The sequence below is a fragment of the Pelobates fuscus genome, chromosome 1 (genome assembly GCF_036172605.1).
Source record: "Pelobates fuscus isolate aPelFus1 chromosome 1, aPelFus1.pri, whole genome shotgun sequence".
Lineage (NCBI taxonomy): Eukaryota > Metazoa > Chordata > Amphibia > Anura > Pelobatidae > Pelobates > Pelobates fuscus.
This window is the reverse complement of record NC_086317.1, coordinates 216,325,240-216,447,135: the sequence shown is the minus strand read 5'-3', so window position 1 is coordinate 216,447,135 and position 121,896 is coordinate 216,325,240. Positions and strand designations below refer to the sequence as shown.

Below are 121,896 nucleotides of genomic sequence, written 5' to 3'. Positions count from 1 at the left end.
TGTGTGTCTATGAATGTATGAGTGTGTGTCTGTGAGTGTATGTGTGTGTGTTTGAGTATGCGTGTCAGTGTGTGTATATATATATATATATATATATATATATATACACACACACACACACACACACATATACATACACACACTGGAGTGTATATTATTTTTTTGGGGGGGTGGGAATCTTGGTTCCCACACTTTATTCCCCAGGACTTTATTCTCCCCTGTCGGCTCACGCAGAACCGGCGCTGAGTGTCGGCTCTGCTCTAAGCCTCCATGGGCCGGCGGGGAGATCAATGATCTACCTCACCGGCCCACAGCAGCATGAAGGGAGGCAGGAGAGGACCCGGGGAGCTCTAGACAGCAGCTCCGCCAGGTTCCTCTGGCGAGATCTGAGCGTTGCCGCGGCAGCGCTCAGATCTCACGAGAGTTAACTCTAGCCCCGCAGGCTAGAGTTCACTCTCCACTGGACCACCAGGGATGGCACATGGCAGCAAGGATCCCCCCTCCCTACATAAGGTAAGAAGGGAGGGGGGATATTTACTAATCTGCCCCCACCTCCACAATCTGTCCAAACATACAGCACACACACACACATATGGCACCCACACACAAAAAGCACCTACAGACATACAGCACTCTCACACAAACAGCACACACAGCACCCTCACACACACAGCACCCAAACAGCACCCACACACATACAGTACACATACAGCACCCTCACACACACAGTACACTAACCGCACCCTCACAAACACACACAGCACCTTTACAAACACACAACACCCTCACACACAGCACACTAACAACACCCTCGCAAACACACACACACAAACAGCACCCTCAGAAATACAAGACACCCACACACATCACACAAACAGCACCCTCACACACACAGCACCATCACACACACATCACACAAACAGCACCCTCACACACACAGCACCCTCACACAGCACACTAACAGGACCCTAACACACACACACAAACACCCTCACACACAAACAGCACCCTCACACACACACACACACACAAACACCCTCACCCACATAGCACACTACCAGCACCCTCACACATACACACACACAGCAGCACCCTTACACACACCACCCTCACACAGCACACTAACAGCACACACACACACACACAGCAGTGTATGTATATATGTGTGTGTGTGTATATATATATATATATATATATATACATATACATGCGGCGTGTGTTTGTGCTTTAGGGTGCACACCCTAATGCAATAGGCTGCGCACGCCTATGGGTGCACTTACCTGGGTCCAGCACTGATGTCCCTCTGTGCTGGCTACGGTCAGCCTTAACTCCTACCCTGCCGATGTCAGTTGGTGGGGGAGACCCAATGTGCAAGCGTGGCAATGACTGCGCTTGCATATGCATTTCTCCATAGGGAAGCATTATTCAATGCTTTCCTATAAGGATTCCAGTGATGCTGGAAGTCCTTGTGCCTTGCGTGACGACGTCCAGCGTCATGTTAGTGACCAAAAGTCGCCTGTCCACCCAGAAGTCCCTTTAGTGGCCACTAGAGGAAGAGTTAACCCTAGCAGGTAATTATTGCAGTTTATTAAAAATGAGCTGAAGTGGCCCCAGGCCTATAAAATGCCTATAGTGTCCCTTTAAAGATCTTTATTTGAGATTGCCATATGCCAATGCCTTTTACCAGTACCTACCTATACTATCAATGATGTGTTGAAGATATAGCTCCCTTAATTGATATCAAATCAACAAGCCAGTTTGATTGATGTTAGATATGATAGCCATCTATTAAACAACTGCCTCACATGGGCATTGTTGGTACCTTAATCTGGCTTGGTTTAGGCTATGCCACATAAGGGACATATAAAACTAATATAGCAGCAGTGAAGAAGATGTATATTTGTTCACAGAATTTCATTCGTCTAAATTCCGTAGTATCTTCAAATTAAAATAAAATTAAATAAAAAGATTGTGTTTGAAACAAAAGACTAAACATTTTGCTTTGCGAAGTCAAATGTAAATGTAAACATATCTGGAGTCAAACTGTTTCTAAAAATCATCCTGAAATCAGATAACAGCACCCTCTTGCGTTAGATAGTGGTATTACCTATATTATTCTCAAGACTGAGTTGTGCTTTAATCAGCTGATTTGCACAGGAAAACCACATGTCCCATAATACCAGACTGCACATGACTAGTCTATTTTTGTGTTAATAGGAAGTTACTCTCACTGGACGACCATTGATGAAGTCTTGATACACTCCAGGAAAACAACTTTGAAGGTATTCTGTCCTATGTAAATATTACCATGCTGCCACTTACTTTAAGCATTAACTTGTTTAACCCCTTAAGGACCGGACTGTTTTTGCGATGTTGTACATTTGCGACCAGGCATCTTTTTACACTTTTGTGGTGTTTGTGTTTAGCTGTAATCTTCCGCTCTCTCATTTACTGTTCCCATACAAATTATATATTGTTTTTTTCAGGACAAAAGGGGCTTTCTTTACATACCATTATTTATATAATCTCATGTAATTTAATTTTAAAAAAATGAAAAAATATGATGACAAATTGAAAAAAATACATGTTTTTTGACTTTTATGTGAAAAATCTTTTACTCATCTACAAAAGTGAATGAAAAAAACTGCTAAATAGATTCAAAATTTTGTCCTGAGTTTAAAAATACCCAGTGTTTACATGCTTTTTGCTATTTTTTTGCATGTTATAGGGCTATAAGTACAAGTAGGATATTGCGGTTTCAAAACATACATTTTTAAAATGTATCAATAGTGACATTGTAACACTATTATCTGTCATAAATCGCTAAATAACACCCCACATGTACATATTTTTTTAAACGTAGACAACCCAGGGTATTCAATATTGGGTATGTCCAGACTTTTTTAGTAGCCACTTCGTCGCAAACACTGGCCAAAGTTAGCGTTCATATTTGTTTGTGTGTGAAAAAAGTAAAAATCTAAATTGAATGCTAATTTTGGCCAGTGTTTGTGACTAAGTGGTTACTAAAAAAGACTGGACATACCCCATTTGCAATACCTTGGGTTGTCTTCTTTTGCAAATGGTATGCCATCATGGGGGTAATTCTCATTCCTGGGCTACCATACGCTCTCAAAGGCAACGTAACCAACCTGGCCATTTTCAATGTAAAAATATTTGACCCTGTAACTTTCAAAAACGCTATAAAACCTGTACATGGGAGGTACTGTTATACTCAGGAGACTTTGCTGAACACATATATTAGTGTTTCAAAACTGGAAAATGTATCACAACAATTATATCATCAGTAAAAGTGCTGTTTGTGTGTGAAAAATGCAAGAAAAGTCACTTTCACTGACAATATCATCGCTGTGATATGTTTTACTGTATTGAATCACTAATATTTGTGTTCAGCGAAGTCTCCCGAGTAAAACAGTACCCCCCATGTACAGGTTTTAGGGTGTCGTAGAACGTTACAGGGTAAAATACAGTGATAGCAAATAAAATTCTCTGGACTTTCGGCCTGGGTTGGCAGTCAGGTCCCTTAAATTGCAATCAATAAAATATTATATATTGTATATTTATATAATTATTTATGTAATTTTGTATATGGACATATGAATAGTTCGTATTATTTTTATTTATTTATATATACATAGATATATATACAATTTCATTCTAAGTGTATTTTGATATAAATATATATATATATATTAATTTCAAAATACAGTTAGAATAACATTTCGTATAGATATATAATTTTTTGAAATTTTTTATTATTTTAAATTTTTTAAATTTATTTTAAATTACTTATTATTTGTATTTTATAATAATATATATACAATATATATATACAATATATATATATATATATATATATATATATATATATATATATATATAGTTATTATATATATATATATATATACACACGTGTGTAATTATACGTGTATTTTTATATTAATATATGTACATATTAATATAAAAATACACTTAGCATATATACACATATATAATAATAATTGTTTTTTATTAACTTAAACTTATTTTTTTTGGATGATTTTACACATGCAGGGAGACTGCCTGTCAGCACAGACAGTCCCCCTGCAGGCAGACACATGGACACCTATTGTGACCATGTGGTCGCCCTATTGAGCGATCACATGGCCACAGGGGTCCTAATTCGCCATGGGGAGACTGTCTGGGCTGCAGGCAGTCTCCCCACAATGGGAGCACCGCCGACTGCTGCCATAGTCTACGGCAAGGGTAAACAACCTTCTGCACTCCAGATGTTGTCCACAAGGTCGCCTACTCTTGGTTTTGGAGGACACCCTAAGCCCACAGCATGAAACCATCATAGCAACAGTTTCTATTTTACAATCGGCACTGCTGGGCCACAAAGGTAAGTAGTGCAGTTTAAGACAAGATTACAGTTTAATGCCTCGTTTCCACTGAGCGGATCGGTTCGGGTCGGTACAGTTTGGAAGGTTTAGAATGGACCAGCCCATTCTGGTGAGCGTTTCCACTGCAAGTCAGACCTTCAGGGCCATGCAGGGTTTAGAAAAAATGCTCTTCCTGTCCACCAATCAATGGATTGTATAGTAGCTCCGCCCTAACCGAACCGTTCCATTTTCTATGGCCCTACATCTGAAGCAGGACCCTGAATGGATCGGTACGGTACGCTTATATGGACCACTTTCATAATGGAAACACCCAAAATAGCGAACCGTACCGTACCGAACCGAACCGATCCGCTCAGTGGAAACGAGGCATTAGAGAGCCATTGTGGCTTCAAAGCTAGAAGAAGCACCACCAATATGGTGTTTGTTCTCGGCTCCAGGAAAAATGTCGGGAACAGAACAAGGCCTTGTACGTGATGTTCACTGACCTCACCAAAGTGTTCAACACTGTGAGCTGAAAGGGTTATCTGGCAAATCTTGGAACACCTAGGATGTCCCCCCTAAGTACCTCTATATGATCATTCAGCTACACGAAGATCAACACGGCCAAGTCAGACACAGCAACAATCTATCTGAACACTTCCTTATAGACTATGATGTAAAACATGCCTGTGTATTTGCATCAACTCTCTTCACAATTTTTTCAGCTTGATGCTTCAAAAGGCAACTGTCGGACTGAGCTGTTGGACTGACCACTCTCCTGTACAGCTCTGAGTCGTATGTTACCTACAATCATCATCACCTGCGATTCCTTGAGGGCTTTCGCCTATGCACAATCCTTAACATCCATTGGAATTACTTCATTACCAACACCAAAGTTCTCAACAGGCAGAGACCACCAGCATTGAGGCAATAATTTTGAAGTCGTAGCTGTACTGGGTATGTCCCCAGGGTGGAGATCATCACCTACCTAAGGTTGTGCTGTATGGTGAACAGGGAGTTTTAGAATATGGGTAAGAGAATGAATATGAATTTTGAGGTCGACAGGGATATGGAGTTTTAGCATAGAGAAGTAGATATGGACTTGTGGAAAAGGTTATGTAGGGATCTGGTAACAAATATTTTAAAATTATGGGAAGAGGTCATGGGGAATAAGGAGTGCCTGTAATTTATTTTCCTATTGAGGCAGGAGTTGGCTTCAGCTCTGGATTGCTATTATCTTTTTGGGGGGAGCTGGTGTCAGGATATATTTAAAGGGACACTCTAGGCACCCAGACCACTTTTGCCCATTGGAGTGGTCTGGGTGCCAACTCCCACTACTCCTAACCCTGCAACTGTAATTATTGCAGTTTTTTTATAAACTGCAATAATTACATTGCAGGGTTAACTCCTCCTCTAGTGTCTGTCTACTAGACAGCCACTAGAGGGAACTTCCTGATTTCTAGCAAATATTTTCTTTGCTAGAGCGTCGCTGGACGTCCTCACGCTGTGTGAGGACCTCCAGCATCGCTCATTTCCCCATAGGAAAGCATTGAAAATCTTTTTCAATGCTTTCCTATGGGGAGCGCTAATGCGCATGCGCGGCATTGCCGCGCATGTGCATTAGGTCTCCTCGGCTGGTGGGCGGGATCAGTCTCACCCACCGGCCGACGGAATCAGGAGGAGGAGCGGCGCGGAGGAGGAGACAGCGACGAGGGACATCGCTGCTGCCTCAGGTAAGTGACTGAAGGGGTTTTCACCCCTTCAGTAACCGGGGATTGGTGGGTGGGAGGGAGAGGGAACCTCTAGTGCCAGGAAAACTGATTGTTTTCCTGGCAGGGGAGTTTCCCTTTAAGGGACCCCAAATACAGGGATACAGCGAACAAGATAAATTATCATCAAGTCAGTCAGTAACAGGAAATCAGAAAATATCACAAAAGTCCTATTGGGCCAATCAAGAACCACAGCAGGGCAATTGGATCAAGAAAGGCCAGAATTTTAATACTAGTGGCTGTATTAGGATTGGGCTATGTCCTAGAGTAGCGCTGCCAGAAGACGCAAGAGAAGCACTTCTACTTCATTTGTGTGTGTGCCGAAAAGGTGCCCTGTGGCACGCTATTCAGACGTAAGCTCAAACACGTATAAAGAGATGCACAAAAGAAGCGTGTGGGATTCAAAGTATTGCTGGAGTGGCAAGGAGAAATCAGGCAATGGCAAGTATGACAGTAATCCCCACCTTGAGAACCATCTGCAGGGCGGAGACCAGAAAGCTTGCGTGGAAACAAAGCATTGAACTCATGAAGCAGGCTAGGAGCATGTGCATCTGAAGCAGGAACCCATGCATACTCCTCTGGACTATACACCTTCCAGTGAATGAGATACTGTAGAAGGCCATGAGATTTGGAATCAAGGACTATTTGTACTTCAAACTCCTCCTGTCCATCGACCGAGACAGGAAGAAGAATATGAATATGTCTAGTGAACCTGTTACATTATATTCTTAAGCCATTAATTTGTATTTGAAATACAGAGAGAACTAGAGTTGATGTGAATTTGGATGAATTAGTTTGCCGAATTCAAATAGTTTCACAATAACTGTTGTGTTAAAGTTCACTGTGTTTATGGCGTTCCAAGATGGCCACCAAACATGTGCTTTAAGGAGCACCAAGAAAATCAAGATGGTCACCGGCTATGTGTCCTAGTATAAAATACACAACCCAATTACACTACCAATAGACATTAGCAGAGTTGCTGTACGCCTACATACATTTGCAAGCACCCAGAAGCCAACCCTTTCATTTTGTACAGCTATAATTTAGATTATAAGGTGCATCAGGTATTTTGGCAGAGCTATATATCGAACAGCTAACCTCATTTCCAAAAGAGGAGAAGAAAAGGTAAGTTGGGTTGCAGCAATAATGTGTTCAGGAGGAACTATAGGACTGTTCTCTTTCTGTTTGCTCTCAAGGAATTTGTACTGCCTAGATAAGGCATCAGCTTTTGTGTTACGGTAACAAGGTATGTATGTGATTATATAGTTTAAATGTGACAGGCAAAGAAACCAGCAAGCCTGTCGAGTGGATAAAGGTTTAGCATCGGCTATATATGGTTCTTATGGTCATTTATTACTATGACAATATATTTAGTACCCTCTAAGAATTGTCTCCATTTTTTTAAACACAAAAACAATGGCTAGTAATGATCTATTACCTACATTATAATTAATTTCAGATTCCGACAATACCATTCCAATGCTGGAATTATATTTTGGGTTGTGGGTATTTAATTTTACGTGGCTGAATATCCGTTTTCAGCCAGAGACAGACCATAAAACAAATTATCTCACCTAATAAACATGAACCTGCACTGTAATTTCTATGGTTTTCTGTGCCCGTTTTTACATTTATAGAGAGAACTTTATAGTAGTAAATATTATTTTGGTGTAACTTCAACTAGGAGTAGGAGTAATTCAACCAGGGATTTCCTTACCTTAATTTCATTTATGCTTTTTATGCCTTGTCCATATCTTTACATGTTATCACAGTTTGATATTTATTATAGTGTAAAGCTGTAGAAGGCTATGCAAAAATGACAACATGGAACCTGTCTGTAATTGGATCTTGGAGTATTTTAACTAGTTTAATAACAAAGATACTAATTGCACAGAAATATGATTTTCACTCTGAGTAATTTATATAACTGCACAGATTAATGATTTTTTTTTTACGTTGCAAAGCATTTAGTCTATAACTACTATTTCTGTCTTTTGTCATCCAGCTGGAGTGTGAATTCATCTTTATGAGCCTCTGTGACACTTACTCTAGCTGCCGCATACATGGAGCATGCAAACATCTTGAGTGTGGCCGTGATTCTGCTAAACCTGGTAATATCTTACGGACAGGAATATCCTTTTATGGACCCTTCACTTCCGTGGGATAAACGTGTGGAGGACCTGATTGGACGTTTAACTCTAGAGGAGATGGTGCTGCAGGTAATAGCACAGTTATGTTATTTCATGGTTGCACTACAATTACAATGGCTGTAAAACAACTAAAGCTTAAAGCGGCACTGTCATGCCAAACTTACCTTTCTTTAATCTATTCCTTTTCTCTCCCTCTCTCAGGATCTGTTTTTCATTTCTTCCTGTCTGCTCTAGTTTCTTTTAAATATAAGACAAAGTAGGGACTATTTGTCTTAAGGAGTTTTCCTACGCCTGACCATCTCTGACCAACGGAGGAGCAAAGTGTGCTCCATTTCCGGTGGTCAGAGCAATTTTCCCACAATTCTCATCTTTCTTCAGTGTTCCTGCGAAGCCTCCTTTCACTTTTCCCGAACGTCCTGTCACTTAGACAGAACACTGGCGAAACTACCGAATTGCGTCCTAACAGAATGAGAACAGTTTCTCCATTCGTGTTAGGACGCAATTCGGGACTTTGTACGGATCGGAATTTTATTTGAATGAAACTCTGATCCTATTTGTGCCTATTCGTGCCACGGTATCAGGGAGCTATCTACCAAAAGGCTGAAAGACCTAAATTGGTCATTCAGCCAAATTTACTAATACTAAGAAAAGATTACTTTGTATTAGTAAATTCTGCCCCTACTCGCTATACTGCGATTAGGGACATGTCTACTAAACAGTGAGCAGCACCACACAACAAAATACCATAGTATCCCCCCCCTCCCGAGCCCCCAACCGTGTGGGGGCTATTAAACTGAGTGGCGCGTGGGGCCCTAAATAACAACGGGGGGGGAGGGAGACACCTAGTGTCCTTCCCCCCCCCCCCCACCCCTGAGCGGAGGCTGGGGCCCTAAATGAGAATGAGGGGTGGGGGGGGAACCTACTGTCCTTCCCCTTGGCCCCCACCCTTGAGCGGCAGGTCCTAAATAACAATAGGGGGGAGGGAACAGGGGACATTAGCACTGGACATTAGCACTGAGGAAGGGCTTGTTGCCCGAAACGTTTGTCTATATTGTGTCCTCTGAACTTTCCCACACTGTGTAAAATGACACAGAGCACTCTGGTTGGATTTCAAGCCATCCAATCAGAGTGCTGTGACCAGGGCCGGTGCAAGGATTTTTGCCGCCCTAGGCAAAAGAAAAATTTGCCGCCCCCCCATGTGACATCACAATGCTCCACCCATCTGATCTGCCATATGAATTAACGCTAGTGCTGCACACGGTGTGTGTTTACATTAAAGGGACACTATAGTCACCCAGACCACTTCAGCTCAATGAAGTGGTCTGGGTGCCAGGTCCCTCAGGTTTTAACCCTTCAAATGCAAACATAACAGTTTCAGGAAAAACTGCTATGTTTACATTTGGGGTTAAGCCAGCCTCTAGTGGCTGTCTTCCCGACAACCACTAGAGTAGCATATTATGCCTCCATCTCGCAGAGCGTCCATAGGAAAGCATTGAGGCTCCGCTGACGTAGGCAAAGGGAGCTTATGGCGGGGGAGGAGAGCTCACCAGCGCCGAGGGAGCCCGCTGCTGGAATAAGGTAAGCTGCTGAAGGGGTGTTAACCCCTTCACCGCCACAGGAGGGGAACCCTGAGGGTGGGGGCACCATCAGGGCCCTATAGTGTCAGGAAAACCGCTTTGTTTTTCTGACACTATAGTGATCCTTTCAAAAGCCTGCAGGGACAGGCTGTAGATACTGGAACCACTTCATTAAAACAAATCCTGCCTAAGCCCTACAGTAAAGGAAAAGATTGTACAGCAAATGCTGATGCCAATCATTGATTATGGGGATGTAGTATATGCATCTGCACCGCAATCCCACATAAATAAACTCAACACATTGTATAACTCGTTCTGCCGATTTGTGCTACAATGTAATTACAGGACCCACCATTGTGACATGCTAAAAGAACTAAACTGGCTGTCGCTGGAATCCAGACGCACCCTTCATCTTTCCAGCCTTGTGTTTAAGAGCTTTTCTGGGAAACTCCCACCCTACCTGAACACAATGCTTTCCCCGGCTGTTCCCACTTCCTACAACCTCCGATCCAGTACTAGCACTTTACTTAGTCTACCCCAATACAAAAATAAAGCAGCCCGATCCTCCTTCTCCTACAGAGCGCCGCAATTGTGGAACGACCTCCCACACAATTTAAAATCTTCCCTAAGCCTAAAGTCCTTTAAGAGATCCCTCTCTACATACCTCAAAACAGAATACACCTGTCATTGTTGATTATATATTTCCTACCTGTTCTTTGTTAAATTTTGTATATATTGTATATTAATATTGTTTTTGTATTTTATTGTGCACTAACTGTAACAATGCAATGACTTGTGGACCCAGGACATACTTGAAAACGAGAGAAATCTCAATGTATCCTTCCTGGTAAAATATTTTATAAATAAATAATAATAACTAAGCTGCAGACGGTGAGTATTCCCATAAGGCCCACCCATAAGTCCACCTATATGTTCGCTCACAGGGAGTGGAGTGTGTAGGGGATGTGTTATGTGTTATTGTAGAGGATCTAATGTGTGTGTTTATAGAATGCAATGTATAGGGATACCAGTTTGTGTAGGTGATGCCGTGTGTTTGTGTGTAGTGGAAGCAGTGTGTGTTTGTGTATAAGGGATGTATTTTGTTTCTGGTTGTGTGTAAGGGATGCATTGTGTGAATCTGTGTTTGTATGCATAAGGGATGCAAGGTGTGTGTATGTAAGAGAAGTAGTGTGTGTGTTTGCATGTGTGTGTAAGGAATGCATTCTGTGTTTGTGTATGTGTGCAAAGGATGCATTGTCTAATGTATAAGGGTTGCATTGTGTGTGTGTGTGTGTGTGTGTGTAATGGATGCATTGTGTGTTTCTCTGTGTGTAATGGAAGCATGTTGTGTTTCTGTGTGTGTAGGGATGCATTGTGTGTTTCTGTGTATGTATAGAGATACATTGTGTGTGTGCGCGTAGTGTGAAAGAGCTCCCTGTCCTGCCCCCTGTCCTGTAGAGCTCTCCCTTCTGTCCCTTAGAGCTACCCCCTGCCCCTTAGTGGTCTCTCCTCTACCCCCACCCTCGCCTAGCGGTCTCTTCTCACACCAACCCACCCTCCCTGTGTGCTCCTCACCTCCCCCTCCTTGTGTTCTCCTCATATCCTCCCTCCCTGTCTTCTCCTCATATCCCCCCTCCCTGTGTTCTTCGTACTCCCCCACCCTCTTCCCTGTGTTCTTCGTACTCCCCCACCCTCCTCCCTGTGTTCTTCGTACTCCTCCTCCCTGTGTTCTTCGTACTCCCCCACCCTCCTCCCTGTGTTCTTCGTACTCCCCCACCCTCCTCCCTGTGTTCTTCGTACTCCCCCACCCTCCTCCCTGTGTTCTTCGTACTCCCCCACCCTCCTCCCTGTGTTCTTCGTACTCCCCCACCCTCCTCCCTGTGTTCTTCGTACTCCCCCACCCTCCTCCCTGTGTTCTTCGTACTCCCCCACCCTCCTCCCTGTGTTCTTTGTACTCCCCCACCCTCCTCCCTGTGTTCTTTGTACTCCCCCACCCTCCTCCCTGTGTTCTTTGTACTCCTCCACCCTCCTCCCTGTGTTCTTCGTACTCCTCCACCCTCCTCCCTGTGTTCTTCGTACTCCCCCTCCCTCCTCCCTGTGTTCTTCGTACTCCCCCTCCCTCCTCCCTGTGTTCTTCGTACTCCCCCATCCTCCTCCCTGTGTTCTTCGTACTCCCCCACCCCTCCCCTCTTCTTCTTACTCCCTCCCTCCCCTCTTCTTCTTACTCCCTCCCTCCCCTCCCCTCTTCTTCTTACTCCCTCCCTCCCCGCTTCTTCTTACTCCCACCTTCCTGTGTTCTCCTCACCTCCCCTTCCCTGTAGCATGGCCGAGCTCCTCTCCGGCCCGCGATACAGGAGTTTCTGTTTCCTTTACCCGGCCGAACTGATTGGAAGTGCACACTGAGTGTGCACTTCCTATCAGTCCGGCCGGGTACCGTGGACCGGAAGGAAGCTCGGCCACGCTGCAGGGAAGGGGAGGTGAGGAGAGAGGCAGTGCGGCAGCCGCCTAAACGCGCTCTCTATAGATCGCTCAGGCAGCTGCAGCATTTGAAGGGCCGGTGATGGGGGCGCAGGGCGCCCCCTCTTATATTGTGCCCTAGGCGGCTGCCTAGTTCGCCTTATATGAAGCGCCAGCCCTGGCTGTGACAGGTAAATGTACTGGAGATTCCTCCAGTTGGGCTCCTGGCCCAGAATATGGACAGGTGTCCGCTGCTGGTTGGCAGGTAGGTCCCATCTCGGGAGGGGTAGGCAGGGGATCACGTTGGGCAATGCGGTCCCAGAAGGCTTGGCAGATAGCTTTAAACCGGGCTTCGAAGGCCTCCCTCTAGCTCTGGTCTGTCTGGCTTGCTGGGCTGCGCTGTGATTGCGATGCGGCGGCCATCTTGAGGTACCGCGTGGTTCACTAAGTTTTCCGGCAACGGCCTCTTGTCTTTAGCTTTGCGTGTTTCAGGGCGCCCTGCGTGGACCGGGATGTCCCCCAAACGGTCCAGAGGGGGGTAGGAGTTGGGAGGTTAGAGCGGTCTGTGAGCCTGTTCTCCAGCGAGGAGAGCGGCCGCCTCTCCCCGTTTCGGTCCCAGGTAGGCCTCAGCAGACTTTCAGGGTTCCCGGTTTGTGACATGCATGAGTCGGGTGTCAAATAGTTTCCCCGGGTGTCCCCTCCTTGCTTGTTTTCCTCCAGGCATTGGATGTGCTTGATTTTGGGGTGTTTTTCCCCCAGAAAGGCAATTTTGGTCAGGAGCTTGGTTTCTGCACGTCTGCACAGCCTGGAAGCTAGGCTTCGCCCCCGGAATATAACACAATTTAATGTATACAAAGGTGGGGGTTTGAGAGATCGACTCTATACTGACTGAACCATGTGTAACATTTTATCATTTTTGTGATGATCTGTGACCAATCTTCTACGAATAAAATATAGATTTAAAAAAAAAAAAAAAAGAAATCGGTAAGGGAGGATTAAGAGAAACATACGAGATAAGAGACACATTATGGTTAAAAACAATTATATCCCCAGTGGAGATGTAATCCTAATAATGCTAGTAAAGCTTTTGCTTTTACTAGTTGTTGTTTTTTTCTTGACTAATAGAAATGTCTGCAGTGGGTTTAAATGTGGATCATTTTCCTGAGAGTTAAATTGAGTTTGTGTTTAATTATTTTGAAGAAACAATATCAGGGTAGACTTTGTTTGATTAGTTTATTCTTTCCCTACAGCTGGCAAGAGGTGGTGCAGGAAAGAATGGCCCAGCCCCTGCAATTCCACGCCTAGGTATAACGCCTTATTCCTGGAACACTGAATGTCTAAGAGGAGATGTTCAAGCACCAGGCTGGGCTACTTCATATCCACAGGCTCTGGGATTGGCTGCATCCTTCAGGTACTCGGAATATTATCTAACATGACTAATTTCTGAGGATTTCTTCTCTCCCTCTGGTCAACGGAATATCACTTCTTACAGTTGGCAGGACAAACAGTTGGCTACTTAAAATCACTTTTCTCAGCAAACAAATATGAGGATTGAATTCCACCATATGGCCATATTGTTTTATGCCCACCAGTAGCCCAATATCGGTGGGTCCTACATTAATTCCAATGCGGGAAACAAATTAGTTCAGTGCTAAATGAGCTACATTGTATTTAATCTGTGAATGAATATGAATATATATATATATATATATATATATATACACGAAAAATGATAGCTTTCCTCTATCAAAAGTAATGTGACAAAAAACACAATATAACAAATTCAATGACCAAAAAATTCAAGCAATAATGCTTTGATGTATATACTTACAATGCATATCATATATCTGCCCTATGAAAATTATAATAACAGTGACATTACTATCCAAAACCTACTCAAATGTATACTTTTCTGTGGTCACCTCTGAAACTGGGGGCGTGGGACAGGTTGCTCAACCCAAAAGGAATCTGGTCTGGACTCCAAACTATACATAGTAAAGACAAAAAGTAAATTGGGGGCACAACCAGAACATGCATTTCTTTGCAGTGGTGCTGCCGCAGAGACCAAAATGTACACAATATACCAATAAGGAAACAGCACACACATAAAAACACCGTTTTAAGGGGGCAAAGCCGAGCTTCCGGTCGCATCTACTGCGAGCTCCGCAATACCGAGCATTAAATACCCACTTTATCAATGGGAACCACGTGATTTGTGACACAAGACAACCACCCCTGTGGCTGTGAAGCTAGCATGGGTCGCAAAACTAAACAACAAAAAGCAGAAAAGCCACAGATTCATTAAAACATCAGTGATATGCTGAAACAGGCACATGGTGCATCTGGGCCCAAGATGGCCGCTTATCCTGACACAGACTCCAAACTCTCGGATGACCTATCCCTTGAGGGAGAGATGGAGGAAATACTCACTATGCATCTATCTCCTCTGGCTCAAACAAATCCGAACACATCTCCGGTAACCACAGTTCTGAAGGAATTACTGGCCGACCTCCAGAGGAACATGCTTACAGATATCCAAGCGGATCTAAAAGGCCGGTTTGGGGATCTTGAGACTACTGCTAGTACCAGTACTTAACAGTCACGATGCCGCAGGCAGTGCAAAAACTGAAACAACATGACTGTTTTGACTGGCACTTCGCAATTCTTGAAGATATACGGCACAAAAACAGCCTGAAAATAAGGTATCCCAGGGGACATTCCTGCAGCAGAAATACCACTCTTATTGTGATGCCTTATGATATCCTAGAACTCCGGCTGCGGTACCTTGAGACCTTGTGGTCTGCTTTCAAAACAGCAGGGACAAGGTTGCAATGATGGCTGCTGTGAAGGGACTTACACCCTACAACTTTGAAACAATGTCTCTGATTTTCTACATTGATATCTCTGGTAGCACAATGGCATAACCCTCCACGGAGATGGAACCCGGAGACAGCGATTGAGTTCATCCCGAGGCAACCTACCCAGGCCTCAAATGCAGCAGTTACCACCTGACCATCTACATATATAATATTTAGTTTAAAAACCCATGTGTTCTTGATGTGTAGACCCCATGCTAGGGGCAAGTGCATAAAAGCCGTGTGTGGCAGAATAAAGTTCAGTTGTACACCCAGAACTGTGTGTCGTCAAGTTAATGGGGAAGAGGTTGGCTATTCCCTTGACAGGATTTTGTTCCTGAGTTCTACTATCCTCCAGCGGAGGAAAGTCTTTGTCAGGATTCCACTACAATGTGCAGACACACAGCACTGGATCTGTGACCCAATTAAAGCAGGAGCGTTATTCGAGGCTTATTTCCTTACATTACCCCCTCAAACGACCAAAGTATTATCAGGAGGGAGGCATGGACCTCATTGGCACAGGACAGTCTTTTTACTTGACTGATAAGATTTGTTAAAATAAATAAAGGGGTGGCTAAACCCTAGTGCCAATATCTCCACTCCTTCAGAAATTGAACAAAAGCTGATAGCTCTGTCCTTACAATGTCATAGTTCGTCTGTTAACTAGGAGGTTTCTTAGAATAGAAACAGCAGGGATGAAGTGGGGCTTCTGTGCAGGCTCTTTGTGACAGGACAGTCGCAACTCCAGTCTTTGATGCCACTACTTCCAAAATGAACGGCTTATTGGGTTCAGGATAAACCAGAATGATGCCTGACATGAAGGTTTTTTAGGAGTTATTAATTCCTGAAGAGCAGATGCATTCCAATTATTAGTGTCCGAACCTTTCTTGGTTAATGCATTAATGGGTTCTATGATAGAAGAGAAGTTTTGGCTGCCCCTGAATCCAAAAGAGTTTTGGCCAAAATAGGGAATCCATTGAAAACTGGCTTCTGAATTGTTTATGGTGCCAGGAGTCCTGTGACACAGCATCATTGTTAAGAGATGTACTTTCCTTAACTGCTTTTTACACTTACCTGGTTCTCCTGGGTGCCTGTGGTCCAGACCATCTTCACACATATATTTGTAAAGAAGACGTTACCCTTCTGCATTAGCAATAAATATTTTGACCAACTGTGGACACGTTACATTGACTGAAGAGTGTTCGATAACGTCTGCTGTGGCTATGGTTCTTAAAGTACCCCATTAATGTACCCAATTGGTGCATGTATGTACTGTGACACGCATTTATTGAGAGTGCAAATGTATTGTTGCACTTTGGGGAAAAAAACCCAGACGCTGAAAAAATAATCAATCTTCACCCATGGAGGTCACCACGCAGACTGAGCTCCGCAGGGCCCACCCTGCAATTAGACTCAGAGCACTCTGGTTGGTTTAAGCCATCCAATCAGAGTGCTCTGATAGGCAAATGAAGAGACTGACAGGTAAGTCTCTACATTTACTTGTCACAGCACTCTGGTTAGCTTGAAATCCAACCAATCAGAGTGCTCTGTGTCATTTTACACAGCGTGGGAAAGTTCTTTGGAATTTTCCCACGCTGTGTAATTTGACTCATAACAACACCCTGGTTGATTAAAAGCAATCCGAGAATGTCTGAAATTCGTCCGAATTGACATTCGGAATGAAACGAATTGCACATGTCTATGTATGTAGTATGAGAAACTCACAAATGTATTTCTGTAGTGCATTTGTGTAACATGAGACTGCAAGGATGGACATAGTGTGAGAATGCGCACGTTTAATATGTAGGTGTATGTTTTTATTGTGAAGATTCAAGAAGAGTGCAGAAAGCATGTGTGCAATGTGTCGGTGCATTTATATAGCATGAGAGCATAAGTGCAGCATGTCAGTGCTTTTGTATAGTGTGAGAAAGCATGAGTGCAATTGCTAATAATACCAATTATTTTATGTAGTCCATGGAATTGCAACAAAGTGATTAACTACACCTCTCATAAACACTTAGAGTGCTTTATGTGTTAAATAAGGTCAAGCTACACAGAATAGAATGAGAACCTCCTGATTGGCTAAAAAACTTCCTGGTCTGGGTAGAGTTCACCAAAATAAACATTTCCAGCAAGTGCAGAAAATTTAAAGGTATATATCTTTTAATTATTCCATATTTTAAATGGAGTTTATGTAACCTGGAGTATCATTGTAAAAATTACTCTAACACTGCGTTTTGTCTTTAGTCCTGAACTGGTTGCCAAAGTGGCTAATGCCACTGCCACTGAAGTCAGAGCCAAACATAATTACTTCATGTCTATTGGGAACTATGATGACCATACAGGGCTAAGTTGCTTCAGTCCAGTGATAAATATTCTGCGGCATCCTCTTTGGGGACGTAACCAGGTGAGTTTCCACTACCACATGTGTTAACTTTTCTGAAAGAGAACCATTTGTTAGCCTGTTAAATATTCCATAGCAATTCACTTGTATTTTCACATGTACTGACATAAAGCCAAACTTAAATAATATTTCTAAATGAAGATAAGAATAGATGGGGAGTTGAATGTTTCAAAGGCAATCCATCCTTTACTTCTTTTTGCACAATGATAAAAATGATAAAAAGAGGTAGGGGAAGGGGGAATTGTGTAAGAGTAATGACCTCTTATTACCCAGTGGCAACCTCTAAGGCCACTTATCCAAGATAGTGGGGCCTGCACCTTAAACACAAGGAAACCACCGCCGGGGCTACCATGACTGGAGGCTGCAAATCCCCTATGTAGCAAATGTTTCCACAATATGTTGGGGCAAATTATCTTGTGGTGTTCAGCAGACTCTCTAGTAGGAACACTATAGGGCTTTTTAAAACTTGACAAAGGCCAAAATATTGTCTGTATGATTCTTGATGTTACGTTTAACATCTATACACCAAAAGAATGAGTATGGGAAAAACTGGTGAGTGTAAGTGCTCAATATCTATAATTAGCAGCAAATCACCAACAATGGATTCTCTCCACCCTTGTGAAGTGGATAGTAAAGATAACAGAAAGGAGGTGATCAGCGCTTAGTGAATCCATTTTTGAAAAATCCTTTGGCGAAACGCGTTAAGTGAGGATTTTACCCACAGTTTGTTTGATATTTGTTTTTTTATTTATATAGCTGTTGTTTTCAGCTTTTTACTTAATAAATCTACTATTTTATACATCCTTCATACAGCCCTTAACACCCTTCTGGTTCCTGGATATATCCCTAGGTGGGGATTGTTCCACCTCAAGTTCTTCATACCAGAGCAGGACATTGCTCCATCAATACCAATTGTTTGTGTATATACTATACCATTGGATTTTCTATTTTGCTTTCTTCACATATACCTACCTCATCCTGAAAACAAGGTCTAAAGACCCTCCATGGATATCCATAGATGCAGATTATTCCATCCAGGCCTTCATAATAGAGCTGAGACGGCTCTAAGAAGTCTGTGTGCACTTTTGTCCATACTCCCTTCAATAACATCAACTGTACTGCACCATATTCTGTTTCTTGCTTTGTACGTACAGATTTATATACTAGGAACAACATCTGTATCGTATGTATATATAATCTTAAGCGCTGATCACCTCCTTTGTTATCTTTACCAAAAAAAAAGAGTGCCTGGACTTATTGGGGAAATGTTGTGGATATTCATTCACCAAGCATTGTAGTAAATAAATTGCATCATGTGAAATCTTTTCTATTCTATTAAATAAATATTATGTAATATTTGCTATTTCTTCTCCAGGAGACGTATGGTGAGGACCCCTATTTAAGTGGGGTGCTAGCTGCAGCTTTTGTAAAGGGACTGCAAGGAGACCATCCTCGATATGTGAAAGCCAATGCAGGATGCAAACATTTTGATGCCCATGGAGGCCCGGAAAATATCCCAGTTTCTAGATTCAGCTTTGATGCCCAGGTAAAGTTATTTTAGTTTATGCTTTCCTGATTCTCTGATCGTTGCTGTTTTAACTAATTAAATAATATCAATTGAGTTAGTTTATTGAGTTAGCTCTAACTAATACACGTGTTGGATATGTTGGCTCCTCCATTTTGTTCTCCTCTCTCCTGTGGGATGTATATATGTGTGTTATTTTTTTTTTAATCCTAATTGAATTCCAATTAAAAATATGTTGCTGTTTTTTGTTTTTTTTTAATCCTAATTGTCTTGCTGTAATAAGTTCACTGTTTAATGCGGCTGAATCAGAGGCATATCTACTGAAGATAGCATTGAAACTGCACCCCTTTACACGTACCCCCTCATAAACCTAGCATTAAAAAGTCCCTCTTTGTCCAGTTGAAACATTGGAAGGTATATGATGTATACATTCTCTCTCTGTTTAACTCATTTGATATCAGAGATCACATGACTGACAATTATATTTAACTCTGTGTGAGAAATGTATGTATGATAATTTGCTATGGTAGTATTACCACCTGCTTCTAGAATGCTCATTTTGACAACACAGTTAGAGGGAGGAAAGCCCAACAAAAGGAATTAATAAATTCATATGTGAATTCACCAACAAAAATCTTAAAGGGACCCTATAGTCACCAAAACAACTTTAGCTTAATGAAGCAGTTTTGGTGTATAGATCATGCCCCTGCAGTGTCAATGCTCAGTTCTCTGCCATGCATGAGTTAAATCACTTTATTTATGCAGGTATAGGCACACCTTCCTGCATGTGACTTACACAGCCTTCATAAACACTTCCTGTAAAGAGTCATCTCATCTTTATACTTTCTTTACTGCAAATTCTGTTTAATTTAGAGTTTCAAACATTTTTCTCTGTTAATCCCTTGCTAGACCTTGTAGGAGCCTCCTGTGTGTAATTAAAGTTAAATTTACAGGAGATTGAAACTTTTATGTTACATCTGATTGAAAATAAAGCTATTTTGTGTTAGTCACAGCCAGGGAAGGTGGGGCTAGGACTGCATAAACAGAAACAAAAGTGATTTAACTCCTAAATGACAGAGAATTGAGCAGTGACACTTCAGAGGCATGATCTATACACCAATACTGCTTCATTAAGCTAAAGTTGTTTTGGTAACAATAGTGTCCCTTTAATATGATTTATGACAATAATTGTAAGAGCAGCACTCTTTGTGGTGTACAGGTAGCCAAAAGGTTCTCACAAAGTGCCAAGTTATAACCCATTCGTTCTGAGAAGTTATTTTTCGCTTATTTTTCTTGCTTCATTGCTCGGAGGAGACAAGTGCAACTGGGCAGGGAGGTTACAGGAATTTACCTGAATGGTGAGCTTACAACTTACCACATTATAACAGATGTAATGATAATAAATTCCACAAGGGAATAAAAAGGAGTGCTAGGGAGACCTCTGGTGGGGGTAACCCATGAAAACTATAACAAATTTAGACAAATAGGCCCCTAGGGGGCATAAGTGACAGAGCAGTCCTTATCAAAGTAAATGTAAAATAAGAAACATTATTGCTGAAATGATCAAAGATAAACATAAATTGAGAGACTACAAGAAAAAACATTTAAAAAGTCCTAAGGCTATAGTGCATAATAGGGGCAGACAATACTAGCCTAGGAATCTGTTAGAAATATATAAAAAGGAAATGCATAGGGATTTGATTATGCCAACCAGAATTATTTAAACGAACAGCTAAAGAATAATTTTATAGCATGACAGGAGGCTTCATATTTGCTTAAGTCTCTCTTTACTAGAACTCCACAGCAGCACATTAACAGAGAGATAAACACCAAAGACAAAAACATAAGGTATCTATATAAGGCTCCTTCCAAGCCACCATTTCCTCTTTCTTTGCTGCTCCGCAGAACAGTACAGGTCAGAGTACCACTGCCTCCTGTTTTATATGGGTGGCTGTGTGTTTAATTACTATATTCTTAGTGTGTTCCTTCTGTACCTTTATTACGGTTTTCCTTATTTCTAACTCTGTCTTTGTGGGCTTTCTAACTTGACAGTTTGCCTGTCTGCCGTTTTTACCTATTTATTTTGTGTGTTTGGGACTTTTAGATTTCGGGTCCCTTTGCCTTTAATTGTTTTCCGGTTACCGGGAAGCGGTCACCCGACCGCCTCCCGTGCCGGCTGTCGGGCCCCGGAGAAAGACTCCGGCAGCCCCACTTGCTGGTTCCCGCCCGCCGCCTTTCGGCGCCGGACGGGAATCCTCTCTGTTCTATCCTGCCGCTCTACTGTCCCTCCCGCTTCCCCGCTCACACTTTCCTCTCGGGCGGCGTGACGAGGGATCAGGGAGCCTCTTCGTTACCTCGTGTTCGCTAGCCGCCCTCCCCCCGCGACAGCATGGTTGGTTCCGGGGGTGCGCGGCTCTCGGCTCTTCTGCCTTAAAGGCGCAGAGCCTCTTTTCAGTTTATATGTTTTTTTCAGTATATGTGTCCATATTTTTCTTTTGCAGGGGCCATTTAAAGTCAATAGGTTTTGTCCTGTGCCTGTCCCTCTCCCCTATGCATGTAGTAGCTGTTGCATGTTACTTTTTCCCTACTGACTGCAGTCTCTTTCAGTGCATGGATACTGTATCATTTTGTTTTCCATGCTTGCTACCTGGACTATGTGGGGATTGATTTGTGCATCCTTTCTGCATGCTCCTGCGTGGGACCCTGCTTGGTGACTTTACCCCACAGAGTTGGGCCTGTCCTGGGGATCAGTTACATCCCTGCCCTGCATGCACTCTCTCAAGATTTAATTGCATGTCGCATGTGATGATTTATGTTCCTGCCTACCCTTATCACTGTGCCGGCACTACCTGTGCCCTTATGCTGGCCAGCCTTGTCTGTGCCCTTATGCTGGCCAGCCTTGTCTGTGCCCTTATGCTGGCCAGCCTTGTCTGTGCCCTTATGCTGGCCAGCCTTGTCTGTGCCCTTATGCTGGCCAGCCTTGTCTGTGCCCTTATGCTGGCCAGCCTTGTCTGTGCCCTTATGCTGGCCAGCCTTGTCTGTGCCCTTATGCTGGCCAGCCTTGTCTGTGCCCTTATGCTGGCCAGCCTTGTCTGTGCCCTTATGCTGGCCAGCCTTGTCTGTGCCCTTATGATTGGCCTGCTTTTGTCTGTGCCCCTTGATTGGCCTGCTTTTGTCAGTGCCCCGTGATTGGCCTGCTTTGTCTGTGCCATATTTCGCATGCTATTGACCTGACGGCTCCTTCCCCTGGATCAAGGTTTGTTGAGCCTGCATGCGTTATTGCTTGCCTCTGCCATACTAGGGGTGCTGCCCCTACTGCCTGTTACTGATACCTGTTCTCTGCCCCCTTAGGTATCACGTACCGTGCCTCAAACATCATGGAGGCTACAACACAGGAGCAAAACTTACAGGCACTGATTAATGCGGCGGTGGCCGCCTCGGTGGAGAAGGCCCTGGCCAGGGCTCTACCTCAACCGCATACTGACAGGGGCGCGAGAGGATCCCCCCTTGTGGCAGACGACTCGGCTGAGTCAGACTCTCAGGATAGAGAGCAGGCAAGTGCGCAAATGCGCTACTGGAAGGGTGAAGGCCCTGAACCACGCTCCCGGAAGGGCAAGGCTCTGGCGAAGCGACAGGGTTCGAGGTTATCAACCTCGCCGGCCAGGCGCTGTCGTAGGTTGGGCGCAGGGGAGGAGGCCTCCTTACCCCCCCCCTAATATGGCCGTGTTGGATGAGTGGCGGGCAGACCAGTCCCCTTCGGAGGAAGACGGAGATTGGGACGAGGACCGTGAGGAGGACCACAGATGGCGCTGGGAGGACGAAGATGCGCCAAGGACGAAGACCCCCTCAGCAGCCCCAGACGGCGACTCCTTTCTGGATGCTACAGGGGAACCCCTGTTTGATCCTCGGTCCATACGACATCCCCGATCCTCAGAATGGTCGCTGCCCGACCACTTGGCACAGTTTGTGCACTACTGGGTCCGCAGACCCCTCGACGGGGACGCCCGCAAGAAATTGAGGGCGGAATGCCCGAGACCCGTCCTGCCGGACAAGGTGGCAACAACCCCGGAATTTGACCCCTTGGTGGCCACGTATTTGACCCGGACGGGTCGAGACCCCAAGAAAGGGATGGAGCAGAGCCTCCGGTCCGCACAGGATAAGCAGCTGGACGTGCTGGGACCTCTATGCAGGATGTTGGCCTTAGCGGACGAAGCCTACACGGAGGGTACGACCCTGGATCCCGCCACCATGCGGGACTGGGCGTTGCGCTCCATTTGCCTGCTGGGCAATGCCAACGTGGCCCTCTGCACTGAACGCAGGAAGACTGCTCTGTTCCGTATGGACAACAAACTGTCGGAACTGGGCTCCAAAGAATTGGGCCCCATGGCTAAAGGTCTGCTGTTCGGGGAGCCGTTCATTAAGGAACTGCAGAAGCACGTCAACCTGTTTACCTCCCTGGACAAGGCCCAGTCTTCCATAAAGAAGGTTTTTCGGCCGCAGACCTCCCGGGTTTTTGGGCGGGCTGGACGACAGCGGGGTCGTGTCTCCAGCCGCGGTTGGTCCTCGTGCCGCCACAGATCCCGTGGTCCGTCCTTCTTCCCATCCTACCAACCCAGAACCCCCTTCTCTCAGAGGTCGGATAGAGGTCGTGGATACCGCGCCAGAGGACGGGCGAGATTCCCTGCTGGTGAGTACACCCCCTTCCACTTTCGTTCACCATTTTTTGCATGCGGGCAGACTGTTTCACTGCAGGGACAGGTGGCGGGAGGTATCCTCAGACGCTTGGGTTCTTCAGACTGTGCGGGGATATGTCATAGATTTCCACTCCCCTCCAACACAGGTTGGACCCCCGAGGGTCCCCGTCATCGCCAGAGAACAACAGTCCCTGATAGATACAGAGGTTCGGGCGCTGTTCGGCAAAGGCGCGGTCCAACGAGCCTGGATTCGGGGGGCTTCTTCAGCTCAATCTTCCTCGTGAGGAAAAAGTCCGGGGAGTTCCGCCCAGTGATCAACCTACGGGAATTGAATGCCTTCGTGGTCTACAACCACTTCAAAATGGAGGGTATCCATCTTCTGCGGGACCTCCTCAGACCGGGAGACTGGTTCACGAGGCTGGATCTAAAGGACGCCTACCTCTCCGTCCCGGTGGACGAGGACTGTCGCAAGTTTCTTCGCTTCCGATGGAAGGGCGTTCCGTGCCAATTTACATGCCTCCCCTTCGGCCTCAGCTCGGCCCCTTGGTGTTTCACCAAACTCCTAAAGCCGGTGGTCGCCCGATTCAGATCGGAAGGTGTCCGATGCATAGTATACCTGGACGACTTGCTGATTTTTTGCAAGGACCCCTCCAGGCTCAGATATCAGACTCACTCTGCGATCTCCTTGTTGGAACATCTGGTATTCGTGGTCAATCTGAAGAAATCGGCATTGGAACCTTCCCAGACGGTGGAATTCTTGGGTTTCGAAGTCAATGCGAAGGAGTGCGTTCTTCGACTACCATTGGCGAAGTTAGCGACCATTCGAAAGGAGATACGGCGGATCTTACGTCGAGACCAGATTCCCCTACGGACCTTGGCACGCGTGGTGGGTCTCCTCTCGGCCTCGATACAGGCGATTTACCCGGGTCCGCTCCATTACAGGGCCATGCAACGGCTGAAGGCTCATTTTCTGCGCCGGAGACCCTCTTATGACCAGATGATATCCCTGTCTCCAGATGTCAGGACCGAACTGCGCTGGTGGCTCCTGCATATGTCCGCATGGAACGGCAAGGCGATATTCGGACCAGTCCCGGACTTTGTGCTGGAGTCAGATGCGAGTCTGTGGGGCTGGGGTGCCACATGCGCGACCGGGTCCACGGGAGGGCCGTGGTCGGAGAAGGAATCGGACTTCCACATAAATTGCTTGGAATTGATTGCGGGGTCGTTTGCGATTCGGAGCCTAGCAAACCACCTGTCGGATTGCTGCGTCCTCCTTCGGATGGACAATATCTCGGCGGTGCAATACATCAAACGCTTGGGGGGCGCTCGATCTCGAGCTTTGTCGGAGGTGACGAAGGAAATTTACAGCTTCTGTTTCCAGCGCAATATCACCCTACAGGCGGAGTATCTCCCAGGGGAGTCGAACCTGACGGCGGACTGGTTCTCCAGACATTGGCGGGATGCCAGCGACTGGAAACTCCTACGATCAGTTTTCCTCAAACTCGAGACCCAGAGGGGCCCGTTCACTTTGGATCTATTTGCCTCCAGGACGAACCACCAGACCCAGAGGTACTTCAGCTGGCTCCCGGATCTGGCGTGCACAGCGGTGGACGCTTTTCTCCAGGAATGGCCTTCGCAGGGAGCGAATGCGTTTCCTCCGTTCGCTATGATTCCCAGGGTGTTACTGCAAGTTCGACGTCAACGTGTGTCCTTGGTGTTGCTGACCCCGCTGTGGCAGAGCCAGGCCTGGTTTCCGGAGCTCCTGGATCTCTCCTGTCAGGACCCTCTCCTGTTACCGTCATCTCGACTGCTCCTCTCGGACCCCCGGGGCAACCCTCACCCGCTGGTGGGAGACGGCCACCTTTTCTTGGTGGCTTGGACTCTTTCAGGGGTGCCTGGAATGTTGAGGAGTTATCGCAATCGGCTAGAGACCTCCTCTGGGATTCCTGGGCTCCGGGGACGAGGAGGTGTTATCTTTCGGCATGGGGTTCCTGGTGTCGCTGGTGTTTGGAACGGGATACTGATCCCTTTACGGGTCCTGTCTCTAGTGTATTGAATTTTTTGTCTCATCTCTTTGACCTGGGTCGGTCATACCGCTCGGTTAATGTGGCTAGGTCGGCTATCTCGGCGGCGCATGTTCCGCTTCAAGGTTTTCCCATCGGCCAGGATCCGTTAGTCTGCAGACTCCTGCGTGGAATGAGACTGGCGCGCCCTCCGGCGCCCAAGTATTCTTACCTCTGGGACGTACGTTCGGTTTTGACGTTCCTTCAAGATTGGCCTGATAACCAGGACCTCTCTTTTCGCCAACTGTCGGCGAAATTTGCCCTTTTGTTGTGTCTGGTTTCAAGGTGGTTAGACGTACCAAGTCGGATTCGACGGTGGTATCATACCCTTACTTCAAGGACTCGCCTAAGCTTTGTGTAGCGACGGCACTGGCTCGTTATGTTGCGGTTACCGCTCCTTTGCGCTCTTCTCATTCTGGGCAGTTGTTGATCTCGTATGTCAGGCCCCATAAACCGGTCTCGCCCCCTACACTAGCTCGATGGATAAGATGGCTTTTGACTCTGGCGGGCTTGAATGCGACTTTCGGAGCGCATTCGGTTGGGGGCGCTGCAGCTTCCGGAGCTTTTTTGGCAGGTGCTGCACTTCAGGACATTTTGCGTTCGGCGGACTGGTCCCGGGAAGAGACCTTTCGCCAATTTTACTTTAGACCGTCGGACCATGCTTCTTTTGCTTTGCTGTCGGAGCGTTAAAACAGCAAATATGAAGCCTCCTGTCATGCTATAAAATTGTAGATTATACTAGCTTTAGTGTAACTATAATCTTAATTTTATTAATGACAGGAGGCGAATATTTCCCACCCAGTTTGGTTTCTTCCCCCCCTTGTTTTGGATGGATCGCTTTGATTGTATTTCTGTTGATTTGTCTGATTACTTGGGCTAGGTTTGGTAATCTGGGGTGATGTTTTGGGGAAGTGCATGTTTTATTGTATTGACGGTCATTAGTGATGGATTTCATGTCTTTATTCTATCAGTACTGGATCGTGGGATTTATGTTTTATCAGTACATTTCGTTCACTAATCCGTGTTTTCGATTCTGTTTATTTCGTTTCAGTTTAATGGTTCGTCTTCAGTTCATTGAATCGGCTGTTTGACTGGATGAAGATCAAGTTCATCCATTATCCGAAGTTTTTCCAGATGACATTCATTGTTATGTTGTAGATTTTTCTTTATTTAGTTTTGTCATTGTTGTGTACGTTACGTTGTCGCAGCGTGAAAGAGGAAATGGTGGCTTGGGAGGAGCCTTATATAGATACCTTATGTATTTGTCTTTGGTGTTTATCTCTCTGTTAATGTGCTGCTGTGGAGTTCTAGTAAAGAGAGACTTAAGCAAATATTCGCCTCCTGTCATTAATAAAATTAAGATTATAGTTACACTAAAGCTAGTATAATCTACAATTTCAAACATACTCATTTTATATGACTTCTACTCCATCTTTTACACCTGGGTCAATATTACCTACTAGCTTCTTTTCCTATGATATTTCTAAATTCTGGTGAATTCTTAGTATTTTTTTTTCTTTTTCACCCTTCTCTCACAGTAAGACTTGCTGACTTATGATGTACTTTCCTTGACCATGAGAATTCTAGTTCAATTCTGTGCTTATAGTACAAGTATAAGTATAGTTTCTTTTTAGTTATGTCGGTGAAACTAATAAATTCTATTTACAAAAAAAATTAGAGAGGGAAATTAAATATCTTAATATTTAATGAAATCTCTCTGATGGATTACAAATAAATGTTTCGCTCAACAGACATTTTCCATATTTGATCTAGCATTTGTATTTTAGAAAAGTAAAACCAAAAGAAGTTACAAAAACTATATTAAGAGTGCATATTTATAAAACCGCATCAGGTAAATGACTATCTTTTTTCATAGTGCAGGTGCTGGAAAGAGATTTGCGAATGACCTTTCTACCTCAGTTTCATGCATGTATTCAAGCTGGGTCATATAGCGTTATGTGCAGCTATAACAGGTAACTGATAAGGCAATCTCACTACATACTCTCACTCCAACTCTTGGAATCCAGCACCAGGCAAATCTCCCTGCGTTGCTCTCCGCTCTCTGTGTCATGTCACTCCTTTTTGTGGTCCTGCGGATTTCTTCATATAGACACGTATTTCATTGGAACGAACTTCAGGTTTAAAGAACATGCATGCACTGTAAGCCATTATTGGGGTTGGGGAGGTTAGGACATTCTTTTAATTAAGCTAAATGTAGGGAGGTGAGGTCTGGAAGGGAATACACCAAAGCAGAGTGTGAGTGGAGATACAAACATCTGCTTGTAGAAACTAATTCCCAGATTTAACTAGTAACATGACGTAAAGTCATGATTTTATTAAAGACACGGAGGCGAGTATTATGCATATCTCTTTCTTTATTTCCTCAGCAGCAAAGATAGAGGAATATAAATATTATCAAAAAAATGAAAGAAAAAACTGTACAGGCATAACAGGTAGCCAATCACATAACAGAGGAAGTAGCTATATAAGTCCTGTGTCTCCCACAATCCCCCTCTTTCTTGCGAAACCGAAGACCAGGTAAGATAAACGATGTCCCACTTGATCCAAACAGGAAACGGGAAACAAAACGATAACTTCAAGCTAAAAAAGATAGAGAAATATGGTAATTTCCAAACCCAAAACTGTAGACTTACCAAACATAACCGTGAGGGATCTACATGAAACAGGATTCTGAAATAGAAAAAATATATAAGATTAGAAACCAATATAAAACTGTCAAATCATCTAAGCATGATAAAAATTACACGATACAAAAACATGAACTCAATACAGACCTAATTGACAACATACTTGTATAGCATCGAAGCATCTCTAATCCCAAATCCACACCGGGAGGGTGGGAGGGAATAATACTCGCCTCCGTGTCTTTAATAAAATCATGACTTTACGTCATGTTACTAGTAAAATCTGGGAATTTTATTAAAGACACGGAGGCTCCTATTATGCAAGTTCAAAGCTGTGCTATCACTTGAGATGCGACGTGTTCAATTGGTCTGAAATAGAAGTCTCTGAAGGTCGATTCTCGGGACCAGTCCGCTGCGCGCATGATGTCTTCCAGGCGGCAACCAATTGTGGATGCCTTCGAAGCCATAGCACCTCGTACAGAATGAGGCGTAAAGACAGACGTGTCTATACCCGCTAGGGATAAAAGCCAACGAATCCAACGCGCTAGCGTCTGTGTCGATACTGGGCGATGAGGAGCCTTAAACGAAATGAATAGGGGATGGCGGTCAGGTGAACGCAACAGTCGCGTAGCCTCTAGATAGGCCTTCAAACAATCCACCGGACAGAGTGCCGGACATAACGAGAATCTAGGATATACGAAGGATTTGGACGCCGACTTAGTTCTCCTAGATATGTTGAAAGTAACGCCTTCAGGAGTAAACACAAAGGCACCCCAATCAAGAGCCCTAACATCGGAGACTCTCTTACAAGAGACCAGGCAAAACAGCATAACCATCTTGGAGGATAGTTGTTTAAGAGTCAAGTCCTGGTTAGGGTACCACTCCGACAGGAACCGCAACATAATGTTGACGTCCCAAAATGCCGAAAACCGCGACCTAGGCGGACGGACGAAGCAAATACCCTTGAGAAGACGGCATACAAAAGGATGTTTGCCGACGGGTAAACCTTCCAAACCTCCGTGACCGGCAGATATGGCCGATCGAAAAACATTGATAGTTCTGTACGCCTTGCCTGAGTCGAACAGGGCTGTGAGAAACCCCAGGATCAAATGGAGAGGGGCAGATACGGGATCCACTGCCCGTTCCACGCACCAATCAGACCAAGACTTCCATGCAGCTCGGTAAGCTGATCGCGTGCCCGGAGCCCAGGCGTTATCGAGGAGCAAGAGAGTTGACTGCGGAACGTCAGGGACAAGCCAGCGTCCCCTGAAAGGAACCATGCTACTAGGGGCAACTGGTGCTGGAGCACCAATTCGTGCGAGTTCCCATCCGGATCCAGAAGGAGGTTCTGGAAGTTCGGCAACAGACGAGGGAAGTCTATGGACAACTCCATCAAACGAGGGAACCACGGACGGGATCTCCACAGAGGGGTGATCAGAGCCAGACAACAGTCGTGACGAACCAGCTTCGAGATCGTACGAGCGATCATGTTGAATGGTGGAAAGGCATACAGGTGGCCCGGAGGCCATTCTTGAAGAAAGGCATCCGTCGCCACAGCCGCCGGGTCCGGTCTCCAACTGTAGAACTTCGGCAACTGAGTGTTCAGTCGAGAGGCGAACAGGTCCATCTCGAACCAACCCCACAGCCTGGTTAGGCCTTGGAAGACCGAGGCGTGCAATCGCCAGTCTCCCGAGTCTCTCAAATGTCTGGAGTTCCAATCCGCACCGGCATTGTCCAGACCCGGAATATGTTCCGCCGTCACCGAAACGTTGTTTAGAAGGCAGAATTGCCAAAAGTCCTTCGCCAGTAGAGCCAACATCCTGGACTTGGTGCCGCCCAGGTGATTTATGTATCGGACCGCCGATACGTTGTCCAACTTGAGGAGAACACAACAGTTCGCCCTTCCAGGGGTAAGGCTGCGAATCGCAAAGGCTCCCGCCAGAAGTTCTAGGCAGTTGATGTGTAACGACTTCTCTGCGTCGGACCATCTGCCCCCCGTGGAAACGTCGCCACAACGAGCCCCCCAGCCGTGCAAGCTGGCATCTGATTCTATGATCACGTCCGGAACGGAACCGAAAATCGCCCTTCCGTTCCAGGCTTCCATGTGTGCCAACCACCATACCAGCTCGTCTCTGGATTCCTCGTCCAGACAAATTCGGGATTCGTACGATCGACCCGAACGTAGGTGAGACCCCTTGAGCCGCTGGAGAGCCCGGTAATGCAAGGGGCCTGGGAATATCGCCTGAATGGAGGAGGCCAGCAGACCGATGATCCTTGCCAGCTGCCGGACCGACAAGTCCCAAGCACGAAGAGCTCGACGGAGCTCCTTCTGGATGGCTTTTATCTTGGATTCCGGCAAGTACAGGAACTGCCATACGGAATCCACCTGGAACCCCAAAAACTCCATAGACTGGGCGGGTTTTAGGACCGACTTGTCCCAGTTGACCAGAAAACCTAGGTTCTGTAAGAGGTTGATCGTCCAGTCTAAATGCAACTTCAGGCATTCCAACGATTGGGACATGATTAGGATGTCGTCCAGGTAAATAATCAGTCGAACCCCTCGGGTACGGAGGAACGACACCACCGGCTTCATAACCTTGGTGAAACACCAAGGGGCCGAGGAGAGACCGAACGGCAGGCATGTAAAACGCCAACGCCGTCCGTGCCAGGTGAAGTGCAAGTAGTCCCTGGACTCCATTGCTATTGGAACCGTGAAGTACGCATCTTTCAGGTCCAATTTGGCCATCCAATCCGACTGTCTCAGAAGGTCTCTGAGACAATGAATGCCTTCCATCTGGAAATGCTGGTAGCGTAGGAAGGCGTTGAGAGGGCGAAGATTTATCACTGGGCGGACACCGCCCCCTTTCTTGGGTACAAGGAAGAGATTGCTCGTAAAGCCTGGAGTGGCGAACGGCAATTCCTCGATGGCGCCCTTCGAGAACATCTCCGCGACTTCCGCGGAGATCATCGCGTCCTTCTCCTGTGGGAGAGACAATTCCCTGGGGGTATACGTTTGAACAGGCAGGGAGACAAAATCTAATTGGTAGCCCTTTATGCATTGCAGAACCCAAGCATCTGAGGTTATAACTGCCCACTTTGGGTAGAATAAGGCCAGCCTCCCCGCCACCCGAACCTGATCGAGAAGGGAAGAAGGGGTACTCACCATAAGGGCGTCTGCCCGAAGACCCACCACGGGGGTATCTGGAGCCCCACGATCTCCCTCTAGCCGGGAAGAAAGGAGGCGTTTTCGGATCCTGGAACCCTCGAGAGGGGAAAAAGGAACCTCTGGTGGCACGGAATGAGCCTCGGAAACCACGGCCGGGTGGACGGTTCCTGCTACGCCCGGCCCCACCGAAAACCTTGGGCGCGAAGACGCGCTTCATATTTGCCTGCGCCTTGTCGATAGCCGTAAAGGTTTTAACATAGGACCCCATGTCCTTCACAAAGGATGTGCCGAACAACATCCCCTCATCGGCTGAGTCAGGCTCAGCTACGGTCATAGCAGCCAGCTTAGGGTCTATTTTCAAAAGAATAGCCTTGCGTCTCTCGGAGGACATAGCCGTGTTGGCATTCCCCACAAGGCATATAGCTTGCTGGACCCACCCGATGGCCACATCTATATCCAGAACTGAGTCACCATTACGAGCGGCCTCAAGGAGCTCGTACAGCTTAGACAGGGGGCCCAGCGTATCCAGAATTTTATCTTGGCACCCTTTCAGGGAGTGATCAAGACCCTTTTTAGGCTTCCACCCAGACTTGTTTAGAAATTGGGCAATTTGAGGGTCAACGTCTGGGGTCTTACAGGCAGCGCCAGGGAGGGAAGGTCGTGGGCATTCGGCACGCAATTTATTGCGGCCTTCCTTGGACAGAGGCGTGCGTATTCTCTTAGCCACATACTGGGCGATATGGTCCGGAGGGACCCATTCAGCAGACCGCGGGTGACGCAGGTCGTCCGGGTCAAACAGGGGGTTACCCTGTGGGTCTAAAAGCCCTTTATTATTATCCCCAGCGGGGTCTGGCACTTTTCCACGGGGGACGGCAGAGGACCCAGAAGGGGTAACACCCGTAAGGGGTTGATCCTCGCCTGACTCGTCCTCCCCATAGGAGTCATATTCCATAATATCGGAATCATCTTCCACACTCCGGTCGGTATCCGACCCATCATCCAGGGCTCTAGCCCGTTTCCACAATCTAGCCTTTTTAGCCCGGCCAGGGGCTCTTGTGCGCGTGGGATGCGCGCTATCTGCGACCGCCAGAGGCGTGTCAGTCATGGCAGGCAAAGCCTGCATCGAGGAGTGGGAGCCGATATGTCGAGACTTTGCCTTCGCCTTACGGGCACCCGGCACAGTTTGGGCAGGGGAAGGGGACCCCACACCCAGGGGGTTAGGGGCAGCCATGGAAGGCAAAAACACAGAGTGAAGTGACTGGGTAAAGGAGGATGAGACAGCCCCCATAGCGGAGGCAATAGCCTTTTGAAGGGAGGAAGCCATAGTAGATTCTAATAAGGCCTGGAGTTCCTGAGAGGCCACAGCACTCTCAGGATTATCTATTGGGAAGTCCCCAGAGGGGTCAGTAGGCCCATCCTTGCTATCCTGCATAATGAGGCACAATAGAAGTCAAAACGAAAACACTAGAAATGGGTTGAGTAACCCAGCAGAACAGAAATAAGCTAAACCTGATCGTTGGTGTAGCAAGGGGACCCGGAGCAAAGGGACCGACCGCACGGCAGAACAGGGTGATGCGAATGACCGCCCAAAATGGCCGCCGCACGTGTCAGAGTGTGCTCGCGGACCGGCTCCCGGCGGGGGAAGGGGCGCGTGCACCTACCCGCGCGGGCAGCCCGCGAGAGGGGAAAACGAGCACACTCAGCCGCGGTCACAGAGAAGGACCACGCGGCTGAGATAGCGCCGAGAAGCGGCAAACAGGGACGGTAGGAGGGGAAAAGCAGCCCGCGGCGGCGGGCAAAGCCCCAGGGGAACCCCCAAATACACCAACGATGTAGGTACCAGAAAAATATTAACAATGAATAAAAACAACAATAATAAACAAAGTATAATCAAAACATGAAGCACAAGTAAACAAAATGCAATGAGTAGGAGAGCTCAAGTAAAATACTTAGCTGTCTGAGGAAGCAGCAAAGAAAGAGGGGGATTGTGGGAGACACAGGACTTATATAGCTACTTCCTCTGTTATGTGATTGGCTACCTGTTATGCCTGTACAGTTTTTTCTTTCATTTTTTTGATAATATTTATATTCCTCTATCTTTGCTGCTAAGGAAATAAAGAAAGAGATATGCATAATAGGAGACTCCGTGTCTTTAATAAAATTACATCTGTCGCCAGCGTGCATTGTGAGTATTGGTGACTGACATGATTTTTTGCAAAGAACAGAGTTCACATGTGTCATGCACAAAAGTGCAAATATCTCTAAATGTACAGTGTTTTAAGCAGAAATGCTGCACATTCATAATCCTTCCTTCACGACAACGTCTAAAAGCTGTAGTGGTCATGGAGGCTGGAGTAAGCTGTTAAAGTCCTATTTATCTTTAGCTATATTTGAGGTATTGACCCATTTGCACAGGTACACTGACTATTTTCTTACATATTAGGAATCTTATTGCTGTTATATCAAACTATGAAAGCAATTGTTTGTGTAATTTCCAAAGCCTTGTATAGTGGTGAATATATGTCAACCAAGTATAGAAGAGTCAAAGAGAAAGAGAGAAAAAACATCCTTAAATTAAAACTTACATTTATTTTCCACATCAAATGATCTACATTCTGAGGTTAATTAATAATAAATAAAACTCACAAATAAAGATAGTCACCTAAAGAATCATATATTTTTGTATTATCAAGTATGCAATCTGGACAGCAGGAAAAAGAACAAATCAGTTTATTCATAGACAACCTATAGGATGTTGGACAGAGATAGCAAGGTAAGTATACAGTAGGTGTGGCATTTGAGCTCTAACTAATAAACCTATCCCCAAAACCCAAAATGCACTAGTTCAAAGTGTGCCTTTTGAGGGCACCCCATACTAACAAATAACTTACCTGTCCCAACATGAAAAAAATCACAGATAAAATCAATAGATAAACGAATCCTAGCATATTCAACATACACAAACTCCCACTACTCATGGGCCACATCAATGACTATATTACACATCAGCCCCAATATAGAGAATAAAAAGCAAATAAAAAAGTTACTTGCACACTATCCAAAATCCCTATGCATATTTAAATAAATATTTTTTAGTATCACTCAAAAGCCATTTACGAGTAAGCACACCTGCCAGGTCAAGGTTATACCTCTTAGACAAGCCCTACACTAACAATTCACCTTGTTGTCTTCAGGTAAAAGAAAAGGATATTTTTTTAAACCCTTAATAGGGAACACACTGCACTCAAACTCCCATTACTCATCAGGGCCAGATTAAGAGCCCAGTGGGCCTTGTGCTGACAATTATGATGGGGCCTAATTACAGAATCTTATCGACCAAAAACACTAAAACAGGCATACCTCTCAAGCGTCATGTATCTGATGGAGTTGGTGTTGGAGGGAAACTCAAAGGATGCAGCTATAAAAAAAACACATACTCCTATGCTAATCTCTTTATCTAATTTATACTTTCATCTTTCAAGTAAATCCATACCCCCTAACAGCAGTGTCAAGTGAAGCAGGAAGTCAATGGGTGGGATAAAAGGGTGGTTCACTGACGCAAATCACGTGACCAGAACTGCCAAAAGGGGCAAACATGCCCAAAAAGGCGGCATGTCTGTCCAAAGAATTGGAAGGCAAGCCTGGCATCAGTATCCCTATGTATCACAGTGTCAGTGTCCCCATGTCTCAGTATGTCCAGTGTCACTAGGGTACACTGGAAGACATGGGGACACTGAGAGACCCTGGGACACTGGGACACTTGGGGACACTGGGAGACATGAGGGCACTTGTGGATACAGATATGGGTACACTGGGAGACATGGAGACACTGGGAGACATGGGGACACTGAGACATTTGGGGACACTGGGAGAAATGGGGTCACAGACACTAGGGACACAGACACTGGGAGACATGGCGGCACAGACATTTGGGGAAACTAAGACACTAGGGCAGGTATAGGCAACCTTCGGCACTCCAGATGTTTTGGACTACACCTCCCATGATGCTTTGCCAGCATTACGGGTGTAAAAGCATTATGGGGAATGTAGTCCACAACATCTGGAGTGCCGAAGGTTGCTTACCCCTGCACTAGGGACACAGTGACACTGGGAGACTAGGGGACACTGGGAGACATGGGGACACAGACACTAGGGACACTGGCTGGGAGGCATGGGGACACACACTAGGGACACTGGGAGACATGGGGGCACTGAGACATTTGGGGACACTGGGAGACATGGGGGCATTAGGGACACAGAGACATGAGAACACAGACACTGGGAGACATGGGGAGACATAGGGACACTGGGAAACATGGGGGCACTGAGACACTGGCTCGGAGACATGGACACTGGGAGACATGGGGACACAGACATTTGGTAACACTGAGAGACTAGGGGACACTGAGAGACTAGGGGAGACTAGGGGACACTGGGAGCCATGGGGACACTGAAACACTAGGGACACTGGCTGGTAGACATGGGGACACTGGGAGACATCCAGACACTGTGTCCCTAGTGTCTCCGTGTCCCAATGTGTCTCCCTATGTCTCACAGGGTCCCCATGTGTCTGAGTCCCCATGTGTCTCAGTGTCCCCATGTCTCTTTGCTGCCTTTCCCCCATCCTTCACATACCTGAGCTGTAGTCTGTCTCTACAGGCTGGGAGCTGCTGTCTGGACTCTCTGTGCTGTGTAGCTGCTCCCCTGCGGATCCGTGAGTAGAGAGAGGCAGGGAGATGCTGTAACTTACTATCCCTACTTCTCTGCATACACAGTGACTCCTAGTGGCCGGTGCTGGTATTGCAGAGTAATCTCTGTTTATACTGAGAAAAATATTTGCATTTGTATTGCCGTTATTACTGCAATACCATCACGGCCAGGCAGCCTCAAATACCGGCTATGCCTTAAAATACCAGTTTAGTGGCAAACCTTTTTTTTTTTTTTTTTTAAATGGGCCTATTCCATGGGACTGGGCCTGGAGTTGCAGCTCCATCAGCCCCTATGTTAATCCGGCCCTTTTACTCCTGGATGGCAGCAGTTTGAACACTTATGTTACTTTGGTAACGCAAGAGTTAATTTAGTGGTTGCAGGGACTAGCAACAGGTAACCAGGGGTCTGGTGTCATTAACACTTTCACTTCCACACTCTCCCCACTGTCTCGTCTGGGCCAATAGCCCACGTTCGTGACACTGCCACACTGCAAAAATTTTCACAAATGGTTTGACGAACAAGACAAAAAAAGGTGTTGCATTCGCCTTCAAATTCCCCAGATTTCGATCTGACTGAGCAACTGTGGGATGTGCTGGAACAACAAATCTGATCCGGTGGGACTTCCATGGATCAGATTTGTTGTATCTTGCAGGACTTAAAGGATCTTGGTGCCAGATACCACAGGACATGTTTGGAGGTCTTGTCGAGTCCATGCCTCGCTACATCAGAGGCAGCATAACACGATATTAGATTGTTTTAATATTGTGGCTGATCAGTATATGTATTCTTCAGTCTATTAGACCACTATGTTTCTAAGTATATTGTATAGCTTTTATTTAATTTAATATATGCTGCCTCTTTCTCAGAGTGAATGGAGTCCCAGCTTGTGCCAACAAGATGCTGCTGACAGATATCCTACGTAATGAGTGGGGATTTGAAGGTTATGTGGTAAGCGATGAGGGTGCCATTGAATTTATTATGCTGATGCACAACTATACAAAGAACATGTTGGAAACTGCAGTCGGTGAGTCAGAGTTTTGTCTGTGAAGTAAAAGCATGACATAAGTGTTCAGCTACAGCTTCTCTATTTTCTAATTGTTCATTAAGAGAACACACCATGCAAAAAACAAACAAAAAATAACACATTTCCACCATTTGATGTAAAATTGTCTGGATCTGCAGATTAGTTACCTCTGGTTCAGAAATATGTTTAGTTGTCTCTCATGGATTATATGAAAATACAGGGGAAGGTGTAGCACCCAGGGTGTCCTTGAAGTGTATATATAATAAAAAACAGGGGAAAAAAGGAACATTGATGGTGAAGTACGTAACCGTTCCAATAAATAATGGAAAGTAAGCACACACACTTTTTAGGAGCTAAGATGTAGCTCCAACTTGAGCGCCTGGGCGGAATGATCCCCGCCCACGGATATGGTGGAGTGTAGACTCTTACAGTAGATTCTTGTAGTGGTGGTGACTCCCGTAGATGTGTGGAAAAAATAAAAAATATATAGTGCAGTATATCAAATAAAAGCGTGTGAATAAAACTGATAACACGTATGCAGTCACATGTCCCAGAGCCTGGAAAACGGCTCTGCAGATTAAGCGTGAAGTGGTATAATCCCCACTCTTGGATATCGGTGGTTGGTGTGTTCTCTCCTATGATATAAGTAGGAGCGAAAGAAAAACTAAATAGTGTACACCGTATGGAGTGCAAATTAAGATAAAAATGTTAAAATCTACTCACATTTAGTACAGCAAATAAGGATTGCTCTATCCAACAAGTATAGGTGGATTATCCCCACCAAGGACGTAGGTGTTAACTATTTCAGCAGCAAGCAGGTCCAACAAAAAAGTACTTTTATTGATAAAAAAAACATAAAATATAAAAACAATAAAGTAAATTAGCTATATAAAACAATTTCAAAATTATATGTTTAAAAAGTTGGAATATGTAACTGCTTTTTAACTTTAGATTCTTCTTTGCCTGTGGGACATGTGGGACAACTTTCACGAGTTGTTGATATTTAGTACAATGCATTCTTCCTTTTACCTTCCATGAACACCTACAAAACATTACTTTATAGATCCATCCCCATGCCTAACAATTGGCAGTGCCAATTTGAAGAATTAGGCAGAGTTAACACAGACGTTGAGGTAATGTCGTTTCACTTAGAAAATCAACAAAATATGTTATTAGGTCAGGCAGGTGAAACTTTTGCATACACGTGTGTATCGTACTGAGGAATCTCATGCCTATCACACTGATTTCAAAACATTTTACGTTTCAATACAATTCCTTGTAATGTTGCTATTTGTTAACCTTGTGTTATATAGAGTTGATACTATAAGCCACAAAAAGAAAAAACTTTAAAGGTGTTACCCACTTCTACCTCTAAACCAAACTGACTTCAAAATCAAATGGATGTCAGAGAACTGTAGTTGGACATATAACTTTGTGGAGACATTTAAAAGTGACCGTCATACAGAGTAGATAAAACGAAAGATAGCGGTATACAGTTAAATATCTATATTTCGTTTTTTATATTTTATCTATACAAGATCACTGATCACTGATCGTGGAAAGCTGTTTATAAATGCTAAGTTGATTTGATTTTTTACCTCTAACTTTTGTATTCGGGTCTTTTACTCTACAGAGTGAGAGAGAGAGAGACTACCTAACTCTCTCTCTCTCTCTCACTCTGTATGTCTGCCTATTTCTCTCTACCTCCATTTCTCTCTCTCAATCTAAGACATTTCTAATAAGAAATTGTAAGGCACAAACAGGTCATATAAGGTATTGTAAGTGATATTGGAGTAGGAGCATTAAAAAAAGTGTCAGTGGCTGTAAAGTATTAAAGCAAATGGCCACATTCCATATTTTTATATGACTTACAACTGCAAAGCTGTGATATAGTAGAAAAAAAAAACAGATACAGTTTGATGTGTTCATTACCAATGGCATGATACATTATTGCAATATTATGGACTTGCCTAACGCTGGCAGGGTTAATATAGTATATGTCCACATGTAAACAGGTTAAACCTTGGTCAGATCTAGTTTGTATGGCAGGTGTCCTACTTTTTTTTTATATATATAGTTTATTTAACAAGGAAGAGGATTGGTACCTGTTAAAAAGACCCCCTTAATCATTAAGGAAGTGCATTGGAAATAAGGAGAAGGGAAGAACCTTACCAATATTCTTTCAAAACGCTGATCTTAGAGGTGATATTAATGGGTGGTCTTTCAGTCAGTGTGTCTGTGTGTGAGAATGCCCATCCATATTTCTGCTTATTGGTTTGTCAGGCAGTCTGATTATGTTAGTATAAATTACACAATCTCTGGGTCCATGGTCCAAAACATGTGAATAACTCCAAGATCCCATAATACAGTGTTCACGGTTATGGAACCTCTAAAATAAATCTCCTGTTAAAGTAGCTTTTAGATTTTAGTTACCAGTGAAGAAAAAACATGATTTGGGCCAAGTTAGCAGCCATAGTTTTTTGGGTTTTTTTCAGGTGGAAAAGTAACCTGTACATTCTCTCCACAAAACTAAGCATGATTCCCATTCACCTAATGTTTGCAAGTCTACTACATCATCACATGCTTTGAAAAAATGTTTTACATTATTTTCATATAGTAACATTGATTTACACTTACAAACAAATTTAAAGCAAAACTAGAATGTTGTTCTTTCTTGTTTTAGCTGCTGTTAATGCTGGCTGTAATCTGGAACTCACCTACAGCCTGGCAGATAATGTCTTCATGAGAATTAAGGATGCAGTCATGCATGGTAACATCACATTGGAGGTGAGAACAGTGAGAAAAGTGTAGCGGACCCTGGGTAACCCGACTGGTTACCTCCGCTATTAATGAATGAAGAGACCCATATCCCCCTTCTCGCCCCCCCCCCAGCCCCCAATAGCTGGACGACACACTGTTCCAGGGGTACAACAACAACAACTTTATTGGCAACACTCTGCTTTATACTTTTCCCTATCCAAGGGGTGGATCACACATAAAGACAATGTCCCCTCCCAGGGTCCTCCTCCTCCCAGGGGTCTCCTGATGGAAACGGATCTCCAGTCCCTTTGTCCCCTGTTCCCGCCACCAATCCTTAGGGCTTCCCACCTCCAGTGACAAGGGGTCTTCATTCTATGAGCCTCTGTACCTGAAGCTTCCCGCCTCTTTGGCTCCCAGCTACAGAAAGCCCGCCAAACCGCCATTGTCCTAAAGAGTGTCCCCACCAATCTCAGGGACCCCCAGGACGGTAACCGCCAGGAACAGCCTCTGTTCACAAGGTCCCTGGGTGAAATCACGCAAGAGAAGTGTCGCTATTCGGTATACAAATGCTCCCCCTGGCTGGTGTCAGTCTGTATGAACGGCGGCCACCCAGGGAAGCACTCATTACTTCCCTTGCGGTTTCACACTTATGTTGTGAGTTGCCAACGTTCTAATTGATTGGTGCAAGCAATCCAAGGGGTACTGGGGAGGTCCTCATTTGGGAACCGAACGAGTTGGGAAGCAGTCCACGAGTGCTCCTCCTGGATGGCGTCAAGGCTTCCCTTGCGGTTTACGGTTTTGACACCTCTTTACAAGGTGTGAACTTTCAAAAGCAACATTCTAAATGATGTTTTGAAGTGGTCCCCGTTCGGGAGGGGAATGGATTCCCTTCGTGGCGGCCCTCCTGAACGGGGAGCAGGCAGTTTAGACGAACACACAAAGTAAACTACAGGAGCACAATAGGGACAATACACGGAAGGAATGGAGAACCCCTGCCCCCTAAAACAGTACACTCACAGCAAGGAAACCAGGGAAATTAACAGTTTAGCGGCAGTTCCGCTACAAAAAGGAATTGTACTTTCTAAAACTTTGTACAGAAACATAAAACCTAGAAAGATATTTCACAGATGGATGTATACAGAAAGAACTTACTCAAAGTTCTACCACCCTTGATAAATTCATTTTTAGAACATAATTTGTCTCTCTGCAGAGTTGTATGGTGATAATTTATTATAGTTTGTTTTCTTTCTTTGTCAGTGGGCAAACGTTCAAAATTAAATACTTTTCCCCTCACAGTATGTTTTAAAATCCCCTACAGCATGGATGGTGACATCATATGTTCAATTATTGCGTGTAATGAATGATATTAATGCACAATCAACTCTGCACCATTACCGCATAGAAATCCATATGTGCAGCATTTCTTACAATACTACATATACAGAGCAATCTGCAGTTTTGGGTCAGGGGCTATTTGCACCCCTGACACATATGAATTTGGCTCAGCACACGTGCATTACATGATCAGACGAACATCAAACGGGGCATGGAAATGAGAGAGAAGGACCTCACCTGCATTGGATTCAAGTTAACTTTTTAGAGAGTATTTTTTTTACATTTATTTTTCATGCATGGTGATCCATAAATAGGCATTTCAAGATAAGCACATTGAATACAGCATGATATATTATGCTACGAGTGTTACTTCAGGTTGTTGTTTAAATTTTAACATTAGTATCTTTGAGGTATTTGGAGTGGAACTTCTACCCCACCTTCTGGCTTCATTTAACTCTCAGGGGAAGAACCTGGATCATGACTCATTGGTGGCTCATGTAACAGTCTTGCTGAAAGAGGACAAAGGTCCAGAGCTCTGTTCATGTCATCACCCCCTCTCTCTGCTGAACAGAGATGTGAAACTTCTCACGAAGATTCTTTCTATTAAAGCTACTGAAGTTAGTCCGCCCGGAAGATGGTTCTACTGAACCTAGTCTGCCCGGATCAGAGTTGTTTTGTGCAGGGGAGAGAGGCAAAGTATAACACAATCAATCTCTCTAATATAAATCCTAAATCTAAGCAGATGCAAAGACCCATGCTACTCCCGAGAAAGCTTTCGACTGGGTGGACTGTCTCTTATTTATCTAACCCTGCATAAAATGGTGTTTGGAGAGCACGTAAGCAAATGGGTCAGGGCCCGTCTGCCAGGATATGTATCAACTAGACACGGACAGTTACCATACACAATGGAATATGGCAGGGCTGCATGCAATCCCACATACTATTTGTGCTGACACAGGAGCCGTTTTAACAGAAGCAAGAACCATCTGTTCCATGATCAGTGTTTTCATTTTGCACAGACAGAACACCTACTGTTTTTGTGGAACAACCCCACACATCTCTACCCAAACTCCTTCTGCAATTTTGTAAAGATAGTGAGCTTAACAACTTGAAATTGAATATGTACAAATCAGAGGTTCTTGAGGTGTTACTACTAACAGCAGATAGGGTCGCCCTGAAACACCATTACTGCTTTAAATGGAGCACCGACTAACTGACATATCTAGGGGTAAAGGTCCCATGAGACCTAACTAAAGTGTATCTGTAGCGGAGAGCTGATTTCTCGCAGCTATTCTCCACTTTAGATCCAAGGAAGGCTCAGGAACAAGTCATTAGTAAATCCACAGCAGAGTTTCCAGCAGGTAAAAAGGTACAGAAATATCCCCACAGCACTCCCAATAACTGGACGACACACAGTTTCAGGAGTAGAACTGACAATCGTTTATTCCAAGGTTTCTTATAAAGCCTGCTCCCATGCAAGGGAGGGAACTACAGTAATTATGACAGTAACCAATGCAGTGCCTGTTACCTCCCACACATCTCCTCCCCTCAGAGAGCGTCATAATCCCCTTAACTTGTACAGTACTTTACCCCAAACTTGGATGTACCCCTAAACCATCACATATCCTTAATATTAGGGTACCGCTAGGTAGCCCTGATCTGGGTGAATATAATATCCAAAATTCACCCAGATCGGACCAGGGGTTCGGTAGTTACAGGCAGGTGAAGTTTGACCGACCGCACACGAGTTGGTATCCGAAAAGGGTTCCATGAGAATGGGCCCTGCGGTCGGTCTCCGTTCGGCAGTTAAAACAGACATTTATAACTGCCATCCATACTTTAATTCCCCTAGATAGTGATTCCCTCATTCGGTACTTTGTAACTACCGAATGGGGATTCGTTAACTCTCTCCGTTCGGCAGTTACGGAGCTCTGGAGGTCTCAGCGGTGTTTGGTTGTTTGAGTGTCCGATTTGAGTTCCAGACACTCGACGACAAAACACCGCTGAGATTTTCATGCGTAAGATGGCCACCGCCACGTGTACGCATGCCGAATGGCGGCCACCCAGACACACTGTTAATGAGCCGGTTAACTTGCGGCTTGGAGAGAATGTGAACCTTAATTGCTGGCACACTTCTCTCCGGGGTGGTCTCTCCGTTCGGTAGTTTCCAGAAGTATATAGTACGGATGGAAACTACCGAATAACATACAATTCACATATTACATAGGCGAATAGCAATTTCAACATAGGTAAAAATATAACAATTACAGTCACACAGGCATTTTGCAGGACAGGCTTACTGCGTTCCGCTACAGTATCCATTGAATTTTCTGTCCATTCTGGACAGATTTCAAAGCGTGATGCGATCATGGTTCATAACCCGTATCTCCTGGTTTGGATGCATGAATTAAATTAAAATGAATTTGCTGCCATTGTTATTCTATTTGTTTCAGACCATCCTGATAGAAATTCTTAAAGCCTATTTCCTTTCCTTCAACTCTGCTCTCATTCGGTATGTCTGAAGGAGTGGCGGGGGTCTTACTGCTGTTGGCACAATTCACAGGGTGATTCTAGGTCTTACTTCCTTTTGAAAATATTACCAGGCTGCACAGTTGGCTCGAATAGCCAAACGGTATAACCACAACTAAACTATGGATGGTGACGTAAGCTAGCGTGTCAGAAAACAGATTACCAGAAGGTTTTTTTTTTTTGTTTTTTTTAAAGCTAAATTTTCTATATAATTTTTTTTGTCGTTAAAAAAGACAGCCAGTCTGCCCAATTCTTATGATACCTCACAGTGCAAAAAAAACCAAAACACTGACATTTGTTAAAAATACCAAGCTAGCAGCTGACATCATCTTTACTGCATAAAAGTAAATGTAAAATGGAACTGATATTGTCTAACTCCTAATAGAACCTTCATGTTAAAGATATTTAAAACTCCTACTTTGTAATACTTTGTGCTCTCAGAAGTGTCACTTGCTTAATGAAATTGTTGCTTTTTGTTCTTAGACTGTGAAAGAGAGGTTATATCCACTGTTTTACACCCGTATGAGACTTGGAGAATTTGATCCACCAGACATGAATCCGTATAGCTCCCTTGATCTTGGTTCTGTTCAGACACAAGAGCACAGGGACCTTGCAGTGGAAGCAGCAATCAAGAGCTTTGTACTTCTGAAGAACATCAGGGACACTTTGCCACTGGATCTAGAGAGCATTCGAGGGAAAAGGATTGGGGTAGGATACATTGTGTCGTGTACAAACCTGGTTTGATACAAATGCCTTTTATTGTACTAGCTTTATCATCCTATCTACGTAAAATTTTATCTCTGACGCAGTGTTGCATGCAGATTCTTTACAACAGTGTCTGAAAGGAGCAATTTTTAATATTGTCTGTTTTAATACCTAATGTCTTTTTTTATATCTGGAGCAGAAAAATAAGCAGAATTTCATGTGCTGTTCTTTTTATCTCCTTTGAGTATGGTCAACATGAATACAGCAAAATTAATTGTGTAAATCTATTTTAACATGTACATAGGTTTAAGTTACAATAACTATTTTAGAATATATTAAATGTGTATGATTATAGTTTAGGATTTTTCTATCATTCTAGTGGCACATATTATCATGAAGTTGTATGCTGCTGATTTAAAAAGAGCACTGATTACAATACTGGGTCATTATAGTGCAATGTATACTACTGAAATTACTGTAACAACACGTACATCAGTGTACATCAATGTACTTTGTGCACAAGGTAAAGAGCACTTGGGAATTATCTACTTAACATTTGGCAACATATACTTTTGTAGGGATGCGCCACCTAATCGTGTCAGTCTCAGCCATCAATAGCCGTGGTTTTATGCCACTGAAACCTAAACAACCCATAGCCGAATTTCCCTGCCTGCTAAAGACCTTAAACTCCCTTAACTCACCAAATCTATAGCATTATACAAGTGGCAAATTGTCAAATATTTGCATGGTTTATCTGGCTGGATTGGAGGTTGTGCTAGAAAGATCCTACTAGGAAACTCTGTACAACTTTGATTGTATTCCATGTCTTAAAAACAAAAAGTAACACGCATTTTAACCCCTTAAGGACAGAGGCAGTTGTACAAGTTCTGATCAAACCAAAACCTATATGTCTGTTCAACCATAATTTACCTATTTCATATTAAGTGTACCCACACATCGTATATATAATTTTTTTAAGGCGAAACAGAGCTTTCATTTCACATCAAATATTTATACATAAAAAATAAGAAATGGTATTTTACAAGTTCTGCATGGCATTTTAACTGTGAATGTTATTATACTGTTAGATTTTTTTCAATAAAATACACGTGTATGCTATGATGTTCCACGAGTATAAAAATACCTCCCATGTACAGGTTTTCATGGTGTTTTTGAAAGCTACAGAATCAAAGAAAATACCCATTTCTGTTTTTTAGATTGGTTTGCTGGGCCTATGTTGCCATAGGGCTACCTATGAGACCATATGGCAGCCCAGGAATGAAAATTACTGCTGTGGCGGAACCAACCTCGCCACTGTGAACTGGAGAAGCCTGGTTGCCTCCTGCCCTGCGACTATGACCCTGGGGTGTGTTAACCCTGTAAGAAGTGTATTTGGGCACAATGGATGTTTGTATGCTGTTCCTGGGAGCAGTGTTCCAACTTTTCAACTGGCACTTCGAATGCAGGCGAAGTGGCGAAGTCGTCGAAGTGGCCGCCATTCGACAAACTAACATGTGGCGGCGGCCATTTTAACTTATTCGAACGCGGTCAGCGGTGTGTGCAGCCAAATCTAAGGAACTGTTTGCGGCTACCCAAATGCACGAACACCGCTGACCCGTACCGCTGACCCGTACCGAAGACGACACCGCGGCTGGAGACTAAGTCCCGTTCGAAGATTCGAACGCCTGTTCGAATGGGACTTAGTCGTTTTCACAGTGTAAAATAGACCGACCGCACAGCCCAAATCCATGGAACTGTTTTGGGCATGAAAAGGTGCCTGCGGTCGGTCAAAAGGGACTTATACCTATCTCCCGAACGGCTGGACGGATTCGTATGATTTTTGGGTATGTTTGTGTTTGGAATGTGCTGATTAATATTGGATGTATGGTTTTAGAGTTATGAAAGTTGGGTGAAATGTATGTTTAAATTGTACGTATAATTGGGTTACCTCTCATGCTAAGGGGAGGGAATCTGTGGGATGTAACCATTGTGTGATTGGGTAATCTATAATTGTATGTGGGCGTCTCCCTTGCAGGGAAGAATTGCATAAAAGCAGAGTGTGTGTAATTAAACCTGAGTTCTACTTTACCCTCAATTTGGAGTGCCGTCTCTTATTGGGGGAATCTGCTACAAGGGATTGCTATGCTTGCCATATTCCCTTGCTAAATCACTGTTAAGCTCTGGTAAGCGCTGGTTCCTGTTTTGCTCTCTGGAGGAGTCTACGGTGGTTATGGTGTATGCTGCAGTGCTTGGAGTCCTCAGGAAGCGCTAGGAGCATCCTTCAAACGAGGTACCCAGTCGGGGTTACAGGCGATCTGTTACAACCGCCATCATGGCATACCATTTGCAAAAGTAGACAACCCAGGATATTAAAAGTGGGGTATGTTCAGCCTTTTTAGTAGCCATTCAGTTACAAATTCTGGCCAAATTTAGTGTTCATATTTTTTCTTTTTTCTTTTTTTTTTTTTAATTCTTTATTTTATTTGTGCATAGATAAATCACATCTGGCTTACAATGCCACAATAGCTAAAGTAAGCATTTGTCGACATAGCTTGACAATATTTAGGCATTAGTTGATACTGCACAGTTTTATATATAATAACATTGCTTATCTAAGTGTTGTGTTATGCTGCTGTATATAGAAGGTAAATTATAGGATTAAACATAGCAGAGTAATATGTGAATAAAGTAAGAGGATAACAAAGGCTTAATTATTGTTAGGAGACATGAATTAAGACACATGAATAAACAGGTTGGTATACTAAACACTGAAAGTCTGGTCAGCTGCTGGAATGGTCAGGAAACCGGTATCAGACAGTCCCTTTATCACAGGCACTAAACCCAATGCCTCGGTTGGGCACAGCTCGGAGGTTGCCGCTTGCTTTCACCGTCTGGGCCATGCTGCTGTCTAGGTGTGTTCTCTGGAAAGGCCAGAAGAGTGCTGTTGGGCTGTAAAACGGCTCTGATAGAGGTGGTTGCACGGGCTGCCAAATCACACCACTCCAGTGGCCCAAGTCCACTGCTAGGGCCCCTGTGCATTTAAAACACTCATATTTGCATTCAATGATGTTTCACAAGTACAACAGTACCCCCCCATGTGCACATGTTATGGGGTTTTAGAAAGTTACAGGACCAAATTTAGGGCTTGCCAATTTCATGTTTTATACCTGGAAATTTGACGAAGCAATTTTATGGGCATATGTCGCCTTTGACAGAGTATGACAGCCTTGGAATAACATTTCCACCATTATGGTTTGCCATTTTTAACAGTAGGATACTCAAATGGCGTAATTTTTATTTGTTTAGTATAACTACTTTATCCCAAATGCTGGCCCCAATTAGTGGTCATATTTTCAATTGTGTTTTTTCACACCTATGAATTCCATTTTCAGAGGAAATGTCATAATCCTGATAATTATTAAGTTACTGGAATAAAGCCTCAGTATTTTTATTACTATTTATCTCCCAAATATAACAGTACCCCCATGTACCATTATTTCAGATTTGTCACAGGGCCAAATATATTAGATGCCCTTTTTAACTTATAACATTTAAAGTGATTTTCTTGGCCTATGTGCCTTTGAGAAAACATGGCATACTAAGAAAGTAAATTGCCACCATGATGGCACACCATTTTAACAAGTTATCGAAACGTTGTATTTTGAAATGTTTGGTGTAGCCACTTTATAAATGGCTGGGTTTAATGTAGTTTGAACTGTGATCAGTAATTTAATTTTAATTTTGGGTTAAAATTAGGCATAATTGGGTTAAAATTAGGCATAATTGGGCATATTTATTTTGTAAAGATGGTGTGTGCTATTCCTGCACAAAACTTTATTTTGTGTTCAGCTACATCTGCTGAGTACAACGATATCCCCATTGTATGTCTTTGGCACTATTTCGTGAAGCTACAGTGCCATATAGGAGACCTGTCCTTTTCAGTATTTACACTAGAATTTTGAGAGACGGATTTAATTGGCCTATGCTTCAATTTGGGGTATTATAGCAGTTTGACTGTTCAAAAAAAAACCACAAAGGCCTACCATTTGTAAAAGTAGACACTCCAGGGTATCCCATATGGTGCATATTGTGCCTTAACATGCCCCCATTTCTTCACCAATATATGCCAAAGTATGTGGTAAAAAATAATTTTGGGCATTTTTTTACATACGGATTACATTTTTGCTGGGCATTTTGTATATTTCATATGTGCCACTAAGTTCAAAACCCCCAAATTATGCTCAGCTAAGTCTTCTGAGTAAAACAACATGCCCAGTGTATGTCCTAGACACTATTTTGTGAAGTTACAGTGCTGTAAAAGAGACGTCACAAGTTCCGTTTTTTTTGTGTGAATTTTCATGGAGGGTTTTGATGCGTCCGTGTCCCACTTTGGAGCACTTGAGCAGGCTACATATTACAACTACACCATAAAGGCATACCATTTGTTAAAGAACACATCGCAGGGTATTTCAAAAGGCATATTTTGAACCTTAGCGTGGGATAATATTTCCGCTAGCTTGTACCAAGTGTAGTTGTAATAAGCGTTTTGTTCTGCCTTTTTGACACACAAAGTGAGTTTGCACAGTATATTTTGCAAATTGTATGTGTGCTACGACTGTATAATACTTCATATGTTGCTCAGCTATGTCGGCTGAGTACAGCAATACCCGCTTTTGTACCTTTGCCAGGTATATGTGGACATCGGAGGGGCACATTTGGGACACAGCCATTACAGTTTTTTTCAAACTTTTAATTTTTACGCTGTGATCATGTTCCATTTTAGAGTATTTTACAAGGCTATATAATCCAAGTACCACATTAAGCCATACCATTTCTTAAAGAAGACATCACAGGGTATTTCAAAAGGCATATTTTAAACCTTGGCATGGGATAATATTTCCGCTAGCTTGTACCAAGTGTTGTGGTAATAAGCGGTTTTTTTTTGCCTTTTTGACACACAAAGTGAGTTTGCACAGTATATTTTGCAAACCTTATGTGTGCTACGACTGTATAATACTACATATGTTGCTCAGCTTTGTCGTCTAAGTACAGCAATACCCGGGTGTAGCTTTGCCAGGCATATGTGGATGTTGAAGGGGCACATTTGAGACACAGCCATTCAGTTTTTTTCTAACTTTGAAGTTTTACGCTGTGTCCATGTTCCATTTTGGAGTAGTTTAGATGGTTGGTTATTGAAACTTCCCCACAAACACATATTATTTATTAAATAATATACCCTTGGGTAATTCAATAGGTGTATTTTGAACCTTAGCGTGGGATCATTTTTTCTCTAGTTTGTTCCAGATGTAGTGGTAATGAGCGTTGTTTTTTTTTTTAATTTTTTTACTTTTTAAAACCAATTTTTAAACTTTTGTTTTGCCTATTAATTTTTTTTAAACTTTCCTAAACTTTCTTAAAACTTTTTTTTTTTTACAGATTTAACATTTTTATAAGCTTTTTTTTTTTTACCGTTACCCCTAACTAGCAGTAAGCAGCACTAACAGTAAATTTCCCACTTTCCCATAACTCCCACCCACCCCAGCTAGCTAAATATATAATTATAAAATGTTTAAATTAATTTATTAAATAAATTGAACCCATGAGAAGTAAAAAAATAAATAAAAGTTAATCCTCAGAGGTTAAAAAAAAATGATATCACAGTATAATACTGTGACCTGTATTTTGATCACTGTAGGCAGTGATCGACTGGCGGGGAAGGGGTTAATTTTTATTTGGACTGGGTAAAGGGGGGTGTTTTTTTGTTTAGTTTTTTTACTTAAACATTATTAAAACATTTTGTTTTAACTTTTTTTTTACTTTCTAAAACTCATTTTAAAACGTTTTTTAACGTTAACACCTAGTTAGCCTAACGCCAAATTCCCCAATTCCCCACTAACTTCCACCCACCCCAGCTAGCTAAATACATTATTTTAATATTAGGGTTACAAAAAATAAAAGTTGACCCTCAGGGGTTAAAAAAAAAAAAAATCAGATCATAGTAAAATGTATACCCTGCCAATTGATCACTGTAGTCCGTGATCAATTGGCAGGGAAGGGGTTAATTTTTTATTTACATGGGTAAAGGGGGATGGGATTTTAAATTAACTTTATTTATTTTTTTAACAGGAAGCAAGATCATCACTGATCCATCTCCCTGCACTTCACACTGAACCCGGAAGTGCAGGAAGGCGGAAGGTAAGTACATGCAGCACATGTGCTCGCTCTGACAGACTGTCAGAGCGAGCACTGCTGCAGGGGCAGCACGATCGGGTGCTCCCGATCTGCCTCTAATACAGAGGCAGACCGGAGCACCGTTAACCCCGCGATCGCGGCGATCTGGGGTTAATTTTAATGCGTGACGGACGACGCATACCTATTTCGAATGCTACCGTTGTCAATACCCAAGCAGTGGTTAGACATGATCCAATCTAGCTTCACAAATTACATCTAGAGAGGCAAAAGACCTAGAATCAATACTCAGATTCTGTCCAAAAAGGACCATCAAGAGGGGGATACAAGGTAAAGATTCAAAAGAACTATCTTGGTATAAGCTGGAAGCAAACAGAATAGGAAGCAATACAGGGAATAAGACATTTATCATCTCTTTAGATAATTCTTTGATTCTCTTTCAAACTCGGAAGAAGTGGCAAAAATTAAAGAAAGAGCTAAAAATAGCAAACAAAATCTATGAGTGCTCTAATATTAGGATATTAGATCTAATAATGCCCAATATTAATTTACATAACTGGCACAATCAAAGTGAATATTCAGTAGGGGAATTATCCAACAACTTCCACCTCTGGTCTACCTGTAAAATAAAAACAGATCAATCTGGGATCTTTGGATTAATAGATTAAATGATTTCCCTCATGATGGGCAGTCTTAATAATGTGATACTCCAATACAAATAATTTGACATTGGGACACTGCATACATTTAGATCCTTTCTACTTTCCTTTATATCCGGTCCCAAAAAGCATTGTGGCAAACCTAGCCACTTCTGGACTGTAATATAGAAAGGTTGTCTGTACTATGTGCTGTGTGTATTCTGCTATGTAGCCTGTGTGGTAGATGTAAATGTACTATGTATCTATGCTATGGTAATTCGCATGCTGGCAGCCGTAAGCTACCAGCATGCAAGTACTTAGTTCGACGAACAGCGGCTATCCGGGCTGTTCGTGGAACGAATGCGGGCTCCCCTGATAGACCACACACTTAGGAGCGTGTGGCACTCGTTAACCGATTGCAACAATGTTGCAATCAGTAATTAGAAGCTCTCCTAGGTGCCCGTCGTTCGGCTACCGACCATGCGGCGGTCGGCCATCTTGGATTCGCTATTCTTCAGTGGTGTTTGGTCGTCGAGCGCCTGGAACTGAAAACGGCTACTCGACGACACGAACACCGCTGGACTTCCAGACCGTTCGGGAGCCCGGTATTCGGTAGAATCGTTCCCCCAAGTATAATCGACAGTTTGAGGGGAACTTCGAGGTAAACTGTATTTGTTGCGGCGTTCGGTCATTTCAGCTGGGATCTGAGCGGTATTCACACAAAAGATGCGCTCAGACCCCAGCTATCTACCGAACGTTCGGTTAGTTAAATGCACCGTATAAAACTTATAAAATGGATTTTAATGTGAATTGTCAGTTTTGCTACACGAGGGGATAATCCACTTAATCGTCCATTTTAGTGGGAGTATCCCTCTCGTGTAGCAATGTACCCTGGGAGAATTACACTGTATTATGGGAGAAATCCCCTGAAACTTCTGTCAGGAAACCCCTTGCATGGGGAACTGTATAAATATACAAGCCTGTGAATAAAGCAAGTTAGTTGACTCCCAAACTGTGTTTCGTCCGGTTATTGGGAGGATTGGGATATTGCCTTACTTTTCAGCGCTGACTGTGGATTTACCTAAGATACCAGCGGAGATCGTGGATTCTAATACTACCCTCCGCTACAAGCATCTTTTGAGGTATTTCTAAATTCAAATATAGTAGTACTGTTAGAATTTTTGCTCAATAATTTTTTTTTTTATTATTATTTTTTTTTTTTGTATGAGCGAATGGGTATATGGTTTGTGTTCTTTGTTTATAATGTCTTGGTAATGTCTATCTATGTGAAAATTAATAAAGGATCAAAGTGAAAAAAACTAAAACATTTTTTTTGTTTATTTGTTTTGTCTAATAGGTTTAATAAAATACAGATGACTCGGGATAAGAGTCACTTTAATTATTTTTGTTACATCTTTCTGTCGCCTTAGGTAATTGGACCTTTTGCCGATAACCCGCAAGAACTTTTTGGGGACTATGAACCCCATCCAGACCCTCAATATATCACTACCCCTAAGTAAGGAAATCAGCCACGTAAGATATAAGAAATATTGTTTTGGAATATACCTACATACCGTGCCCTCTGCAATAAATACCAAAAAGTAATTCTGTTTGCCCTTCCATGCATCCATATGAAGTCCTAAATCCTAACAGGGTATTCCCTAAAGTCAGAATGCAAATTGAATTTCCAATTTGAAGCCAAAGTAGCCAAATTGGAAGCTTAGCCGATTTAGATAATTTTCTTTTTCAGCTAATTTGACCATAAATTTGAAATTCACTTTAAATTCTCACTTTAGGGAGTAACAAATGTAAATCTTTCCAACCACTTCCTTCTATGTTATTCTTGTGTAGTAAAAAAAAAATTACACTGTAACAAGTATGTTTAATGGAGTCACGCGTTAAAGTTCTGCCACCTGCTTTTTACTGACAACACAACAGAGATCACACTTTTGTACCCAGTGCTGTAATAACCCAGGGTGCATCAGTGTATCCTATATTGTAAATCTGTGTAATTATAGTGATGAGAATTATAACTAGAGGGGGCTTTGCATTTGGTTTGTGAGTGAGGTTCATCTTGCTAAGAATAATTGGAATTCCATTCCACAGCATCTGCATGAAGGCAGGCAGTCTTTAATGCTAAATCACACCCCCCCACCCCCACCACCACCACAGCCTTATTTAGAGATCACTGGTTTCAAAAACATTTCTCCCCTTTCAGAAAGCAAAGACTCGAGGGCAGCCCAATTTAAAACAACTCTCATATTTACTAAGAATTTAGAACGATTACTGTAAACAGAAAATGGATAGAATAAAAAAAATATAGCATGTGAAGTGGGTTCTTCATCTATAATTAAAATAATAGTTGTCAAACTGAGGCTTGTTTAATTTCTAGGAAATTACCCTGTAGTCTTATTTGTGCGTTTCTTTGTCCCACCATATGTAATATTAATCTATCTCTTTATTCTTTAGGGAAGGTCTTGCAATGCTACCCGTAAAGATTTTCTTTGCTGCGGGATGTATTAATGCACAATGTGAAAAGTACAACCCCAATGAGATTAAAGAAGTGGTCCAGTCTGTTGACATCACCATAGTGTGTCTTGGAACTGGTAAGTTAAAGGAGTCTGAACTTAAATGAGAAAATGGTTGGAATTGATTAGGATATCAGAGTTTATTATAAAATAATTTTCATAGGTAAACCTGTTGTGTATATCTGCAGTCTCTTTGCCTACCTATTTAAAATGTGTTGTTACATTTGAGTTCTCTATAAAGGCATGCTTATTAAAAAAATCATAGACCCTTATTAGAATTTACTGAAATAAAAATGCTATCAACATCTTTCATAACACTAAACATATTGCATTAGCCCAGTGGTTCCCAACCCAGTCTTCCAGTACCCCCCATCAGTCCAGGATTTAAAGATTACCCAGTTGTGTCTAAGGTGTTTTTAGAAGAAGAAAAACACACACTTGAGACAGAGTAATCCCTAAATCCTGGCCTGTAGGGGGTACTTGGGAACCCCTGCATTAGCCAATATGTGTAAAAGACACAGAAGCTTAACATGGCTAATGGTTGATTTAATGGCTTAGAAATGTGTATGAAATAAACATACACATTCTAATTGCTATTCTCTGCTACCGAAATACTGCATATTATAGGGGGAGATTTTGGTTTTGATATCAGTGAGTCAGCAGAATAACATTTATCGGGATTTTTTAAAAATACTTAGGTATATCTTTCTTTTTAAAGAAATAGCAGACTGGAAGATTCACGGGTTAGTCGAGAATTAGGTAGAAGCTGCATAACATACCGACTGCCTTGATTATTAAGCAGAAGCAGCATCCCATATTAATAGCCCTGATTATTAAGTTAAAGCAGCATCCCATATTAATGGCCCTGATTATTAAGCAGAAGCAGCATCCCATATTAATGGCCCTGATTATTAAGTTGAAGCAGCATCCCATATTAATAGCCCTGATTATTAAGTTGAAGCAGCATCCCATATTAATAGCCCTGATTATTAAGTTGAAGCAGCATCCCATATTAATAGCCTGATTATTAAGTTGAAGCAGCATCCCATATTAATAGCCTGATTATTAAGTTGAAGCAGCATCCCATATTAATAGCCCTGATTATTAAGCAGAAGCAGCATCCCATATTAATAGCCCTGATTATTAAGTTGAAGCAGCATCCCATATTAATAGCCCTGATTATTAAGTTGAAGCAGCATCCCATATTAATAGCCCTGATTATTAAGTTGAAGCAGCATCCCATATTAATAGCCCTGATTATTAAGTTGAAGCAGCATCCCATATTAATAGCCTGATTATTAAGTTGAAGCAGCATCCCATATTAATGGCCCTGATTATTAAGTTAAAGCAGCATCCCATATTAATAGCCCTGATTATTAAGTTGAAGCAGCATCCCATATTAATGGCCCTGATTATTAAGTTAAAGCAGCATCCCATATTAATGGCCCTGATTATTAAGTTGAAGCAGCATCCCATATTAATGGCCCTGATTATTAAGTTGAAGCAGCATCCCATATTAATAGCCCTGATTATTAAGTTGAAGCAGCATCCCATATTAATAGCCCTCATTATTAAGTTGAAGCAGCATCCCATATTAATAGCCCTGATTATTAAGTTGAAGCAGCATCCCATATTAATAGCCTGGTTATTAAGTTGAAGCAGCATCCCATATTAATGGCCCTGATTATTAAGTTGAAGCAGCATCCCATATTAATGGCCCTGATTATTAAGTTAAAGCAGCATCCCATATTAATAGCCCTGATTATTAAGTTGAAGCAGCATCCCATATTAATGGCCCTGATTATTAAGTTGAAGCAGCATCCCATATTAATGGCCTGATTATTAAGTGGAAGCAGCATCCCATATTAATGGCCCTGATTATTAAGTTGAAGCAGTATCCCATATTAATGGCCCTGATTATTAAGTTGAAGCAGCATCCCATATTAATGGCCCTGATTATTAAGTTGAAGCAGCATCCCATATTAATGGCCCTGATTATTAAGTTAAAGCAGCATCCCATATTAATGGCCCTGATTATTAAGTTGAAGCAGCAACCCATATTAATGGCCCTGATTATTAAGTTGAAGCAGTATCCCATATTAATGGCCCTGATTATTAAGTTGAAGCAGCATCCCATATTAATGGCCCTGATTATTAAGTTGAAGCAGCATCCCATATTAATGGCCCTGATTATTAAGTTGAAGCAGTATCCCATATTAATGGCCCTGATTATTAAGTTGAAGCAGCATCCCATATTAATGGCCCTGATTATTAAGTTGAAGCAGCATCCCATATTAATGGCCCTGATTATTAAGTTGAAGCAGTATCCCATATTAATGGCCCTGATTATTAAGTTGAAGCAGCATTCCATATTAATAGCCCTGATTATTAAGTTGAAGCAGCATCCCATATTAATGGCCCTGATTATTAAGTTGAAGCAGTATCCCATACTGACTGTCCTATTTATTATATTTGTAGGTCGGCATTTTTTATTTGTTTTTTTATGATCATTGCAATTGCAGCTGTCGATATTTCTATGACTCGCTTAGGTTTTCTTTAATCATAACATACACTAAATGGACAAAATGATTGGGCCATCTGACCCTTAAACCAACTGTGGCTTTTATAACATAAATCTGTAGTTGATCCACCTTTTGCAGTTAGAACTGCTTCCCCTCTTCTGGGAGGGTTTTCCACAAGTTTTTTGGAGTGTTTCTGTGGGAATATTTGCCCATTCATCCAATAGCGCATTTGTGAGATCAGACGAGAAGGCTTGACTCGCAATCTCCATTCCAGATTTTTGTTGATAAATCAATTGAAAATATCTCTTACCCTATGGAATCATTTGGAAAGCTTATTAAATTGAGACCAAAGCTGATATAATGCCAAAGTAATGTCTCATTTGAAGGTAGCAGCAAAATGTTATCCTAGAAACCTCATGTGTTAACTAAACGGTGAAAAGAAATTAAAGAGGAATTAATAAATAAATAACCTGGGGAGGCACTCTGCATCAATCCAGGACACATGGGACACCTGTGACCTGACAATGGTGCTGTGGTGCAAGCCTGGACCATAAAAATAGAACATGTTTGTTTAGAAAGTCGACAAGGAATGGCAAGTCACTCTTAGTAGTTTCGATATGTCAATAGTCTGGGTTCCAGACCACAGTAGCTGTGGAGTTAAAGTAAAGTATCATCCTGTTCTCAAAGTCTGTCAGAATACTAAAGGATCCTCAGCAAAGGTAGAGGCTACCACCTAACAACGGAGGTGTATTACTGTACCTTAAAACGTAACACTCAAATAGGAAAACCCTTATTTAGTCCCAAATCAATTGGCTGTAATCATTACAATAATGTTACATATTTGCAATTTTAAAAATGATACGTTGTTTCAAAGTTAGTAAATAACATCGAAAGGGAGCTAAAAACAGTGTCAAAGAACTCCATCCTAGGTATACAACGAATTCTGAATCCTAAAGTGAAAAAATTAAATTCTTAAAAAAAATATTAAAACTTTTTTTTAAATTTATTTTTAAAATTAATTTATGTATACTACCATTAAAATAAAGTCCCCAATAAAGGGCTTACGGTAACTCCACTAATTGCCTAAAATAAAAACATCACTTTAATCTTAATTTTTAAAAGTCTTAATCTGTAAATGGAAAAAGGAGAAAAATACAAAAGTGATACAGTGATCAATGAACAGTGCCCCAAATCCTTAAAGACACAGAGGGGAGTAAACAAGACATTCTATAAAAAGTTAGATGGCTAATTCTGATTGAATCTGATTACTCTCAAGTCAGCAAAATGTAACCATTAGGGAAAATATGAGCTGAAACAATGTAACCTAAAATTGCTTAATATGGTAGTACATCCCTTTATCTAGCGAAGGATGACGTGAACATGCGCAACATCATTGTCTATTAGCTAGAGATCAAATTTCAGTAATACAATAGTCTAAAACCTTATAATTGTAATTAAATATCCAACTAAAGCAGCAAAAGCTACTTATACTCAGAAAATGCTCCAAAAGCTATCAGCTGCAAGTAAGAGAGGTACGATGAGATGATGGGTGCAAGAAAGCAGGGCAGTGGTTAAAGGTAGAAAATTCAAACCTCTTGTGAATATTCTGATTATCCTACAACAATGCCTAGTAAACTGCTTCAAGGCAGCCCCCACAGTTAAATCAAACCCCCCCTAAACTGTTGAAAAGTAAGTAATAGTGTTAATGCATGTTTCGGTGCTCAGTGGCACCTTCATCGGGAACTGAAAGTAATGTCAGTAGCACCTTGCGATGTTCTGTATTGTAAGGGGTAATCCCTGCTGATTGGTGACGTCACTCAACAGATTGGTGGCTGCCACGTCATTTGATATATCAAACCGCCCCTATTTGCCAGATCACAACACTCCCCCAGCCTTTTGAATCTCCCTAAATGAGAATATACAGTGTGCCAAACAGTCATGATTATCCTGTACTGTAAATACAATAGAGACAAAACTGTATTTGTTTTACAAAACAGAGGAAAAATACCACATTATTATACAGAGTGCTACTTAAAAAGGATAGTTAAATACAACCCCAAATTCTCCAAATATTTCTAGTTTGCTTCTGTACATTTTTCAGTTCTATAATGACCCCATGAAATTGAAAAATACACAGATGTAGACATGTTGCTCTTTGTGATTAGGACATTAAAGGACCACTATAGGCACCCAGACCACTTCAGCTTAATGAAGTGGTCTGGGTGCCATGTCCAGCTAGGTTTAACCCTTTTTGCAGTTAACATAGCAGTTTCAAAGAAACTGCTATGTTTACACTAGGGTTAATCCAGCCTCTAGTGGCTGTCTCATTGACAGCCGCTAGAGGCGCTTCCGCGCTTCTCACTGTGATTTTCACAGGGAGAAGATGCCAGCGTCCATAGGAAAGCATTGAGAATGCTTTCCTATGAGACTGGCTGAATGCGCACGCAGCTCTTGCCGCGCATGCGCATTCAGAAGAGGGAAGAGGGAGGAGAGTCCCAGCGCCGAGGGAGCCCGGCACTGGAAAAAAGGTAAGGGATCAACCCCTTCCTCCCCCCTCAGCCCCGCGGGAGTGGGACCCTGAGGGTGGGGGCACCCTCAGGGCACTATAGTGCCAGGAAAACGAGTATGTTTTGAAGGGGTTTTGAGGGAGAGGGAGAGGGGACCTGCAGTGCCAGGAAAACGGATTGTTTTCCTAGCACTGGAGTGTCCCTTTAAGTAAATATTTAATATGGATGTCATGCTGTTATATTGTTGGGATTTATTGCTGTGATTTCCATCTACCAGGTGTAAGTGTAGAAACTGAAGGCAAGGACCGAGTAGATTTATCGTTTCCTGGCCATCAGGCTGATCTCTTGAGGGATGCCGTGGGCTCAGGTAAATCAGTGTCACATTACACATCTTCTGGTCTCTTACTGTTTAGTGTTTGACAAATAACTTGCTTGTGAATAATCCACAGGCGCCTCAGCTCTGCATCTAACCTCTTTTCCATCGGCTCTCTCAGGTATGCCACAGACTCAATAGGCAAAGTTGTTCTCTTAGTATTCTTATGACTGCGGTGTCAATTTTTGGAATGGAAACCAAACTCTAATTTGTTTGCTAGATTGTCTGTATTTTTATATTAAATGTATTTGGCTCCCCTATTTTTTAGAGTCTGAGGGAGAAGCCATACTAAAAGAAAATATTCATATAAGTATTTGCTAAAAAGTTACAAACTTATCTTAAATTATATGCTCAAGAGAGAGATAATTTCACTATACCTAAAGTATACTCAACAGTGTGTCCTAGATGGATCATTGATGCACTCTGGAAGATGATTCCTAATATAGTTAGGCCTGAGTGGTCTAACATGGCCTAGTCAAGCTTATTATGATGTGGTAGTGTGCATTAGGACAACCGTGAAGCCATGACTCAAATGATTCAGCAATGTGGAGGACAAGCTGCCCTTCACAGAGAGTGACTTTTAAACGTGGAATGGATATATATAATATGTTAACGCTAAAGTTTGTAGCCTCAGGTTTTGTCATCTTTCCAGTGTGGTTGAAGTATAGGTAAAAAGTAAATGACTTTCATTTTTAGAGTAGTCACAGGAATGGTAGTTAATAGCAAGTGACTCCGACCTAACGAAGAGCCGTCCATTAACATAGAATAGAATGTGATGGCAGATAAGAACCATTTGGCCCATCTAGTCTGCCCAATTTTCTAAATACTATCATTAGTCTCTGGCCTTATCTTATAGTCAGGATAGCCTTATGCCTAGCCCATGCATGCTTAAACTCCTTTACTGTGTTAACCTCTACCACCTCATCTGGAAGGCTATTCCATGCATCCACTACCCTCTCAGTAAAGTAATACTTCCTGATATTAGTTTTAAACCTTTGTCCCTCTAATTTAAGACTATGTCCTCTCTCTAAGGTATCAATATCCTTCTGAAGATACGGTCTCCAGTACTGCGTACAATACTCCACGTGAGGTCTCACTAGTGTTCTGTACAATGGCATGAGCACTTCCCTCTTTCTACTGCTAATACCTCTCCCTATACAACCAAGCATTCTGCTAGCATTTCCTGCTGCTCTATTACATTGTCTGCCTACCTTTAAGTCATCAGAAATAATCACCCCTAAATCCAGATGTTGAGGTTAGGACTCTATCAAATATTCTGTACTCTGCCCTTGGGTTTTTACGTCCAAGATGCATTATCTTGCACTTATCCACATTAAATGTCAGTTGCCACAACTCTGACCTAAAAAACCCTAACCCTTACCTACCCCCTGTCATGGTTCTCACCGTGGCAGACAGACAGCCAGACATGGTCGCTCCTGGAGTTCCCAACAGGGGACTTGAACTGGGGAACTTCTCAGTCCTGGACCTGCTTCCTACCTCTGAGCCACAGCAGCTTTATACCAAGCCAATCTAAGATCAAATGAGAACCCTGTAAGCAAGATATATCCGATATCCAAGCAGAAATCATGGAGTCTATCATCAAGAAATACAATGCTCAGCAAGTCTTAAAGTAGACCTACAACAGCTGAGCATACGTGTTTATAGAGTAGAGTGTTACTGTGGTCAGAATGGACAGTATAGCCCTATACTGGTCTGGGTGCACTAAGTGAAAGTTGTAACATTGCCTTTAAGTACAATTGGGCAGGAGTGTTCTTTAAATACAGATTAATGTTTTCAAAACATTTTTACTTTATTAACACCTTAAGGACCAAACCTCTGGAATAAAAGGGAATCATGACATGTCACACATGTCATGTGTCCTTAAGGGGTTAAACCTTAAAAAAAAAAAAGAAAGAAAACACAAAACTGAAATTTGTTAGCTCTGTGTTTTAAGAGTGCCTAAAAATTCAGAAAAGCTTTCCCTGGGGTAGATCCATCTCAGGAATGGTAAGGGTCTGTCAATATTCCCTCATGGAAGAAAGACTATATCATACAATGCTTCACAGAGCATAGTGATCCTATAAAATACCAAGAATATAAAACCTAAGAATAGGAGGCTTCCTGAGAAAAGGAAAAAAGTGAAATGTTCGAAGATGTGCACATCAATCTAGAGAAATAATGTTGTGTCTGCTCTACAGCTTGTGTGACGGTGCCTTGTAGAAGTAGGGAGTTGTTTCAGATTGAGTGGGCAGTTGTCAAGAAGCACTGTCCTCCCAATAATTTATTATTTTAATTGAGCATTTGTGAGTAGTCTGCTCACTTTCTTTAAAAGAACACTCTCAAAGTACCATAACCACTCAGTGGCGGACCCGAGGGTGGGGAAACAGGGCAATTGCCTCACTCCCCCTGAAAAAGTAGGGGCCCGGTTGGGGCCCGTTAATGTTGCAGGGAGGAAGCTTCAGACTCCCCAGGAAGTCACCTCCCTGCAACCAAAAGGTATGGAAGCAGGGGGGTGGTTAACATAATGTAAAGAGCAATTTGTGTGCGTATGTTTAGGTATGTGTCAGTGTGTGTCATTGTATCTATGTGTGTGTGTCTGTAAGTCATTGTTCTCTCTGTGTATGTGTAGGTAAATGTGAGTGTATCTAAATGTCTGTGTGTGTGTGTATCTGTGAGTGTCAGTGTTTATCTCTGTGTATGTGTAGGTAAATGTGAGTGTCAGTATGTATCTGTGTGTGTATCTTACGTGTGTGTATGTGTGAGTCTGTGTAGGGGTGTGTGTGTCTGCGTGTAGGTAGTCAGTGTGTGTGTGTGTGTATGTATCTATGTGTGCCAGACTGCGTATGTGTTTCTGTGTGTGTCTGTGTAGGTATATGTGTGGGTACATGTATGTTACTGTGTTTTCATGTCGCTGTGTGTGTCTACATATGTGTACAGCCTTCTATCACCTAAACGAGACCCCCTATCCCTCCGCTGCAGCCATTTTCACCCCGCTACAGCCCACCATCAGTGCCCCTCCCAAGATTCGGTTCTGGAACCGCCTCTGTAACCACTACAGTGCACAGTCAAACCGTTTTAGAATGGATTGACTTCTCACCTAGTTTGTTGTATTTAATTGGTGTTCCTTGCATTATTTTAATTTATATATGATATTTATATACATATCTTCCAGCTGCAGGACGTCCAGTTATCCTGTTGCTCTTTAATGCCGGACCACTAGATGTCTCATGGGCCCAGAGTAGTGATGGTGTACAGGCTATCCTGGAGTGCTTCTTTCCTGCACAAGCCTCTGGCATTGCCATTGCTAAAACCATAGTGGGAGCAGATGGTGTAAATCCTGCGGGCAGACTGCCAGTTACATGGCCAGCCAGGATGCAGCAGGTATGGCAGATCTGTTGGACATGTGCTAAAATAAAAAGCTGTTAAATAGCATATGATAAATTATATTTCCAATGCTTTCTGTTTATTTAAAGGTACCTCCTATGGAAAATTACACTATGCATGGACGAACATACCGTTATTTCGGCAACCAGGTGCCTCTCTACCCCTTTGGGTATGGCCTGTCCTACACCAAATTTTATTATAGTGACCTGGTAGTGACGCACAGCTCTCTGCAAATCTGTGAGACCCTCCAACTGTCTGTACAGGTGCATAACTCTGGATCCAGAATTGGGGAAGAGGTAAGATGTGGACCAAGCATTTTTCTGAGCAAACTAGCCACAAGACTCACGGTTCATAAAATATAGACCTTTGCTCCAGATGCATTCTCTGTAGTGCAATATTTAATGACCACCATGCTCTCTCCACAGGTAGCACAGGTGTACATCAGCTGGTCTAATGCTAGTGTACCAGTTCCTCGTTGGCAATTGGTGGGTATTCAGCGAATAGCTGTTCCATTGGCTAGTGCTGTTAAGATCTTTTTCTCAGTTCGGCCTGACCAGCGAGCAGTGTGGACTGACCAGTGGAAAGTTGAACCTGGTCATTTTTTTTTGTATGTCGGGGGCCAGCAGCCTTTCCAAGATCTAACTGTACCATCCAATATCCTTCAAACCAACTTTACTGTAAAAGGGAAAGCACAGCCTCTTAACACATGCTAAAGTGCATAGAGTGATCTCTCCAGAAGGTGACAACGTTTCAACCGAATTGATAGCTGAACAGATATGAACACTTTATCTACAGACTGTCTTAAGTCAACTGCCGAGGAAATTATTTTTACAATTAAATCATAAAATCTTGAGTAAATAATTTTTTTTTAAATAAACCTACGTAATATGCTCCACAAAACTGAAATAAAAACCACAGCAATGTGAAAATGCATATGCGAAGACACAAAAATGCAGGATCTCAGGGCACAGATAATGGGTGATCAAGAAATGACAGATGGATTTAGGATAATGTGCACGAACTTGCTTTATAATGTGTATGCTGCTATGTGGAGTATGCTTGGCCTACATTAAAGAAATATGGTAATTGTCAAGAATAATACCTCTGAAAACAAGTTTTATATGTGTGTCTAAGTGCAGATCTAGCTATTTGCCTGTAATATATAATAAGGTAGGATTTATGCAACTAAAATACATTTGATGACAATGATGATTAAGTATGCAAAATAAAATTTTAAATGGACACAAATCATCAGAATTTCCACTTCCGTTAAATTAATTGCTTTAAAAAAATAAATAAAAATGAAATATAAGTATTTTTGGGTTGTTTTTTTTTATATCTATAATAAATTAAGGTTGTATAAGTTTATGAACATTTAGGATTTGAATCCTATTGGATACATATATATCTATTTGATGTGTATGAATGTATGACATAGCTCTACAATATTCGAGATTTTGCTCTGCATAATCCATATTAACTCTACACAGTTTTGACTCTTGGACAGACCTCCGCTGTAGTAGATCGCACCTAACAGGGTAGTAGGATGTTAGGTGCAATCTCCTACATATGGGATATTTTCTATGCTCTATTCTTTGCTCTTCTGACCATTCATTATGAAACTTTATGCAATATTACAACTCCTAGGTCCTAGTAGTTCTCTTGGGGTGCCTATATTATTATGTTTTATCCAACCTTAAATTGTAAATGGGTGATTTTTACTTAGTGCTGTCTCAATCCCACCTTGTATCCCACTGTGTATCAGAATTGAATCCCATCAGGATCTAACAGGGACCAGGTGCCTTTTATTTACTACCCATCTGTGCTCTCTGTCTGAACTTATTTTCACATTTTCCTCCTATCTCTCTAGTTTAGAGGCATTTTGTGGTATGTGTCACAGCTAACAAGATCCAAAATTATACCTTTTGACTGACTGACATACATATATGTATATACCAGGGGTGGCCAAACTTAATGTATGTAAGAACCTCATGTTAAAATTTAGAAATATTCGGGCGGAGCCTGACCTCCGAGCGAGCTGGACGCAGCAAGCCGGAGCTCCTGACCAACTGGCTTAAATAAACGCTTAAACACGTCAAAAAACGATAGGTACTCAAGCCTCACACTCTCATCAGGACGGGGGATCCCAGACAAGCAGACCGACACCAAACTCGGGTGTATCTTTTGTTGAGTACCTGGGAACCCTGCTGCGGCCTACCCGGAGCAGAGCTGAGTGGAAGCGGCCGATCCTCTCGTGCTCTGGTAACGGAGCCTGCAGCACTCCTCCCCCCTCCCCTCTGAACCGGCAGGGGTCATCCCGGTCCCTCTCAAGCAATCTAAAGACTCAGTCCACTCCTACCATCTGCACTAGGCCACGCGTCCTTGATTGGGGATCCAAAATGGCGGAGCTGTGCCCCTTGATGCCGCATGGCGAGGGCTCCAAGCGAGAGGTAATCCCTCAGCAGACTCCGTGCGGAGAATCAATGAAATATTTCGGAATTTTTGGATAAAACTGCAGCGCAGACTCTCCTCCACCAACGCTGACAATGAGCAAGGGGAGAAGGGAGCCTGGCGACAGCAGAGGAGGGTGCCGAAGGCGAGATCCGCACAGAGGGGAAAACCCCCTAACCTATCGAAGCGGGCAGTTATGAAGCCTGGTGCGCACTGCCTACCCAAGCTAACAGCAGCGGAGGACGCGCACCACAGGCTCCAAGCAAGGAGACGACGGGCAGCAAAACAGTGCTCGAGAAATGAACGACCGACCTACAAAGACCGGCACCATATCCCACTAGAGACAAGCCTGAAACCTGCCAGATCACAAACCAAAGTGCAACCAGCCCTGTGCAATGGCAGAAGCGGACCACCCACCCAACAGGCACCTGCTCAAGTCCCAGATGGCCCAGCATTCGTCCCAAGCATCCTGGGCAGAAGGCCAAGAGAGGACAGACCCTGGGTCACGGCCCGCTAGCACAAGGGAAAAGAGAAGAAACCCTCTGCAAGAAGACCTTAACATCCCCCAAGCAGACCGGGAAGGTGAACTCCGGCGGAACCCCTACAGCACTGGCAGTGCCTGATGGACTCAGCGACAACATACGAGCTGCGCCCAATACAGGAATCGGGTGAAGTACCTACGACAGAGAAACTGCCTGATACCAAGATGCCAAACACCTGACACTCCAATGGAATATAAAAATATGGGACTTATGTGATTGCGATAACTATATGCCGACAGTTCATATATCCTGCAATGGCGCTTAACCGTTCTCTTCATGCTGACTCACAATGCTATAATATCTAATGATCGCTACGTTAAGGTACTCTACCCAAATAGTTTAAGCATGAACTGAACTGTTTCTCCGTTTTATGAGTCTAATCACTAGACTAAGCGTGTCCCCTTTAAGTTTAATATCTACTAAAGTGTGCTGAGGATAGGGAAAGCCTCATACTATGTAATACTGCTTAGCTTGCCATAACTAGCACCTACCATGTGAAGATACTTATGCATGCAACCACAATACCTTAATACATAAACAGAGTCACTGCTTAGCTAAACTACTAATGCTAAATGTTGAACCGACTACAGGCGATAATTGTAACCCTGCTTACGTATAGAAAAAAATGTGCGATCACGCAAGCCACTGTCATACTCTTTTTGTGTGTTTATATATGTTGATATACGCTGTTGTGGCGTTTGTGAAAACTCTGTACCTACCCGCACAACAAAAATAAAGAATAAAAAAAAAAATAATAATTTGAAATATTCAAGAGCCTTAATTCAATTTATTCAGTATTCAACAGAACCAAATTGTCCCTCCCATGTGTCTCAGTCCCCTTCCCCAGCAACTCCATTCATGTGGGTCATTCCCTCCCTCCTATGTGGGTCTCATTCCTCCAGCCTCCCTATGTGTGTCATTCCCTCATACCCTCCAATGTATCGCATTTCCTCCTCCCCCCCATGTGCCAGCATACCTGTCCTGTGTCGTGTTGCTGAGCTGTGGACTAGGGTAGAGGAGCTTGTTTCCCTCCTTCCGGTCTGACCAGAAGCAGTTCGGCACTCTCAGTGCGCGCAGTTCCTGTCAGACCGGTTAGATGGAAACAAGATCTTCTACTGTGGTCTATGGCTCAGCCAATCTTACAAGGAATTATCGGCGGGAGTGCGCTCCCCTCTTTTTGGTCAGTTGGATACTGTGCCCCTCCTTCCCCCGGGCCATTGCATCCTGATAGCGCGGGCCCTTAAAAGTTTCACAAGATGCATTGGACCCTTTAAAGAGCCGCAGTTTGCCCATATCTGATATATAATGTAGTCATATACACTCCATTTAGCTTGTGTGTATTCGTGTCCTACCCTCTGAGCAGTGATAGAATAAAGCCTGCTCCCCTCTTTTGCATGGTTGTTAAGCCTTGACTATATATTAGTTACTTAGTTTGACATAGGAATTGTAGTCAAAGTATATGTAGATATCAGGAATAATTTGTAATTTCATTGTGGTGTGGGGTTTCGTTACATTGTATATACATTTGTCAGGTTTAAACTTCCTTTCTCCCAACTCCAGCATTGTTGAAGGAGGCAGGTCACCAGTGAGACTGCAGTGCTGATTGAGGCAGTTCTAGCTCCTTCACCAGTTTCACCTTCTCTGGATGAGTTCTGCTTCTTCTATTTTCTTTGGAATCCATCCAGTATACCTTGTCCCCTCCTCTACCAACTACAACAATGTACTTGTGTCCACCCGCATCAGTCTTCTTTAGCCCAAATGTGAGTCCACTGTCAGCTGTAGCCAGAATGTTAGTAAATTTCCACATCAGTATCATCTGCCCTATCTCCTCCTAATTTGTAAAAAAACAAAACATTTTGCTCAGACATTATTTAAATGCAAATGGTCAGAGGATAGAAAGTAGAAATGAGGACAGCAGTTCAGCGGTTATTTAAAGAAATGGGAACAATATTGGGTTTTATACGGATTTTTTATATAAGCTATATTTTCATGTTAAAGGGTATAATATGTCCTATTGGGCACTATGGAGAATGTCTCGCCTCACCTCACTTGAAATCCAGTGCCGTGTGAAGCTTCCGTCACTGCTCTTCTGCAGCCCCTCTGGACATCACTGGGTTGTGTTTGGTTCATTACCAGGCTTCTCATAGACTAGTCTGTGATTGGACCATTTTGCTGGCTCAGAGTGGGGGGGGGGGGGGGGGGGATCAAATCCAGACTAACACATGCAGATACATTTACACACACACACACATAGATACACAGGCACAAAGTCACACATGCAGATACACAGATACACAAACACATACAGACACATACACACACATAGATACAAAGACTCACAGGTACAAATACACAGACACACATACAGGTACATATGCACACATAGATACACTCTGATCCACAAAAGGTACATATTTTAAGCCACCCTCCTGTTTTCTAATTTTTGGGTGCTCGAGGGTGGCTTCCCAGGGGTCTTGACAACTGGCTTAGGCTGTTGGGTGCAGTGTATTTGTGTGTGAATAGTGCAGTGTGTGTTTAAGGGGTGAAGTATGTGCGGCATGCAACGTGTGTGAGGGGATGTGTGTTTGTGTTAGAGGTGCAACTTCCTGGTTGCTTGCAGGCAGTGGCGGGTCCTGGGAGTTGCTTGCTGGCTATATAGACTCGATTTATAAGATGATTTTTGTGCTTTTTCAGAACTTTTCTTCTGAAAAAAAACCTCTTTAGATAATCGAGCAAATATTTAACATAAAACCATTTAACCTAAATCATTATTTAAACTGTTAATCAAATTTTAACATAAAACTATTAAATAACCATAAACCATTGATTAATAGTGATGTCGCGAACATAAAATTTTCGGTTCGCAAACCGCAAACGCGAACTTCCGCAAATGTTCGCGAACTGCCATAGACTTCAGTAGGCAGGCGAATTTTAAAACCCACAGGGACTCTATCTGGCCACAATAGTGGTTGAAGGGGGGGGAGGAGACCTACTCTCCTCCCCCCCCAGCCCCCACCCCTGGGTGGGGGCCCTAAAATTAACAATAAGGGGGGGACCTACTGTCCCCCCTGGCCCCCACCCCTGAGCGGTGGGTGGGGGTCCTAAAATTAACAATAAGGGGGGGGACCTACTGTCTCCCCCCCTGGCCCCCACCCCTGAGTGGTGGGTGGGGGCCCTAAAATTAACAATAAGGGGGACCTACTGTCCCCCCCCCGGCCCCCAACCCCTGAGCGATGGGTGGGGGCCCTAAACACAAAGGGGGGGGAACCCTAGTCACCCCTCCCCCCCAAAAAAAATTATCTCCCTACCTACCCCCCTCACCCTAAAAATAATGAGGGGGGTACCTTTAACTAAAAACCTGTAAAAAAAAAAAAATTAGATAGAAACAACTTACCATTCGATGTTTTCTTCTAAAATCTTCTTTTTTCAGCCCCCAAAAAAGCCAAATAAAAAACCATAATAACCAACGCAATTAAAAAAAATAAACAATAAAAAACGAGCGCACAAAAAAAAAATCCATGTTCACCCATGGAGGGCTCCGCGCAGACTGAGCTCTGCAGGGTGGGGGAAGCCTTGCCACACCCTACAATTAGGCTAAGAACACTCTGATTGGCTGGTTTAAGCCAATCAGAGTGCTCTTTGTCATTTTACACAGCATGGGAAAATTCCAAAGAACTGTCCCACACTGTGTAAAATGACACAGAGCACTGTGATTGGATGGATTTCAAGACATCCAATCACACTGCTCTGTGTCATTTTACACAGCATGGGAAAGTTCTTTGGAATTTTCCCACGCTGTGTAAAATGACAAAGAGCACTCTGATTGGCTTAAACCAGCCAATCAGAGTGTTCTTAGCCTAATTGCAGGGTGTGGCAAGAATTTATAAGCCTTTCCCCGCCCTGCAGGGCTCAGTCTGCGCGGAGCCCTCCATGGGTGAACGTGGATTTTTTTTTTTGTGCGCTCGTTTTTTTATTGTTTGTTTTTTAAATTGCGTTGGTTATTATGGTTTTTTATTTGGCTTTTTTGGGGGCTGAAAAAAGAAGATTTTAGAAGAGAGAAAACATCGAATGGTAAGTTGTTTTTATCTAATTTTTTTTTTACAGGTTTTTAGTTAAAGGTCCCCCCTCATTATTTTTAGGGTGAGGGGGGTAGGTAGGGAGATAATTCTTTTTTGGGGGGGGGAGGGGTGACTAGGGACCCCCGTCCCCCTTTCTATTTAGGGCCCCCACCCACCGCTCAGGGGAATGTGGCTTTGAGGAGGAGGAGGAAGACCAACCACAACAGGCATCCCAGGGTGCTCGTTGTCACCTATCTGGTACCCGTGGTGTTGTACGTGGCTGGGGGGAAGAACATACCTTCATTGAGATCACTGAGGAGGAGGAACGGGAAATGAGTAGCTCGGCATCCAACCTTGTGCAAATGGGGTCTTTCATGCTGTCGTGCCTGTTGAGGGACCCTCGTATAAAAAGGCTGAAGGAGAACGACCTGTATTGGGTGTCCACGCTACTAGACCCCCGGTATAAGCAGAACGTGGCTGAAATGTTACCAAATTACAGCAAGTCAGAAAGGATGCAGCATTTGCTAAATAAATTAAAAAGTATGCTTTACACAGCGTATAAGGGTGATGTCACAGCACAACAGGAATCTAACAGGAGAAGAGGTCGACCACGCCGGCTAGGACAGGCTAGGACAGGACAGGACGCTTTAAAGACGTGTTGTTGGTGGCCTGCTACTGGAGCTGAGCGGACGCATGTAAGATCAGCTCCGACATATAGAGACCAAAAGAGCAAAAATAAACGGCACACTGAGCGCAAAACCTGCTACAAACACATATACTGACCGGCGGAAGCAGCCACCATGTCGCACAGACAGAAAACCAAAGCGGGAAAATCCGACAGAGCTTCATTCTTCTTAACAAAAACTGCGGCCTCCAGATTGAGGGAGAATCAGGAGCCTGCACAAGATGGCGACACCCAAGAAAGGCGGGAAACTTCCCCCTCACCGCATACATCACCTTCTCGCGCACCAGACGAACAGCCCCTGACGATGGGAGGCATAAGGGAGATGATGGAAGAGTTCACAGCCAATATACAAAATAATATGAAGAAGCAACTTCAGGAGCTGAAAGTTGAATTACATAAAGAGGTGCAGGAGATAGGTAACCGCACCGCACTAATCGAAACAAAACTAGATGAACATGCTGTGGCCCATAACAGCCTGGCAGACAAAATCCAAGAACTGGACAACATTGTGGAAACACACAGACTCAAACTAGCAGATATGGAAGACAGAGCGAGGAGAAACAACCTCCGGTTCCGGGGCATCCCAGAATCTGTCCTGACGGCTGACCTCCATAACTATCTGTCCGACATGTTCCAAGCTCTTACCCCAGAAATCCACCCTGATCAACTTATAATTGATAGAGCGCACAGACTGCACAGGCCTAAACATCTACCGCCTACAGCAGCAAGGGATGTGATCGCTAGAATTCACTTCTTTCACGCTAAAGACAAAATCCTGAAAGCCAGCAGAACTACAGGCATGCCTGAAGAATATAAATTTATTAAAATCTTTGCGGACTTATCAGCAGAAACCCTGCACTTCAGGAAATCGATGTCGCCCATCACCACGACCCTGAGAGAACAGAATGTGAGCTATCGCTGGGGATATCCTGCTAAACTCCTCATTTCGCATCAAGGTGCGGTCCACATGGTTGCAGACTTACCACACGGCATTCGTTAGCTGAAAGACTGGGGACTGCCGCTGCCACCCGTTGGACCTGAAAAATCGGCGAAAGTTCCAAGAATGTCGCCAGAATGGTCCTCTCAGTGAAGAGCTCGAGATATATATGTAAATATATTACACAAGCACATACACACATAACCAACATGACAACCCTTAGATTCTGCTAAACATCAACAGATCTTATTGTCCTTAATGCACAGCACAAGTTCGAACTGTTTATGGACATATAGAAGTAAAGCCCGGAACATTGGCAGCTACCACAGCTGGTTAGACTTTGACTCTGCCCTACACAAAACCGATTTCGCATAAGGGCATGAACTGTGCATAGTATCCTGTCACCCATCTCAGTAACGGTGTCAAAATGTGTTGGCTCTTTTTGCCTTTAAAGGGACACTATAGTCACCTGAACAACTTCAGCTTAATGAGGTTGTTTAGGTGAGTGCTACAGCTACCCGGAGCCTTTTTCTTGTAAGCACTGTATTTTCTGAGAAAATGCAGTGTTTACATTGGAAGCTTGGAACACCTCTTGTTGCAGTCAATCAGACGGCCACCAGAGGGACTTCCGAGTTCAGAGGCCCTAAAAAGGCCTCTCGTCCGATGCATTCTGGGTGAATGCATCAGACGGGCTATCAGCACACAAAGCACTGTGAACGCGCTTTGTGTGCTGACAGCCTGTCAGCACTGCTGTGGGCGTGGCTTCAGCTGACAGCTGAAGCCCGAACCCACAGGGATGCTGTCTGGCCACAATAGTGGTAGAAGGGAGGGGGGGGACGGACCTACTCTCCTCCCCCCCCCCCCCCGGCCCCCACCCCTGAGCGGTGAGTGGGGGCCCTAAAAATAAGGGTGGCACATACTGCCCCCCCGGCCCCCACCCCTGTGCGGCGGGTGGGGGCACTAAAATTATCAATAAGGGGGGACCTATTGTCCCCCCCCGGCCCCCACCCCTGTGCGGTGGGTGGGGGCCTTAAAATAAAAAATAAGGGGGGGACATACTGCCCCCCCCGGCCCCCACCCCTGTGCGGCGGGTGGGGGCCCTAAAATTCACAATAAGGGGGGGGGGCCTACTGCCCCCCCTCCCCGGCCCCCACCCCTGAGCGGTGGGTGGGGGCCCTAAAATTCACAATAAGGGGGGGGACCTACTGCCCCCCCCCCCCGGCCCCCACCCCTGAGCGGTGGGTGGGGGCCCTAAAATTCACAATAGGGGGGGGACCTACTGTCCCCCCCGGCCCCCACCCCTGTGCGGCGGGTGGGGGCCCTAAAATTCACAATAAGGGGGGGGACCTACTGCCCCCCCCCCGGCCCCCACCCCTGAGCGGTGGGTGGGGGCCCTAAAATTATCAATAGGGGGGGACCTATTGTCCCCCCCCGGCCCCCACCCCTGAGCGGTGGGTGGGGGCCCTAAATACAAAGGGGGTGGGGACCCTAGTTAACCCTCTCTCCCCCCCCCCCCCCCCCCAAAAAAAAAACTTATCTCCCTACCTACCCCCTCACCCTAAAAATAATGAGGGGGGACCCTTTAACTAAAAACCTGTAAAGAAAAAAAAAATAAGATAAAAACAACTTACCATTCGATGTTTTCTTGCTTCTAAAATCTTCTTTCTTCAGCCCCAAAAAAGGCCAAATAAAAATCCATAATAACCGACGCAATAAAAAAAAAAAAAAAAAACCCGAGCGCAAAAAAAATAATCCATCTTCACCCATGGAGGGCTCCGCGCAGACTGAGCTCCGCAGGGCGGGGGAAGGCTTATAAAGCCTTGCCCCGCCCTGCAATTAGGCTAAGAACACTCTGATTGGTGGGTTTAAGCCAATCAGAGTGCTCTTTGTCATTTTACAAGCGTGGGAAAGTTCTTTGGAATTTTCCCACGCTTGTAAAATGACACAGAGCAATGTGATTGGATGGCTTGAAATCCATCCAATCACAGTGCTCTTTGTCATTTTACAAGCGTGGGAAAGTTCTTTGGAATTTTCCCACGCTTGTAAAATGACACAGAGCACTGTGATTGGATGGATTTCAAGCCATCCAATCACATTGCTCTGTGTCATTTTACAAGCGTGGGAAAATTCCAAAGAACTTTCCCACGCTTGTAAAATGACACAGAGCACGGTGATTGGATGGCTTGAAATCCATCCAATCACAGTGCTCTTTGTCATTTTACAAGCGTGGGAAAATTCCAAAGAACTTTCCCACGCTTGTAAAATGACACAGAGCACTGTGATTGGATGGCTTGAAATCCATCCAATCACAGTGCTCTTTGTCATTTTACAAGCGTGGGAAAATTCCAAAGAACTTTCCCACGCTTGTAAAATGACACAGAGCACGGTGATTGGATGGCTTGAAATCCATCCAATCACAGTGCTCTTTGTCATTTTACAAGCGTGGGAAAATTCCAAAGAACTTTCCCACGCTTGTAAAATGACACAGAGCACTGTGATTGGATGGCTTGAAATCCATCCAATCACAGTGCTCTTTGTCATTTTACAAGCGTGGGAAAATTCCAAAGAACTTTCCCACGCTTGTAAAATGACACAGAGCACTGTGATTGGATGGCTTGAAATCCATCCAATCACAGTGCTCTGTGTCATTTTACAAGCGTGGGAAAATTCCAAAGAACTTTCCCACGCTTGTAAAATGACAAAGAAACCCACCAATCAGAGTGTTCTTAGCCTAATTGCAGGGCGGGGCAAGGCTTTATAAGCCTTCCCCCGCCCTGCGGAGCTCAGTCTGCGCGGAGCCCTCCATGGGTGAAGATGGATTATTTTTTTTTGCGCTCGTTTTTTTTTTTTTTTTTTTAATTGCGTCGGTTATTATGGATTTTTATTTGGCCTTTTTTGGGGCTGAAGAAAGAAGATTTTAGAAGAAAGAAAACATCGAATGGTAAGTTGATTTTATCTAATTTTTTTTACAGGTTTTTAGTTAATGGTCCCCCCTCATTATTTTTAGGGTGAGGGGGGTAGGTAGGGAGATATTTTTTTTTGGGGGGGGGAGGGTTAACTAGGGTCCCCCCCCCCTTTGTATTTAGGGCCCCCACCCACCGCTCAGGGGTGGGGGCCGGGGGGGGACAATAGGTCCCCCCCCCTTATTGATAATTTTAGGGCCCCCACCCGCCGCTCAGGGGTGGGGGCCGGGGGGGGGGGACAGTAGGTCCCCCCCCCTTATTGATAATTTTAGGGCCCCCACCCGCCGCTCAGGGGTGGGGGCCGGGGGGGGGGACAGTAGGTCCCCCCCCCTTATTGATAATTTTAGGGCCCCCACCCGCCGCTCAGGGGTGGGGGCCGGGGGGGGGGGGCAGTAGGTCCCCCCCCTTATTGATAATTTTAGGGCCCCCACCCGCCGCACAGGGGTGGGGGCCGGGGGGGGGACAGTAGGTCCCCCCCCTTATTGATCATTTTAGGGCCCCCACCCGCCGCTCAGGGGTGGGGGCCGGGGGGGGGGACAGTAGGTCCCCCCCCTTATTGATCATTTTAGGGCCCCCACCCGCCGCTCAGGGGTGGGGGCCGGGGGGGGGGACAGTAGGTCCCCCCCCTTATTGATCATTTTAGGGCCCCCACCCGCCGCACAGGGGTGGGGGCCGGGGGGGGGACAGTAGGTCCCCCCCCCTTACTGATCATTTTAGGGCCCCCACCCGCCGCTCAGGGGTGGGGGCCGGGGGGGGCAGTAGGTCCCCCCCCTCATTGATAATTGTAGGGCCCCCACCCGCCGCTCAGGGGTGGGGGCCGGGGGGGGACAGTAGGTCCCCCCCTCATTGATAATTTTAGGGCCCCCACCCGCCGCACAGGGGTGGGGGCCGGGGGGGGGACAGTAGGTCCCCCCCCCCTCATTGATAATTTTAGGGCCCCCACCCGCCGCACAGGGGTGGGGGCCGGGGGGGGACAGTAGGTCCCCCCCTCATTGATAATTTTAGGGCCCCCACCCGCCGCACAGGGGTGGGGGCCGGGGGGGGGACAGTAGGTCCCCCCCCTCATTGATAATTTTAGGGCCCCCACCCGCCGCACAGGGCGGGTGGGGGCCCTAAATTATTATTGATAATTTTAGAAAGCGAGCTGAGCTGTCAGTCAGACAGCTCAGCTCGCGAACGCGCATTCCGCGCACATGCGCGGTAAAGCGCTCAGGTTCTTCATAGGGCGGCATTCAATGCCGCTCTATGAAGAACGCGATTGGTCCAGCGCGAAGCCGTCCCATTGGGCCCCGCGATTTCGTCATTTTGACGAAAAAGGGGGCGCGGCCTAGCGGGGAGCTCGGCGCTGGAACGGAGGTAAGTTTTTAATATAAAAACACCGATTTTTTTTTTTTAATGAATGAAAGTTCATATAAAAGCAAGAAGGAAGGCTGGGGGACCTGTCTTTCTTGCTTTTATATGGTGACTATAGAGTCCCTTTAAGTTCAGTATTTGTTTTGAGTAATAACTGTTTTGTTAAACTGTACAATCTACTGTTACAACTGCTCTGAGGCCCCTAGGTGAATGACTAACATGTTAATAGGCATCACCTGCACCCCCCCCACTACCCGCACCTACTGGTTAGGTGGCGGACCACGGCCCCGATTATGGGAGCCCGTCTGGGTACATCCCCCATTGATTGTTCTGACCCCCCCTACACCCCTCACTCTCGACATACTAGTAACTTGTTACACCCCAAGAAAACGCATTCCTCTAACCAAAATCAAAGTTGGGCACACAACAATGTCGCAAAACACATAGTACACTTGAAGAAGTCATGGAGGCACAAAAATAGCACAGAAACACCTTTACTCCACCATGAAACTGGTTACCTATAACGTAAAAGGGTTAAACACACCAGGCAAGAGACGCCTTTTATTGCAAGAACTTAGATCTAAAGAGATAGACATCGCCTGTATCCAGGAGACGCATCTCCAAAACGCTAAGACACCCGAATTATACACCAAATACTTCCCTAATCAATACCATGCGCTGTCCGCGAACAAAACAAAGGGAACATCCATCTTAATACACAAAGATGTAGCATTTATTGAGCAAAGAACACTAATAGACCCACAGGGCAGGTTCATCGTGTTGGTGGGACTCTTCAATAACACTCAGTACACCCTGGTCTCAGCGTACTTTCCCAATAAAGGGGCAGAGACCTTCCTTCACCGTCTCATGCAAAAAATTGAACAGATCAAATTAGGGGGGCTGATCCTCTGCGGCGACTTCAATTTTATTACATCGCCAGAGGAAGACACGACAGCGCTCCCACAAGGAGTAAGGCGAGGGCAGATGGTTTCCATATGTAAAACACTCTCTAAAAAAATCATACTACACAACCTGTACGACAGTTGGAGGGTTCTCCATGCAGGGGAGCGTGATTACACGTTTCACTCGAAAGTTCACAACACTTACACAAGGATCGACACCTTTTATGTGGACCAACAAACATTAGCACAAGTCTCTAGCTGTAACATTGGGGAAATAACTTGGTCGGACCATAGCCCAGTTTATCTAACCCTGTTCGACTCTTTCCAATTTAAGGGGAGAGGAACTTGGCGGATGAACGAGTCGCTGTTACACGACCGTACATTCACATCGCAAGTACACAAAGACTTGGTGAATTACTTTAAAGAGAACTCTAATGGGGTGGTATCTGACCAACATGTATGGCTAGCACACAAAGCTGTAGTAAGGGGACTTTTCATAAGGCGCTCCTCTTACCTCAAAAAGAACAGACAGAAAACCCTACTAGAATGCCAAAAGCTGCTGGCGATAGCGACGACCCAAAATAAACTTAACCCGTCCCCAGCCCTACTGGAACAAATACAAACACTAAACAACCAACTAATAGAACTGAATGCAGCGAAAACTGCATACTATTTGCAAAAACTGAGGGCAACATCTTACCACCATAGTGGGAAAGCAACTAAATACCTAGCCAATCGGCTAAAAGCGAAGCTAGCACACTCCAAGATACCCTACTTGCACACCACAGACCATAAAAAGATTCAAAATCCCCTAGAGATATCTCAAGAGTTTGCAAAATACTATGCAGATCTCTATAACCTAGGGAACCATCCCGGAACAGCCCCTCTAGATGATAATTTGATTAAAGCATACCTGGCAAAACTCCCTTTACCACAGCTGGACCATTCACAACTTTCGACATTACTTGAACCAATCACCGTAAGTGAGGTACTAAACACAATCCGACAGCTGCCAGTGGGGAAATCCCCCGGGGCGGATGGCCTATCTAATTCGTATTACAAAACATTCGCAGACATACTCGCTCCGTGGCTGGCGCGGACGTTTAAGACAGCAACGGACACGGGTCAACTCCCCCCCGAGATGCTTCTAGCCACAATAGTGACCCTACCTAAGCCAGGAAAACCCCCAGACCAATGCAAAAACTTCAGGCCCATATCATTGTTGAATTCTGATGATAAGATCTACGCTAAGATACTGGCCACCAGGATGAACAAACTCCTTCCAACACTGCTAAATGACGACCAAACTGGGTTCGTACTGGGGAGACAAGGGACAGACAATAATAGAAAACTGTCCCTAATACTGGAAAGGATGAGGGGGGCTGGTCCCGGCGGTGTACTCCTAGCTCTAGATGCCGAAAAAGCCTTTGACCGCCTGGGCTGGCTCTTCCTCCGCCGGGTATTGGAAAGGTTTGGTTTCCCGCATCAATTCATCAAGCAGATATTTGCCCTATACTCCCGCCCCACAGCCCAAGTCCTACAAGCTGGTTTCATGTCCGCACCATTTGATATTACCAACGGCACGAGACAGGGGTGCCCTCTGTCACCCCTGCTTTACGTGCTCGCCTTAGAGCCATTACTCACTGCAATTAGAACCCACCAAGAGATAGAGGGAGTGGACTGGCACGGACGGACGATTAAAATCAGTGCATTCGCAGATGATATCTTGCTGTACATTACAAACCCAGAAAAATCACTACCCCACGTTATGCAACTCATTACAGAATACGGGGCGCTGTCCTACTACTCCCTCAACACTGCTAAAACACAAGCACTAGGCTTGAGACTGGACCCACAAGTACAGCAAGACTTAAGAGGGACTACATATTTGAATGGAGGACAGACAACATAAAATATTTAGGCCTGACATTTACCAAAAACCCACAAGATATGCTCCCCTCAAATTACATTAGGGTCTGGAGAGACTGCACCGAAACACTGAAGGGCTGGGGAAATCTTTTTCTGTCCTGGACAGAGCGTATCGTAGCAATTAAAATGACGATATTGCCCAAGCTCCAGTACCTGTTCAGGAACCTCCCATGGCAGGTACCAAATTCGTATTTTAAAAATGTGCAGACCAAGTTGATACAATTTGTGTGGGGAACGGGACGGGCGAGAATATCCCAAAAAATACTAATGGCACCCACGAAAAAAGGGGGGATGGCGTTCCCCCACATCAAATCGTACTACCAAGCAGCAATATTGGCATCGCTATTAACGCACCTTAAGGGGACAGACCAGCCCCAATGGGTACATATGGAGAACCAAACCATGACCCCCTTCCGGGTATCTAGAGTATTATGGCTACCAAAGCCTCTCAGACCAGTAATCCCGTCCATGCCGACACAACTCAGTTTAGCTCTTAAAACCTGGGATAAACACAGAATACACTTTGAATCGCACCACCCACTATCATTAGCTACCCCTATTGATGCAATCCCGTACTGTATCCCTACATTCCATGCAACACCATGGAGAGACAAGGGAGCTACTCACCTGACACACTTATGCAAAGGGGGTAAACTATTGCCATTCTCGAAACTATGCAGCAAATACGAGATACCACCCACATCCCACTACTCATATATCCAACTACAATCCTTTCTCCATAAACAAACTAAGGAACAACCACATAAGCAAAACCCAAGAGGGAGAATGACGACCTGGGAACACACGGGAATCACAGGGGTACTCCATCAAAACCTCAAACCACTGTCTGAATGTTATAAAAGTATTCAGCCCTACCAGCCGTTCCATAGCTCTACTCAGGCACAACAATGGGCTGCAGACACGAATAATAACATTTCAGAAGATACATGGTCACATTTAGTAACATCGGTAAAGAAGCTGGTGAAGTCAGCCTCACTGATTGAACAATATTTAAAAACAGTGTATAGGTGGTATATGGTGCCAACCCGCTTGCATAGACTGTTCCCTCATACATCCCCGACTTGCTGGAGATGCTCCAGAGACGTAGGTTCAGTCCTTCATATCTGGTGGCGATGCCCTAAACTGGAAAGGTACTGGGCGGAAATAAAGCAAATCATAAAACAATCCACCAAGATCGAGTTAGCTTTAGACCCATTGACTTTTTTGCTACTAGACATACCAACCGACTTACCTACCGCAGTCAAAAAACTGATATACCACATCCTACTGACAGCACAAAGGGTTATAGCGAGATCCTGGAAATCTCCTGTAGCACCGAAAACCCTTCAACTAATACAAGACATAGACAAGCAACTCATATATGAAACCCACTACTCTGTGGCACAAATGAACCAACATAAACACACAGACACATGGGAAATGTGGAGTTCATGGAGGAAGGACACAAGGTCCACCTCGGGTTAATATTCCTTTTGCAATGACACATAATAGACAAGGACGTTCAGTAGACATAGGTTGGACACTAGAAAGCTAACCAATAGATACAAAACAAAATACGCCAGGTAGCAACGAGACAGACACTGCGAAATTAGCAGATAGCAATTAATTCACAGTAATCCAAATGGGTACATAATCGACCGTAAGGTGCCTCAACATACCAATGCAAACGGTTTGAAATATTATGCTGGGAATGTAATCTCAAACTGTAAAAAGTACAATGTAAAGTGAACGTATGCCTTCCCCTCCCCCTCCCTCCCCTCTTCTCTTCTGTATCCCTTCCCCATTACCACAACTTGTGGAAAACTCAATAAACTTCAAGTTTCAAAAAAATAAAAATAAAAAGACGTGTTGTTGATGGAGGACATGCGGAGCTTTTTAAGTCCTACGCATCGCCAAAGCCCTTCGGGATCCACCCTCAGAGAACGACTCGACCGACAGGTAGCAGACTACCTCGCCTTAACTGCAGATATCGGCACTCTGAGGAGCGATGTACCCCTTGACTAATGGGTGTGAAGGCTTGACCTGTGGCCTGAGCTATCCGAATTTGCGATAGAACTTCTGGCCTGCCCCGCTTCAAGTGTCCTGTCAAAAAGGACCTTCAGTGCAGCAGGAGGTATTGTCACTGAGAAGAGAAGTCGTCAAGGTCAAAAAAGTCTAGATTACCTCACCTTTATTAAGATGAATGAGGGATGGATCCCGAAGGGACTGACACTGGGCGATACATTCGATTAAAAAAGGCCTGATGAGATGAGCTGCCTTGGGCTAAAAATGGTGACCCTATGTAGGAGGAACAGTACCTATTCTGCTCTGTGTCAGTGTGTATCAGGATCCCTGAGGACAGGTGTCAATCCATATCTGCCAAGTGACCCTATGTAGGGGGAACAGTCCCTATTCTGCTCTGTGTCAGTGTGTATCAGGGATCCTTAGGATAGGTGTCAATCCATATCTGCCAAGTGATCCTATGTAGGGGGAACAGTCCCTATTCTGCTCTGTGTCAGTGTGTATCAGGGATCCTTAGGATAGGTGTCAATCCATATCTGCCAAGTGATCCTATGTAGGGGGAACAGTCCCTATTCTGCTCTGTGTCAGTGTGTATCATGGTCCCTGAGGACAGGTGTCAATCCATATCTGCCAAGTGACCCTATGTAGGGGGAACAGTCCCTATTATGCTCTGTGTCCGTGTATTTCAGGTATCCTTAGGATAGGTGTCAATCCATATCTGCCAAGTGACCCTATGTAGGGGGAACAGTCCCTATTCTGCTCTGTGTCAGTGTGTATCAGGGACCCTTAGGATAGGTGTCAATCCATATCTGCCAAGTGACCCTATGTAGGGAGAACAGTCCCTATTCTGCTCTGTGTCAGTGTGCATCAAGGATACTTAGGATAGGTGTCAATTCATATCTGCCAAGTGACCCTATCTAGGGGGAATAGTCCCTATTCTGCTCTGTGTCAGTGTGTATCAGGGTCTCTGAGGACAGGTGTCAATCCATATGTCAAGGTGTCAATATGTCATATGTCAGGTGTCAATCCATATCCATTGTGATTTAGGAATGTTAGGTGATTTCTGCCCTTTATGGATTAAAACCAGACTCTGCATCAACTGTGTAATTTTCCATGGGAGTTTTGCCATGGATCCCCCTCCAGCATGCCACAGTCCAGGTGTTAGTCCCCTTGAAACAACTGATTCCATCACTTTTGTGGCCAGAAAGAGTCCCTGTGGGTTTTAAAATTAGCCTGCCCATTGAAGTCAATGGCGGTTTGCCCGCGGTTCGCCGGTTTGCGAACATTTGCGGAAGTTCCCGCTCGCCGTTCGCGAACCGAAGATTCCGTGTTCGTGACATCACTAATTATAATTAACCAGTGTAATAACCCCACTAATGTTCAGCTGCTATTTCACCCAGATCTTATCTTTCAACAACAAAGTATAGCCAGTGTGAAGGTGAAGCGCTATATAAATGGGTAAGCAAAAATAGAAAGTGTTCCATGCAATGGAGAGCAGAAATGTAATACAAAGATACCTTGAACATAATACAAACACAAAAATATACATTAAAAAGGTGTAATATATATATATATATATATATATATATATATATATATATATATATAATATGATACAAACGCAATATAGACCCAATATAAAAGGAAATATATATAAAATCTATATAGAAAAGTCCAAGAGAAGACACAAAGACTTTTTTCACATCCAGCTGAGGAAGCCTTCACGGCGAAACGCGTCCAGGGAATACTGTGAGGAACAGACTTTGGAACACTGGACTTTTATGCCTATATAGTGCTATTTTATACATATATTTTTAATATATTTTATTGATAAACAGTAAAATAAAGTTTATATATCTTTTATAATCACTATTGGCATTTTCCTGCTATTTTCAAAGAAGGAGTGTGGTCTTTAACCACATATGCTATTGGATCAGAGTCAATGCGGAAGGCTCTGGGTTTGTAAGTACCCTTTTTTCCTCACTTGCCATAAAACATAAAACTTACGTTATTGCTCCAGATGTGCTTTCCCTTATCCATTTTAGAATACAAGAAAGAGAAGAACTCACATTAAAGAGGGGATAAGGGTCGCCTTTACGGACCCCGAAAGCATTTCTATTGAGCTATATATACTTCGCTCTTAAAAGTGTGAGTGGGAAATTTGTATTCTCCTTTATATATACCTACCTTTGTACCGCAGTTTGCACTATGTTCTGGTTTTCTTGCTTATGTTTTTAGGAAACTACATAAGAACCATTGAGATTTATAATAGACAAGCCAAGGTATCTTTGTATTACATTTCTGCTCTCCATTGCACGGAACACTTTCTATTTTTTTTTTGTCAATCTGTATTTTTATTGAGGCATGGTAATTGGGATACAGAATAGAGAGAGGGAAATGAGCATTTAGAATACAGTTTAGGGTTCAATAACAATGGTAGCTAACATTTCCTTAGCATTTGTCGCTTTAACAAGTGCCGCTGCAACATGCGACGCTTTGACATGTGTCGCTTTAATATGTGTCGCTTTAATATGTGTCGCTTTAATATGTGTCGTTGTAATATGTGTTGCTTTAACTTTTGTCGCTTTAACATTTGTCGCTTTAACATTTGTCGCTTTATCGTCAGACTTTTCAGTAGTATCAGAGCTTAAAGTAAAATAATAACATAAAGTCATACGAGTAGGCAACCTGGGAGGCATATGCACAAGTGAGAGTCCAGCAAGGAGAGTCCATGGGGGGTCTTTCAGGCTAGATCACTGCAGCCATCAGCTGAAAGTTGTGGTAGTGGTGGGGCAGCCAGTTAGTGGGGCCTGTTCAGCCAATACCACTGCTGGGCAGGGTGGGGAGGTCGGCACCGTCGTTCAGTACGAGCCACCGGGGTACGGCATGGTGCGAGTTGGCGTCGGCCGGCCCCAGGTCATTATGAAGGCCTTCACCTGTGGTCCACCGACTCGGTTGCTCAGAGAGACCGGGTCGTCCCTTCGTCGGGCGCCATGTGGGGCTCGGATGTTCTGCCGCCGCCAGCGGCGGGCAAGCCTCCGGCGGAGTGGTCGGTGTCTTGGAGTCTGACTCCATGCGGTCTTCGGCCTGGGAAGGCGTTGTAGACGGCCTATGGTGGGGGCTTCTGGTAAGTGAGTGAGTCGTCGGGCGGTCCGTCGTAGTGTGTTAGTACCTCGCCCCTGTTGTTGTGGGTGAAGCTGTGGGCCTCGAGGTAGGACTTTGAGCCTGGCTGGGACACTGCTGACTGCTCCAGTCGGTTCTGTGGTAGCCCACGGGCTCTCTTTCTTTGGTACAGGTTTCATTTGTGACTTTGTGTAGGTACTTCTTGGTGGTTTCTTCGTTGTCGCTGTGAGTGAGGAGCGCTGCTTGATCCGTCACCATATTGGGGCTCTCTCCGCTAACTGGGCTGGGAGCTTGGTAGGTGGACTCCGCGGCTTGCGGCAAGTGTCACTGCCTCTTGGGGGTTGTTCTGCAGCATAACTGGTTTTGTGAAGTCTGTGCTTCTGCCTGTGTGGGGGCTGCTGTGGGTGAGGGATCTCGCTAGCTCGCTGCCTGGATGGGCTGAGCGTGTGTGGCTGAAGTGCTTGGTCAGGGACTGCGCCCGGCGGGGCCTCTTGAACCCTATCACGTTTGTGCCTCTGATTGCCGCTCTGACTCCCCTCCGCTGCGTGTGAACATACCTCCAATTTCTGCCATAGCTTGGCAAAGAACTCATTGAGGTGCTGTGTCATGAGGTCCACCGCTGCACACCCATTTTGCTTGCCTCGTGGAGAGGGTGCGTCTGCCATTTTGTAAATATAATTTTTATTATTTTTGGAATAAGTATTGTCAAACGTAGAAATTTAACATGGAGACACGCAGGTCTCTAGCTCACATATGTATACATGGGCACGCAGGCCCGTTTATCGTCTGTTCTTAATTTTGGCTCGCAGGCCTCAAGTGATCTCCATAAGTAATATGTTAATAGAGAGACAGACCGATCTCAGTAGGATGCTATTATATTCGACATATCTAGACGTTTCAGGTCTCTGGAACGGCAGCTCATAGGAAAACCTTTACTACCCCTGGTTTGGTTAACACTCTGATTCATGATGTTTGTGGAACAGCTATTTTCGCGCGGCTTGGCCTTGCCTGTCCCAGTCCCATCTGTGCTCTCTCGGAGTGTCTGGTTAGAGGTGTCGGTTAGCGTCAGCCTGCCTATGGCAACCGTTACCTGTGCTAGCTTCTAGGTCGGTCCGCTACTCCCGTCAGGCCTGTCTGTTATTTCCAGGTCGTGGACTTGGTCCTTCTTGGTCGGGGTGAGTGGGAGAGGTCGAGGATAGAGGGTTAGGGTCATGGAATTAGGGGGGGGGGGGTGTCGGGTGCGTCTGTAGTCCCTTATGGTTCGTTTCTGTCTATCAGTCTCAAGCGGTCCATAAAGTCTGGTTTCGAGGTCTGTAATATCCAGTGTGTCCATGTGTTAAAGTATGTCTGTTGTGTGTTTGCTGCTGTGTGTTGGAATTCCTCTAGGATTCGGAGGTCTTCCATATGGGCGAACCAGGTGGTCAGTGGTGGGGTTGTGGTTTGTTTCCAATATTTGGGGATAATGGATTTGGCCGTGTTCAGTATTCGTATGGACAGTGATTTTTTGTATGCGGATCTTGGTATCTTAGTATGGTGCAGGAGCATTTCTGCAGGTTTAAGGGGGGGTGGGTCATCTGAGAACAGTTGCAACATTTTGTGGATTCCCTGCCAGAACGGGATGATTCCCTTGCATTCCCACCAAATGTGCATGTGTGTGCCCCTTGCCTCTTCACATCTCCAGCATTGTGGAGAGTGTGTCGGGGAGATCGCGTGTAGGGTCGTTGGCGTGCGGTACCAGTGTGTCATGATTTTGTATGCCGTGTCCTGAGTCTTGCTATAGCTAGCGCAGTGGTGTGTGAGGTAGCAGATTTTTCCCCATGCCACTTCGTCCAGTGTGTGCCCTAGTGCCTCCTCCCATTTTCCCATGAAGCCTGGTGTGGTCGTTGGTGTGTGAGTCAGTAGTAGGTTGTATAGAAAAGAGACGCCATGTGCTAATGGTTGGGGTTCCAGGCATTCCCTTTCGAATGCTGTGGGGGTTCTCGTGAGCGATGTGCCCTGAGGGAGTGTGGCAATGTAGTGGCATAGCTGTCGGTATTTGAATTGCGTCAGGAATGTGATTGGTGTCTCTCCTCTAAGCTCCCTTAGGGTTTTAACGCCGTCGTGTCTAAGGATATGTCTGAGCCTGGGTATGTGGTTTGGAATTATGTCCCTGAAAGCTTTCGGGTCTTGGCCTGGGGGGAACTCAGGGTTGTATGTCAGAGGTAGCATGGGTGAGGGGTGCGTTGACAGGTTGTGTTTACCCTTCGCCCTCTGCCATTCCTGGATGGTGGCCCTCATGTATTGTGATTGTGTGAGCGTCTTACTCCCTGATCCTGGTGGTATCCATGGTATTATCGCTGTCGGTATCCCTGCCTCCCCCTCCTCCGCCTGCTTCCAGAGCTTGTGCACCCCCTCCTTGGACCATTCCAGTATCCGCTGGAGATGGCAGGCTCTGTAATATAAGTGGAAATCCGGGAGAGCGAGACCGCCTCTGTTTTTGGGAAGGGTAAGTGTGTTGTGGCTAATCCTGGGTCTTTTCCCGTCCCACACGTATCTGCCCAGAGCGGAGCGTAATGTGGTGAAGAACTTGCGAGGAATTGTTATGGGGATGGTCTGGAACAGGTACAGCAGGCGTGGCAAGAAGTTCATCTTGACCACCTGTATTCTGCCCAGCCAGGATATGTGTGGGTATGCCCATTCCCTCATGTCTGCGTGTAGTTGGGCGTGCATCGGTGTGAAATTCTCCCCGTACATGTCCCCCGCCTTTCTAGTTAGCCAGATGCCCAGATAGCGGATCTTGTGTGCTGCCCATCTAAAGGTGTAGCTTTGTCGCATGTGTGTTGTCCTGTGTTCCGGTATGCTGATGTTAAGTATGGAAGATTTTGTGTTATTGATTTTTAAATTAGATACGGCCCCGAAGTCATGTAGTGCCTTCAAGATGTTGGGAAGAGAGACCTCCGGGTTCGATACATAAAACAGCATGTCGTCTGCATATGCCGCAATTTTGTGGTGGGTCTTTCCCACCGTCACCCCTGTGATGTCTGGGTTTGTCCTGATGGCCTGTAAGAGTGGTTCCAGTGCAAGGACAAAAAGTAATGGGGATAGGGGGCATCCTTGGCGGGTGCCATTTCGAATATCGAATGCCGTTGTCAGTGCCCCGTTCACCACCACCTGTGCGGATGGTTGCGTGTATAGGGCCTCTATCCAGCCTCTGATTCTGGGGCCCATGCCAGTTCTCGCTAGTGTTTGAAACATGTATGACCATCCGACTCTGTCAAAGGCCTTCTCCGCGTCCGTGGACAGCAGGAGGAGGCCCCCGTGAGCGTGTTTCTGGCTGTGTATCAGAGTGAGGGTGCGCATAGTGTTGTCCCGTGCCTCTCTCCCTGACACGAATCCCACCTGGTCCGGGTGTACCAGGTGGGGCACGTGTGGTTGCAGTCTGTTGGCCAGGATTTTGGCCAGAAATTTAAAGTCACAGTTGATGAGAGAGATGGGTCGGTAGTTTCCGCAGTGGTCCCCATCTCTACCTTCTTTCGGGAGGATGGTGATGTGAGCTGCGAGTGATTGTTTGGGGAAGTGGTGGCCTGCCCTGATAGCGTTGTATGTGTCGACTAGTGGGGTGTAAAGTATGTCCGCAAATGTTTTGTAGTAGCTCCGGGGTAAGCCGTCGGGGCCTGGGCTTTTGCCCGGTTTCGTCTGTTTTATTGCGAGGGCCAATTCCTCTAGCGTGATCTCCTCCTCTAGAAGGTCTGCGGTGTTTTTGTCTAGTGAGGGTAGGTCTTGTGTAGTGAGATAGTCATTTATTTTGTTCATCAGGCGTTCGTCGGCAGCCTGTGTCGGTGGGCGGGGCAGATCGTATAGGTTGGCATAGTATGTTCTAATTATGTCTTGGATCTTCATGGGTAGTCGGTGTAGTGTGCCTTTATCGTCTCTAATGCGCTCTATGTATGTCTGCTGTCTGCGTTTTGCTAGCATCCTAGCGAGTAGTTTGCCACTCTTGTCGCCATGCAGTGCAAAAAACGCTTTGTGTCGTAATGCGTCCCTGAGATGTCTCTTCAGTAGGAGTTGGGTCAGTGCCCTGCGGAGTGTAAGAAGTTTGTCTTGTAGTGCGTGTGTTTGGGTGCCCTTGTTTTGTGTGTCTATCTCCTGGATTTCGGTGAGTATTGCGGATATTTCCGCTTCCCTTCGCTTTTTCAGCAAGGCTCCTTTTTGGAGGAAGTGGCCTCTCACTACACTCTTGTGTGCCTCCCATAGTATGGTCGGTGTCGTTTGTTCGGGTGTGTTTAAGGTGAAGTATTCTCTTAGTGTGGTGCCAATGTCCGCCTTAATGTCCGGTTGTGTTAGCAAGTGTTCATTCAGGCGCCATTTGGTCACCCTTGGTTTGTGCATCGGGGATGTTATCGTGATGGAGATAGGTGCATGGTCCGACCACGTCACTGTGCCTAGCTCCGCTCGCTCTACTAAGGGGAGGTGGAAGTGAGTCATAAAGAAGTAGTCAATCCTGGTGTAGGTGTTGTGGGGGTGGGAGAAGAAAGTATAATCTCTTTCATCTGGGTGGTGCGCCCTCCAGCAGTCAATCAGTTTTTGTTTAGATAGGAGAGTTTTAAGTGCTGTTAAGTGTTGGGTCGGGATGTGAGATGTCCCCGATGAGGTGTCCCATCTTGGGTCCATAGCTACGTTAAAATCACCCCCTAGGATGAGTATTCCTTCCGCAAATTTCTGAAGTTTGCGCAACATGTGGGATAGGAACCTATAGTGTCTCTGGTTGGGGGCGTAGATGTTAGCAAAAGTGTAAGTTTGGTCTACAATCTTCCCTTTCACGAATAAGTACCTGCCTTCCCTGTCCGTCAGTATCTCTTCTTCTATGAAGGGGACTCTTTTGTGCATGAGGATCGCGACCCCCCGAGCCTTTCCCCCCTGGAAATCGCTATAAAACCCCTTCGGGAATCTGTGGTCGTGGAAGCGGGGTCGTGCCCCTTCTCTAAAGTGGGTCTCCTGTATGTATGCTATGGACGCTTTTAGAGTGTGGAGTTCGCGTAGTGTAGTCGACCTCTTTTCAGGTTTATTAAGCCCTTTGGTATTGATGGACACTAATGTGAGGTTTGCTGGTGTGAGTGACATGTTTGGTGTGTGGTAGTGTGTGTGTCTACGTCTGCAGTCGGTCGGTCTCGGGGCGTAGGATGGGAGGGGGGGGTGGGGAAGGTGGGGAGGGTGTCGGGAAGTAAGGGGGTAAGTAGGTGTAGGAAATAACCGTCACCTGGGTGACGTTAGGGTTATGGCGTCGAGGTGTATGTGTGGGCCCGGGCCGTTTTGCGCGCCCAGTGCCCCACTCACCTGGATGTGGCGCCTATCCCGTCGGGGTGTGGGAGGAACACCGAGAAATGTCGTGACCACGTGGGAAACTCCTCCCCCAGGTGGTCCGGTTCTCGATCTCTTCCTAGTCTAGGTGGTCTGGGGATGTCTGCCTCCCATGCCTCCCTGTTCAGTGGCTCAAGTCGTGATCGTATGTGGCTGTCTCCGCCTTTGGACGTCTCTGTAGTCGAGTCGTCACCCTGGGCATATCTTCAAATAACATAAGAACAAGAAACAATAAATCATACATTAAACGATTCTATTTACCCTCAAGCTTGCAATGTCTATACAATAAGTAAAACCAATGCCGCGCTATAGAATTATGTCTATACAGAGCTTTATAGTTTGGTCAGAGAGGTAGCGCGTTCTGAAATGATTGGAGAATACAAATAACACAAGTAAACCTTCATAAACATTCAAGTTATTTCTGCGCGGCTTTATGGGCCGGCCGACCCCCCCGCTCACCCTCCCCTTCCACCTTAAGATAGTGGTGCCGTGATACAATAGTGTTGCTGCAGCTAATACCTACAAAGTTGGTTATAAATCACCCCCTGCCCCCAGTTATTCCCAGTGACCCTAGCTCGTGGTGAGAGGTGCCCCTGTGCCCTGTCAGCTCTTCCGTGCTCTGGAGGGGTATCTTGAGTGGTCTGGGCATGTGTTGGAGCCTATGTGTGAGGTGGTCCGCATGGGGTGACATGCGGTCCCCTTTCCTGTGTATCCGCTCTCTAGGCTTCATGGAATGTCCCCCCCTCTTCCCTCCTCTATCCTCCTCCTCTACGGGTCGGTAGCTGCCCTGTCAGTTCCCGAGTGAGCCGGGCCCACACCTCTCCTCTCCCGCCCGCTCCTGCTGGGTTCATCACGGGTCGGTGTAGGAGAAGCGTTTGCCCAGCCCAGTCGGCCCCATCTTGTGCCCGTCTCCCTCCCGGCCCTTGCGTATTCTGTTACTTACGGGCTTTACCTTCTTACCCTTCAACCCTCGCTCCCTCCCCAAGTGGTTGGGCTAGTCCCTTGCCAAAAGTCCAGCATATACTTGCGAGTCCTTCGGTATGGGCGTCGTCTCGGTTGTGGCCGGGGGCGGCAGTCCTGTGATATATCGGATGGTTTGCAAAGTCCGGGCCGCACCCGGAGTTTCGTAGTTCCGAGGGCGGGTGTCTCCGGAGGAGGGGTGTCAAAGTTCTAGACAGAACATTAGGTATTATCTTCAAGGTGGGTATTCCTCGTGTCCAGGTATGGGGAGTCCATGTGAGTTGTGATAGTCCGTGTCTGGTTAGAGTTCTGCTATTGTGGTAGGGGAGTCTCTACTGGTGGTGGTCGGCCGATGTCGTCCGCCATCTTGGCGCGTGTCGTCGATCCCTTCAAAGTTGGGCCCCCGAGGGCCTCAGCGCCTGTTGCCGCGTAGTTCTCCGGGTCTGCGTACTCTGTGGTTGGGGTGGAGCCCCTCGAGCAGGCGTGTATGGTGCTAACGGGTCCGGCCACTGTAAGGGTGCCGCCGTGATTTGGAGTTCTGCTGCTAGGGCATTTAGGTCTTGTCTGTCCTTCATCAGGAAGGGGCCGTTTGGTGTCTGTACTTGTAGCCCCGTGGGGAAGCACCAGCGGTAGCGCAGCTTATTTGCTTGTAATTGTTTGGTGAAGGGGCGTAATGCTCGCCTGTAGGCCAGCGTGGCAGGTGCCAAGTCGGGAAAGAGTTGTACCTCGGTATCACCAAGGTGTACCGTTCCTGCGTCCCTGGCCTTTCTGAGTATGTCCTCCTTGAGTTGGTAGCTCATCAAACAGCATATGATGTCGCGCGGTGGGGTCCCTTCCGGACCTTTGGGCCGTAGAGCCCTATGTGCCCGTATAAAGTCAATGGGATCATGTTGTGTGCGGCCTAGTATGGAGTTAAAAAGACCGGTCAGCGTGGTCTGTACTGGGGCGGAGTTGTCCGCTTCCTCCGGGATCCCCCGGACTCTAATATTTTGCCTCCTGCCGCGATTGTCTAGGTCTTCCATGTGGCCCGCCATTTGCTGTAGTTGGAGGGTGTGGAGTCGTAGCGTGTCCGTGTTCGCAGATTGCGCCGCTGACATGTGGTCGCAATCCGCCTCCACTTGGGCGACTCGCTGGTGTAGGCCTCGGATTTCCTCCTTGAGCGTTTGGAGCTCCGTTGAGATGGAGGTGCGGAGTTCCGAGTTGGCCGCTTTTAAGTCGGCCTTTGTGGGCAGGTTGCGTAGCATTTCCATCCAGTCTGGGTGGTGGGCGGCTGGATCGGTAGGCAGGTTGTCCGCCATGGTCCCGTCTCCGCTTGGTGTAAGTGGGAGCGGGTCCTCTGGGGCCGTTTGGCTCGTGTAGGCCTGAGGGTCTGCGTCCGCTTGTGCGGTCAAGAAGTGCCTCATGGAGGGGTTTTGAGACCTCCTGGGGGTGTCCGCTTGTTTAGGGGGTTGAGAGGGTCTATTTGTTTTGCCCATTTTCAGGGTGAAAGTGTGCTTTAGGCGGTGATTTAGCGGAGCCTTGCAGGGAGCTCTAGGTCTATGCTGCCATCTTCCTCAGCGTCCAGGCCACGCCCTCGCGTCTGCCATTTTAAGTGTAGGTTATTTCGCGGTCTCACTCTGTACGCAGCTCCCGTTAGCAGGGGGAGTGAAGCTGCTTATTTGCGGACCGGGATGACCCCTGCCGGTCCTGGGGGGGGGGATGATGTCACTGGGGTCCCAGTCTGCGGTGCGTCGCCTGGAGAGCGGCCGTCTCCCCGTGGCTGAGTGTCAGGTAGGCCGCAAACCTCGGCGTGTCCGGACGAGTGTACCGGGGTTCGAGAGAGGTACCCTTAGAATCGGTAGCCCCTCCCGGTCACCGTTATTGCGGTCTGCAGCTTGTGGCTGCTTGTGGCTGGGTGTAGTACCCCGTTTTTCGTCCCCAGACGTGGGAGCTCGCTTTGAGCACGTCTGGGCTGCTTGATAGCTTGGCTCCACCCCCCACACTTTCTATTTTTGGTTACTCATTTATATAGTGCTTCACCTTCACACTGGCTATATTCAAGAATATAGCTAGTCCCATCTACTAAGTTAACAGGATGGGTTCATAGAAAAAAGTTAGTTATCAAGCACTCAGACTCAATAGGTTAAAAACACAATTAAATATATAAATATTACACTCTAAAATTCAAGAACGCAGGAAAACAAACCAGAGATAAGACATCATATCAAATCATAGAGGAACAATAAATAATTAGATCTCCGGATCCCTCCACCTTTTACCAAGTACCAGAGAAGTCAGTGACTCTCCAACCATTAATAATAACTCATAAGGTATAAAAACCTACACTATTATCTCTGATAATGCTGCATTACTCACTCTACACACTAGTAGAATGTGACTACAACCAATGCATGCTGGCAGAGTCTCACTACACCTCAACATGTATAAAAACCTACAGTATTTTCTCTCGTAATACTACATTACACACGCAACACTCTTGTACAATGTAACTACAACAACTGCACACTGGCAGAGTCTCACTGCCTAACAGTCTCTTTTACAATAATAATAGGTTTAAAACCAACAGGGAGACAGAGCATAGCTGGGAGTATAGAAACAGACAGAAAATAAATTCTGTTTACTCACCAGCAAATAGCACTGTTGATCTAAGACTAATAAGAAGGCATCTTTAAATAATTGATGACTTCTTTGCCATGGACTTCTAGGTAATTTGGCCATCTCTTGTATGTCCTTCAATCTCTTTGCAGTGCTGGAAAGAGGCCACCATGAACTGACACACACACACAAGGTTATATTGTGACTGAGCCCAGAGAGTCCCCTCTCTACAATTTAGGACCCCCAGGGGCTATGTGACTGCTCTAAAAGCAGTCCCCCTGCTGGTAAAAAAGTAAAAAAAAGAAAGTTAAATAAAAGTGTACAAAATTAAAATAAAGTTCCCCTTTTATTTCTTCTTCTCCCTCTCTCTCTTCTTTCTCTTCCTCCCCCCTTACCTAACCCTCATGCCCCGATCACTCCCCACCCACCGCTGTGGATGTCACAGATGGCCGCCCAGGGGATGCAAGCCCCGGGGACTGCCCGCTACATCAAGGAAAATCTGAACATCATTTCATACAATGTCCGGGGCCTCAACATACGGGAAAAAGGCTCCCGACTCTTACGCGATCTGAAACGATACCACGCATCCGTAGCGTTCATCCAAGAGACGCACTTCCAGGAGAACCGTACACCATCCCTAAGAGACCGCAACTACCCACAAGGACTCTTCAGCAACAACCCACTGCGCCACACACTGGGCATCGGTATCCTGTTCTCAAGGGGGACCCCATTCGTTGAATCAGACACACTTCGCTGCCCTCATGGCAGATACATCTTTGCGAAGGGGACCATACACGACTAGGCGTACACCTTTGCGAATATTTATGCGCCAAATGCTAACCAATACAGATTCATCCGAACGACACTGACCACCCTGATGGGATTCACGGAGGGCACAATGATTATAGGCGGAGATTTCAACTTACCGCTCCATCATCAAGACACTTCGGCAAACCCCGCTCAACAGGCACCCAACAGACACGCGCAAACGATACAGCTCCTACACCACTAACAACTCACAGATTGCTGGAGAGCACTGAACCCCACTGCAAGGGACTACACATTTTATTCCACGACGCACGCCACCTACACCAGGCTGGACTACTTCCTCCTGCCATACCACCATCTACCCCTCCTCATGGAAGCAGAAATTCTGCCCATGACATGGTCAGACCACAACCCCATTCGGATAGGACTCAAGTCACCCCTGTTTCGACACCGCCAGGTCTCTTGGCGCCTCAATGAATCGATCCTTGCAGACCCAATCCTGGTCACAATGACAAAACAAACTATCCAAGACTACTTTCTCAACAACGAAACCAAAGACACGACACCCCTGATGTGCTGGGAGGCACACAATGCAGTACTCCATGGACATTTTATTGCGCACTGCTCGACGCGGAAAAAGGCACACAACAAACAAGTACAAGTTCTCAACAAGGACATAGCGGACCTGGAATACCGCCACAAACAGACGATGGACCCGTCCACATACCGCGATCTAATTCTCAAGCGAACCCAGCTCACCGAACACCTGAACCGAGCAATTCAACGCTCCTTCCAACAATTCCAACATTTGGTATATGAACACGGAAACAAATGCAGCAGACTCATAGCAAACCTGCTGAAACAGCGAAGAAATCCCCAAGATTAAAAACACTGACCAACAAACCAGATCGCAGCGGTGTTCACCCAATACTACAAAGACCTCTACAATTTACAAGGTGACGCACAGACTAACAGGGCACCCCGCAGGACCGAGGCCATTCATGCATATCTCAAAGCAGCCGGACTGAAACAATTATCTACCCCAAACCGGGATGAATTGGAGGCCCCATAACAGTAGAAGAACTGGCATACGCAATCAAAAAAGCAAAGACGGGGAAAGCACCAGGGCCAGATGGACTGCCGCTACAATACTATTACTACCTTCCTACCAGACCTCCTGCCAAAACTACATTCAGCTCTGAACTCCATTCTAAACGGCGCTACCCCCTCAGCCCCATTCACGGCAGCAAACATCACCCTCCTCCCGAAAGAGGGTAAAGACCCGACATCCTGCGCAAGCTACCACCCGATATCGGTCCTGGATGTGGATGTCAAACTCTTGGCGAGCGTGCTGGCCAACCGTTTGGCACCACTACTCCCATACCTGGTCCACCGAGATCAGACTGGGTTCATCCCCAGAACAGAGGTCCGAGACAACACCATACGGGCACTGAACCTGATCTCCGTAGCAGCGCAATCCGACCAACAGACCCTGATCCTCTCCACGGATGCCGAAAAGGCTTTTGATAGGGTGGACTGGGAATTCCTCTTCGAAACCCTCCGGAGCCTGGGCATCGGCCCCAAATACATACAATGGCTAGAGGCGCTCTACAGTGCACCGACAGCTAGACTCCGCATCAACGGGGCCCTCACAGACCCGTTCCACATCCGCAACGGAACGCGCCAAGGGTGCCCCTTACCCCCCTGCTCTTTGCACTAACCCTGGAGCCATTCCTTAACAACATCAGAGGCAACGAGGCGATCCGTGGACTCCGTATAGGCCGATCACACCACAAAGTCCTGGCATACGCAGGTGACCTGCTCTTCATTGTACAACAACCGGCCACGACACTCCACACGATCATGACTGAATTCGAAAAATACAGCAAGGTCTCCAACTTACGCATCAACTACAGCAAATCAGAAATATTAAACCTTAATGTTAGACACACCCAAACGCAGACGCTCAGACGCCGCTTTCCCTTCCGCTGGTGCACCACCAAGATGAGATACCTAGGGGTCTGGCTCACACCAGACCCAGCGGATCTCTACCACCACAATTACCTACCACTTCTCAAAACCGCGCAGGCCATACTTCAGGCCTGGAATACCTACTACATATCGTGGCTAGGCCACGTCAACGCGGTGAAGATGACCCTACTCCCTAATTCCTCTTCGTCTTCCAGACGATACCAATCGCAGCGCCAAAGAGCTTTTTCACATCCATCCAAGCGGCAGTCCGTCACTTCATCTGCAAGGGCAAGGCCCCCCGAATAGCCCACTCCCAGTTAACACTCCCTAAAATCAAAGGGGGACTGGCTCTTCCCGACTTCAGGAAGTATTACATTGCGACCCACCTCACCCGAATCATCGGCTGGTCGACAGCACCAAGAGACAAGCTATGGGTTCGACTTGAAGCAGATAGCTCCAGATGCGACCTCCGAGCCCTACAGTGGATCACCCCAGAAGCGAGCCGACGCACCACACACGCGAACCCATTTGTGAAAGCCACCCTCCGCATCTGGCACCAAAACGGCCCCAAATACTACCTCACAACACACCCGAGCCCTCTACTCCCACTCAGGAGAAACCCAGAGTTCCCGGCGGGGGACATGGGGCCCACCCTGAGATCGCGGACCGACACCACAATACCCCGAATGATGGACGCACTCACACCCCCTTGCTCTATAAAGCCACTTGCAGACCTGTTTCCGGACGAAAGGCATACCTTCCTCCACACTATAGCAAGGGAACAACTGCACAGATATGCACGCTCGATCCCCCAACGACCGAGCCTTACGCGGGATTGTACAGAGTTTGAGTCCATGTGCCGGTTGGAGGCACCTCCCCAGAGAACGATCTCCCAGATCTACACCACACTGACGACTGGACGATACCTTCTGGCACCCTCTGTGCATTAGGCGTTGGGAAGAAGACCTAGACGTAACGCTCACGGACGCAGACTGGGATAAGATCATAACACTCACCCAGAAGACCCCAGGGTCGGCAAGGCTCCAAGAAAATTCGTATAAAGTCTTTACGAGATGGTACATCACCCCAACGAATCTACATGCTAGAGACAGTACGAAACCAAACACATGCTGGCGATGCGGAAAGGAGCCGGGATCGTTCCTCCACCTATGGTGGGACTGCTCCCGTTCTGGGAAGCGGTGGTTCTGGTCATCCCGTTCTGGTCATCCACCCATTCTGGGAAGCGGTGAGCCGAGTACTTAACGAAACCACAGACAAAAACATCCCAGTGGCACCAGCACCCTTTCTACTACACCATACAACAACACCCACACCGGCATACAAACGATCAGTGATACCGAGGCTCCTCAATGCAGCGAAAGCAACAGTCCCAATCTTCTGGAGACAACCATGCACCCCCTCACTCAAGCGCTGGGTGGAGGAGGTGGAAGACACCCGGAGATTCGAGGACCTGAAGGCAATGACTGCAAACGCCAATGAAAAATATCGTACGAGATGGTTCTACTGGCTAAGACACATCGCCTCGGATGACTTTGTGACGCTCTTGAATGCATCTGAACACTGAGAGGAACACATGGGCAACAGGTGGGGAGAGGCCACCTGGGGCACCGGTGGAGCAGAGATCCCCGGAACAGAGATGGGAGACACACAGACACCGGCAGATTAAGATACCCGCTTGCCGCCAAGCCGCACAAGACGCCCCTCCCCCCCTTTTTTTTTTCCTCTCCTCCTCTTCTTCTCATCCTCTCCCCCTCTTCCCCACCCTCCCGCCCTCCCCACACAAATACCAGACTCACACCTTACACGACCACAACCCCTAGAGGGAGGCACACATGCACACAGACGTACGAACATAAACCAGACCCCAACTAACAACATAACCTACAATTTTAACCAAAGCACAACTCCAGGCACTGCCTACTAGCACACCAAGACTCAGAACAAACGCTACGGACTGAGCCACAAAAACGCTCCCACTATCCCAAGCAATATAGAACGGTTGACACCGCTAACACCGGAACAACTATCAGCATCGACCGCCTAGACACAAGAAACGATATACTAACACAACGGCCGCACCCGCTAACTAGCCGGGTACAATTTCAAACGAGATACACAATATGCGATGCCCCTGGCAGGCACCAAAATAACTGAAAGTGATATATAGGCCGTGTCCACTTAGGTGACAAGAAAACATAATCACAACAAACTAGCCAACCCAAGATTACTACAAGTACCATCTAGCACAAAGCTGCTCCGCTAGCTAGCTACCACAAAGCACCTACCCAATCCAGCTAACATGAGGCGACTATACAAACCAGAGGACAAAACAAAAATAATACAATAAAAAAAAAAAAACTATATACACAAACCAGTTAACACAAGGCAACTACGCAAACCAACTAACACAAAACAACTACGCAAACCAATTAAAACAGGACAACCACTCAGTCAAATATTACTTACGGTTATACCCGCCTAGTCAATGTATCTTGAATTACGCACCTACTTAACTAAACTAAATACGCATGTTCAATATACTTGTTTCAATGGTACCGCCTCTGCGTAGGCGACCGTATGCTTTTACAATACTACGTTTGAATTCCACACACAGAATGTGATGACAATAAAAAACGATTTAAAACAAAATTAAAATAAAGTTAATAAATGTAAAAAAAAAATATATATATATATATATATATGAGATATATTTATACATATATCTATATATAATATGTATATATATATATATATCTTATATATAACATCATACTAAGAGTATTTTTTTTATTAATATATACATATATTAATATAAAATACACTCAAGAGTAAAATTACACATGTGTATATATATATATATATATATATATATATAACTATATATATTATGTATATATATATATATATATATATATTATAACAAATAAATAATAATTAAAAATAAACTGTAAAAATAATTTTAAAAGTAAAAAAATATAAATATGTCATTTTATTCTCACTGTATTTTGATATTAATATATATATCAAAACACACTTTGAATTAAATTATATATATATATATATATATATATATATGTATACTTTCCCCTTAACGACCGTGGATGAACTAGGTACATCCAACAAAAAACGGTCTTGAAGGACCTCTGCAACAAATAGGAGCCCTGTACCAACAATCGGCGGTGATCACGCTCGGAGAGGACTGCCAGAAACTCCGTCCACCCCGACACTCCAGTGCCATGTGATCACCATGATCACATCACCGCAATAGGACTCTAGGAGCAGCCAGCAGGGGGACTGCCTGAGCTGTCAGGCAGTCCCCCAGGCTACTAAAAAATAATAAAATAAATATATAATACATATATAGGTGGTCCTAATTTAGTGACCTACCTGTTTTACCATGGCTCGCACTTACGACCAGGCGTAAGTGCGAGCCGTCATGGGTATTCCCTGCTCTGGTGCGCATGTCTATGTTCGGAAAAAATTACCCGAACATAGAGGAAACAAGGGGATCCTGGTGGTAGCTCTGAACACACAGAAAAACTTTTAAGTAGTTACCAGATAATAGTGGGAAAGGTGGAAACACACATTCTAAAAAACCCAAAAATGAAAGTATAGGTACACTTAAAACTGAAACAGGGGTGTTAGTTAATGAAGACCAAGAAAAGGCAGGAATTCTAAATAACTATTTCTCCTCCGTATATATTAAAGAAGAACCCATGGCAATAGATGTGCAAATGATTGCTACTAAAAACTTGCAGAATAATTGTAATTGGTTAACTCAAGACAATGTGCTGCAGCAACTATAGAAAGTTAATATAAACAAAGCTCCAGGGCCTGACGGTATCCATCCACGTGTACTTAAGGAATTAAGTGTAGAAATAAGTGAACCTCTGTTTTTAATCTTTCAAGATTCTTTTCTTTCAGGAAGTGTTCCGGAGGATTGGAGGAAGGCAGATGTGGTTCCTATATTCAAAAAGGGTTCAAAATCCTTGCCTGGAAATTATAGACCTGTGAGCTTAACTTCTGTGGCTGGTAAAATATTTGAAAGGTTATTAAGGGATAATATTCAAGAATTCCTTGAGAAGAATATGGTTATCAGCAAAAATCAGCACGGTTTTATGAAGCACAGGTCATGTCAAACTAACTTGATTGCGTTCTACGAAGAAGTAAGTAAAAGTATAGATCAGGGTGTTGCAGTGGATGTGATCTATTTGGATTTTGCCAAGGCATTTGATACAGTTCCACACAAAAGATTAGTGTTCAAACTCAAGGAAATCGGTCTCGGTGAAAATGCTTGTTCTTGGGTAGAACATTGGCTTAAAAACAGAATACAAAGAGTTGTCGTTAATGGTAAATTTTCGAGCTGGACAGAGGTGGCAAGTGGTGTCCCTCAGGGGTCTGTTCTGGGACCCCTTCTATTTAACATTTTTATAAATGATCTTGAAGACCGCATTGAAAGTCATGTTTCAGTGTTTGCAGATGACACAAAACTTTGTAAAATAATACAATGTGAGCAAGATATTACTTTGCTGCAGAAGGATTTAGATAGACTGGAGGACTGGGCACTCAAATGGCAGATGAAATTTAATGTTGAAAAATGCAAAGTTATGCACTTCGGCGTAAAGAATACACAAGCAACGTATACCCTTAATGGAAGTGAATTAGGGATAACAACACACGAAAAGGACTTGGGAATTGTTATAGACAACAAACTATGCAACAATGTGCAATGTCAATCAGCAGTGGCCAAGGCCAGTAAGGTATTGTCATGCATGAAAAAGGGCATTCATTCTCGGGACGAGAATATCATTTTGCCTCTCTATAAATCACTGGTAAGACCACATATTGAATATGCTGTGCAATTTTGGGCACCTGTTCTAAAGAAGGATATCATGGCACTAAAAAAAGTGCAGAGGCGGGCTACAAAATTAATAAAAGGAATGGAACATATCAGCTATGAAGAAAGGTTACCAAATTTAAACCTATTTAGTTTAGAAAAATGTCGCCTGAGAGGGGATATGATAACATTATACAAATATATTCGGGGCCAATACAAACCATTGTGTGGAAATCTATTCACAAACCGGACTTTACATAGGACACGGGGCCATGCGTTTAGACTGGAAGAAAGAAGATTTCGTCTAAGGCAAAGGAAAGGTTTTTTTACTGTAAGAACAATCAGGATGTGGAATTCTCTGCCTGAAGAAGTGGTTTTATCAGAGTCCATATAGATGTTCAAACAGCTACTAGATGCATACTTGCAAAGACAGAATATTCAAGGATATAATCTTTCAATGTAGGGTAATAACTGCTTGATTCAAGGATAAATCTGACTGCCATTCTGGGGTCAAGAAGGATTTTTTTGTCCTAGCTTGTTGCAAAATTGTGCTTCAAACTGGGGTTTTTTTTTTTTTTTTTTTTTCCTTTTGGATCAACAGCAAAAAACAAATGTGAGGAAGGCTGAACTTGATGGACGCAAGTCTCTTTTCAGCTATCTAACTATGTAACTATGTAACACATAAATGGGTAATAAAATGGTAAAGGTGGAAGGGAGTAGACAAAAGAAACCCTATCTACACCTTTAAACCATTTAAAGCTTGCTAACTGTAGGGGAGGAATTAGCCTTCCCCAAAGTACACAACAGCGAGTAACACAGAGAGAGAAAGAAGAGGTAGAGGGCTCTAAATGCTCCTCCGAATATAGAAGACTCCTAAATCTCTAAGTACCCAAACTGAGCGGACTAATAAGAGCTGATAACACAAAAGGAAAAAATACCTACTCATACGTCAGGTGAACAGGTATAAGTCCTGCTTAACTAAATGACCACAGGACTAGAGTGTATCGAAGTGAAAACTTTACGATCTCAAGCACTCGATAATAAACTCATTACAAAGGACGAGCTTGAATTTATGTTCACCAGACAACCCATGACATCCACGTTCTACAGTCTCCCGAAAATTCATAAGTCTATAACTAACCCTGCTGGGCGCCCAATAGTGTCTGGCACAGGTAACCTGACTCAAAACATGAGCATATACCTTGACAAGATAATGGGCCCACTTGTATCAACACTTCCCTCCTTTGTGAGGGACACAAAACAAATGTTGCAACTTATGGAGAATTTTATTGTACCAAAAGAGGCGTTGTTGTGTAGTCTTTGTCAGGGTACCTGTAGTCTCTACCCCTGAGACGGGTAGAGACTTAGACGTTTTTCCATCCAGACGGCATGATTCTCCCGTTCCTCGCGGTCCCCTCACGCATGTAAACGCCGGACGCGAGAGAGCTATGCCTTTTTGTAACGTGACGCTATAGTCGACGTCATGACGCTATTCTAGCCCGACCTGTCAGTCAATCCCGGACACGAATAAGGTCTCGGCGGAGGCGTGATTAGTCTCTAGAACCAGGGTATTTAAGGGAGCTCTCAGCATTTGCTCATTGCCCTGTCGTGGTTCTAGCCAGCCTAGTCACACAGTGCTCTTGTATTCTCTTGTCTTTTGGTTCTGACCCGGCTTTGTTATTACTTACCTGTCTTCTCTGTTATCCTTGACCCGGCTTGTCTCTCGCTTACCTGTCTTCTCGTTCCCTCGACCTCGGCCTGTCCCTGACCATTCTATACGTAGTATTACGTTAGTCCGGCCATTCTAAGGTCCGGTATACGTATCTGCTACTCTTTGTACTCTGCGTGTTGGATCCCTGTCCCGATCCTGACATTACGACAGGGCCAATGGATCCTGCAGGTACAAACTGTCAGCTTGGTTCTCCTGATCCTAGGTTTGACGCCATGGAGCATAGAATGGATCAGATGGCACTAGCACTACAGGCGTTACTATCACGTCCTAATAATCCACCTGAGGAGATGCGTAATACTTCTATTCCTCCTGTGAGTTCAGGGCTAGAGGTAGCCACTGTAGGTGCTTCTTCCCGAGTTACCCCACCTGTACGTTATGCTGGTTCTCCTGAAAGGTGTCGTGGCTTTTTGAACCAGATCAGTATCCATTTCGAGCTACAACCCCGTTCCTACCCTACTGATAGGGCAAAGGTGGGATTTATTATCACCTTACTCATTGAGAAGGCTCTGAGATGGGCTAATCCATTGTGGGAGAATGATAATCCATTAGTCTATAACTATAATGCCTTTGTAGCTGCTTTTAAAATAACTTTTGACCCTCCTGGCAGAAAGGTCAATGCAGCTAGATCACTGTTGCGCCTTAGACAAGAGAACCGAACACTTGTGGATTACGCACTAGAGTTCAGGTCTTTGGCGGCAGAGGTTAAGTGGAATGAACAGGCTTATATAGACGTATTTTTGAACGGATTATCCGATGTAATACTTGACGAGGTAGCGACGAGATAGCTTCCCGAGAATTTGGAGGACTTAATTTCCTTTATCTCTCGCATTGACGAACGTCTAAGAGAGAGGCAGAACACTCGAGATAGAACCGGTAGACCTTCCTTTAGACTAGCTCCATCATTTCAAAGCCCTGAAACCAAAACTCCACAGTTTTCAGAACCTATGCAGATAGGCCTTACTCGCCTCTCAGAAGAGGAGAGACAGTACAGGAGAAGGGAGGGACTGTGTATGTATTGTGGAGTCAGAGGTCACTTACGTTTGAATTGTCCCAATCGCCCGGGAAACGCTCGCACCTAAGTTTCTCTAGAGGACAGGCCTTGGGTGTTTCTATTTTGTCCTCTACTCATAACTACAAAGAACACAGGCTTCTTTTACCCGTCTCTTTAACTTGGGAGAAGGGAACTTTAGAGACTATGGCATTGATAGACTCCGGAGCTGCTGAGAGCTTTATCGACCAAGTTTTTCTCACCAAACACGCTATCCCATCCCAGTTAAGGAAGACACCCTTGGCTGTTGAGGCCATAGATGGTAGACCTTTAGTTGAGCCTGTGATTTTCCGGGAAACCACACCTCTTAACTTAACTACTGGTATTCTACACATGGAGGAGATATCTCTACTACTCATTTCATCTCCTTCTGTTCCCATAGTCCTGGGATACTCCTGGCTGAAGAGACATAACCCCATTATAGATTGGAAATCAGGGGAAATAGTCTCGTGGGGTCAGGGTTGTCAAGAGAGATGTTTAAAGAGAGTGTCACCCCTTTGTATTGTTAACACACTTAATAACTCTACCGACTCTACTAAAGTACAGATACCGTCCTTGTATCTAGATTTAAAGGCGGTATTTGACAAAGGAAAGGCTGATACCTTACCACCACACAGGCCTTTTGATTGCAAAATTAATTTACTTCCTGGTACTATGCCTCCCAGGGGCCATGTATACCCTTTGTCTACGAATGAGAACTTAGTCTTAGAGGAGTATATTCGTGAAAACCTAGACAAAGGGTTCATTAGGAGATCCTCCTCCCCTGCTGGGGCTGGATTATTTTTTGTTAAAAAGAAGGATGGTTCTTTAAGACCTTGCATTGACTACCGAGGTTTGAACAAGATAACCATTAGAAATGCCTATCCGATTCCCTTGATCACCGAGCTTTTTGATCGATTAAAGGGTTCCAAGATTTTCACTAAGTTAGACCTCAGAGGTGATTATAACTTGGTGAGAATTCAGCAGGGACACGAGTGGAAGACTGCGTTCAATACTCGTTATGGGCACTATGAGTATACAGTAATGCCTTTTGGTCTCTGTAATGCCCCGGCGGTATTTCAGGATCTAATTAATGAAGTTCTTAGGGAGTTTCAACATGACTGTGTTATTGTATACCTCGATGATATACTTATACATTCCAGGGATATTGAGACTCACCACAGACAGGTCAGAAGGGTTTTGCACAAACTTCTTCAACATGGCTTGTACTGCAAATTAGAGAAATGTAGCTTTGACCAATCCCAGACTGTCTTTCTTGGTTACGTGATTTCTGGAGAGGGGTTTGAGATGGATCCGGAGAAACTCCAATCCATTTTAGATTGGCCTTTACCTAAGGGTCTCAAGGCCATTCAGAGATTTATTGGTTTCTCTAATTATTACAGACGTTTCATTAAGGGTTACTCCTCTATTATTGCTCCTATCACCAATATGACCAGACAAGGGGCTGACACTAAGAATTGGTCTACTGAAGCAATTCTGGCTTTTAAGACTCTCAAGGAGCTGTTTGCTTCCGCACCAATTTTACTACACCCTGATACTACTCTGCCTTTCCTACTCTAAGTTGACGCTTCTGAGACGGGTATAGGTGCCATTCTGTCCCAAAGGTTGGGTGTGGATAAACCATTACATCCATGTGGGTATTTTTCCAAAAAATTATCGGGTACTGAGAGCAGATATGACATTGGTGACAGGGAACTCCTAGCGGTTATCATGGCTTTAAAGGAGTGGAGACATCTATTGGAGGGGACTTTGCATCCTGTTACCATTTTGACGGATCATAAAAACTTATCCTATATTGGGGAGGCTAAACGATTATCATCGAGACAGGCCCGTTGGTCTATATTCCTCACTCACTTCAATTACATACTCACATATAGGCCTGGTTCTAAGAATTCTAAAGCTGATGCCTTGTCTCGCCAATATGAACCTTCTGCCATATCTGAGCCGGTTTTATCCTCTATAGTACCTAAGTGTAATATTATCGCTAACACAACTCTCAAAATCCATTCTCCGCTTCTTGATCAGATCAGGAGCTTGCAGCATCTGGCACCTAGACTGACTCCTGTGTCTAGACACTTCGTTCCTCCTGAACTCCAACTGGAGCTCTTACAGTGTCTTCACGAGAGCAAGGTGGCTGGTCATCCGGGCGTTCGCAAGACATATTCCTTGATCTCTAAGGATTTCTGGTGGCCTTCCTTGCGGAGGGATATTAAGGATTTTATCGGAGCCAGTGAGGTCTGTACTAAGACTAAACTGCCTCATTCGCTTCCTTGTGGTCTCTTACATCCCCTGGAAGTTCCAGAAAAACCTTGGTCCTGTTTGGCGATGGATTTTATTGTGGATTTGCCTGTTTCGAAAAAGCACACTGTTATCCTCACAGTGGTGGATAGGTTTACCAAGATGGCTCATTTCGTACCTTTACCTAAACTTCCGACTTCACCTGAATTAGCGGAGATTTTTGCTAAAGAGATCTTTCGCTTACATGGGATACCTTCCGAGATTACTTCTGATAGAGGTTCCCAGTTTGTTTCACGTTTCTGGAGATCATTCTGTTCTCAACTAGGCATTAAATTGAATTTTTCTTCTGCTTATCACCCTCAGTCTAACGGAGCCGCTGAACGTACCAATCAAAAGATTGAACAATATCTGCGTTGTTTTGTTTCTGAACACCAGGACGATTGGGTCGGTCTGATTCCTTGGGCAGAGTTCGCACACAATAATCTTGTTTGCGATTCAACTCGCTCTAGCCCCTTTTTCATGAATTATGGTTTTCATCCTTCCATTCTTCCCTCGGTTCCTTCTTCCCAGGGGGTACCGTCGGTTGATACTCATGTTGCCAATCTGAAGAAGCTGTGGGATCAGACTCGACAAATTCTCCTACATAATTCTATACTGTATAAAAAACACGCTGACAAACGCAGAAGGCCGGCTCCTAGTTTTGTACCTGGTGATAGGGTATGGTTGAGTACTAGAAACATTCGTTTGAAAGTACCTTCTATGAAATTCGCTCCTCGCTACATTGGACCCTATAGGATTCTGAATCGAATTAATCCTGTTGCGTATCGCCTAGCGCTCCCCTCTGCCTTACGTATTCCTAATTCCTTTCATGTTTCCTTGCTAAAACCCCTGATCTGTAACAGATTCTCCTCCAAGGTCTCCTCTCCTCACTCTGTTCAGGTTGAGGGTCAGGAGGAGTACGAAATCAACTCCATCATCGATTCTCGAATCTCCCGGGGGAAAATCCAATACCTGGTTGACTGGAAGGGATATGGTCCAGAAGAGAGGACCTGGGTACCACAGGAGGATGTCCATGCCCCTCGTCTTCGCAGGGCTTTTCATTCCCGCTTTCCATCTCGTCCCGGTTCCTTCCGCCCGGTGGGCGTTTCTGAGAGGGGGGTTACTGTCAGGGTACCTGTAGTCTCTACCCCTGAGACGGGTAGAGACTTAGACGTTTTTCCATCCAGACGGCATGATTCTCCTGTTCCTCGCGGTCCCCTCGCGCATGTAAACGCCGGCCGCGAGAGAGCTATGCCTTTTTGTAACGTGACGCTATAGTCGACGTCATGACGCTATTCTAGCCAGACCTGTCAGTCAATCCCGGACACGAATAAGGTCTCGGCGGAGGCGTGATTAGTCTCTAGAACCAGGGTATTTAAGGGAGCTCTCAGCATTTGCTCATTGCCCTGTCGTGGTTCTAGCCAGCCTAGTCACACAGTGCTCTTGTATTCTCTTGTCTTTTGGTTCTGACCCGGCTGTGTTATTACTTACCTGTCTTCTCTGTTATCCTTGACCCGGCTTGTCTCTCGCTTACCTGTCTTCTCGTTCCCTCGACCTCGGCCTGTCCCTGACCATTCTATACGTAGTATTACGTTAGTCTGGCCATTCTAAGGTCCGGTATACGTATCTGCTACTCTTTGTACTCTGCGTGTTGGATCCCTGTCCCGATCCTGACAGTCTTGACATAGAATCCCTCTACAGCTCCATCCCACATACCTTAGGGATTGAGAACCTTAGACTCACTCTACAGTTAAACCTAAACTCTCTCCAGAGTACATAGACTTTGCATGTAAACTCCTGGGCTTTGTGCTTACTAAAAATGTCTTCCTTTATAATGGTGTGATCTATCATCAGATTATGGGCATGGCCATGGGCACCTCATGTGCCTCTTCGTACGCTAATCTGTACTTGGGAAAACAACTTTTTGCGTTTGACCCAATACCTAACACAAATACATTGTTGGAAGTGCTATATCGACGATGTGCTTGTAGTATGGCTGGGTTCAGTAGAAGAATTTGACGAGTTTGTACAGCTGTTGAATGTGAACGAACTGAATCTGCAATTTACCAGCGAGGTTGGGGGCAAACATTGAAACTTTTTAGACATCACCCTGTCACTACAAGGGGATGGTAAAATCTCTACGACACTGTATCATAAAAAAACAGCCACAAATACCCTTCCTAATTGGGTTAGTTATCACCCTTATCCCTCTAAAGCAGGCATTCCGATTGGGCAGTACCTGCGACTATGCAGAAACTGCTCAACTCTTGAAGACTTTAAAATAAAAGCTGGCAGCCTACGGAAGTCCTTTAAAGATAAAGGGTATCCCAATCGAGTCCTTAAAAAGGCATACTCTAGGGTATTAAACTCTGATAGAGCGAGCCTTCTCCTGGACAAAACCCCAACCCAAGCCATCAGATTCGATGTATTGGGACGTTTGATGGGGGATGGCAAGAAATGCTGTTAATCCTTGGTAGATATTGCCCAATTTGGACATCAGACATTTAACCGGATTTAAACAATGAGGAGCAGAGCTGTCCTTTACCTTTCAGAGGATAGCGGCATATTGGCATTCCCGAGAAGGCACACATTGGTGAAATAGTTTCCTGATGCCAAGAGGATGTAATAGAGTCCCTAAAGACATGGTATCATTTGCATATGTTATGCATTTTTGGAGTGATTTAAATATGTAAGCTACTAAAATGCCCAAAACTTGACAATGGTATGTTAAATGGGGTTATTATTTACTCTGGAGAAATGCTGAGCCTAATTGTGTGACTTTTATTGCAGTAGCAAACATCAGATTTAAAAATAAACCACTAAATTGCAATGTACATGTAAAAAATTACAGAGACTGGCAGGTAAATGGCTATATAAAAATACTCCATTTGAAAACCTCTGACCCGTGTGGGGGGGGCTGGTGACACAGGAGACCTTCACTGCCTAGCATCCATGCTGACAGTAAGATCTGCACAGTATAAATAGGCAGATCCTTTTTGAAATCTGGCGCCATTTTGGGGAGTTCAGACCGCGCATGTGCGATAGCGCGGTCGGAACTCCGGTGGAACGCATAACCACCTGGGCGTGCGTTCCACTGCTCTGCGCATGCGTCTCCAACGGACAGTGATTTGCTGTCACTAGAGACCGCCTCCCTGCATTGCCGGTGATTGCACGCGGCATAAAAGCAGGCTTACATACCTGCTCCGTAAGTGTGCAGGATGTTTTCTGGCCATTCAGCTCTCCACCCGGGAGGCTTTCAGACCGGATCCCCCTGGCAGCAACCCATGTGCCTCACCATCCACATTCCAGATGCCGTCCATTCCTGTTGGAACAAGAAAGAGAACTGAGGTCCTAGGGCTGGTGGGGTCTCTTATACCTGGTAAGGGCAGGAACTTTTTATGCTAATTATTTATTTTGGATGGCTCACTGGAGTTTGCTTGAAAGTAGGCTATTTAAAGTAGTCTCTTTTAAGTAGGAGTTAAAACAACAGGAGTTTGTGGGAGAACTGGTGGACTGTGGTTGGTATTAGTTAATACCAAGTGGAAAAAAGCAGGTTTAGATTTTTTTAATTTTTTTATTTAAAGTAATTTTTTATTATTTTGTCACATTGTATCAACAAGACAGATAATTGTATACATTCAAAAGTGTCTTTATAATAAATTATTGTACACAAATATAATACAATACAATACAATGTTCGCTGAGATTAACCCTGATAATATCTTAGTTGTTCTAGAGGAGTAATTCGAGTTTAAACCTATAGAGTTACCTACTGTACACTAAGTCTCCTCTTACAGATACAACATAATACCCAGCGAACCACATAACATTTCCCATGCCGACGGGATTACTGGGATAGCCAATTCTTTAACTCTAGTTTTCCGTGGACGTTTTTATATTATATGCATGAGAATCCCTCAAAAAGAGGTTAATTCATGCATAGCTGTACACTCAGGTTCTGCCTAACCCTCTCCTTTCATTTTCTCCAACCAGAAGGCATTATATACCTTCTTTGGATCTCTTCCTTGAACCCTATACAACTGACCTTCCATTCCAAGTTGAAACTTGACTTGGGATGTCACCCTGTCCAAGGAAAACAGAGAAGAATTCTTCCAGTTGCGTGCTATTCTTAATTTGGCCGCTATCATGAAATGAATATAAATTACCTTTTCTTTCTGTTGTAGTGGATCGATATTAAGGTGAAGTAAGGCATTCTCAGGCAGCTTTGGAATGGGCACGCATAAAAGATTCTCTAAATAATTAAATATTTCCTGCCACAATTTACCTACGATCTCACATTCCCACCAGATATGCAAGAAGGAGCCCAAGTTCCTCTTACATCTCCAGCATATCGGTGAACTTGAACTATACATTCTAGCTATTCTTGTGGGAACGAGGTACCATCTATTAATAACTTTAAACAAAGTTTCCAGTAAGTTCAGACAGTGTATAGTTTCACAAGCACAGGGTAATATTGCACACCACATTTCTTTGTTTATTATGATGTTTAAATCTTTCTCCCACTTTTGTTTTGCAATAATAACCTGAGGAGCCTCCAATTTCAATATAGCATTCATTGCCTTGGAGGAAACTTTCTCTATTTTTTTATAATTTAACAGTGAACAGATCAAATTGGTTCCTTCTTGGGGGTGTCATAATGTTTTGGGTTAAGTAGTTTTTCACTCTCAGAAATGTAAATAGTTCCTTGTTTGACAGTTGAAATTCTTGTATTAATTGTGAGAAGGATTTAATTTTTTCATTGTTATACAAATTATCTATTTGAATAACATCTTTTTATTACTTTCCAGAATTCTAATATTGAATCTATACATAAGTTAGATTGCCTGATAATCCGTAGTTTCGGGTCTGTATACCTATACCAAAGAATAGAACTCAGATCCTTTATTTGACAGCTCTCGCTTTCTAGGATATACCATCCTTCCCTTGTTACATTATCCAATTGAGTTCTATATATATGAAAAAAAATGTTGCTAGATGTGGCGAAACCAACCTCGCCACTGGGCCCTGGAGAAGCCTGTTTGCTAGCCTCCTACCTGCTGACTATGGCCCCTGGGTTATTTGGGGCATATTGTACTTTATATTGCTGCTACTGGCCCTTTAAAATCAGCGATGGACATATTGGGACTTTTGGGACTACTGTCCCTTTAAGACTGGAGCATATTCCAGTATACTGCCTTTAATATTACATATGTATTTATATGTTAAGTTTAACCTGGGATATGTATGCAGCATTCCTCTGATTGTTCGGTAGAATAACTCCATTCATTATATTGAGTGAAACTACCGAACAACCAGACCACCCAGGAGTAAGTGTGCCTCCAATTACAGTTTGCAACAATGTTGCAAACGGGTAATTGGCAATCAGTGTAATGTATTCTTTGTCCTCTGGGTGGCCGCCATTCGGGAAACAAACACGTGGCGGCGGCCATCTTAAACTACCGAACAGCGGTGTTTTGCCGTCGAGTGTCTGGAACTAAAATCGGACACTTGACTAGGCAAACACCGCTGAGACCTCCATACTTCCAGAAATTCGTATACAAACTACCGAATGACCCGCCGTTCGGTAGAAAGAACCCCACAAACAAGGGAATTCATTCAAACCCTCTCCAGGCTCTATAACACAGGCAATTCGCCTGTTTTCATTCCCTTGTTTGTGACCGACCGCAGGGCCAAAATGCATGGAACTGTTTTTGGATACTTTACCCATGTGGTCGGTCAAATCTTTGGAACCCCATATCTCACGAACCGTTCATCCGAATGACTTGAATTTTGAATATGTTGTCCCTCTGAATAAGGGCTATCCAGCGATGCTGGATTTAAAGGTGTACCCCCTGTTTTTGGGGTACATCCAGAACTTGGCTGGAAAAGTGTACCGGATAATTGGGTTTAATGTTATCTGAGGGGAGGGGATGTGTGGGCTGAACCATGTATGTGATTGGTTATTTTATGCCTCCCCCTGGGTGTGGCCTGTATGTGTATTATTGTAATAAAAGCCAGGCTGGATGAGACAGTCCAGAGTTCCTGTTTTACCCTCAAAGTGATGTGTCGTCTCATTATTGGGGGAAGGATTTATTGTATGCTGTTCCAGTTGACTGCTAGGAGTACAAGCCTATTCGTATGGTTCCTATTCAATGGTCTACAGCATTCAGAGGCTTGAGAAGGTTCATATGTTTCTCGGATTCGGTGATTGTGGTGTCTGCCAGAGTGCTTGGAGTCCTCAGGAAGCACTAGGAGCATCCATTAACGGAGGTACCAAGTCAGGGTGCCAGGTGATCCGTTACACTAGATAAATATCAATAATACTTGGAAAACCCAAGCCTCCATCTTTAATTTTTTGAGCCAAGAGAGTTTTGTTAATTATCGGTCTCTTATTCTTCCAGATGAAGTTATTAATTGTATTTTAAATCATGTCCAACCATGGTCTGGGGATTTTTAAGGGGATCATTCGAAACATGTATGCCCATTTGGGTAAAAGATAGGCTTTTATAAGATTCATAGTTCCCCACCATGTAATTTAATTTTTTTTCCATTTATTCAATGCATTCATCATATTTCTAAAACAGCTTAGGAAGTTAACCTGCACTAGATCTGAGACTTTCTTTGTCAACAATATACCTAAATATGGAGTACTTGTATTAACCCAATTAAAGTTATAGTTGTCCCTTATATGATTTCTACTTGCTGTATCTAAGTTGATATCTAGAATTATAGATTTATATTCATTTAATTTATAGTTCGAAACTTCGCTAAACCTCTTGACAGTTTTCACAAAAGCAGTATAAGATGTAGCTGGCTTAGTTAGGGTTAGTATCAGATCATCTGCATATAGTTTTAATTTCAGCTCTCTCTGTTTCGTAGTATTTCCACTTATTAGATTATTTGATCTTATATTTATCGCCAAAATCTCCATGGTTATAATATATAAGATTGGAGAAAGCGGGAATCCCTGTCTTATCCCATTATGGAGATTAAACCAATCGGCACATATATTAGGACCTACTGTCCTAGCCGAAGGACCAGAATACAGGGACATTATGGCTCTATGAATCCAACCCTGGTAACCAAATTTCAACAAGGATTTACTCATAAATTCCCAGTCGACCCTATCGAAAGCCTTTTCTGTGTCGACAGTTAGAATTGTCATAGGTGTTTCTGTTCTGTTAGCTAAATCTAAAATATCTATTATACATCTTGTATTGTCTGAAGAAATTCTTCCCGGAACGAACCCTATTTGATCAGGGTCGATTATATTAACTAAAGTTGTTTTTTTCCTTTTTGCTATTATTGCGGAAAAAATCTTCACATCGGTATTTATGAGGGAAATTGGCCTGTAATTTTCCACCTCTCCCAGGTCTTTATTCTGTTTCGGAATGGGTAGTATGTTTGCCCTCAACATTTCCTTTGGGAATTGTCCCCTATCTACAATGTTATTAACCCCTTAACACCGTTACGACGTTCTATGCCAGGGGTAGGCAACCTTTTAGCAGCAGTGTGCCGATATAGGATTGTGATGTGGCGTAGCGTGCTGATCCTATTTTTTTTAAATTGAGGTGTGTATGCTGCCGTATTCTGTTTGTGTTATTTTTACTGTAATTGCTTTGTATCATTGTATTTGTGCGTATATGAGCTATTATATTGTATATGTTCATTAGTAGTTTATGGTATCGTGTATGATACATATGAATGTGGGCTGTGTATGGGGCTGCTTCTGGAATTGTGTGTGGATGGATATGTCACATTGTGTGTTTGGTAGTGTGTGGGGGCTGTTTGGGGTATTGCATGTGAGAAGCTGCATGCGGCGTTGTGTGCATGTGTGTGGATTGTTAGTGGTGTTGCGTTTGTGGGGATTGTGTGTATGTTTGTGTGTGGGCTGTTCGTATTATTTGTATGAGGGGAGGGTTATTCTGCATTTCTGTGTATATCTAGCAGTGTGTGTGGCTTCCCTAGGTTCCAGTGGGGACCAGGCCGGCCAGGTATAGCTCAAGTATACGAGCTGCAACAGCAGCTGCAGGCTGCTCTGCTACAGTGTGGATTCACATTCACAAGTGCTGGGAGGAAGTGATCTGAGATCACTTCCTCTACGTGCTGCAATGCATAAATTGAGGATTGTCCTTCACCACCTCTTCGTATTAGCATATATCTGGAGTTTCACTGGGACTCCTGATAGGAAAGAACCTGTTTGGCTTTAGCAGCCTTGAGTGCCGCGCAAAGACACCTCGAGTGCCGTGCATGGCACTAGTGCCGTAGGTTGCCTACCCCTGTTCTATGCCGTCACGCTTTAAGTGGGCGTTAAAGCCGTTGCGACAGCATAAAACGCCGTAATGGCTTTGAGCCCTGGAGCGCCCGGTATACTTACCTTACTGGCGCTCCGCTTCGGGAGGACTGCCTCACAGCCCAGGCAGCCCCCCCACGGCAAATCAGGCCCCCGGGGGCCATGTGATCGCTCTCAAAGAGCGATCACATTGCCCCCTATAGCTGGCTGTGGATCTGCCAGCAGGGGGACTGTCTAAAATATCAGACAGTCCCCCTGCTGGTGGGATCTGTAAAAAAAAAAAATATTAAACATGTTTAAAAATAAAATAAATATATTTATATATATATATATATATATATAATATATGTATATATATTATATATATAATATATATGTATATTATATATATTTAACGTCATACATAGTGTATTTTAATACTAATATAAGTACATATATTAGTATTAAAATACACTTAGAATGACGTTACATATATATAATATAGATATATTATATATATAATAGATATATACACATATATTATATATATATAAATACGTATAATTACAATAATAAATAAATAAAATAATACAATTAATAAATAAAATATTGAAACAAAATGTAATATAAATTATATATACATATGTAATTTCATTCTAACTGTATTTTGTTATTAATATATATATATTGGTAACAAAATACACTTAGAATGACATTCTATATATATCTATCTATATATAAAATGCAAATAACCGCAAATATATATATATAGATAAATACATATAATTGCATAAAAGATTACATTAGTGTACATGTAGAATTTAAATACCTATAAATGCATATATATTAAAATTCTACATGTATATTTAAGTAATCTTTTAACATAATTAGGTGATTTGATTAATTAAAATTTGATTGACATACCTGACAACACAGGGAGAAAGTGCAGAGAATTTAATTTGCAAGCACTATATTTGACCCTGTAACATAAAACCTGTACATGGGGGGTACTGTTTTACTCGGGAGACTTCGCTGAACTCAAATATTAGTGTTTCAAATTGGTAAATTGTATTACAACGATGATATTTTAAGTAAAAGTGACTTTTTTTGCATCGTTTACAAACCAACGGCACGTTTATGGACTATATTATTGTTGTATAAGTTTTACTGTTTTAAAGCACTAATATTTGTGTTTAGTGAAGTCTCCCGAGAATAACAGTACCCCCCATGTACAGGTTTTATGGTATTTTGGAAAGTTAGAGAGTCACATATAAGGCTTGCATTTAATTTTTTTTACATTGAAATTTGCCAGATTGGTTATGTTTCTTTTGAGAGCGTATGGTAGCCCAGGAATGAGAATTACCCCCATGATGGCATACCATTTGCAAAAGTAGACAACCTAAGGTATTGTAAGTGGGGTATGTCCAGTCTTTCTTAGTAGCCACTTAGTCACAAACACTGGCCAAATATTTGTTTTTTGCTTTTTTAACACAAAAACAAATATGAACGCTAACTTTGGCCAGTGTTTGTGACTAAGTGGCTACTAAAAAAGACTAAACATACCCCACTTTCAATACCTTTGGTTGTCTACTTTTTCAAATGGTATGCCATTATGGGGGTAATTCTCATTGCTGGGCTACCACACCGTCTCAAAGGTAACATTACCAATCTGGCAAATTTCTATTTGAAAATGGAACGTTCTATATTTGACCCTGTAACTTTCCAAAACACCATAAAACCTGTTAATGGGGGGTACTGTTGTACTCATGAGACATCGCTGATTACAAATATGTGCATTTTTGTGCAGTAAAACCTAACAGTATTATGACATTCACAGCTAAAATGTCAGCCGGAAATACAAATTTAAAAAAAAATCTTATTTTCTCACATTTTTTTTAAATTTGATTCATAATGAATTATGTTCCATATATGAATAGTTAATGATAAATTAAAGCCCTGTTTCTCCTGAACAAAATGATATATAATAAGTGTGGGTGCATATAATATGAAAGAGGGGAACTACAGGTGAACAGACATATAGCGCAAATTCCAGTTTTTGTTTACGTTTTGTTTTAATCAGAACGTGCACTATTGACTCCGTCCTGAAGGGGTTAAATAGATCTACCAGATGTTTTATAAGTACATCTCCAAAAGTTTTATACAATAGTTCTGAAAATCCATCTAGACCTGGGGTTTTATTATTATCCAGCTTTTTGATGACCTCCTCCATCTCTTGTGCCGTTATTAAGGTACTAAGACTTGTTTTTTGATTCTCTAATATTACTAGAGTGTTAATACCATCTAAATAATTATCTATCTCCTTATCCTGAGTTGATAGGGAATATAATTCGCTGTAATATGAGTTAAAGCATTGACCAATGAATTTGGGGGAGATGTGTACCTCTTCGTTCCTCTTTATTCTAGTTATTTTATTGGAGGCGATTTTTTCTCTCAACTTCTTAGTTAACCGTTTATCTGCTCTATTACCTGTACTATATTCTTTCAGCTTCAGTTTCCCCATTATCTTTGTATTTTTCTCAATTTTTATTTGATTAATTTGATTTTTAATCTCGGCAATCACTTCCGAGTTCTCTCTTGAGGGTGTTTTTTTATTCTCTTTAGATTTTTTTCTCTAATTTATCTAATAAGGGAATTAATTCTTCTCTTTTGGACTTTTTAAGGTACGATTCTACACTTATTAAACTGCCTCTTATTGTAGCTTTAAAGGAACACCAATTATTAGAATGTGAATCTTTCTATCTGGGATCTAAGAGCCTCTTGATTTTTTTCATTGTGGAGTATATAATCATTAATTCTCCATGTCGTATTATTTTTAATATTCCACTGATCTTTCATAATCCATATGTTGATACTATTGTCCGACCATGTATTATACCTGATATCACTTTTCACTAAGTTTTCTAGTGTGTTTATATCCCCCCAAACCATATCAATACGTGAGTATGAGTAATGGACTCAAAAGTGAGTGGAAAAAAAGTGTAATCCAGTTTCTCTGGATAGGAAGATCTCCATAGGTCAAAACAATCAAACTCGTTCTTTATATTTCTAAGAGTTTTTGCCATTTTGACTAGGATATTAAGGCTGAGTTTCTTGTCTAGAACTGGATCCAACACGCAATTAAAATCTCCTGCCATCAAATATACTCCTGTCTTGATCGTTTCCATCTGTTCCAAAATCCTTCTCAGTGTCATCACAGGAAAAGTATTTGGCAGGTAGATGTTGACTAGAGTATATTTAATTTAATTTAATTTACAAATAATAATTAAAAATCTACCTTCCCTATCCGCATATTGATAAATTAATTCAAATTTCACCGTATTTGCCACTATTATAGCAACCCCCCTTTTTTTACTATCACTAAGCGAAGCCTGGAACAAGTGTGGAAATCTTTCTCCCCTCCATTTTACATTATCAATCAGTCTCTGGTGCGTCTCTTGCAAAAAAAACAACATCTATCTTTTGGTTAACCAAAAAATCATATACTAGTGCTTTTTTAGAATGAGTGTTCCGGCCCTGAGTGTTAACTGATATAATTTTAACCATATTCCCCACAGAAGCCCCGTCAGCATGTTCAACAATAACAACAAAACAAGACAAATACTAAAACATTCATACCCTTCCTTTCTAGTTGTAAACCAGATAGGAAAGAATGACCTCTCACCCGTCGAAAAGGGGAGAGCCATTTTCTCGATAGGGGAATTTGGCATTTTCACCTTATCGGTTATTGTGTCTCAACCAAGGACACATGGCTGAGAAAAAAAATGCCCTTGAGGAGGAGATACTATTCTTAACCCCTTAAGGACGAGTGACGGATGAGGTCCGTCACTCAGGGGAATGCGTTAATGACGAGTGACGGACCTCGTCCCTCACGCTTTAAAATTAACCCCTGATCGCCGCGGTGCCGGTGATCGCGGGGTTGATGCTGTTGCTGGGTGCCTCCGAGTCAGGGGCAGACCAGCAACAGCAAATCCCGACATCCCAGCACAGGTGATCGCTGTGACAGCCAGTCACAGTGGTCACAATGCTGCTGGGATATCTGATCCGCCTCCCTCCACCTCTTGTGGGTTTGTGAAGTGGAGAGAGACAGATCGGTGCTACATTGTGTCCCAGAAGAATAGCTAAGTTGCAATAAAAGCTTCCTACCCCTTTCCCCTGTATAAAAAAAAATTAACCCTTTCCCTGCTGTTTGATCACTGCTAGCAGTGATCAATATACAGGTCACAGTACTTTACTGTGATATTTTTTTTTTTTACTTTCAAGGGTTAAGTTTTTGGGTTTTTTTGAACCCTAAGGGGTTAAATTTTATTATTTGATTTTATTAGTGTATGATTTAGTTACTTGGGTGGGTGGAATTTAGTGGGAATTAGGGAATACAAAAAATGTTTGTTATTTAGTTAAAGTTTTGTTAGCTTTGTTTACTGTATTTAACAATGTTCAGGAAGTATAGCGCAGAGGAGGCTTATGCCCTGTTAGCGGCCGACTCAGAGGCGACAGACACTGCCTCAGAGAGTGATGCAGGGGACGCAGGGGACTATGTGCCAGATACTGCAGGACCATCAGGGGAAATCGCCAATTCCCCTAATGCTGAACATGGCACAGATGACTGGGTACCCCCTAATTATTTTTCCCCAGACATCCCAGTGTTTACAGCCAATCCTGGCATACAGGCTGACCTGTCTGGCTATAGTGCGCTGGATGTTATGCAGCTGTTCTTGGGGGATGAGATTTTTGAGGAGATAGTCACCCAGACTAATCTCTATGCGGAGCAATATCTGGCACGCAATCCAGACTCTCTTATCTCCAGGAAAGAGAGATGGAACCCAACCAGTGTGCCAGAATTGAAACAATTCTGGGCACTGACCATGTTAATGGGGCTCATTAAAAAGTCCACAATTAGGATGTATTGGTCCAAACATCCTATTTTCAATACCCCCATTTTTGCCGAGACAATGCCGAGGGAAAGATATGAAGACATATTATTTAGTGATAATAGCAAGTGCCCCCCAAAAGGTGATCCGCAGTATGATCTTTGTTATAAAATCCGCCCTTTAATTGCCCACTTTAACCATAAATTTGCCACTTTATATACCCCCAATAAAAACATTTCCATTGATGAGTCCCTGATGAAGTTCAAGGGAAGACTGGGATTTAAACAATATATCCCATCCAAAAGATCCCGATATGGGATCAAATTTGATAAACTGTGTGAAAGTGGCAGTGGCTACGTATACACCTTCCGTGTATACGAAGGAAGGGATAGCCACCTTGATCCCCCAGGTTGCCCAGATATAGTATGGACAAGTGGGAAAATTGTCTGGGACTTAATAATGCCCTTACTTAACTACGGTTATCACTTATACATTGATAACTTTTACACTAGTATCCCACTGTTAAAAATGTTATACTGCTTCGAGACCATGGCCTGTGGCACTATTCAAAAGACTCGCACAGGTTTCCCAAAGGCTCTGGCAAACAAAAAAAATGAAAAGTGGAGAAACAGCAGCTCTCTGCCAGAATGACAAAAAGGATGTTTTCATCTTAACCACCATTCATGGTGAAAACACTCGGAGGGTCGCAGTTCGTGGCAGAGAGGAATGCAAACGAGTGCCAGTCTGCATACGGCAATATAATCGGCATATGGGGGGCGTTGACCTGTCCGATCAACTGATGCAGCCGTATTTGATCATGCGTAAGACCAGGGCATGGTATAAAAAAGTGGGCATATACCTGATGCAGATGACAATACACAATGCATTTGTCATTTTCAAAAAGGCAAATGCTGGGCTGAATATATCCTTTCTTTCGTTCCAGTTTAACCTCATTACTGGGCTACTTGAGTGCCACACAAGGAGACCATCAGTGGAGCCTAGCAGAAGAATGGAGGCAGGTCACTTCTGCTTTAAGATTCCACCAACCCCTAAAAAACAAAACCCCCAGAAAAGGTGCAGGGTGTGTTACAAGAGGGGCGTAAGAGCTGAGACCAGCTATTACTGCCCCGATTGCCCCTCTCAGCCCGCCCTATGCATTGGCCACTGTTTTACATTTTTTTCACACCCAAGCCAAATAAGTAGACCAGTTTTGGGTTGTGATTTTTTTTTAGTCATCTGTCTGATTGGTAACCGAATCTTGGCTTTGTCTCCCGCTTATCCTGTCTTCTCTGATCCTTGACCTCGGCTTGTCCTATCGTTGTTCCGTTTCTCTTTACTCCTTTGACCTCGGCTTGTACCTTGACTATTCTCTGCTTGTATAGGACCGGTATTACAAGTTTCTCTCTGTGTTCTCTCTCTTTGTGGTCTGTCTGTGTTTTGGTTTCGGAATCCATGACAGCTTTGCCCGGGATGCAGTTTACCCCAACTATTCCCCCTTTTCACAGCAAATAGTATGCACTTGTTCATAATTTGAATTGATGAGCTGCCTATACTTAAAAATATATGTGGCATTTGAGAGGCAATTTGCAGTCCTGAGCTGCTACAATGAGACTTGGGCCCAGCATCCACTTTTGAAAAATATGGAAGTGGTGTGTCTCCAATGTGCCCCTTCAACATCCACATAACCCTGAGAAAGGTACACATTGGGTTATCGTTGCACTAACATGACATAGCTGAGCAACATATTAGGTGTTACACTGCCTTAGCACACATAAGGATAGCAAAATATACAGTAACATCTCCAAGTGTGTGTCAAAAAGGCAGAAACAATGCTGATTGCAACTAGACTTGGTACAAACCAACAAAAAAATTATCCTACACTAAGGTTTAGAATATACCTTTTGAAATACCCTGGGGTATCTACTTTAAGAAATGGTAGGCCTTTGTGGGGTAGTTTGAATTTAAAGCCTGCTAAGATGCTTGGAAATTGCACATAGACCCAGCGTCAAAATTCAAAGTTCGGAAAAAACTGATATGACTTGGTCTCCAATGTGCCCCTTCAACATCCACATAACTCTGAAAAAGGTACACATTGGGTTATTGTATCACTAAGATGACATAGCTGAGCAACATGGTAGGTGTTATACTGCCGTAGCACACATAAGGATAGCAAAATATACAGTAACATCTCCAAGTGTGTGTCAAAAAGGCAGAAAAAATGCTAATTGCAACTAGACTTGGTACAAACTAACAAAACAATTATCCTACACTAAGGTTTAGAATATACCTTTTGAAATACCCTGGGGTATCTACTTTAAGAAATGGTAGGCCTTTGTGGAGTAGTTTGAATTTAAAGCCTGCTAAGATGCTTGGAAATTGCACATAGACCCAGCGTCAAAATTCAAAGTTCGGTAAACACTGATATGACTTGGTCTCCAATGTGCCCCTTCAACATCCACATAACTCTGAAAAAGGTACACATGGGGTTATTGTATCACTAAGATGACATGGCTGAGCAACATGGTAGGTGTTATACTGCCGTAGCACACATAAGGATAGCAAAATATACAGTAACATCTCCAAGTGTGTGTCAAAAAGGCAGAAAAAATGCTAATTGTAACTAGACTTGGTACAAACTAACAAAATAATTATCCTACACTAAGGTTTAGAATATACCTTTTGAAATACCCTGGGGTATCTACTTTAAGAAATGGTAGGCCTTTGTGGGATAGTTTGAATTTAAAACCTGCTAAGATGCTTTGAAATTGCACATAGGCCCAGCGTCAAAATTCAAAGTTCGGTTAAAAACTGAAATGGCTTGGTCTCCTATATGGCACTTTAGCTTCCTGAAATAGTGCCAAAGACATACAATGGGGGTGTCCTTTTACTCAGAAGACTTAGCTAAACATAATTTGGGGGGTTTGAACTTAGTGGCACATGTTAAAAATACAAAATGCCCAGCAAAAATGCAATCCATATGTAAAAAAATGCACAAAATTCTTTTTTACCACATACTTTGGCATTTATTGGTGAAAAAATGGGGGCATGTTAAGGCACAATATGCACCTTATGAGATACCCTGGAGTGTCTACTTTTACAAATGGTAGGCCTTTGTGGGGTTTTTTTGAACAGTCAAACTGTTATAATACCCCAAACGGAAGCATAGGCTCATTAAATCCGTCTCTCAAAATTCTACTGTGAGTACTGAAAAGGACAGGTCTCCTATATGGCACTGTAGCTTCACGAAATAGTGCCAAAGACATACAATGGGGGTGTCCTTTTACTCAGACGACTTAGCTGAACATAATTTGGGGGGTTTGAACTTAGTGGCACATG

The 121,896-nt window shown here is 44.1% G+C and overlaps 1 protein-coding gene across 1 annotated transcript; it reads left to right on the top strand.

The window, feature by feature from the left end:
* The first annotated feature begins 2,200 nt into the window (after positions 1 to 2,200).
* LOC134611107 (uncharacterized) lies at positions 2,201 to 63,749 on the top strand. Its single transcript, XM_063454686.1, has 15 exons — positions 2,201 to 2,289; positions 8,160 to 8,367; positions 13,583 to 13,743; positions 17,435 to 17,594; positions 18,967 to 19,137; positions 27,755 to 27,846; positions 37,261 to 37,418; positions 40,102 to 40,205; positions 44,526 to 44,750; positions 53,005 to 53,090; positions 54,044 to 54,180; positions 59,409 to 59,498; positions 62,677 to 62,885; positions 62,978 to 63,184; positions 63,314 to 63,749. Exons 2-15 carry the CDS (start codon positions 8,212 to 8,214, stop codon positions 63,599 to 63,601), a joined length of 2,244 nt encoding a protein of 747 aa, XP_063310756.1. The 5' UTR covers positions 2,201 to 2,289; positions 8,160 to 8,211; the 3' UTR covers positions 63,602 to 63,749.
* Positions 63,750 to 121,896: the final 58,147 nt, after the last annotated feature.

Coding starts and splice junctions, on each gene's coding strand:
- LOC134611107 (XM_063454686.1), top strand. CDS start 8,212: ATGGAGCATGCAAACATCTTGAGTGTGGCCGTGATTCTGCTAAACCTG. Junction 13,744..17,434: donor GGATTGGCTGCATCCTTCAG/GTACTCGGAATA, acceptor TTTTGTCTTTAG/TCCTGAACTGGTTGCCAAAG. Junction 59,499..62,676: donor GAGGGATGCCGTGGGCTCAG/GTAAATCAGTGT, acceptor CATATCTTCCAG/CTGCAGGACGTCCAGTTATC.